This window comes from Silurus aristotelis (genome assembly GCF_946808225.1).
Source record: "Silurus aristotelis genome assembly, chromosome: 17".
Lineage (NCBI taxonomy): Eukaryota > Metazoa > Chordata > Actinopteri > Siluriformes > Siluridae > Silurus > Silurus aristotelis.
The window spans coordinates 12,565,261-12,709,439 of NC_139590.1; the positions used below are offsets into that span (position 1 = coordinate 12,565,261).

At 36.2% G+C, this 144,179-nt stretch overlaps 11 protein-coding genes and 2 long non-coding RNA genes across 25 annotated transcripts in view; 5 read left to right on the top strand and 8 right to left on the bottom strand.

The window, feature by feature from the left end:
- Nucleotides 1-2,440, bottom strand: part of slc5a11 (solute carrier family 5 member 11) — an 11,555-nt gene extending 9,115 nt beyond the window's left edge. For 2 of the 3 annotated variants that reach the window (XM_083565699.1, XM_083565701.1), the window contains exons 1-2: nucleotides 2,328-2,440; nucleotides 1,685-1,841 (exon numbers count right to left, since the gene is read on the bottom strand). In XM_083565699.1, coding sequence (XP_083421825.1) covers nucleotides 1,685-1,813 — 129 coding nt within the window. In that variant the 5' untranslated portion in view covers nucleotides 1,814-1,841; nucleotides 2,328-2,440. Of the gene's footprint in view, nucleotides 1-1,684; nucleotides 1,903-2,327 lie in introns of those variants that run through there. The other variant, XM_083565700.1, reaches the window with a different exon arrangement.
- A 675-nt stretch (nucleotides 2,441-3,115) lies between these two features.
- grid2ipa (glutamate receptor, ionotropic, delta 2 (Grid2) interacting protein, a) lies at nucleotides 3,116-37,314 on the bottom strand. Of its 2 annotated transcripts, XM_083565674.1 has the most exons (24): nucleotides 36,464-37,314; nucleotides 35,435-35,476; nucleotides 33,028-33,281; nucleotides 32,549-32,881; nucleotides 32,158-32,312; nucleotides 19,763-20,035; nucleotides 17,785-17,870; nucleotides 16,249-16,318; nucleotides 15,745-16,032; nucleotides 14,607-14,758; nucleotides 14,197-14,337; nucleotides 13,775-13,881; nucleotides 13,429-13,597; nucleotides 12,965-13,332; nucleotides 11,115-12,746; nucleotides 10,719-10,806; nucleotides 9,363-9,452; nucleotides 8,785-8,981; nucleotides 8,490-8,645; nucleotides 8,302-8,388; nucleotides 8,017-8,146; nucleotides 7,088-7,206; nucleotides 6,030-6,194; nucleotides 3,116-4,142 (listed from the first exon to the last, which is right to left on the bottom strand). In XM_083565674.1, the coding sequence occupies exons 1-24, from the start codon at nucleotides 36,549-36,551 to the stop codon at nucleotides 4,059-4,061; spliced, it is 5,274 nt and encodes a 1,757-aa protein (XP_083421800.1). In that variant the 5' UTR covers nucleotides 36,552-37,314; the 3' UTR covers nucleotides 3,116-4,058. The 2 variants fall into 2 exon arrangements, with proteins under 2 accessions (XP_083421800.1, XP_083421801.1); XM_083565675.1 differs by lacking the exons at nucleotides 32,158-32,312; nucleotides 32,549-32,881; nucleotides 33,028-33,281; nucleotides 35,435-35,476; nucleotides 36,464-37,314 and adding an exon at nucleotides 30,385-30,680.
- Nucleotides 37,315-39,444: 2,130 nt separating this feature from the next.
- e4f1 (E4F transcription factor 1) lies at nucleotides 39,445-47,493 on the bottom strand. Its single transcript, XM_083566096.1, is given in 16 exon segments — nucleotides 39,445-39,891; nucleotides 40,131-40,190; nucleotides 40,775-40,935; nucleotides 41,234-41,317; nucleotides 41,320-41,431; nucleotides 41,672-41,889; nucleotides 42,075-42,189; nucleotides 42,316-42,321; nucleotides 42,323-42,538; nucleotides 43,575-43,696; nucleotides 43,844-43,996; nucleotides 44,110-44,230; nucleotides 44,320-44,486; nucleotides 44,638-44,692; nucleotides 44,871-44,980; nucleotides 47,337-47,493. Coding segments are annotated over 16 exon segments (2,103 nt in total). The 5' UTR covers nucleotides 47,431-47,493; the 3' UTR covers nucleotides 39,445-39,582.
- Nucleotides 47,494-50,206: 2,713 nt separating this feature from the next.
- LOC310739631 (hexosaminidase D) lies at nucleotides 50,207-60,982 on the bottom strand. 4 transcript variants are annotated; one of them, XM_083565703.1, is made up of 15 exons: nucleotides 60,892-60,982; nucleotides 60,678-60,746; nucleotides 55,991-56,083; nucleotides 55,563-55,761; nucleotides 55,360-55,469; nucleotides 54,635-54,722; nucleotides 53,005-53,169; nucleotides 52,732-52,915; nucleotides 52,371-52,442; nucleotides 52,053-52,257; nucleotides 51,853-51,935; nucleotides 51,690-51,765; nucleotides 51,477-51,575; nucleotides 51,202-51,288; nucleotides 50,207-50,490 (listed from the first exon to the last, which is right to left on the bottom strand). In XM_083565703.1, exons 2-15 carry the CDS (start codon nucleotides 60,689-60,691, stop codon nucleotides 50,334-50,336), a joined length of 1,632 nt encoding a protein of 543 aa, XP_083421829.1. In that variant the 5' UTR covers nucleotides 60,692-60,746; nucleotides 60,892-60,982; the 3' UTR covers nucleotides 50,207-50,333. The 4 variants fall into 4 exon arrangements, with proteins under 4 accessions (XP_083421829.1, XP_083421831.1, XP_083421830.1 ...); XM_083565705.1 differs by having other exon boundaries at nucleotides 55,581-55,761; nucleotides 60,892-60,949; XM_083565704.1 differs by lacking the exon at nucleotides 60,678-60,746 and having other exon boundaries at nucleotides 60,892-60,926.
- On the top strand, nucleotides 56,483-57,661 carry LOC310739640. The gene is made up of 2 exons (XR_014537444.1): nucleotides 56,483-56,614; nucleotides 56,711-57,661. It is a non-coding gene; the product is annotated as an uncharacterized lncRNA (long non-coding RNA).
- Nucleotides 60,983-62,079: 1,097 nt separating the features above from the next.
- Nucleotides 62,080-69,158, top strand: narfl (nuclear prelamin A recognition factor-like). The gene is made up of 11 exons (XM_083566354.1): nucleotides 62,080-62,254; nucleotides 63,081-63,176; nucleotides 63,738-63,881; nucleotides 64,592-64,724; nucleotides 64,838-64,972; nucleotides 65,724-65,842; nucleotides 65,972-66,101; nucleotides 66,187-66,259; nucleotides 66,425-66,562; nucleotides 66,696-66,853; nucleotides 68,163-69,158. The coding sequence occupies exons 1-11, from the start codon at nucleotides 62,189-62,191 to the stop codon at nucleotides 68,402-68,404; spliced, it is 1,434 nt and encodes a 477-aa protein (XP_083422480.1). The 5' UTR covers nucleotides 62,080-62,188; the 3' UTR covers nucleotides 68,405-69,158.
- On the bottom strand, nucleotides 69,148-75,941 carry LOC310740030 (hydroxyacylglutathione hydrolase-like protein). The gene is made up of 8 exons (XM_083566355.1): nucleotides 75,629-75,941; nucleotides 75,485-75,549; nucleotides 75,273-75,390; nucleotides 73,743-73,851; nucleotides 73,367-73,470; nucleotides 73,157-73,258; nucleotides 72,940-73,019; nucleotides 69,148-69,690 (listed from the first exon to the last, which is right to left on the bottom strand). Exons 1-8 carry the CDS (start codon nucleotides 75,731-75,733, stop codon nucleotides 69,531-69,533), a joined length of 843 nt encoding a protein of 280 aa, XP_083422481.1. The 5' UTR covers nucleotides 75,734-75,941; the 3' UTR covers nucleotides 69,148-69,530.
- Nucleotides 75,942-77,503: 1,562 nt separating this feature from the next.
- Nucleotides 77,504-85,316, bottom strand: LOC310739635 (hydroxyacylglutathione hydrolase, mitochondrial). Of its 2 annotated transcripts, none has more exons than XM_083565714.1 (9): nucleotides 85,161-85,316; nucleotides 82,958-83,133; nucleotides 82,784-82,848; nucleotides 82,570-82,687; nucleotides 81,242-81,350; nucleotides 80,088-80,191; nucleotides 79,824-79,925; nucleotides 79,648-79,727; nucleotides 77,504-78,490 (listed from the first exon to the last, which is right to left on the bottom strand). In XM_083565714.1, the coding sequence occupies exons 1-9, from the start codon at nucleotides 85,228-85,230 to the stop codon at nucleotides 78,391-78,393; spliced, it is 924 nt and encodes a 307-aa protein (XP_083421840.1). In that variant the 5' UTR covers nucleotides 85,231-85,316; the 3' UTR covers nucleotides 77,504-78,390. The 2 variants fall into 2 exon arrangements, with proteins under 2 accessions (XP_083421840.1, XP_083421841.1); XM_083565715.1 differs by having other exon boundaries at nucleotides 82,958-83,090; nucleotides 85,161-85,278.
- fahd1 (fumarylacetoacetate hydrolase domain containing 1) lies at nucleotides 85,097-87,358 on the top strand. Of its 5 annotated transcripts, none has more exons than XM_083565717.1 (2): nucleotides 85,097-85,231; nucleotides 85,718-87,358. In XM_083565717.1, exon 2 carries the CDS (start codon nucleotides 85,741-85,743, stop codon nucleotides 86,410-86,412), a length of 672 nt encoding a protein of 223 aa, XP_083421843.1. In that variant the 5' UTR covers nucleotides 85,097-85,231; nucleotides 85,718-85,740; the 3' UTR covers nucleotides 86,413-87,358. The 5 variants fall into 5 exon arrangements, with proteins under 5 accessions (XP_083421843.1, XP_083421842.1, XP_083421844.1 ...); XM_083565716.1 differs by lacking the exon at nucleotides 85,097-85,231 and adding an exon at nucleotides 85,469-85,593 and having other exon boundaries at nucleotides 85,724-87,358; XM_083565718.1 differs by lacking the exon at nucleotides 85,097-85,231 and adding an exon at nucleotides 85,472-85,521.
- An 11,047-nt stretch (nucleotides 87,359-98,405) lies between these two features.
- Nucleotides 98,406-114,223, bottom strand: LOC310739634 (heparan sulfate glucosamine 3-O-sulfotransferase 6-like). Its single transcript, XM_083565713.1, has 2 exons — nucleotides 113,530-114,223; nucleotides 98,406-100,780 (listed from the first exon to the last, which is right to left on the bottom strand). The coding sequence occupies exons 1-2, from the start codon at nucleotides 113,991-113,993 to the stop codon at nucleotides 100,162-100,164; spliced, it is 1,083 nt and encodes a 360-aa protein (XP_083421839.1). The 5' UTR covers nucleotides 113,994-114,223; the 3' UTR covers nucleotides 98,406-100,161.
- A 19,252-nt stretch (nucleotides 114,224-133,475) lies between these two features.
- On the bottom strand, nucleotides 133,476-138,211 carry msrb1a (methionine sulfoxide reductase B1a). 2 transcript variants are annotated; one of them, XM_083565627.1, is made up of 4 exons: nucleotides 138,057-138,211; nucleotides 135,584-135,726; nucleotides 134,731-134,845; nucleotides 133,476-133,968 (listed from the first exon to the last, which is right to left on the bottom strand). In XM_083565627.1, exons 1-4 carry the CDS (start codon nucleotides 138,109-138,111, stop codon nucleotides 133,955-133,957), a joined length of 327 nt encoding a protein of 108 aa, XP_083421753.1. In that variant the 5' UTR covers nucleotides 138,112-138,211; the 3' UTR covers nucleotides 133,476-133,954. The 2 variants fall into 2 exon arrangements, with proteins under 2 accessions (XP_083421753.1, XP_083421754.1); XM_083565628.1 differs by lacking the exon at nucleotides 138,057-138,211 and adding an exon at nucleotides 136,066-136,191.
- On the top strand, nucleotides 136,310-138,114 carry LOC310739593. The gene is made up of 2 exons (XR_014537433.1): nucleotides 136,310-137,724; nucleotides 138,006-138,114. It is a non-coding gene; the product is annotated as an uncharacterized lncRNA (long non-coding RNA).
- Nucleotides 138,212-143,980: 5,769 nt separating the features above from the next.
- The window catches only part of LOC310739625 (testis-expressed protein 2-like), a 9,160-nt gene continuing 8,961 nt past the window's right edge, over nucleotides 143,981-144,179 (top strand). The window contains exon 1 of the mRNA XM_083565686.1: nucleotides 143,981-144,179. This exon is cut by the window's right edge and continues 1,722 nt beyond it. The gene's annotated coding sequence lies outside the window, so the exon portion shown is untranslated.

Consider the following 144,179-nt stretch of genomic DNA (forward strand, 5'->3'; position numbering starts at 1 on the left):
ATGCTCCAAATGCCATATTCTGCAACAACATAGCAACAATATGGCAAGATTTTAACCATACCTATCTCTACCACTACACTTTTTTGAAGACGTATACAAGTTTATTGCTTTTCATGATATAAAGTAATTGTAAAAGTGCTCTATTTAAACTTTTTAAAAATTACAAAACTATTTGCCTTCAAATGTACGTAAGTTGTAACTAACGTAGGTTTCCAAAGTACTGTAATTTACTATGACAATAAAGTCCTTGTATTATTTTTGTCCCAAGACTCTTCCCTAATCAACTCAGTTTATGTGAAAACAAGACTCTAATGTTACTTTCAGAACACCGAAAAACTTCACAAATAATTCCACGAGTGTTGAGGCAAGTTCGAGTCAGAATTTTCCTCCATCATTTATTCCTCACAAAAATGTTCTCTTGCTGTTAAACTGATGCTGAACTGTATGTTAATGCTTAGTAGATACCACCAAAGTTATTTAATTGAGTTATTTGAAATGTAGTGAAGTTGAAATGTAGTATTGTAGTGAAGTATTTCCCGAATGGAAATACTTCAGAAAAGTACAGATACGCAAAAAAGCTACTTAAGTACAGTAACGTGTTACATTTAATTCCTTACTGTCCACCACTGGACTCAAAAGGCTTGTCAAATGAGCTTTATGTCTTCTATGAATTCTGTAGGTTACTGAGAATACAGAGACTTTCTGGCTCTTGAAAATATGTTTTGTGTCAACCTACAAATTTATTTATCACATTAATGAAAAGTTGAACTGTTAAATTCTATCTTTGGAAACATCAATACAAAATACAATACAGCCAAAGGCTACGTCAGTTAGACTCAAAAGACTTATTATTATGTTTTTACTTGTGCTTATGTTTCTTTTTTAGATACATTTTAGACAAATATGAGACTAAAGTGAGTTTATATTTTTAAGATTTTATTATACAATAATCTTTATTATAACGAATAAAACGAGAATAAGTTTGGAAAGAGGGCAATGCTTTTTTGTTATGAAATTAATGGAAAGTGACAATACAACCTTTAAAATGAACAGAACTACACTTTTCTGAGACAAAAATCTAATAAAATTGATGACACACGATGCCAACTGGCATAAACCTATAGGCATATAACAATGTAGAAACCTCCGGAATCACGTCATAAACCCCACTAAAAATTCTAAAATAGTGTAATGCTGTTCACTTTATTTCTAGTCCAAAAATTCATAAGTTGGTTGTTGCAATTTATTGATCATCACTCTCAAAGCCTACACAATGCATCTGTGTGATACAGCAGGGTTCCATATCGATGCTGCTAAATATAAAGCTCAACAGACTGCAGAGTGCTCAGTTTTATTCAGTTTTCTAGTGAATGCCACCTGGCAATGCCACTGCATGTTTTTTCCTCTCTGTTATGTGACTATGTCATGACACTGCCATGACACTCTAAAATAACGCAGGCTGAGGTGAATAAAAAAAGTCACCATTAATTTTGTTTTTCTTTAAGACAACTGATGTAATCCTATATAAAGTCGAATGTAGGATTATATCAGCCATTCTAACAGACAGATGCAGATGTCACATAATCCTATGAAAATGATCCTTAAGTAAAGTCTTACCAAAAACCACACACACAAATTTGTATCCACTGCATTAATGTATGAATGTGCTAATAAGTATACCCACCCATAGTCCTACAGCCAGGATCAATATTAAATACACAATAAGCACCGCTAAATCAGCTGCAGACAGTCGTCCGTTTGAGATCCCTTTTGCAGGTGTAGGGGAGACATCTGGAATCTCTGTACTTGCCATGGGGTTAAAGGTTCAAGTGTATTTTCTACTACAATCAAAACAGCAAACAGTAACACAGTTATCCCATGCTCTCAGTCTCTAATATAATTTAATATAAACACACACACACACACACACACACACACACACACACACACACACACACACACACACACACACACACAATTGTGCTTTTGTTCTCAATGTTCACAGAACTCAATGTACAAAGCAAAAAGTAACATATTAACAAGTATTCATTTTCACTAATAACATGAATTCAATCTGGAAAAGGCATCTATGTTTCAAAATCTATAATAATTTCAGTCATGTGCCAACAAGTGCCCTTTTACCACCCCTTCACCAACATGTCATGCTGCAATAAAACGGAGCGCAGTTTGTGTAATGAGATGTCATGATGAATCATGTCTACCATTTAAGCCATCTCCCACACCCATTTGTCAGGTGTGAAAAAGTCATGAACAACACCATCTGGCTTTTGTAAACGCAGTGAAGGGAAAGGAAGAGCTTTACTCACCAAGTACAAGTTTTTCTTCCTGATAGTAGAGCTACAGTTTCATAGCACGCTAAAGCTCTCACCATTCAGACATTTGTAATATTGTCATCCAGGTGTCTATAATCTTCCCCTATGACCATGGGATCAAACTCCAGACTCCTTCAACTTCTTATATAAGACTACACATGCTGGTTAAAATGTAATTCTTTTATTACCAAAAGGTAACCGAATGATGTTGCACTAGCAATTAAACAGTAAAGTTGACAAAACCTGTTAAGGACAAAATAAACATAATACTAAGATAAAATAAAATACTGAAGCTCAATGTTCTGACAGCAAATCCAAATGTAAAAGATACAGAACGTGAAAATGTTCAGTACTGAAGCACAGTAAGGCAACAATGCACCTTATTCAGGAAAATTCACAGTTCAAACATATACAGGAGGCCTGCATTTAGGAACCAAATAAAACATGAGGAAAGAAATATCTCACACAGAAATCAGTTTTAAACCAATTTTAAAACACTTTTTTGTAGTATAGCTATATGCATGTTATTACTGTAGTGCCATAAGAGTATTATTACTAAAATATCTTCATATTGAATCAATTTTTAAAACCAATTAACTTTTTTTTTTTTTTTTTATAAATATATCATAATAGTGCCGATTTTATTATTCACTTTCATTCACTTAACGTTTGCATTTATTGCAACCTCCCAGGCCTCATAAACCCGTCTGTAAACTGTTAACAAAATCATAACATACAAACAATATTAAATAATAAACAATAATCTTACCAAATAAAAAAAGGACTCATAAATCTATTTATTTAATACACAACATTAACAATACACAATAAAAACAGATGATACATATTCTATACATTTTCTGATAAAAAAAAAATTAAACAAACAAACAAATTTTGTTCTATTTTACATTCAATATATTATAAAGCAAATTCCCATTACATGAGGAAAGAACCCTTGGTATACCCATGAATAAAAAAATGTTTGGCTGCACACTAATGGCGAAATGTAAAGCTGCAAATAAATACATTCATTATGGATGACCACAAAAAGAGTTCTTATCCTTAATTCTTTCATAAGTACACCTGCTCTTTCATACTATAATAAAAACTACCTAGAGAAACTCATACAATAACAACTCTAATAATATCAATATTCATATATTGCATGTGATATTGCACCCTACTATATAATAATTTACTTTCTTAGAATAATAATCAGAATAATAATAAATTAGCCCTATATCTCTATAAGAAATATAGTATGTTATATCCAAAGAAATATATTCTATAGTAGAAGAAACCTTCATAAATTAACATGTAAGCACATGAAATATCCAAAACAACACCAGGTTTTTCATTAGTGTAGAATTTCATTCACAGTTCTGTTCACATTCCACAGCTGATTCAGTACCATATCTATGTTGATGTGTACATTAAAAGTCAAGCTGTATAATGTCACTATACAATCTTTTGACTTAAGACATGTCTTTAGTTTTTTTTGTATTAATTTTTTTTATTTATTAATTTTTTTATTTTGATTTTGTTTGAATACGTTCCAGAAACATGTTACCTTTGTGGCTCAGAAAATCAGCGTATGTAGGGAAGCAATTGTTTCAGGTATGTTTGTATTTGTTCATTTGTCAAAAGAAAGTCTTTAAGTGCATGTATAATATATGTGAGTAGGTGTGTACTTTGTATAAATGTGTATACAGGTTGTGTGTCCCATCACCATGCTAGAGGAGATGCCATGCGAGGAGTGCGTGGGCTGCGTGGAGGGTTCTCAGTGGCCTGGTTCTCCATTAGGGCTCTCTATAACACACACACACACACACACACACACACACACACACACACACACACACACACACACACACACACACACACACACACACACACACACAAAATTCTTTATTTATGTATATATATATTTATACACAGTTCAGACCAAAAGTTTGGACACACCTTCTCATTCAAAGAGTTATCTTTATTTTCATGACTATGAAAATTTTAGAGTCACACTGAAGGCATCAAGGGCTATTTGACCAAGAAGGAGAGTGATGGGCTGCTGCGCCAGATGACCTGGCCTCCACAGTCACCGGACCTGAACCCAATCGAGATGGTTTAGGGGTGAGCTGGACCGCAGAGTGAAGGCAAAAGGGCCAACAAGTGCTAAGCATCTCTCAGGGAACTCCTTCAAGATTGTTGAAAGACCATTTCAGGTGACTACCTCTTGAAGCTCATCAAGAGAATGCCAAGAGTGTGCAAAGCAGTAATCAAAGCAAAAGGTGGCTACTTTGAAGAACCTAGAATATGACATTTTTCAGTTGTTTCACACTTTTTTGTTATGTATATAATTCCATATATAATTCCACGTGTTAATTCATAGTTTTGATGCCTTCAGTGTGAATCTACAATTTTCATAGTCATGAAAATAAAGAAAACTCTTTGAATGAGAAGGTGTGTCCAAACTTTTGGTCTGTACTGTATATATATATATATATATATATATATATATATATATATATATATATATATATATATATATATATATATATATATATATATATACACACACACACACACACACACAGATATCATTATTTAATTATTACATTTATTTTAATTTTTGACAGAATTCCTACATTCATCTCTGTGAGTTGTACACTCACCATGCATTTTATTACCTGTACATATGAACATTCAGGAGATTATACAAGACAATGTAAGTTATAATGTAGATGGAGGTCGAGATCTTTTGGCAATGGTCTCAAATACATTTCAGAATGGGGAAATTATTCTGTCACGACAGGTTTTACTGGCAGAGCTATTGTTGTTTTTATTTTTATATTTTTTGTATTGTGTATTGTCCTGCACTGTCCTGTGTTGTCTTGCACTGTCTTGTGTTGTCTTTTGCACTGTTTGCACCAGTTGCACACATGCACTTTATGTGGCGAGGATCTTAGTTCCTGGCCCTGTGTTCTTCTGTTTTGTGACTGTTGTTTTATGTTGTTTTATGTAGCACCTGGTTTCAGGAGGAATGTTGTTTCATTTCACTGTGTACTGCATCAGCTATATATGGTTGAAATGACAATAAAAGCTTCTTGACTTGACTTGACTTGATTATGACTTTAACTGTGGCATGGTTGTTGGTACCAGATTGGCTGAATTGAGTGTTTCCAAAACTGCTGATCTCTCGGGATGTCCACACACAACAGTTTAAACTGTGAAATACAAAAAATAACATCCTGTGAGAGATCAGAGGAGAATGACCAGACTGGTCTGAGCTGACAAGTAGTCTACAGTAACTCAAACAATATTTTTTTTTACAAATGTTACAACTAAAACCAGTTTCTGAAAGATTCAAATAAGCCCATCTAGTACTAAGTTTCATGCCATGATCAAAGTCACAGAGTTCACAATTTTCCCCCATTCGGATGTTTGGGGGAACAAAACTCTTGACCTGAATTTGCATAAAATTTTCCTGTCACAAGATGCTCCTTAAAAGATGACTATAACTATATATTATAGAATTAAAATGAATTGAATGAGTAAGATGAATTCAAATGGCATTGCATCACAGTGAAATGTCAGTAAGTGTATCATAAATATAAATAAAATAATCTATCAAAAGAAAATTTGGACATGAAAAACACTTTGCAATACAAATTAAAAATACTGTTCAGCCAAACAACTCACTTCAAACTTTGAAGTAAATTCGGCAAAGATGCCGAAAAAAGCCTCGGTGGTGGTGACCTTGCCGTCCTCCCCAAAGAATGAGGCAACCTTACAGAATTCCTCCATAGCTCTCTGCTGTAGAGACTCCAGAGACTGCACGGCAGGGTGACTGTTTTCTAAAAAACCCTACACAAGTCACAGTTAAGGAAATACATAGCATCCAATGGCATGTTTACATCATGTACCAGAGAAACATAGTGTATTTCTGAATACTAAGAACACAATAGCCAAATACAATAAATGACCATGCTTTGATTAATAAACCAAATAAACCAAAACATAAGGAAAAGCTACAACATCTTCTACAGCTGATTTTAGTCAGTTTCCTCAAATTGTTTTATGTTTGTTCAACAAAGGGCTTATGTTATGTTCATTGTAATACATACTATCTTGAGTGAGTGTCATGACAGTTTGTTTGAAGATATATTCAATTGCACTGAGCATTAAAAACCAGATGCATCACAAGACCTTACACAGATTCCATTCATAATTAAACAGTTAATGTCTCTCGAAACAAAACAAAACAAAAGACAACAAAACAAAAGACAACAAAACAAAACAAAACAAAACAAAACAAAACAAAACAAAACAAAACAAAACAAAACAAAACAAAACAAAACAAAACAAAACAAAACAAGAACAGCTAAAGATTTACATTCACCTACTTATCCTACTTTTTTTTGACAAAACAGATTCTAATCAAAGAGCACACTGTTGTTTAATCTCCTGCCATCAGCTTATATAAAAATGTAAAAAAAAAAAAAAAAAGAACAAACAAACAAAAAAAACAGTTTGGCTTTGAGGTACAAAAAAGTGAGGTTCTAGTTTTCGCATACAAACACACAGAAAGACAGCTATATATATATATATATATATATATATATATATATATATATATATATATATATATATATATATATATATATATATATATATATATATATATAATTTTTTTTTTTTTTTTAATGATTTTCTTTGAATTTCCTCAAGTGTTTCTGCTACAGAGATTGGAAGGATACACTCATAACAACAGCAAAGCGGTCCTCAGCATTGGCTGGCATATTTTGGCAAGCTAAGCGGATGTCTTGGATGGTGGTGTGCAGATCATTCATATCCGAGGTGATATTCCTCTGATTCACTACAGTGCAACAGAAAAGAAAAAGAAAACAAGTCCTCTTAGTGATCCTTCTTGCAGCATAGGGTTTATATGTTCTTTCTTTCCTGTAGCAAAATCAGTATGTAGAGGAAATGTTTAACCAAACAATGGGTCATAGGAAAATACACAATGATGTAATTCAATTGGAGAACCTACATAATACACTAGAATGTAACTGTGATTCAGTTATACACGTGCCACAGTGCTGAGCTGATATTAGTACAAAACACTGAATACTACTACAAAAAATGCAAAAATGTCTCCTCACATAAAACTTAACTAAGCTTTTTTTTTACCCTGTTAATGTGAAGTGTCCACCATACAAGTCCACCATACAAATGCATATGCAAGTTGTGACCATTAAAATGCAATATAGTGCAAAAGAACATTAGAATGTATAAATATAAAGCCTTGATGCTAGCGCCTCTGCCAAAAGCTGCAGTTATACCCTTTAAACCGTAATCAAAAATCGCTGCTATATTATACCAATTTGTAATGATCACATTTAAAGTAAAGTTTCATATTTAATTAATAATTAATACATCTAAATAAAAACCAAAGAAAACGTGAATGCATTTGAGGCAATAGGTCTCCAGAAGATATTCCAGAACTGTCAAATACACTAAATATATTTCATATAACTTATATATAAGTTTAGTATGTTTCCTAATACTGTTCAATAAAATGCTGACATATTGTTTGTAACTGTACATTAAATAAAAAGAAAAAAAAATTCAAGCTTCTTTGTTTTTGGAAACTGGAATATAACCATGCATGAGATCTGTTGCTCACCTTTGGCTGCAAGTGGTACTGTTGTGAGTTCTTTGGCAAAGTCGAGTACCTCAGGAAAATGTTGGCACAATGATTTGGCCAAGATGTGCAGAAAAGTAGATTTACCATCCACAGTTTTGGTGGTAGCAAGCTACAATAAAAGGTTATATAGAAACGTGATTGATGAATGGACAAGGCTTTACATAATAAAACATTGAGGAAGCAGCATTGGTCTACATAATCTCTGTTCTAAAATGTATAAAATGACTATAAAAAGAATGTGTATCAGGCCATGAAAAATCTTACTTCAGTGAGGAAATTGATCTTAAAGCCAGTGGTTTTACTTCCCTTGGGTTGGCCATTGTTTAAGTAATTACCCATGGCAAGGACAAACTGGAAAAGGATAAAGAGAAGACAGAGTAATAAAAAAAATCATAGCAACACTGTGAAAAAAAAACAATAATGCCATGATAATGAAGGAATAAATGTTTTACCTCTAAAATCTTTGCTAGTTTTTTGCTGGTTTTAAGCTCCAATGAGGCCTTGTAGATGCATTCATATCCTGCTCTCATCTCCTCAGTTTTTTCCTGCAGTGTGCTTTTAAAATGCAGACTCTTTAGACGGGTCTTATACTCGGGCACAGATAGCATCTGGAGTTAAACGCACACAAACAAATATGCATAACTTTATCACTACTGATACTGATACAAGATCTAATACAAGTATAACAAGCTTTCTGGCCAAAGAAAAGCAGTTTGAGGTTTGCGATTTTGTTATTTAGATTATTACCTGAAAGACAAACTGATCTGGTTCACTCAGCTTGTTAGGGTCATCAGTATACTGCTCGTAACGTTTGACCTCATCATCATCCGGCGCATACAAAAGCAACTGCTTGATGTGTGCTGGCTCCAGGCGATCGGTCACCATCGTCATTAGCACCTGACGCAACTCACCTGGAGAAAGCTTCAGATGGGCAATCAGAATGGCTAAAGGGAGAATAAAACAGACAGTTTGTCAAAACATAGCAAAGTCTTACAATCTCAGAAGCAATGAACAATCCAGACACTTGTACCAGCTAAATGACTTGTTACATGTCATGTCAAGTCAAGTCAAGTTTATTTGTATAGCGCTTTTCACAACAGACATTGTCTCAAAGCAGCTTTACAGAAATGAACAGTCAAGGTGAAGATACATAATTAAGTAATTATAGCACAAGAAAGACCAGCAGAGCTTAACATGATATAACCAAACTGTGAATTAAAAAAATCAAATGCATTAAAAAATATATGATCGATACCATCAAGTATAGTCTGATGCAAGATATCTAACACAAAGCAGACAACTTTAGCTTTTTGTGTACTACTCACATGCATTGTAGGCTTTCTTATGAGAAAGAATCTCAATCACGTCTTTCTTTTTGAATGTCTCGGACTGAGGTGCAGGTTCTGGAAAAGAGACTGACACAAAATATAAGAATGACAGTTTTTCCCCATTTGAAAAAAAGATGGATGGGTTAATGCTTGTTGAATGCATAGATGCATGACACACAGTTAGATGAGTCGTGTTAAGAACATTAACGCCTGAATTATTAATTGATTACCCTTAAAATTACACTCAAAATGTCAAATAAACTCTATGACCATACTAATTGCTTTGCGATGGTAATTATTCACATTGTAATTTATCAGTAATAAACATGATCTAGTCCTTAGAAGGTTTTAGAATTAGATAAATACATCCTTAGATGAACACCTGAAATATTAAACTATGTCTTTGTTTCACCAAAATGAAGCCAAAATAGGGAAGCACCTCTTGATTCAATAGTTAAATAGTATAGTAAATAGTAAAAACAATCATGTTACTGGAAAGATGGGAAACTTTCTTGAAAGTTGTCCACTGGTGAATAATCTTTACTGTGAAATGATCGGCTTTATACTGTTGGAAAATATCTTATAACTCAGATTGAACAGCAGCAACAATTAATTCTCTAAGATCGCTGCTGATGTCTTTACTCCTTGGACTTGTGTTAACAAACACCTGAAAGCCATCCAATTGCTACAACTTTGGCTTTTATATAGGCGGTCACACTGGCTGATGATCAGTTAATCGAGGGCATTTGACTTAACCTCTCAATTCTTATGGAAGCAGTTAAGGGTGTTCTTAGTTTTTCACACATGGTTTCTTTATTTTGGCTTGACTGTTGCAAATTGACAATTGACACCGTGTGTTGTATTGTTCATCTGAGGTTGTATTTAACTAAGTATAAGACCTGATAAGGGCAAGCTGATTTTATTATGTCCTGAAATGTAAAACCATAGAGTTCAAGGAGACTGTACTTTCTTTTTTACACAACAGTATGTTAACCAGGTAGATAGCTTTCGATGCTAATGCTAGTCTTTATTATTTACCGCCTATACTTTTTTTTACTAATGCTGGTGCCGTTATACTACAGATTCAGTTGAGAATGTTGCAAGAATGTTTGAAGCTCACCACAGGAGAACACAACAAATAGTCACTTACTTGCTATTTTTAATGAGTCTCACTATGTGCAGGAAACCATGCTATTTTTCCCCTTTACATGTTGAAAGTACTGAGGTGTAAAGTGATAAAAGTTCAACTTGCAAATTAACATCTTCAAGGCATCACACACACACACACACACACACACACACACACACACACACACACACACACACACACACACACACACACACTTTACTTACTTGGATTCTTCTGTGTGCCAAAATGCAATTCCAAGTCCAAATATTTCACCATGTCACTGAGCTTGTCATAATCGGAGTCTTCTCCCAACTTCAGTAAAGAAAAGACACCTCTGCTAGCATTCAGTCTATTGTAAAATGTAGTCTTAACTGGCCTAAATTCATTTTGTTATAGTTGACTTTATTTTACATTTGCTGGTATTTTTTTATACACGTTGTGTGTCTCAAAACAAAATGTTCATGAAAACCAAAAGCTGCCCAACTAATGTTATTCAATGCAGAATTTAGAACAGAATGTAGAATAAAGCTAATGTCACTTGGGTGGACTGGGTATAAGTGTATTTCTGTATTTTGGGGTTTAAATCTTTAGATACAATATGAACTGTTTGAACAACTAACCTGTCCCCAAATAGTTCCTTCAGAGTTCTCAACTTGTTCCCAACGTAACCTCTTCACATTCATGTGGCTGGAGTCTGATTTATGTGGCGAGGACCTAGGCAGAGGAGGGGGCACGCAGGGAGGAGGTAAAGGTGGGGGTGGAGGAGGCTCCACAGTAGATTCCTCTAGGCAGTGAGTCTGAGGCTTGGGCTGGGGTTGAGGCTGTGGTTGAGACTGAGCTTCATGGTGATGGTGAGCTTGGTGCTGCATGGGATGAGGACTCTGTCTGGCTTGGGTTGAAGGGTGGACTGGGTGGGACTGATGGTGTTGCTGTTGATGCTGCTGTTGTATTTGCTGCTGTGATATTTGTTGATGTGAAGGCAGGGGCTGGAAAGTGGAGAGGATCTGGGCCTGATGTGGTTGGTGAGGCTGGTGAATGACATGGTACTGAGGAGCAGATTGCACAAGCTGTGTCTGATGTATGTGCTCGATTTGATGAATATGATGAGGTTGGTGAGTAAGTGGAGAAGACTGGCTTGATGGGTAGACTTGATGTATCTGATGGATGTGATGTTGACTGGGATAAGCTGACTGAGGTTGTGGAGTCTGTTGTGTCTGGCGAATAACCTGGGAGTTTGTTTGAGAAAATTGGGCCTGGTGCTTTTCAGCTCTCCTTTCAGCTCTCTCTGACCTTTCTATCTGTTCCATCCTTTCTAAACGTTCCATCTGTTCTAAACGTTCCATCTGTTCTAAACGTTCCATCTGTTCTAAACGTTCCATTCGTTCTAAGTGTTCAATTCTCTCCAATCTATCCATGGAGCTGGAGAGATGAGCTTGATGACTGTGATGATGACTAAGGGGAGTTTGATGACCTGGATGCGCTGGTTGGGGTTGGTAAACCTCATAAATATGTCTATCAGACAATTCCATTCTCTCAATTTTGTCAAGCCTGTCCATAGAGCTAGATAGTTGCGTCTGGTGAGTATTATGAGTCTGGTGGCCTTGATGCATTTGATGGCTCTGTTGAGCCTGATGGAACTGATGGCCATGCTGAGTCTGATTACTCTGATGAATTTGATAAACCTGTTGATCTTGTTTATTTTGTTGTGCTTGGTGATGCATTTGGTACATCATATGGCTATGGATGGCAGATGGAGATATGTCTGGGGAAGGCAATGGAGGTAGAGATTGGGGCATCTGCTGTAGGGGGTGATGGGAGTGTCCAGTTGTTGGTTGGACTGGTAAAGACTGGGCTTCCTGCATAACTTGGTGGGCCATCAACTCTTCCCGAGTAGGAGGCGCCTTGTTAATAGACTGCCGCTTAAATGGTGGATTAGCCCTAGGAGGAGGTGGAGGTGGAGGTCCTGGGTGACGGCGGAAAGTTAAATGTCGGGGTACTTGGTCAGAGGTAAAGTTGGTGGGAGGTGGTGGATCATTAAACTGAACAGGTGGTGGAGGAGGTGGGGTGAGAGGTGGAGGTGGAATGTGTTCAGAGCTAGATGAATAGGTAAGGGAACTTGCATCCTCACTGCTACTATGTATCTCACTGGCACTGCTGAGCTCAGGAGGAATATAAGGGCTTTCATCTTCCTCCTCATCTTCATCATATACTTCTTCATCCTCCTCGTCTTGGAGGGTCATCTGAACATCATCCTGGTGTTAACACACCAAACACACAGAATTGCATTTCTGCCATTAACCACTTTGTACTTTGTAAAGTAAAATTACACAATTAAATTTTAATTTATTTAACTATATGGGTGTATATTTAACAATTTGAATTTAAGTTATTTAACAACAACAACCATAGCAACCATAATGTGAAACAACAGACAGAATTCTATACTTTCTTCAGATCCTCAGACACATACCTCTTCATAGTCATTTTCTGGAGACAGAAAGTCATCAACAGATAGCTGCTGACCCAACTGCTCTGTGAGGGCCTCCATGAACAGGTCTGTGTCAGCACTGCGGGGAGGACGAGAAAATGTGTAGCGCTTCTTCCGGATGGGGGGACTGGGTAGGTAATCTGGTGGGCTTGGCGGATAGTCAGGAGGAGATGGCGGTGATAATGGCGGGCTGTCCAGGCTAATGTAGGGGTTGGACTCTGCACTCCCCTGGGATGGAAGCTCTGGGGGATAACAGGGGCCTTGGGGACTGGGCAGGGGTTCCATCCACATTGGTTGGGGAGGCGGAGGAGGAGGAGGTGGAGGCTGGATTGATGTTACCTTGCGACTGCCTGTAAAATGACAAAAATATTCGCCCCATTACTTTGACTAATAACAATACTGGTTCTCTAGGAGGCCAGTGGGTTTCTTTGGTGGGATTTGTATACCTGAACTAGCCCGTACAGAAGGAGAAGTAGATTTAGCTCTGACAGACTGGCTAGATGAGTGAGGGTAGATGTCAATCAATGTTTCAGGGGCAGGAGGAGGGCGGCTCTTTAGGGATTTAGACCTCTTGCCTACATGCACATTCTCCAGCTCAGCATATACAGCAGATAGCTATAGAAAGAGAAATACAAAATGATCAAGCTACAGAACCCAAAAAAAAGGGAAATGTTTAATATCTATTTTAGTAAATATTTATTAAGTTTGATTTCAGGAACTGAATAAATAATCGACTGGGTAATTTGTGCTTATTAAAGTGAAAAAACTTCAGTGTTCTGTTTTTTAGCTCACATTAGTGAGGTTGTTGGGTGTCTCTGGTAGAGAGGTCCCATCTCCAGACTGTCTTTCACCAGGAGCCAGTCTCATCGGAGCCACCTCAACAGGCTCAGTACGGATCCCTAAAAAATATAATACACAATATTAAGTTCTCAAATATTTAAACATTTGGCTGAACATTAAACCCATATGTGTACAGGATAATTGCACAATAAAATCCAAGACAGTGTTAGTGCAGTGTAAAAAGTTTAGTTGTTTACACGTATGCAACATGTAATTTTCAAAAAGCCAATTTATTTAAAATTATAATTCTTGAAGTAAGTTACAAGATGGTAAAAATAAATTAAACATAACTAGGAAAAGAAGGAAAATTTACTTAAAGATTAGATCTAAGCGGTTTGATTAAGAAGAAAGAGTGCATAATGTGAAAGTTTTACCCATTCCCAAGTGAGTGCCAATAACCAGATCATCTGAACTACGGCCTCGTACACTGCTCCTGTAGGTGGTACTTGTCACCTTCATAGAGCTACTACGTCGGTGAGGTTCTGGAGCTGGTGGCTCTGGCTCTGCTACAGGCACTTATATAACAACACAGAAACTTTACAAAGAACAGCCGATCACAGATAGAACACAAGATTCTCTGTGCCCACACTTATGTATTTTCACAATATTATTACAGGTAAAATGTGTAATAATAATAATAATAATAATAATAATAATAACAATATTACAAACAGTAATTAGCCAAATGTTTATATATGTTGTATAACATGGTCAAGTTTTTGATCATATTATAAATAAAATTATAGAAAAATTATTGGAATTGTAAATTTTCCATAGAACTCACATGTGACTTTATAACCAAGGAATCGTGAGATCTTGCTCTGACAATGTTCTTGCTCCTCGTAGGTCAGCAATTGGTAAATAAACTGCCAGATCACCTGCTTAGCTGGAGTATCCAAAATTGGAAACACATCCACGATCAGAGTATCTACATTCCTATAAAACAAAAGCAAAAACAGCTTACATGTCAGTCACAAAGAATGATATTTAGCAGTGTTAGACAAAGTATACACATTATGAGCTTAAGTTAATGTAGAGATACACAAAGTAAATATTACTCCAAAAAAAGTAAAAGTGCTCCCTTTAAACTTTCACTTGAGTAAAAGTACAAAAGTATTTGCCTTCAAATGTACTTAAGTATCTAAAGTGATTTATTGTGGCTATAATGTCTTATCATCATTTTTGTCAAGACTTTTGCTTAAATAACTCAAGTTATTTAAAAAAAGACTTTAAGGTTATTCTTAGCACACCAATCTATTAATAGAATGATATTAATTAGTCAAACACTGATTGCTATCTATTTAAATGATAATGAGCCTAAAAATAAAAAAATCATGCAAATAAGGTCATGAGTGTTGTGGAAGGTTCAAGTCAGGAGTTCCTTCCATCAATTATTTCTCTCAAAATGTTCTGCTTGCTGTTGAACTGACGCTGAACTGTATGTTCACTTCTAAATAAAAATGTAGTATTTGATTTTGAAATGTAGTGAAGTTAAAATAAAGTCTCCATAAATGGTAAATTCTTCAGTAAAGTACAGATATGTGCAAAAGCTACTTAAGTGCAGTAACAAATTATATTTATGTTGTTACTGGCCACCACTGATATTTAGGCGCAATAACAAACCCCTTTTTTCTTATATTAGCCCATTTGTAGTGTGTAAACCTAAAGATTGAGGATATTTGAAGACCTTGTAGAACCAGGATGCAATGTTTATTTAATCCAAGTACAAATTATGGATTCCATATTCCCTGAAAACGCTAGAAAATGAAACCAGTTAATGTGAATCCATTAGAAAAACAACTATTAGACTAGTTAAATACTAATGCAAATATTTATCCTAGAATCTTATTCTTATTCATAATATTCTTTGATTTTCATGCAGTCAGGCTATTACCTCTAAAACTAAGAGGTGCTAAACTAACCTGTGCTGGAAGAAGGCCTCAAGGGACTTGCAGATGGTGTATCTCTCTTGTAGGGTGAGCAGGTGCTCTAGCTGCTGACTGAAGGTACGCCCCTGCACACGAATGCTGGGTGGCAGAATTTCAGCCACCCACTGTAGGGAGCTGAGCACAGGAGAACGCGAGCGTGGAGATGCCTCCAGAGCCTCAGGCTCGGCCAGCATGAAGGCCGGTGGGCCATCCTCTACCACTAGTGACGGCATGGCTCCACTGCCTTGTAGCATTGCCACCACCTTTTCATGGGCACAGTTCCTAAGACAATGTATATATATATATATATATATATATATATATATATATATATATATATATATATATATATATATATATATATATATATATATATATAATTGCTTAATTTTCCCCCATATTTTAAACCTAATTAATAGTGTAATTAATAGCTGCCTGAATTGTTTTTATAATAATCCTTGTAATAATAAAACCAGCATTGTTATAACAATCAAATACCTCATGTCAAGGCCATTGAGAAACAAGATGCGATCTCCAGGTTTGAGGCCTGCTTTCTCAGCTGGGCTACCTGAAAAAAATATTATCACATACATACACCAATTTAATTCATGTCAGTTTAATTTAATTTAATTGAATTCATTTCATTTTAATGAACTTTAATTCACAATTTTATATAGCAGGTTTAACTAAAGGAATTCTTACAAAGCATATTCTTATTCACAAACTAAGATGAGGTGGAATTAAGGTTCCAATAGACTCCTATTTACTGTTTTAAAACTTGGATCAACATTCATTCATTTTCTCCCGCTTATCCGTAATTCGGTTCGCGGGGGCAGCAGTCTAAGCAGACCCCTGCCTTCGACTGCTGCCCAATCCTCACAGCACCGTCCCTTACGGTCCCTCCTGCAGGTGGTGAGCCCACGGGAAGGCGGCCCCACGTCACTCCGACGTCACGGACCTTGATATTTCCCTCGTAAGGGCCCCCGGAGCATAGAGGGTTAAGGGCCTTGCTCAAGGGCCCAAGAGTGGCAGCTTGGCGGTACCGGGGCTTGAACCCCAGACCTTCCGATCAGCAACCCAGCGCCTTAACCGCTGGAGCCACCACTCCCCCCCACTTGGATCAACAAGATTTTAAATTTTATATGATGAAAGTAAATGTTGAACTACTATGAGTAAGTACGGAAAAGTAGTTAAACGTATTGATATGGCAACAAATGAAGGTGGGAAGTGAAGTAGAAAAACTCTGATGAGCATTTGATGAACACACTATTTCGCCACCTGGGATCCTCTGACTCAATCCTACAGTGAGTGACTTTTTCAGAGTTCGTGTTCACACGCAACAGACACACGTGCACAAAGATAACGGCTGCCAGGAATAGGTAACCGCCTGCAATGTCAAACTGTGCACATACGCATACAGTTATCATTTTAGAGTTTGATTCCACCATGTTGCACCCATCATCATTACATAACTTTCCAAATTTAATAGCTCAGCTGAATAATGTCGTTCATTGTTTTGCAAATTGCATTGTTTTGGTTATCATGAAAAAAAAGCAATATAATATAGTTGATGCTGCTGAATTTGTAGGTGTAAATACAAAATTTAAATAGTGTATTGTTATGATTTTTTTTAAACCTAGGAATATCTATTAACTTTAGCTTCAATTTGTCAGCATTTATAAGAACAATACATATCTAATAATGCAGGCCAACAGGCTAGTTGAATGCTAATATAGCAGTAGTTCAAATTTCAGAATATCACATACATGTATGACTGGTATCAGTGTCTCAATTTCTTACATTTTAAATCCGATACACTTCTAAGCAAATGGAACAAGTGCAAATATGGCACACAATTACTTTTAATGGACTTTAAAACAAATAAAATGCTGCAAGGTTGTATGATTGAAACATTCACTTATAAAGTCTTCTTGCAAAAAGGTAGAATTAGACCATAAAAAAAAGACAAAATACACGTGAATAAACATGTAAACAAAGCTTTCGATATCTGATTTATCTGTGAGATGTTTCTACCTGGAATAACTGAGTCAACCCAAACAGGTGCATGGCCACGTAGAGTAAACCCAAAACTCTGGTTCCCTTTGTAAACCCGCACTGTCCTATAACACAAAAAGACAAATCCCAATTTTACAATCTTAAAATACTTGTAGAAATATTTGTATGGCACAATTCTCTCGTTCATTTACAGAACCATCACAAACTTTCTCTCTCTCTCTCACACACACACACACACACACACACACACACACACACACACACACACACACACACACACACACACACAGCTCGCCCCTTTATAATCCCCCACTGTGTTTCCATAGTGACTCCCTAGACCACCACAAGAAATAATAAATAATGAATTTTTAATTCTATTTAATTTTGCAACCTTATTATTATTAATAAACAATAATAAAAAATATTTAATTAATCAATTAATTAACAGATTTTCATTAAATGCATTGACCACTGGTAGATTTTTGGTATAACTTCAAATCTAAAGCCTGAGAATGTTCATATGACCACATATAAACATATTCATAGTTTCAGATTCAAAGCATTGTGCATAATATGTACACTTCCAATGAATGAATACCCAAATAAAACCAAAATGTAAAAAAAAAAAGAAAGAATAAACCCCTTAATACTGCAGTGATTTACCAGGCCACTATCGTTAAATAAATACACAGTGTTTTGATAATAGAAATAAAAATATAAGCTATAAAATATGAATGCAGTGATTGAGGGTGCAAGCCCCTGTGTGATGTGCTTTATAATTTATAGACTGCATTGGTTTTGTGACCTTTCCCACAGTGAGCTTGACCATAAAATAAAAGTATTTAATAAAATAAAAAGCTTAAAATAATTGGAGGGGACATGAAGTTCATATTTGATTAAAGTAAAAAACAAACAGAGAAAAACAGGAAGGAAATAAGAACCAGTGTAGAAGTTTTAAATGTAGTAAGTAAAGAGAAGACTTAGAGATCAAAGCTTCCCTGAAGGCTATCATGACCTTCTATCTGTGTTATTTCTGTCTCACATTGACAGTAGATAAGAATGATCCCATGAACAGTTACAGAGAAAACTTATACACCTGGCTCTTTTTGTCCTTGATCTGCAAATTTGTGCAAACATTTAAATCAAATGTATTATTTTTAGAGACATTTACACATCCCTGTCAGGAGAAAACCAACCATCCACTAAAATGTATCCAAAAAAACAAGCAAAACCAAAAAACATTTCATAGCCGTGATCTATTTAACAGCATACTAATAGCTTTTACCCCACCCTGTTTTTTTTTTTTTTTTTTTTTTTTGCTTTACACTGTTTTTAATCAAGGCTAGGCAAAATATATATTTTTCCCCATTATTATATGTTGTCCTTTAATTAAACATTAATGAGAATTATCATCAGATTGATTGATCCAGAAATATATGTTTTAAGAGAGGTAGCCTACATTTCACAGCCACTACATTATCAAAAGCCCTTCAGTTGTAAAGATGCTTTTTTTATCTATGCACATTTACAGTGCATGTTAGGTTGGGCACCTTGGGGTATAAATAGTTGAAGGTTAAAGTACATATCAAAGATTATTTAATGTATGAAGAAGACACCATTTTATAAAAAAAACAGTTTCCTTTGGCTTTTACATGACATTTGTTTATGGCAAACTGGTTCTGCAGTTCACTTGGTAAATGTATAATTTGACTACTTACATATTTTTTTTGCTGAACTTCTGACATTGAATACTGATTCTATACTGAGCATAAACCGACATTTGAATTTCTTTTTCGCAGCGACATCAAATTATACCATTAAACTTTTTGTATGAAGCCAAAGTAATTGCCCATATTTTAACTGCCCAAATGACTTTCTTTTGAAAACACAAAAAGGATAATATATATATTAAAAAAAAATGCAAAACACTCAGCTCAGGTCTTTGACACACACTGTCAAACATCATTATTTTAATAATTTGTCTTGAGTAACTGGCCTGCGGTTGGAGATGGCATTGGAGTGGCCAGCGATGAGTGAAGTCGTTTTGCGAAGGCCACGAGATGGAGGGATGATGTTATCCTCATGGGCAGTGCGTGGCACTGAGCTGGCCCGGGTGGACACCAGCAGCCTCTCTGGGTGATCTTCGCTTCGGCTGCGGCGCAGTCCACTCTGCCTGTGTTCGCTGAAACTGCGTCCCCTCAGGCGGCTGATCAGGCTCTGGGAGACCACTTCATCAAAACGCTGCCGGTGCTTTTTGGGAATGAAGATCCTAATGAACATGACAGAGAGGAAGGAGAGATAATAAGTGCACAGAGCAGGTGTCAAAATGACTGAAGTGAGAGGGATGCAGAGCCATTTCAGTGTGAGAGAGAGAGTGTGAGAGTGTGTGCATGTGAGAGAAAGAGAGAGAGAGAGAGAGAGAGAGAGAGAGAGAGAGAGAGAGAGAGAGAGAGAGAGAGAGAGAGAGAGAGAAAGAGAGAATAATTGGAGGCTGGACAAATGTTCGCACATGCCTCCTGAGTGGAGGAGGAGGTGAGCAGGAGTACCGCACAGAAAGTCTGCAATAATTTTACTGTATGATGCAAGTGATATCTATCTTTCCCTCTAGCATTCATGTAGAGAACATGTCTGAGATGTTTATTAAATGCAAGAAAAATAACACATTTGTAAGGATGAATTGTCATTCATCCAACATGGAGCCTGATGGCAGTGTATGGGGGTAAAAAGTGGGAGATTATGCTTGACTCCTACTCTCATTACTTACTGATGAGATTGAACGATTGGTGTACACTATCTTTAGATTTATAAGCCTCAACATAGAGCATCTCACCTACCTAGTGATTACGATCACGGATCATGAATATTATGAATATCAAAGAAAATTACACATTCAAGCACCACTACAAAGGAACAATCTAACAATATGTCTAGTGATCTGCAATAACCTCTTTTAATTGGTTTTGTCATTTTCAATAAAAAAACTCTGAAATCTACAGAAAAGCTTGACTGAAAATACAGTAAATGTTTCTCTTTTACACATTTTTCAAGTGCATAAGTGCATTTCTAGATTTAAAAAAAAAAAACCCTCCATTTCAATATTCATTTAAATGAACAGCAGGATCCATGGTGCCATGAGGTGGCTGGAATTCTACCCAGGATGTGTTCCCACCTAATGTGATAGACTATGGATTCACTGAAATTGAGTGATTTCTCTCAACTGTGGGAAGTGAAAGTAACAAATCCATGTCTTCAGTACCACCCCTATTATATCAGCAAGGACACTTAGCTCTGTGTTTTCTGATATGTAGCTTTATGTTGTTAAATGTAGCATTAGGGTTCTGGAGGAACATTGTCTTGTTTCGCTGTGCACTGCATCAGCTATATATGGTTGAAATGACAATAAAAGCTTCTTAACTTAACGTAACTAACACCTAGCTTTCATTATTAGAGGCTATGCCTGTTATCCACTTTTCTTATTATGAAAGACAATAAAATAGTAAACACTGTTAAATAGAGAGCTTTAAGCCTAATTTGCATTTTAATGGTTTCTATACTTAGCTAGTGGAAATTTGATGTAGGCTACAGGACGCTAGATGGTTACATAAATTCACTTATGTCAACATAGCATCAGGCAGCCAATTAGCAAGCTACCCCTACACCAAAGTCCATGGGTAACACTATTCTTAATTAACACATCCAGAATGGCTGTTACACTGTTAAAGAAATAAATAAACAAAACAGCCTTCTTGTTCAAATCAATTCTATATTGTACAAATAAATTGTACTTGCTCTCATACTCCCTCAAAACACTCTCTCAGGAATGTTTCCATTTCTCCTTCTCTACCTCTCCTATATAAGAGTGGATGTCTACATAATGACTAAGCTGGGGAATAGCACAAGCCAAATAATGTGCAGGACGGTGCTCGTCGTTCTTCAGGATTAAAATGTTCTGAGGAGGCAGGAGCCAAAAAGGAGCTTTTATTAGAAGAAATTTCTGATTATTGCATCGAATCAGAAATGCTGCAGAGTGAATTATGCAGGGTTTGGGAGTAATAATAGACTACTCATAGATGTGTGGAAGTTGTGTGGAAATAATTGACTTTTATATACAATTAAGGCCAAATATACTTCATGTAAGTATGTATGATACACAATTTCAGTTACAGCAAGTTTTTTTGGTATCTACTATGTTCACATCAGATGTAATACTGCAGTGTCTCAAAGCACTGACCTGAATACCATTAAAGATTCTGGACCATTAAAACCGTGTCTGGACAAAGAGGCCCACAAACCTGAATGAGTTACACTGGTTCTGTGAGGAGGAATGGGAAAAAGTCCAGAAAAATATTGCCTTAAGCTAGTGAAAGACTACCATACGAATTTGTTTCCTGGTTAAAGCAATTCAATGGCAATGACACCAAATACTAACAAGTGTACATAATACATACTACATGTATGTAAGCTTATAGTAAAGAAAAGCTCTCAAAAATAGCTCTTATAGTAAATAAAAGCTCTAATAAAAACTGTTATAAAAGCTATGGAAATTGACTTCCTTTAGTCTAGGTGTTTTCAACCCTGCGATCAACTTTACACACTTTTCTCATTAATCTGTATCAATACTATTAAACTTGTGTAACTTTAAACTGGCTTATAGTGTTTATAACATACTAATATAAACATGAATAGCCAATTTACATGATATAACCTAAATGATTACAATGTTAAACAAAATAATTTAGGCCTAATAACAAAGTAATATTAAGAAACTTGTATAATAATTGATATAGCTATGATACCTACTGTAAACATTTTTGGAAGGAGTTTCCAGACTTCAGCAATTTGTAACACTAAGTTTGCATGTTAATTTTTCCTCGTTAAAATGTGACTCACCATTTATTTATTTAAAGCAGTAAAAAAAGAGAGAATGGTGATGGAGAAACTGGTTATACAATATATGCAGAAACATCTGTGGACAACTCACTATAGGATTCAAATTTACCTTTAAACACTCCATCTAACATTTAGTTCCCTAAACCCCCTACAAGGGTGTTAGGAAAGTTAGGTACTGATGTAGCTGATGTGAGGAGGCCTGGGGTGACATCAGTGGTCCAATTCATCCCAAAGATGTTTAGTAGGAATGAGGTCATAACTGTAAATGGCCAATCAAGATCTTTAACTCTTCATGGAGATCTTTTTGTTCACAGGACCATTGTTTTGCTGGAACAGATTCGAGTCTCCTACTTCGAATAAAGGTAAAATAATTAAATTCTACTGCATCCAGAGACTTTCTTTACAATTTTATGTCTTTAAGTCTCTAAATTTGTGGTAACAGTTTGGGAAAGAACCACTTATGGATGGAAAAGACAGGATAATACTTTTGTTTGTTGTGCTGCATATAGTCCGAGCACTGATAAGGAGACCTTTCACTTCTGCAACCTTTAAATCAAGGACTCAACTTCTTTGACGGACCCTTGTGAGGTCTTTTCTGAGTCGAACCCATCTTGGAAAACCCCTGCATGACCCTGGCCACTGTACTGTATCTCAGTTTCAGGGTGTTACCAATTTTCTTAAAGCCCAGGTCATCTTTGTGGAGAGCAACAATTCTAATTCTTACATCCTGAGAGATTTGTACTCAAAGCACCAATTTTTAACTGCTCTAATAAAAGATACACAAATTTGTATGGTCCTATAAAGCAGACAAACACATGAACATGATGAATAGGACATGTGGCTACAGCTGTTATCACTTAGTGTGTACTCACTTTTTTTGCCATTTATTTAGAAAATAATGGCTGTATGTTGAGTTATTTTCAGAAGACAGTAAATCTGTACTGCTATACAAGCTGCACATTGATTACTCTAAAATATATCCAAGTTTCATTTCTATTGTATTGTCCCTTGAGAAGATTATACTAAAATGGTTGCTGAAATGTAAAGGGTGTACTCACTTTTGTAAGATACTAATATACATAGTATAGAATAGTTTTTAATTATTAAGCATGTTCACACCTTTCCAGTTTCCAGTGCAGCAGGATATTAAACAGTTTAACATGGAGTCCTGCTGAGATGCACTGAGCACAAGTTAGATAGCAAATGAGCCAGCTTGTTGTCTCCATAGCAACATAATGAACAATTCAGGGAAATGGGAGTTGGGGTTTTTGTGTTTGTGAATTGCTGCAGTCCTGCTGGCCTGCTATTCACACAATATCAGGACAAAGTGGCAAAGTTTTTGGAAAAAAAAAAAAAAAAAAAGCAATGAAACTCACTGCCACCTACAGGAAGATAAATGATTAACCACCTAGTGTATATGCAACTGTAGAAAACTGGAACACAATACAAAATAAACTGCAAATAATCTGAACAAATTCATTATTTTTTATTTAGATATATTTCTATTTCACTACAACATAAAAGTTGATGTTTATTAAATTCAAATACATTTCTGAAGGTTTTTTTTTTAAGGTTATTTACACAACATCTACAATATATCTTTAAATATCTTTAATAGAACTGTCTTCAGTATTTTATCCCATCCAGTTAACAATGTTTTTCTCACTTATTTGCACTTATTTCCCAGTAGCCCTTTACTTGGCCTTTTTCCAAAAGAGCTATCAGCCCTTATCCCAAGCAAAGTTAGTGCAGCATATCTGGGCCAAAACACAGCACCTGTGCCCGTGCTGGAATGGACAACCTTTTGCCAAAAAGCCATATTATGCCTTCCAGGAGCAAATACACTAAAAACAAGTGTGACTGCTACTTCTTGTGTCTTAGATATACAGTAAGTTAATGTGTAAGTGGAAAAAATAAAGGCGTGACATTTAGGTCTGCTCTTTAACAAAGACTGGTGGACACTAGTAATGGCCAAGTTCTAAATATCGATTAAACATCACAAAAATCCACACATACGACTTCCCAAGAAACTCTTCAGTTTAGTCGAGCCCAGATTATTCTTGTTTAACTTTCATTTACACTGGAATGCCCTCAATTAGAAGGAGGTCACAGGAAACTAAAATTAACCAAGGAGTGTGGTTTGGAGATCAAGGACACTCTACTTAAAGAAGAGGATGACAATTGAATAACTTGTTCAGGAAAAATCTCAATAATGGCTTCTTTACACTAGCAGCAGGGTGATTACTTATTCCCATCTAAAACCTAATATCTAACCCTAATTAATAGATTATTACTATTATTGTCTCTTCAGTAACAATCTCTGCACAAAGAAACCAAATCGCAAACGAGAAAACACAATTTATCCAGTTATAGTAAGAGATACAGACTGAAAGTATAGAGTTTATGGAATATAAATAAGGAAAAATATATTACGTAATATAACATTACCTTTCAGGTGGTAAGCATGCACTCTATGCCCAAAATAATTCATATCCTCAAGAAATGCAGGTAATAAAGGACCAGAGTTACACTGAACACATTCCAATAGATTCCTCTTACCGAAAGTGCTTGGAGAAACTTCTGTCCCTCCCCATGGTTCTCGGTTCATCACTCAGCACCAACCCAGAAGACTAATAGTGCAGGCTTCTATAAATCATCAATCCCTGACAGAAAAAACCTTCAAAAGAGCCGGATATAGCAGATCTCTAAAGTCCAAGCATGTCTGTCTCAGTGCAGGTGTATCAACCGGCGTCATGCTGAAAACCATCAACTATACCATAATTCAAACCTTAAAGTGCATAAGAGGTCACATCAACTTTCCAAATGTCACCCATATTTAGGCTCTGATATCCAGAAACTCCAAAGTGTGCGGCATTTGGAGTTCAGGTCTTGCAGAAGGTCTTCGCCCTCTATCACAGATTAACTGCCACCCACCAAGAACCAAGCAGTGAAGTATGTTTGCGGCTGCCTAGAAGTTGGAGCGAGAGAAATGAAAGGAGAAGAGAAGCAAGCGAGGAGGGAGAGAAAGGCAAGAGGAGTGTGAGGAACTCCCTAAGGAATTTCTCAGGCAGGTCGGCATGTGGGATATCCAACAAAAGTAGAAAAAAAAGTCTGGATATCCATCACTGGAAAACGTCAGCGAATCAAAATTCTTGCTAGAAGTCATTCACACACCTAGCAAAATCAAATCTGCATAGGAATCTGTTCAATTGCTTGCAACATTAGTCAGAATCATGATATCCAAAGAAACCCCTTTCCACACTTCGGAATCACTACAAAGCCTTCTATGAAAGATGAAGGTAAAATCCCCACCCTGAATATAGACCCTTTGAGGGAAACTTGAGCTTCTATATGGTGCCATGTAGATTTTGTGCACACTTGTAGTGCGTCATGAACCAAAAAGCATTTATTATAGGAAGTAGGCTGCTTAAAAATAGTGAGCACCCTGAGGGAGAGCTGTACAGATTTGCAGGACAGAAAAGCACACAGCTAGTCACATATTTAAGGGGAAAACAGTTAGCATGAACTGTTGGAGTTTTGATCACTGATTATAATGGATGAATGAAGGCCAGTGTGTTTTTAACTACAATGTCAAGTCTAATATTATGTTGTCTTGCTATGTGATTTGGAACGAGTGTATCTATTATTTTTATTTTTTGAAAGAATATCTTTACCGTTATTGTATTCTATTCATTTTTTTTATCAATAATGATTCATGAGGTACCATTGAAATTAGTATACTTTTGGAGAGATTCTGTTACCGAATCATGTAAAATATTTAGACGTTTCAGTGCGATTTAAAAATTGCTTGAAATGTTTGATGTAAAAAAATGTCAATTTTAAATATAGATATATATGTAATAATAATTTAAGAAGTGAATGCAAGTGGGGAAATAAACAAGAATTAAATTAAAGTAACCAATAAGAAGCATGAATGAGTTAATTGACTAGACCCTGATGAGAACTCAAAAAATAGGACAAAAAAAAAGACAGAGAGTGCAGTAAACCATAAGTAGTAGTGCTATTAACCGTGAACATAAATCAAGTAGGCAAAGAAACCAAAGAAACATGGGACATGGTTCTTAGAGGTGCAATGGTTTGTGGTTAATGTAGTCCATGCCCATAATTCTGACAATAAATATACAGAATAAATGCAAAGTTACATTTACAGTATATTTCACATTGACATTTACTACTATTAATACTCTTACTATTACTTATTATATAATATACTTACAATTAATACTCTTTTTTAAATTAATATTTGTATTTGTTTATAAATATTAATTGATATTTTTATTTTAAATGACCTAAAATTATCTTTATTACATTTGGCTCCTCGTAATAATTCAGTTGCAAAGTAGTTTATTTCTATATAAAAATAATTTAGCATAGAGCTACACAAGATGGAATAACTGAAAAAACAATGAAATGATATATTTTTTTTAATGTCATGGTATGATAACCCATTAGTACAAAACACATTGACAAAAAAGTGAAAGTCCTTTTTACAGCAAGAGGAAAAGGAAAAAGTATCCTAAATATTGTAATACTGTACACCTTATTTTTTATATACATTTATATGATGCAATTTTAAATATGCTTTCAAGTTTGCTTTGCATTAACATGATAATGCAAACAATTGAATTGTACCTAAAGGAAGAGTTATTTAATAGAAAAGGATATCCATGAAAAATTTGATAAATGTGTGCAATTCATTTTTATTGTCATGTCCAATCAGCATCGAGAAACAGACGTTCACTAAGCACACACACTCTCTCCATTTTAATGTAATGTTGTTTTGCAGAATTTGCTGTTGTTTTTTTGGTCCTGTTGTGTTTTTCTTTTTGAATTTGTGTTTTTGGTTTGTTAACATGTCCTGCACTTAGGACAATATACAAGGAAATGAAACAAATATTTGTGCCTGACAAAAAGTGATGACACGAGCAGTGATGAAAAACAGAAGTGAAAAAATTCTCAGAGGTTAAAAAAAAGGAGCATGAGGAGCATGAATCTAGGTATTTGGAACATGGTGCTCTACTTCCTATCTTATTTCTTATGGAGGTTGGAGAGTCCACACAGCTTCACAGGATGATCCACTTTGTAAAAGTTTCCAAGCAATCTCTTTTTGTCCTTAGTGTCATCATTGTGCCTTATATGCACGTAAGGCCTTAATGACAGATAATGTTTTATTAATGAGAATAAATATGCCTGATTCATCTCTTATTGCCACAGGCTAACACTCACACCACTCTGTTAGTGTAGCCTGCCAAATCTTGCAGTGTTAGGATGCCTCAAATTCCCCTGACACTGTACCTAATCAGCATCTATTCGACCTAGAGAAAGAGAGAAAGAGGAAAGGGGTAGGGGGCTGCAGTGGTGGAGAGATTTAAGCCTGCCCCCCCACTGACATTGCTTCATTAGCACCCTTCTCCAGGGCCATTTCATTGAGAATTAATAGACATGTTACTCATAGCAGGTTTGAGTTCAAATCTTTGCTGTTGTACCTATATAGATCATTAGCCTCTACAAGGTGTACATACGTTATATAGATCATATTGTTTTTTCATTTTTCAACAAAGAATAAAAATGCTCAAAAACTGTGCTTGATTGATCTTTTTTCCCAGTCTAAGAAAGGAGAACGAGCATGTTTCAATCAAATAAAAACAACGACAGCTGCAACTGTCAGTTCCATCCCACTGTGGTTCACTACACAGCCGTGAAAGAAAAAAGAAAAATGACGTGGGTGCTCGTGAACGATTCGTATTCATTGCCGTAAGTAAGATCAAGCATCAAAAAGCCGTGACAAACCGTTTTACCGTGGAGGAGTGTGCATTACGTGCTATATTCACAAAAGCTGCCAGTAAAGTTTTCTTTACAATACACTATAGTCATAATAATCTTTCACTTTCCCTTTCTCCATTCCCTTAATGGATTGCATGGATGCTGTTTTTATTTACTTGCTGAGGCATACAGAATTTTATATGAAAATCCTGTATATGATAAATAATAGACAACTATACCACTATAGTTTGAACTACTTTAACTGGAATGACCCCCAGAATTCCGATATTTAAATTGCATTTCCGTGCATTTGCAAATAGATCAGTCAGGATTGGGCAACGATACATCATGTATTTCAAAATAAAATACCAAATTCCTTAACTTAGGTGTATCAAAATAAACTATAAATACAGCAACCATACCATGTATCAAAATAAACTACTGTATTTTTGCATTTATTTGTATTTACTTATTCATTTGTATTAAAATACTAAAAACTACTTTTACTAGGCAGCATAAAATTTCTTCGCAAATCTTCCATCAATTGGCCTGTTTGATCTGTTCCTTCACCATTACACTGACTGAACTAAACAATGTTGGATAGCAACAGATTTTCTCTGGCCAAATCATGCAATAAATCTGACATATGCAACCAGTTAACAGATCAAATATTTACATACATATCCCTATGATCTCCCAGATGAAGGTTATTTTTAAAGTAACCAACAGTTTATTGTTTAACAGTTTGAGAATCACTAATTGCATCCTAATTTAGTTACTTGCTGTTTGGTAACAAACGGCGACTTTGCATCAGCAACTCAATGACAAACAAGTCATTTATAAGAAGACAACTGATGGCATGTGTATTCATAGCAACTAGTTTCTAACTAATTAATCATTTAGTTGTTAATCATAAATATAATAATATATTATGTGTCAGGTGGTCATTCACGCAATGGTATGCTAAATCATGATCCTACTAAACAGCTACTTCAATAAAAATGTTGATTTTTTGATTTGGCACATGTTTTTATGCTGGATGCCCTTCCTAACGCAACCCTCCCCATTTATCCAGGCTTGGGACTGGCACTAAAGCTTGTGCAACCCTAATGGCTGGGGTTGGTTCCCTGACCGGGAATCAAACACAGGCCGCAGCGGTGAGAGCGCCGCATCCTAACCACTAGACCCCCAGGGAACCCAAACAGCTACTTCAATAAAGGTACAATATTTGGCAATCAAATATTTATTTATTAATCATCGAACACGAATTTAAAAGCTGGCAGCAGTTTCTTACTTCTACCACCTTCTTCCATATAGATTAATTTTCTGTTCAGATCTCAACAGGTTTGGGCAAATTACTGAATAGGCACCAACCAGAGGCCACATTTCTATGATGTCATCATGTAGACTTCTTACAAAGTATTTTACAGTATTTTAAAACTACAAACAATTGATAGACAATATGAAGCCATATGTATGAACCCTATCAAATACAAATTACAAAATCCTATTTTATATTTATAATACGTATTTAAAATGCATACAGTATATGGATGAACTGGAGTAGATGAAAATTAAGAATATTTTTAAAACATGACCATGAAATCGTTGCTTTGAGGAAAAAAAAACTTCCAGCTACAAGACTGTTTATAATCTGTCTTAAAAGCTGTCAAAGCTTGTGCACATTGTCTGGTATCATAAAAAAGAACAGCAACTCTTATTGATCATATAAATGCCATTCCTTGACCTACAGATAGCAGATATTTTCTGCAAGCATGAGACAATATAAAACAATGAAACAATATCAAAAATCCTCACATTAAGAAAACTCATAATTAATATCTTTTGACAAACACATCACAAGCACCACTTTGTATAAAATCACACCCTGTAACAGCAGCAGAGAACAGAGAAAACACCCCAGCAATGTTCAGCATCACTCACCTACAGCAATTCATCACTCTACCGTATTCCCACACCACACACAGCAACTTCGAGGCTGCTGCTTCAATCCACTAAGCATCAAATATAGCCTTGGGTTACTCCGTCACCCGATCCACCTTACAGTAGGGCTACACAGAGCCTGATAGCAAATTGGCTGGAATATCGCACTTCCAAAGGCTGCCAGAAGCAACATTTGGGGGAAGAAAAATGCCAATATAAGCTTAGTACTGGATAAAGAGGAGGGGAGGGGAATGTGTGAATTCTATGATGTGATAACACACTATGCATTTCTGTACAATAAATAGAGAGGAAGAATAAAAGTAAGATTTACATATGAAGACATGCTGAAGCAGGAGCAAGGGGTAATGCAGCTTAATGAAGGAGAATAAAGGATTAAAAACAAGCCACTATTTATATTTAAAATAAGAATATATTGTATATAACTTTCAAATTCTTTACAAAAAATATGCAAATAAATTAGGAATTTTTTGTTAATTCCGCTACTCCCCAGAAACAATAAAAAATCTAAATGGAAGCTTCTTTTTCCCCCTGCAGAATGATTTCCTTCCAATTAGCAAGCTTGGCTGTCGGATACAGACACATTAATTTATGATCATTTGGTTTGAACATTTGAACAATTGAACATAACTGTTTTATTACTCTCACTAAAGGCATTCATGTCTGGACAGGAAATTAGCAAAGTCCCAAACTCTATTAAGTCTGAGACATTAGACTGCCCAGAAAAGGGAAAAAAAAAAGTCACAACATCGGAAGCACAGTCATTTTTCAAGGTGTACTGTATGAACAAAAACATACCACGGTGATGTTCTAGGTTCTGACTCTTCAGAAAGTGATTAATTAACATATAGCAGCTGCTCTGACAGTAGTTCTAACTGTAACTTATTTTGCAGGATCACATTCATTCACTTGTTACCATAAGATATGTATAAAAAGACTGGTATGACAAAAATCATAATCTAAAACATTTTTTAATATGGATGCTTTCTGTAAGGAGGAGCTCAATTAAGTTTTATGGAAGGATCCATGAGTGTCAGCAAATTTGTTTATTTGGAAATTTGCTGTTGCATAAGAGAAATAATCCACTCCTTGACCCAATGTTACTGGAAAATAATTAGGGCTGGAAACAATAACACAACACAACGAGGCATTCATCGTTTTTGTACAACAGCACATCCTAATTCTGTATTCATCCTAATTCCAATAGTGAATACAAGATTGGACAAGACTTTAGATATCAGTGCCAAAAACAAACCTTTTCTGATATGCCCTTTTGTTGAATCTCCCAGACTTTGCAAATTTAAATATCGTGGTTTCTTGATGCAGGAGATGCGAGGGTATCAAGCTTTCATTTCATCAAATCTTTCTGCAGCTGGTGCCATTGGACTTGGCATGGTACCTAATTCCCTACAATATTTATAGACTCTGGCCTGATTATGACAAAGCTGTCAACAGCTTCTGTCACCACATATCAAGCAATTGATTTGTACATTTAAAACTGTAATTTTTAGGTTCCCATTGTGAATTTTTACATAAAGTTTTTTATCACTGTATAGTTGGAGACAGGTTAAATGTTTGCATTCACAATTCCTGCAGTTTTATTTTTGGTAAAGAGAAATTAAGAGAAAGAGAGAGAGCAAGATAAGTTGAATCAGTACTAGATAAAAGGAGGGAGTAGGGGTGCACTATTTAACCTCTTCAGAGATTCAGAGACGAGTTTGCTGACAAAGTATCCATCCTTAATCTCAATGATACCTGATGCTGTCAATCAGCTGTTGATGTTCCTCATTGATCAATATCTCAGGAAGTGTGGATGCCAGCTGGTCCACATCCCTCTCTGAAGCATATTGCTTCAACAGGTCAAAAAGCCTCTCCTTTACAATTGGCTCCTCACCTAAAATCTCTTCAACCTAAAACATTAGACACAATGAAAACAGCATCAGCAAACAATATTGTCTTCACACAAAAATGGCTGTTGTTCAATGACCAGAGAATTTGATTTGAAATAGGTAGAATCTTTTTAATGAAATATAACATCAACCCCCTTAAGGAGCAATAGATATATTCAAGACACTAGCACATTAAGCTTTATCCAATGGCAAAATTAAATGTTTTTATTCATGTGACAGAGGGATGTCACACTGACCTTCTTGTTAAACTCCAGGGCTTTGTGTTTGCGGTCTTGACGGACTATATCTCCACTCTGGTACGTCTCTTTCATGCTGCTGCTGGTGCGTTTTTGCCAACGGGTCATTCTGAGCACCCCAAGGCGCAGTGTACGTCCCTGTGATGCCTTAATCATGGCTGCCGCCATCTCATGATGCTTCACTGGAATTCCATTTACCTCCATCACATAGTCCCCTGCACGTAACCCACTGCGGCCTGCTGGAGAGTTGAGCATGCAGTCCTCCACTAATAAAGGACAATCTCCAACAATTGTAAAGCCAAAGCGGCCATCAGGTCCTGGAGTGATGTCCAACTGTGAATGAACAAAACCAAAAGTGCTGTCCTTTGAATAGTCCAGATTTATCTACAGAATTTGTTTCATCCTTTTAGCTTTAAGGTTTTTTGACATCACACCACACTAGCTGTTATACAATGCTGAATTTTAATTGTGTTAGTTACCTGTTCAATGCGGGACACAACACCAATGCTTGGCGGTACAGTTTTGAGGGTTTGGGCCAAGGCAATAAGTGCTTTAGTGCTGAGAGAGGAGACATTCTGGCCATCAATTTCCAGCACCTGGTCACCAGGTTGCAGACCTGCCATATAGGCACTGCTGCCCTCCACCACTGAAAGGATGTAGCTAGGTCCTTCTCCACCTAGCTTAAATCCAAAATCCTCTGGCCAGCCCTGGTTATTTGCTGGAAGAGCCAATTCTGATAAAGAAGGGTAAGATGTTACACCAATATGGATCACCATAGAACTTTCTACAAAATCACTTACTGCTTTACTGATATATATATATATATATATATATATATATATATATATATATATATATATATATATATATATATATATATATATATATATATATATATATATACAGTGCAACCTCAATACTCGCGACCTTGACACTCACAACCTCGATAGTTTGCAACTTTTTATTTGGATCCGGACTAAGAGTAACTCGCGAAAAATCTCAGTGAGGGGCTCGAAAGTTCGGAGTAACATTTCAAAACAGTTTGTACTAATTACAAAAACATGTTTGGAAAATTTTTTTTCTTTTATTGTATTATTCATTTAAAGTAGTAAACAAAAATATTTATGACAAGTAATTTACAATTTTTGTTGAGTATCGAGGTATCCCCTGTGAGTATCGAGGTATTTATATATATATATATAACAGGGTTATTTAGTTACTTAGCTTCATAGCATTACACCTAGTTACTCCAAGTGGTCTTCAAGCAGTGGCAGGCCATCAGGGCCAGCAAGGCTTTCTCTGCTGGCCTAAACACTATTACATAATTAACAGTGTGGGCATCTGTATTTTCAAATATAGTTCAAACTGATGCTTTAATTAATCATATTTCGAGTTGGTGACATGGGGACCATTTAGCTGGCGTACAATGATGTCGGCATTTTCACGTCCTTTAATTGGATTGTCAGATGAAGAGAAGAAGAAATTGATTTGGATGCAGGTATAATTACAAGGCCATTTTTGAGATGGACTTTTCAAGAAAAGCTGGACATCAGCCACAACAGTTCAAAACAGCTGTTAAGCCTTTTCAAGTAACATTTCTACAGTACATTTTTGTGTTTTCTTTTCTGTAGAACTTACATAAAACACACAATTTGCCATAATTTAAAATAAATGAAAAATCCCTATAGAAGTACTAAATAAATGCACAGAAAAACTGTGTTGAACTATATTTTGTAATATTATTAGGGTAATATTGATGCTTCTACTAGAGTTGATTCAGGTAGGACACCACTGAAGGACTAGGTGTGAAATGCTTGGCCTGCCACTGTTGGTCTTTAAGAGCCAATAATGCACCATTAATAGCTATTAAAGGTAAAGTCCAATAATATTATAATGTAATTGATACACACTAAATTTCCTCTAGTCTAAATTCTATTTCACACTGTGGAACATGCAATTAAATAGTTGCAAAGATAAAGATCTGAATGTAGGTCTTGTATTAAAGAGTATACTGACTAGCATTCTAAAAACAACACCTAGAGAAAACAATAAGCTAGCTTACTGTCAAGATTGTGATACATCAGGTAACTTCTGGTAAAAATATGACTGATATATTACTTAAACCTAAAGTCAGTGACAGTTTGTAAAAGTGTTCCTTACTGTTTAAACAGCTGAACATGTTTTTCAGACACTCTTGGTGTAGAATTATAGCATTGCTTTTGCAGAATTATATTTCCCCTGCTGCTTTCAAATTACTGCCAAGTCTAAGACCAGGACTATCTGAGATCAAGGCCAGACTGAGTCTTATTTGGAATCGCAGCCAAGATAAGATTGAGTTCAAATAAATGCACGATTAAGTGAAAAAACAAGACAATTTAATCTAGAAGAAGTAATCATTCTTGTTGAACTTTGTGCATCCAAAATGCAAAACATTATCTTTCAGCCAAGATCAGGACCATATTTGTCAAGACCTGTACTCTATGACCAATGCCTGAGACTATGCACAAATGCCAGTAAGTGTGAGACAAGTCCAAATCAATACAGAAAACATTTTGAAACCAGGAGTCCTACAGCCCTACTTACACTAGAAGCGTGCAATTAAGGATATAGCACAGTCTTCACAGCTAGTGGCAATTTTTTTAAATAGTGATTTTGAAATGTCTATGACAAAAAAATAACGAGTGTCTAGGTATATTTAATTTATGAGCATAAACAAATATCTAGACACAATACATTACAGTATATCACATGCTCATCGGGTCTACTATTTACAGCTTTTCACAAAGACACTGTCCTCAATTTTGCCATTGAAAATGAGGTTGCAAAATGACAAATGGTAAATATGTACACTGAAGTCTCTATCTGGAGGGACATAGGTTCACATACCCATGTTTAAGGGGAAGTCCCTGAGCACTTGAGGATTTGGGTCTGTGATGAGAAACAACAAATGTGATTTAATAAAAGAAGAATAAAAAGACACAAACATACAAATTAAACAATACAAAGCAAAAAGTTCAATCGTAGTTGTTTTTTAATTAAACCATTACAATCTCTAACACAATTAACATCAATAATGTTGCCAGTTTATACAGTTTACTGAAAATATTTCAGTGTATATTCACTTGACAGCATGATTTCATAAAAACCTCAACTGTTTTCTCTTCATATCTCTAAAGCCCCAGTAGAGCTCTTGCCCTCATTCTTGTACTGCAGTCTGTCTCTGACAGAAAATTACTCTGAAACCAACTTAGATCTTCCTTATCCATATTGCCCATATATTTTGTGTCTTTACACTGTTCCAAGGGACACTAAAGGAATTATTTGTGAACTATGAATGTAATGTATGTGAAAATATGCATTTGAAAATTGTACAGAAATATTTTATAGGTTCACGTAATTTATCACTTCAATGATTTCATAAACACATAACAACAAAATATATATTTAACCTGTATAAATGCATATGCAAATGGATGTCTAGTGTGTGTAGGATTGAACATAAAACTGCAAACCAACTCAAGAAGATTTAACAACTTTAGAAAACGAATAAAATACTTCCAAGTCCAGTGCAGATTATGTGCTGTGGGCATTTACATGGGATGAAACAACATATTCAAATAAATTGCTGGAATAAGAAAAGAAATTGCACAAATAAGGAATAAGGGGAAATCACAGAAAATTATAAAAGGATGAAAAGCTGAATTATAAGCAATTAGGCCACATAATAAACTTCTACACTGGAACTGAAATTCAGTGTTTATTACAGGCACAAATAATTGCTTTAATACACAGCCCTGTTTAGCCGCAATCACATCAAATACAGAAGCACAGAAAACTTAATCCTGTGTGATCCCCTCTGCCCCCTATCACTGAGGCTGCATAAGAAACAGTGAAAAAGACAAAGGACAAACTTACAGAAGTCCTTGGAGGCGCTTCGGGAACCTGAGCGGCTTTGCCGGAGTGAAAATCGGCCCTTCTGGCTCTTCAGAAATCTCCTCATCATGGTTGCAGGTGTCCTGTTTTAGCGTTTGTATCAGTGTCCGTTGTGTGAAGCCCAAAGGCCTGATAAAGGTCAGGTCAGTCACCTCCAAGCACAAAATCATTTACAAAGTCTATCAAAGGTCCATCAGACCTGCACCTTAAGCCAGGCACGAGCTGTGGAGAAGCAGGGCGTGTGTAGAAGTACATAGACGCGCTCTTTTCAAGCAGGGCTCTGCATCCTCTACTAAGTTTGTCTAGCCCTGGCCCTCATGCAGAGCACTGATCGGAAATCTGGGACATGCTTGCTGGGTCCTCTAATGATTCTTTTGCGAGCAAAAAGGTACTGCGAAGCCCTATTTTTCTATAAATACCTCCCCCCTCCTCTCTCACTCTCTTTCTACTTCTTGTGGCTCAGGCCCTCTCAGAGGGCTAAGGACTGACCCAGAAAAAATGCTGGCACTCTGGTGAAGGACAACATTCACTGAATTGCAATGCAGAAATACAGTGGAAATAGCGTAAAAGAATAAAGGTATTGGCCCAGGTCAAGGTCAAGCACACTTACAATATAATCATTAAGCAAGATTCATGTTAATAAACAATGCAACTATCTATGTTTTCAATGGCATGCTATGGCCAGTGATTCCCGCCAAACTATTTTGGTCAGCACACTCAAATCGTTTCTCACTGTTTGGCCCTCTGTTGTAAGTGTAGGTTTTGAAGCCAAACAGCATCATGAGCCATCAACGACCGGAGGTTCATAAAAATCAGTTTTACTCTTTCCATCATATCATTGTCTCTTACAGGGTAGCGTCACACTGGCAAAAGAGAGTAATCTACAACATTATCCAAAGCTTACACACACTATTTGATGATAGATTGATAAAATATTTTATAACAGTTTACAGACCAGCAAAATTAGTTTAAAGAGAATTGTCATATAAATATATATTTGAAAACACACTATATTCAGCATATAATGATTTCATTATAGCACTCATGGAGATAAACATTAAGCATTACTAAGTGTCTTCCCTCAGAGGTCAAACTTAAAGGAGGATTTAGCTGTGGTGAATTTATCAAGTAGACGTCAATGTTCTTGAATATCTAATTAAAAGGGATTTTCAATTGTTTAATACTTCTGAGCCTTGGCTTTTTGTTCAAATAAAGAAATTATGAGCTTATATTCTACATAATTTGATTGTAAAATAATAGTGTATTAAAGCATATGCTTTGCTGTAGGAGGGTACGGGGGGGGGGGATGATATCAACATAATCTGTGTTTTTGTTTTTAAAATTTAAGGCTTTTATTTGATGCACTCTCATACTGTATATAGTATGTTTTGTTACCCACATTGCATAGGGGGGAAATTTTATATATATATATACACGTTTTTTAAATAAGGAAGCTAATTAATGCAGATTTACTTTAACCCCTTAACATGTGATGTTTGCTTGTTGGATGATCATTGTAACAAATCTGACAATACAGAATCATGATGAAGCCATTAATTAACCTTGTTTATGCTTGACAGGAGTGTAGTCCACCTGCCTCAGCATCTGACTTTTATATATCAAAGAAAGCACGTCAAACATGCTGGTTGGTATTAATCATTGGATAAAGGACAGTATAGAAGAGTGTTATATACACATAACCATAGCCTTCCTGTCAGCTTAAACCAGCCTCGCCTTTCCCCTCTTTCAGCAACAAGGCACTTCTGCCACAAAACCACCTTTAATTTTGTTTACATTTAAGTCTTTGTAAATTGTGAAGACTATGATGTGTGAAAATAGCCAGTGCTTGTCAGTTATTGAAATATTTAATTCAACCTGTCTAGCTCCAATATCTAATGAGATATTTAAAGGATATATAATGCAAACTTTAACTTTCTCTGATGGCAAATGATTGGCTGACAATAACTGGATGAATGAACTAATATACATTATAAATATGTATAATACTTTGTCAATGAAATGTAGACATTCTATAAACAGTGGAAAAAACAAGCCCATTCATGTATTCAGCTCCTTAGTACATATGCATTCATCCATAAGAGATACCTGTTTCTGTGCACTTTAATAGTTTGAGCCTCAGTCAAACAAAAAGGGAAAAAAGAATAACTACATTTGAGCAAAGGGAGTACATGTGAGGACCCTGAGGGGTAATAATGAAAACTATCCATCAAATCCTTGGCAACAGCTCATGTAGCAATAACCTGACAGGAGGGAAGACCAGAGGGGAGTATTGGGGGGGACCTAGGGCAAGACGAGGAAATGTTTAGTGTGGCCCAGATCTGCCTGGCAAGTAATTGTACTACCTCTCCATCTATATCTTGATAAAAGATTAGTGGGAGGTCAAATATAAAAAGGATTGAATGTTGATTTGTAACTTATTTTCTCTTGCCCAAAAACTTTGCTGGATAAAAATCAGAGAGACAAGACATAAAAACACATCAATCAATCTCACACAATATATTTCAAACAAAAAGCAAAAAAAAAAAAAAAAAAACGTTAAGAACTTAGCAGTGTGCATTGAGGAAAAAACAAAAGAAAATAACAAAAATGATGAACAAGAGCAGTGGAGTGTGAGGAGCATGGCTTCTTTTCTTGACAGAAGGAAATCATACAGCACCATTATAATTTGCCCCAGTACACAGCAATGACAGACTTTCAATCACAATAAATAAAATAGACAGAAAACAAAAGTTTAAAAAAACATGCAATGTAATATCTGTAGTCTTTACCCTCTTCCTAATAATTCCTATAAGCCTTATGTACACGTAAAGTTGAGGAAAAATGGGGAACACAAGAGATCATTTGGTATCGTTGCAGAAAAGACACAATGAGATTACAAAAATAATCTAGTGTCTTGTGCAATCATTATACACAAGTCAAGAAACCAATATGGGTTCATAAACTTCTTTTTTTAAGTGCAAACATTTGAGAACATTCAAGATAAGGCATAAGAGAGGAGCAAACTGCTACAGTTTTGGATAACAGCCAGAATGTTCGTTACTCAAGATTTAAGGTGTCCAGCTTTACGAGAGGATTCTCCATCAGACCACCACAACAGTCTGAATCTCCATCTCATCCGAGGAAGCGATGACATAGTGCTCGTCCTGCTCCAGTGCAGTAGTGCCTTCTGCGGAAGCGGTGGTGTTCAGGAGGGCACCGTTGCTGATGGCGCTGGCGAGAGTTATGGCCACTTGCTCAGTCAGGCTCTCGGGGGTAGCGATAGTGATGGTGTCGCCGGTGTCAAAAACACCAGGCTTCTCGTTGGCTTCCACGTTACGCACAATGATCTGCTGACCGTCTTGCGCCTGACTCACAACCTGCTGCACCACCTTTATGATCTGACTGTCAAACTGCAACAAAAATTGTTACCAAAGTTTATAGTCAGATAGGAGTTCTCCAGCTAGTTACTAAGCCTGCGCTATAATATCCCAAAGCATTTATCAGAAGGAGGAAAAAATGATAAAGAAAACAATACATAAAATATGTTCCTTCTTAATTTTTAGGGGGAAAAAATCCACATTGCTTTTCTCCATGTGACCAGTATGTAAAACGATAAAATCCAATAGATTGAACTGCAAAGTACTCTTACTTGGTTAGGACTGTCAGGAGTAACAGACACTTCCTCTGCTTGAGTCGTCTCAGCTGTTGCCTGCACATGAACAGTAAACATTTATATAACAAGTTATACAATGCAAATACATTTTATTTTTGTGCCAAAATAAAACATTATATATTGATTAAAATGCACTTAACTGCATTATTACCAAATATTACTTTTTTTCTAACATGAGAGTAACATTTTAAAAACATCTATTTAAAGATCTAACTATAATCAGCCGGATCTTTTGAAATAAAATGATACATAGCTATAAATTTTGAAAGTTTGTTTTCAAAGAGGAGTGTTATATATAAATCAACATGAAACAGAACACTAATTTGAACAGCTAAGCCTCGGGTTATTGAGTGGATGTTCCCCAGAGATCTATGAGGGTCCACTGAGGACATCCTTTTCCTACTCGATATGTAATGGTCATGCTATCAGAAAATTTAATTCATCTGCAAAAGTGTTGCTTGCTTAAATGTAGTATATTGTAATGCCCTTGTGGACCAAAATTTCACCCAAGGATATGTGCAGTTCTCTAAATGGTTATAATACATCCTTATAGTGGACAAATGTATACAATTGTAGGAGAAAAGAAACAAGCAGCATGAAAAAGTGTGCAGTAAACTTACTCCTATGATGTACTCCTGAGTATCAGCCACCACTGAGGAAAACTCCACCAGCACAGCGTGGGGATCATCAGAAATGATGGCGGCTGCCATACGGTCACATTCCTGCTCCTCTTCAGGGGTCATAATATGTTCAGACTCCTGCTGCCCTACAGAGCACCCTCCTGACACAAAATTCAGCCCGAGCAATGAGTGTTTTGCCTTGTTTTTGCTCTCTCGCTCTCTCTCTCTCTCTCTCTCTCTCTCTCTCTCTCTCTCTCTCTCTCTCTCTCTCTCTCTCTCTCTCTCTCTCTCTCTCTCTCTCTCTCTCTCTCTCTCTCTCTCTCTCTCTCTCTCTCTCTCTCTCTCTCTCTCTCTCTCTCTCTCTCTCTCTCTCTCTCTCTCTCTCTCTCTCTCTCTCTCTCTCCACACAAAGTATATAGACAATAATTTGACTTGGCTATGTGACCATTTTCAGGTTACCTTTCGATCGTAAATGGCGATTGAGTGTGCCGTGCTCAGCAAATCCACGTCCGCATTTGGAGCACTTGAAAGGTTTCTCTCCGTGTGGTGGCGAATGTGACGCACCAGAGCACCTTTCTCACGAAATGCCCGAGAACAGTGTGAACATGCGTACGGTTTGTCCTCACCATGTGTGCGCTGATGCACCTGAAGCGCATTCTGAAATGAAAAATGGCAAGTGATGACAAAACTTTTACTCACATTTAAAAAGATGTTTTTAATACCAAACTTTACCTACATGTAAAAATTGCTGCGATCACACACCTATTTACTTATTAATTAGCACCTGTTGTAATCTGTAGTCATAAATAATTACTGGAAAAAACAATTCAAATGTCAGTCGCAAAGGGCCTAGCATGCTAACAACTTACTCCTGGATATAATTCCATTCCAACTCACTTTGGTTTTGTAGCTCTTGTTGCAGAGATTGCAGTGGTGTGGGCGGTCGTTAGAGTGTGCCCTCATGTGCTCACGTACGTGCCCAATAGCCTTGAACAGCTTGCCGCACTCTCCACACTTGTACCTGCGTTCCGTCACATGCATCTCCATATGCTTTTTCAGCATGTAGCCTGTCAAGAACTCCTTCTGACATGTCAGACACTTAAATGGTTTGTAGCCTGCAAGAAAATCCCACATATTCACTTACAGCAGACAAAAGTAATTCCAGCATACTAGGCTGCAAATCCAGCTTTAAATAAAATAGATTTTTTTATTTGAATTTTTAATTAAATTAATTTTTATAACTTTTTTTTATTTTATTTAATTGCCATTTATAAGTGTTTTAATACAGGCTTCAGCTTACCAGCATGCCCTTTGATGTGGATGCGCAAGTGGGATGTCGTTCTGAACGTTCGATCACAGTGAGGACATTTGTGAGACTTTGACGGGGAGATTTCCATGTCTTTCTCTAAAGTATCCTTCAAACCATAAAATAAACACCACATGTTCAGAAAGCTACACTTTATAATCCATTGGAAATTTGTACTTATTAACTAGCAAATAAATCACAGGGCCTGAATATCTGTTACCAGTCTCTCACTCACCACAGTTTTCTGCCTCCACCTCCACACACTGCTCAGTCACCTGAATCTCTGGTACTCTGCCCTCAGCTTCATGATTCTCTAGGACCTCTTTAGGTAATTGAGCCTCCACTTGCTCTGCCGCTTCTACGGCTTCAGTCTCCAGAGCAATGCCAGAGTTGATGATGGCTTGGCAGATCAGACGGTCTCCTTCTGCAACCGCTTCAGCAACAGGCTGGGATACCACCTGTTCAGAACAGGACACCATACTGTGTTTACACGGGATACACTGTAATAAATCTATACAACGGCTAAAAAAATCATATACGCACTTTAATATAGATTGTATTTGCCCTAGAGTGACTAATACCATACAGCCACTAATGCAAAATCCACAAAGGTGCAGGAAAAAGGGGGTTTGGCATTAGTTAAAAACACAAATAAAAAAAAAAAATGCTGTCACTTGTTACACTTAAAAAAAAATAAAAAAATAAAAAAGTGTCTGTGAATGTGTTGTGAGTAATAAATAATTATTTAGAGTACTCAGGGAACATTTTTTTTTTTATGCAGGTCCTCTGTGTATTTAGCATTCAGGTTTCCACGCGAATAGCAAAAAATATATATATAGTTATTGATGTTATACAATAGTGAGATTTTAAAGCCTTATAAAAACAATCCTATCGATTGAACTGAGGTAGAGAGGGTCTCCAGCTTTAAATTCTTGGGATTTCACATCATTGGTGATATATATATTTAGTGTACGTGTTTATTTAGCTTTTGCACATTTTTTCAATGCCATAGCCTTATAACCTTATACTTGTATCTTTACAACAGGGTCTACACATTTTCACCGTCATAGACTGCCATATTTATTCACTGTACATATTTTTTTACGCACACATACATAGTCTGTCTGTCTGTTCATGGATTTCAGATCTAACAATAAATCTGACTGAAGTAGGAAAAATAAAATAAAATCAGGATTTTTAAAACCTAGAGTCAACAGTAAAATGCTCTTAATTTAAACAAAACTGTACAAACATTTTCGCACACCAGTTTATCTGTGATGCTAGTAGCCATTTCTCTTAATTCAGAACGAATCCAACACTAAAGAAATGAGGAAGAAATTTGACCTGAATAAATTCATAGCACAAAAATATGAAAGAATGATACATAGCAGACAACTAACAATTGTGGGTGGAATTATGTGCTTCCCACCATATAAGGACATTTTATGGAGTTCTATTTTATTCATTACAATTAAACAATTTCCATCAAATCACCTGATGAATTTGTCCTAGATCTTCTACCACCTGGATGTGAACAGCATCTTGCACCGTCTGCACCACACTGACCACAGGCATCTGCTGCTCTTTCTCAGGGAGCACAGGAGGCTGCTCCACTTCTACAGTACAACACAAAGCATCAATGCAACGATCATCCTGCACTAGAGTAAATACGGCTTTACCTATTTCCTAAAGCGTCACAAAACAAAATGACAAGGGCACAAACATGAGAAGTTCATTCTAAATGCTTGTTTTTTTTTCCTAACCTGTGCAAACACCATCCTTGTTGAAGAGGATCTCTTTGCACTGGCTGTAACGAATCTTCTCTGTGCACGGTGTCAATGACTTCAAATGTCTCGTTAGCGCACCAGACTCCCTAAAGGAAAGGCCACACTGATTGCACTGGTAAGGCCGCTCATCTGCAAAAACAAATGTGTCATAAGCATGTTGTCTTGCATTGAATTGAACTATCTTGTGATGATTAAAGATAGCGATAAGAGAATGCTGTACAAGCAAGCAACACTCTTTGTACCTGTATGCCGTCGGTTGTGGCGAATTAGAGATCCTTTAGTTCGAAAAGCAGTCTCACACAGCTCACATTTAAAGTCCTTCTTGTCTGTATGAATGGTCAAGTGTGTCCTCAAGATATTTGCCTACATACACAGAGACAATGTAGACTAATGGAAAGGCCTGCATTCTTGTCCATATTAGTAATGGCTGGTCCAATCTACATGCATCATACCGATTTGAAAGTCTTCTCACATATATGACAAACGTAACGCCCATCCTCGTTGAGCTTCAGGGATGGTTTAGTATGATCTGAACTGTCTAGGTTTTCAGACTCTCCAAGGTCCTTTGCCAGGTGACCTGGCTCTATGTTTGTAGTTGTTAACCTGCCAACTCCCTCGTCTAAAAACAGAGTGAGAAATTCATTAATATATCGCTGATATTTTTTAAATGAACAAACTTGCATTAGGTTTTTAGGTTAAACTAAGTGAAGCACATTTTCCCCACATTAAAGGCTGCAAATACATTTATTCCTTTTTGGGCTTAGTCTTACCCACTGAGGCGCTCTCTGCATCATTAGCCAGCTCTTCATCTTTATCATCTTTGCCCTGGGGAACACCAGAGACCACAGGTCACACACTGACCAACAAACACAAAGCAACCTATACAGAAGTAACATCCAGATTTCTAATCATTCTGCAATTTTGAGAATTAAGATTAATCAATTGCAGACTACTCACTAATTCTGCACATAACTGGATAAATGTGGGAGCAAAACAACCCTACCTGTGTGTCCTGTAAAGGACGTTTACAGATGCGACTAAGCTTGTGCTGAATGAAGAAATCCAAAGCTGAAAACTCTTCGCCACATCGCCCACATCTGTGAATATCTTCATCTGTTAAAAACAAACCAGGTCAGTAAAGGTCCAAGTATAAAATGCCTTATCACTTAAGTAAACAACACTATGTTATTCTAATATATGACTTGTATAGTATATGATATGTAGTATATGATTAATTTCACATGGGCACTTTTCCCCCTTTGGGGGGACTTTTCCCCCCTTTTTCCAGGTGATTTATAATCATCTGATATTATATAAGGGTGTGGTTTTCTAAACTTCTCTTTTGCCGTTTTGTGACCAACACAGTAAGGAACAATATGTACATTTAGGAAATTCACACAATACAGTACTGCAGTGGAAATAAATGATGGCTCACCTGCATTTTGCATTTCTAACTTAAGGACTGACACACGTACTGGCACAAGGCAAAATCCTAAGCAAAAATACTAACTATTTAGTATAAAACTGTAACCAAATTAGGGTGTCAAGAACCCAATGTCATAAAGGTTATTACTTTATGGTCAATGAATTAATGTTTCTTATGCTCTGTGGTAAACAACTTATAAACCCAATTAGGTGCAAATTAATTTTATCATTACATTCAACCTGAAATGCCTCAATGGAATGCTCTGAGCATGATGGAACATGCAGTCATGACTCAGTCAGCATAATTCATTCATTCATTTTAAACTAAACCTTCCTCTTCTGCAGACTCACTGCTCGTCAGGTGTGTAAAAAAAAAAGCCCCGTGGTCTTCTGTTATATTTGTCCAAGAACAAACATTGTCTGTATTAGGAACAGCAGATTGGCTAGAGTATTAAAACACTGTATACTCAGTAAACTGTCATTTATTTTAGTAGTTGTTTTAATCTTCATCTAGCCCCTTTTTAGTGCCATATACATGTGCTTTCTGAACACAAGACTACTGTCGTTTGGCTGATTTAGCGGATTTCACTTTATGGCTCTATGATGCTTAAATACTAAACTCAGGATATCATCTGTATGGAGGATTTCCCTGCAACCATGTGGGTTAACTCTGATCTCACAAAACACACAGCTATACTCAATTGTCCCTTTTGAATCAGTGTGTGTTTATAAGTGGGTAAATACTAATGGTTACAGGGGTACAGGGGTAAATAGCCTCCTGCATGGTCTAGCATAAATATAAATGTGTATTCCCAGCCAGTGTGCCCAGGATCGCTCTGGACTTTACTACGATCCTTACCAAGACAAATCAGACACAGAATTCCAAAATGTTTCTCAATCTAACATGCACACATGCTTTAGAAAGACTATTAAAGATGCTGCAATTGATACATTGATACCAGTACCTCTAACACACTTCTTCTTCTGGTTCGGTTTCTTCTATTAGGGGTCACCACAGCAGATCATCCGTCTCCATACCCCCCTGTCCTCTACATCTGCCTCTTTTACACCAACTACCTGCATGTCTTCCCTCACCACATTCATAAACCTCCTCTTTGGCCTTCCTCTTTTTCTCCATCCTGGTGGCTCCATCCTCAGCATTCTTATACTGATATACCCCATGTCCCTCCTCTGCACATGTCCAAATTATCTAAATCACACCTTCCTCACCTTGTCTCCAAAACATCTTACATGCGCTGTCCCTCTAATAAACTCGTTTCTAATCCTGTCCATCCTCATCACTCCCAACGAAAACCTCAACATCTTCAGCTCTGCTACCTCCAGCTCCACCTCCTGTCTTTTAGTCAATGCCACTGTCTCTAAATCATACAACACAGCAGGTCTCATCGCTGTCCTATACTTTCCCTTTTACTCTTGCAGATACCCTTCTATCACAAATCACTCCACCCTGCCTGCACTCTAACACACTACCCTTTTAATATCATGACTGTGCTGAGAATAACCCACCCACTCCTCCTAAAAAACTCAGTGAGCCCTTTTTATTTATGGAAGAGGTGAACCCAAACTGACAAACTGCACCTGTACCTACAAAGTGTACCTATAATCTACAAATAACTAACCCCTAACCTCTTCAGTATCAGAAGAGCATAATGTCCTGTATTTCAAAGCGCTATAAGCTAGTTAGCTAGATAGCATCTGCAGCACGACTTCCAAATGTAGACCATACTCGCTCGTTAAACAAATAAATTAAGTATTATCTACTTTAAAAAGCGTGCACGTTATAACAACCATTAGTGGCTTGTACCTAATGCTTAATAACTTCGTCTAACGTATGAGCTAACTATTAGCATGGTAGCATCGCATGTCTGCTAGCTAACTCTAGCAAGCTAGCAAGAAAAGTATTGCACGACTCGAGGTCCGTAGCAAGCTTACTGACAGTTGGGGAAAGGTAACAAACAAAAAAACGGCAAAAATCAACTAAAGGAACCATTTCAGACACCATGGCGAATTGAATTGTGAATACCTTCGTCTCCCAGTGTGGTTTGTATGGTGATGATGCTGCCGTGCTGCGTGTGGCCGGTAAGCGATTCTGCCGTATTATTACTTTCTTCAGTCATGTCGTTCTCGCGCTCCGTCTCTGTCGCAATGCTGCTGCAGGAACAACATGGCGGATTTACGACCTCGTCGTCATAACAACAAAAGGGCAGGAACAAGCCAGGCTTTTCTTTTGTGTTCTTTTCATTTTTTGTTCTTTTCTTTTCTAATTTTCTTTTCTTTTCTTTTCTTTTCTTTTCTTTTCTTTTCTTTTCTTTTCTTTTCTTTTCTTTTCTTTTCTTTTCTTTTTTTTCCTTTCTCTTCTTTTCTTTTCTTTACAGTTTTCAACCCATAGAATTGTGACTTGACTTCTGATTAGGAATTGTAAAGTGATCATTTATAAAATAATTAAAAGCCCTTCGTTTAATAGTGCTGCTAGAAATAGCATTAATGGAATGTATCCTCTATACCCATTTTTATCTTTGAACCAAGCAATGGTCGTTCCACTGGCATGGCATATTATTATCAATAGTGACAAAATCAATTACAAAGTTCAAATGATAGTAAAAGAGACAAATTCATTTCAGGATCCAATGTTGTGGTGTCAAAAAGAAAAACTTTATTCAGCAGGAATAAAGCCAGGCAGTTCCACGAAAGCACCCAAAAACTCAACACAGTCTCGATATACCCTTTTCTGTCACCTGTGTAATGCCCATCTTTTTTATTTTCCAATCATCCCCTTATCAACCACCATTAACCTCAAAATGCCTAGGTTTTTTCCAATTAAATAAAATACCTGAATCAGATCCCTTCCATTAGCATTTTTTTAAAAAGTGACACTAATGGCCACTTATGACCATGACTCATGACCCTCTATCCATGAAGCACTTCAAATCATGGCTCTGTTCTTTTGCCACATTAATTACTCTTGACATATCACCCCTTAAGAACAAGATAAAGTATATAAACAAAAGTATTAGGACTGCCATACGTGGTTCTTCTCCAAACTATTAGAACAAAGCTGGGGGCACAAAATTATGTAGCATGTCTTTGGATGCAGTATAATTTAATTTTGTGTTCACTTGGAAACCCAAACTTGTTCCAGCATGTCAATACCCCTGTGCACAAAGCGAGCTCCATTAAGAATTGGTTTACATGGTTTGGAGAGGAAGATCTTGAATGGACTGCTATAGATCTGTACCTGACTTTACTAACACCCTTGTAGCTGATGAACACAACCCTCCACAAGCACACTATCAAATCTAGTGGAGCATCTTCCCAGAAGAGTGGATGGAATAATAAGAGCAATCGGGGCTAAATGAGGTATGCAATGCTCAAAAAGCACATACCATACTGATGATCAGGTGTCTGTAAACTTTTGGCAATATAGTGTATTATTTACTTCTTACTTTTATAGTGTATTAATTACTTCTTACTTTTAAAGTGTATTAATTACTTCTTTGAATATACTGATTTGGCTGCATACCACGAAATATATTTCATGCATGTTAGAAACACTCAATAATACAAAATGTTAAAAGGTAGAAATCACAATACTACTAGACTACCAAATTAAAGTGTAGATCAAATAAAATACATTTAAGTATTTCACAGCTATAATAATCATATATGTTTAGGAAAAACATACCATGAACCTTTGTCACTGAAAATTTCAGCTACATAGAGGTATAGATGAAGTTGTTTTCATCACTATAATCACAGAAGTAAAACTGATCAAAATATTGTCTTGTAATTTAATATTTCAGGAGTTTCAAGACACACAAAGATTAAGCTTTTTCCTTTAACAAATGGAGAAGCCGGGAAGGTTTTTTAGTGAAACAAAATCATTCTTATTTATATGTTGTTGGTGAAAATCCAGCTTGGTCTGAGAAGCAAGTACAGGACTAATAAAGTACAGGACTAGCTGGTCGAATATGAAGATCATCTTTAATAATATAAATTATAATATAATAATATAATTATAACAATTCTCTCTCTCTCTCTCTCTCTCTCTCTCTCTCTCTCTCTCTCTATATATATATATATATATATATATATATATATATATATATATATATATATATATATAAATATATATATATGTGTGTGTATGTGTGTGTGTGTGTGTGTGTGTGTATGTTTAAAGGTGCCTGTTGCTGAATGTACATATAAAAATTTGTGATGAGGCCTTGTTGGGTGGCATGGCAAAGTAGGTAGCATTGCTGGTTCACAAGCCCATGGTGCATGATGCATTAGATCTCCTTGATGTGTGGTGTTTATAACAACAAAAAGGCAAAGACAAGCAGGCTTCTATTCCCTTTTTGTGCACCTCTATTTTGACACTAGAGAATTGTAACTTTTCTGAAAGACAATGACTTTTGAAATTGTAAACAGGGTAGAAAGAAAATGTAACTGAATATCACAGCCGCTGACTTAAGACTGCTAAATTATTTTTATTAGCCAGCGTTCACTATTTAATTACCAATGGTGGCTACTTTTTTCTACCCTGTCATTCAAATACAACTGGATAACATTGAGAAAACTGGTCAAAACTGGAGACATATAAGTGCATAATGGACAAGGCAGGTTTATAAACCATAATAGCAGATATAATAAATATAATAAAAAAAATGAGCATTTAAAGTGTTTATTAGCAACTATCTTATTTACAGCATTATTGTATACTTTGAATACTTGTTTTATACCTTTAAAACACACACACACACACACACACACACACACACACACACACACACACACACACACACACACACACACACACACACACACACAAAAGTTTAACTCTTGTCTGTATATCAATAACTCCCCTATAATTTTTCTGGTAATATCAACTCAATGTGGAGTTTTGGCAAAAAGAAAATGCCCTTTATTAGACTCCTAAGCAGGCAAGATGTTTTTAACATCCATGTATACACAAAAATGTATGAATCATACAGCTTTTATAATGCATCGTTTATCTTTTAGGTCAAGAAATGCGTTCCACAACTTTGGCCAAACTATGGAGTTCATTCATATATTGGTTAACATTCTCTTTCATCCACTTCTCTACAGTGTCTGGGAAGTAGATAGCAATCATCTCCAACTTGAATTTCTTCATAAAGTGATCCCACTCTTTCACCAATCTAACAAGAGGAGACAGAAGAGAAATGACCAGGGTAAATATTCTAAATAAAACGCTCGCATTATTTGAACACTGGTCTTGAGTTAATTTCAACACTGTGATTCAAAGCTTATTATGAACAAATCAACATTGACTATACTATATATACCAGACTATATTTTCATGCAGTAAATAAATTGCATGTAGAAAAAAATACTATCTATTCTACAAATCTTATGGTTCAATCTGTGTTAATTGCTGTTTAGCTTCTTTTCTGTTTTCCACTAAAATACAAATATTTTTTACTAAAATAGAAATATCCACAATTCTATAATGATTCCATTTATGTAAAGAACTGAATATGGAATGTGGAATAAATGGAATGGAACAAAAAAGCAACACTGTCTCTCTCTGTCTCTCTGTCTCTCTGTCTCTCTGTCTCTCTCTCTCTCTCTCTCTCTCTCTCTCTCTCTCTTTCTGACTGAATTCTATCACATGTCTATCACATGTCACTCATCTAAGACTCAAAGGCTTAAACTAGACAATAAGTCTCAGATTTTGCAGCTTTTAATTCTGGACTCATATCGGACAAATCAGACAGATGATATGAATTTTCAGCAGAGACTATTTGTACAAAATGTATCCATATAATCATGTTGCTCTTTACTCATTTAAAAGTACAGAGCCAAAATATTCAGCTAGTATTAAAGACTGTGAAGTTATACAAACCTACCTGTTGAGTTCTTTCTTAAAATATTGAATATTCGATGGATAGGAGTTGTTTTTTCTCTGTTCTGGACTGAATGGTCCTTTTAGATGACTGCACACAAAATTATAAATTTTTTAGAAACACATAATGATGAAATAATGGAAGGTTCTATTTTGTACAAACAGCATAAAAAGAATTGTGTGATATTGCATATAACCATGATTACTAATTTACTAAAAGATTTTGAGTTGTATAATGAAACAAGATTTAAAGTGTTAATGTGTTAAAGTGTTACTTACTAGTCTTTGGTAATTTTTATGATGGAATTCTCAAGTTCATTGTGGATTTTATGCACCATGTAATAAATTTCAGAGCCTGCAAATGTCCCTGTATTTAAACTGGAGGACATGAAAAGTCATATCACAGGCAGATGCGATTAGCATTATGTCTTGTTTATAATATCATTTCTACCACATGTTCATATAGAGTCAGAAAAGAGAACAACGTCATACCACATATTATTTTTTAGGGTAACATTGCAACCCAAAATTCTCTGTAGCTGGATTTCAGCTGTATGACTAATTGAACCTGAAACATACACAGTATGGGAAAAGTGTTGTTTACAGGTGATATTCCATTCCTTCACAATGACCTTCTTTGCTTCTTAGTACTCACCATATTTTAGAGCTGTTAGACAGATTGCCAGAGAAGGAATGGCCACAGGAAACAGTTCACATAGCACTGTGTGATGCTCGTATCTAAAACATTTCCAAAGAATAGGTTTAGTCACTTATATCTGTTAAGCAGTCAACCTCAAACTGTAAATATTGGCCAGAACCTATTGTTAAGTTTAGCAATCAAATGAGTATACAAACCTTTGCCAGCCTGTTAAAACAATTCCACCAAATTGTATAATGGAATGCTTAGATATAGACGCTATGACTTTAAGCCAGGCGAGGTGATTCTCCAAGTGGTAATTAATTGGTGTCCATCTTTGGCTAATGCCTGAAGTGCCTTTAAATGCACTTGCAAACCAAACAGTATGAAATCCTGCCTGTTGGTAGTTATGTAGCAGGTTTACTTAAAAATAAAAATAAAAAAGGTTTCTTGTCATTCAACTTAGCTTTTTTTTTTTTTTTAAAGAAAAAACTAAGATTTTTATCAATTTAAATGTACTTTTATTTAGCGCTTACCCATTTGGTACACATCAATGTTTGAGTCAAATTTCCATATCATAGGGGATGCAATGCTTGAAAGATCAAATACTTGGGGAAAAATATATTTTACTAATTAAAAAATAAGAGATGACTTAAAAAAATAAGAATGTCATATGTTAAAAAAGATACATAAAAAAGAGGAAATAGCAGTAAATTGTTCATGTATATCTATCATGTTTCAATTCTTTTTTATTTGTTTCAACTGCTGTTAAACCGAAAATACAACTTCCACACATTAAATATAAAAAAGAGAATTAACACAGTAGTTTCTGTTTACTGATTCCTCTAAATTGATTCATTTAATTAACTGTGTTTTTATGTTGTAACCTTCTCATACCTTCGCTTAAGTTGAGACTGATATTCCTGAGCATATCTTCCCAAAATATAGGCTTTATTCCAGGTTTCAGTTCAACCAGGAATTGACACACCTTTGTCATGTAGCTGATGAGGAGTAGCCTTGTGCCTTGATTATTTTGCTTCAACCAGTTGTTTGAGTCCTTACTCTCACCATGGTCCAAAATCTGAACGTTTTATGCCAATAATGTTTAATCTTACATTCATCATATATTTAATATTCAGGTTTTTCAGAAGTTACTAAATTAGGTCCAACCTCATGTGCTCCAATATGAAACCATCGTGTCTGTGGGTGCCTCTTCAGGACCTGAGTTAGCATTTCCTTAATCAGTTTCAAGCTACCACGAGCCAGAATGTTCAGGCTGTTTTGAAAGCTGCCCACGTCTCTAAGGTCAAAGAACTGTTCATGTTTCAGCACAAACTGCACAGGAAAAGAAGCAGAATTATTTTTGTTATTTTACTTCCTTTTGATCAATTGGAGTTAAAACATTTGCTATGACTGTATTGGTTTGCTTTTTGGTAAAAGAAAATCTCAGGAGACCTAAAATAAAAAAGAATGGAAATTCTGACTAATCACATCTACTCCTGTAATTATTTTTGCAGGTTCCAGACCATGATGTTTTTATAAAAATGTAAACCATTTGGTAATTTAAGTTTTAGCACTGAATGTAGTTTATAAATGTATACATGTGAGCAAGCAATCTGTTTAACTTAGGGCCAGATCTAGACATTTGGAGGCCATAAATCCTCCTTTAATCTACTGTTCAGAATAAATAAAAAGCACCTAACACAAATATAATTTCTAACTTTTAATTTATACAAAACTAGTACTAGTACTTTTATAATATAATATTTACTTAAATGTGCCATTGCCACCTAGCTGTGAATTTTATTTACAAACATTTACTATTTTCATTAGTATTTTGGAAGTATGAGATTAAGTACCAGTGGTCAACTGTGCAAAGTAATAAAGAGTGTTTTAGAGAAGTGAAGAAAAGAGTGCAGGCAGGGTGGAGTGGGTGGAGAAGAGTGGCAGGAGTGATTTGTGATAGAAGGGTATCTGCAAAAGTAAAAGGGAAAGTTTATAGGACTGTGGTGAGACCTGCGATGTTGTATGGTTTAGAGACAGTGGCATTGAGTAAAAGACAGGAGGTGGAGCTGGAGGTAGCAGAGCTGAAGATGTTGAGGTTTTCGTTGGGAGTGACGAGGATGGACAGGATTAGAAACGAGTTTATTAGGGGGACAGCGCATGTAGGTCGTTTTGGAGACAAGGTGAGGAAGGTGTGATTTAGATAATTTGGACATGTGCAGAGGAGGGACATGGGGTATATCAGTATAAGAATGCTGAGGATGGAGCCACCAGGATGGAGAAAAAGAGGAAGGCCAAAGAGGAGGTTTATGGATGTGGTGAAGAAAAACATGCCGGTAGTTAGTTTGAAAGAGGCAGATGTAGAGGACAGGGGGGTATGGAGACGGATGATCCGCTGTGGCGACCCCTAATGGGAGCAGCCAAGAAATGAAGAAGAAGAAGAAGAAGAAGAAGAAGAAGAAGAAGAAGAAGAAGAAGAAGAAGTTAGTATTTTGAAAGTTAGGTATTGATGCAATTTCATTGTCCAGTCAATTCAAAGCACCATAAATACATGAATTTAAAGTCTTAAGTCTTAAAACCTTTTTAGCAATTGCCTGCTCTGCCTATAGCTAGCGCTGGTCCTGGTTTAACTATGCTAAACAAATATGACATTTCTTTGACACTTGTCCTTACAAAAATCAAAAAGTGTTGACTCATTCCTGTGATTTTTTTGTTGATCCTAATCCACATTTTTTAATAAATAAATTTGTAAAATGTTTGCACTGGTAAAAGCTATCATAGCTGCATCTTAATTTACCTCTAGATTTCCAAACACCTGCACCAGGGGTATCAGCTCGAGATTGTACAGGCCAGCCAGCCACTTAATTTCATTAAGTTCTTGCACACTGTTTCAGATAATTAAAATCAGAATAACGTTTTTCATTCAAGTGAAATTCACTTAGAAAGTATTAGACCAAGCACAAATTAGATAATTATAATAAAAAGCAATATATAAATAAACAGAGATAATATTACAATAAGACTCTCCAGTAGTTTGAATGCCTGTGTTCATAGTGAAAAGAAAATTGTAATGTTAAAATGGCAAATGAAAAAGTATCAGTGTCATCTATAGAGGGGTAAATTTTGTGTTTGAACCTCTCCTCAAATATTTTCAAGTGGCAAATGCTTATTCCTGAAAGCTAAACACAGCATACACAGCACATCTGATTATATGAGTATATAAATATTATTACAGTGCAATTTCTGTGCAAAATTTTATTAAATGTCAAATAATATTTTAATGTAGTAATTAAAATAAAGAGATACAAAAAATTATAAATAGAAAAAGAATTAACCATTCAAAACTGGTAAATTTTTCACAAAACACAGTGATTTTAATTTAGTATATTTTTCTTCATCTTATTCTAACAATTATATCCTGGCCATGTTACTGAGCTGAATGATACTTTACTGATTATCATACAGTATAAGCTAATAAAAATTATATTTAGTATCTTAGATAGTGGAGAAAAGCATGCTCACTTGTAGGCAAAAGGTGACCTGAGAACTTCTAGGTCCCCTTCATAGGGAAACATATCATCATACTCCAACAAAATTCCATTAGCACCAAGATTGGAGATCAGTGGAAAAATCTGCAAAAGGCCCACAAAACCAGACAATGCAACTAAAGTCATAGTCAGTACAATGATTTTTTATTTTTTTATTTTTCACAAATGCTCCCTCACCTGCTGAAAATAACTAACTTTTGGTGCAGCGCCCTTAAGATCTAGGTGTACTACACGGAGAGGTCTTGTGAGCCTTTCCACAGGGGCATTTATTATACTTTTTACTTTGAGTTTTGAATTAATGTTCAAGTTGTTGAGTCCAGTTAAATGCCATATACGACCTGAGATCATGGTATGCATCATTTTGCTTGTGCTCTGGCTGTAAACAAAATAGCAAATGTGCTTAAACGTGCAAATGTTCATGTTTGTACAAGTGCGGGTTGAGAAACAATGCCTAGAATTTAAACAGAGTTCAAACAAGTTAAAAAAATAAACTCCCAAGAAATAGTTTTCTGTAATATTTTACGATTTGTATAACACTTAGTAAACTAGTAAAGGATTTATGCCATTATGTTCAGCTTAATCCTAACTTCATATAATACACTTACCTGTTGAAAAAAAGCTTTGCTGCAGCAAACACAACCAAGCAGATGGCCAGCAGCATTAAAATCCTCTTATTTGACATAGTTAATATGCTGTTACTAAAAAAAAAAACATTCCACACACACACACACACACAGGCAGTAGTGAGTTGAATTGCCCCCTCCACTCAACACACAATGACTGTAGAACAAAAGCTCTTTGTTTTATGCATAGAGTAACTGATAAATAATTATGACTTTATATATAATTTACAATTACTTCACATCATCATGAATAAAATATAGCATAAGAGAAATATAAGCTGAATATATATACTGTCCTAAGTGTCCCTTAGTTTTTACATAAACAGATTAAATGTTTTTTCAGTAGGCTTGCATAATGAAATATCAGTCTGTTTGACGCTTAATCTAAAAACATAACTTGGCAAGGTCAAATAGTGAACTTGTATGACTCCACCCACACAAACCCACACACACCCACACACACACAATTTTGTACCTTTGTTATTAAAGGTCCGGCAGCATTTAAAAGGAATCCAAAGACACCCTAACCCAAATGTCTTGTTATATTTAATTCTAATTTTAACACTTCATTGTTTTGTCAAATGTCACTCTGAATTAAACACTACCGTCTGAATAAAATTTCAGGCATGCAATGTAATTACATGAATGGTTTGAATGGTTATAGATAATAAAGCTATTGTAAACCCTTTAAATGTTACTTAGTTTACTTTTTTTAATGCACCGTGTCAGCACTGAACTCAATTACTGTTAGAGAATCATCAACCACGCCTCCCTCCTGCACTCAGCGCACTCGCTCAGCCTCTCCTTCCTATTTATCACCCACACCTGTCTCCAATCTACACTCCCCTTTATAAGGCCCCATTCCCACTCTCTCACCGTCTGATCTACAGTTTACACTACAGATCATCTCTGGACTACCTATGCTCTGTATCCACCTGTCTGCTAAATTCATTCTCATTCCTCGGAGACGGAACCGGCCCCCTAACATACCGTCTCTTTCAGCCAAGAATCCGAACCCAGTTGGATCCCAATGGTTAACAAGACAAGAGCATCGCCTTGTGGGCGAGGCTTGCCTGTATTGTGGTGAGCTAGGACATTTCAATCCCCAGTCAAAATCAAACTGCGGATTGGCCCCATCCGGGAACTACCAAGGAGCTCCAGCCCTTTCTGGGATTTGCTAACTTCTACCGAAGTGGATGCCTCCTTCCCCAGCGCGGGGAACCCTCCATGGCTCCGAACCTGCGCCTTCTTTCTCGAGGAAGCTCTCCCCCGCAGAACAGAATTACGACGGAACCGGGAACGTCTGGCCATCAAGCTGGTGCTCGAGGAATGACGTCACTGGCTGGAAGAGCCGGCACACCCATTTATGGTGATCACAGACCACAAAAACCTCCAATACCTGCAGGAAGCTAAGCATCTAAACCCCCGGCCAGATAGGCCCTATCATACACTTCCACTTCACCATTACATATCGTCCCGTCTCCAAGAATGGCAAAGCAGAAGCCCTGTCCTGGATTCATGGCCTTGACGAACCCACGGACCCCGAACCCATCGTTCCGCCCAATTTGATCCTCAGCCCCATCATCTGGGATTTGGAGGAGAAGATCCGGACGGCGACGCAGGGAGAGCCAACCCCCACGGGATGCCCGGAAGGGAAGACATCCGTTCCCAGGCCTTGCCGTCAAAACCTGCTGAGGTCGATCCATGAGGCCCCCGGTTCCAGCTGCCCGGGTAGAAGACAGACTCTCCTCCTGGTCCAATCACACTATTGGTGGCCAGGGATGAGCGGGGATGTGGCAAGATACGACCAATGCTGCTCTGTCTGTGCCATATCCAAGACCCCATGAAACTTACCCGTGGGAAAACTGGTCCCCCCAGCCAACCCCCTCAGCGGCCGTGGTCCCATCTGGGAGTGGACTTCATCACTGACCTGTCTAACTCCGATGGTAACACCTGTCCAGGTTTTTCTCAACCTGCTTCCTACTCTCAACACAAATGACAATATCATCCGCAAACATCATTGTCCTTGCAGACTCCTGTCTGACCTCGTCCGTCAACCTGTCCATCACACAGGAAAGGGCTCAGAGGATGCAATCCAACCTCCACCTTAAACCAGTCTGTCGTTCCTACTGCACACTTTACAGCTGCCACACTGTCTTCATACATGTCCTGCACCACCCTCACATACTTCTCTGACACACCTAACTTCCTCACTTGAATACCACAACTCTTCTCTCGGCACCCTGTCATACGCTCTCTCTAAATCCACAAACACACAATGCAACTCCTTCTAACCTTCTCTATACTTCTCCATCAACATTCTCAAAGCAGTAATGTGCCTGTGGTGCTCTTCCTTGGCTTGAAACCATACTGCTGACTTACAGATAGTCACCTCTTTTTTTAGCCTGGCTTTCACTACTCTTTCCCATAACTTCATGGTGTGACTGATCAACTTTATTCCTCTGTAGTTACTGCAGGTCTGCACATCTCCCTTATTTTTAAGATCGGTACCAGGACACTCCTTCTCCATTCCTCAGGAGAGGAATCTTCTCCATCCTCTCACCTTCCAAAATCCTGTTAAACAATCTTTTTAAAAACTTGACTGCCATCTATCCCAAATATCTTCATGCTTCTACCGGTATGTCATCGGGTCCTACCCACTTTTCACTCTTCATCCTCTTAATCGCTGTTCTCACTTTCTCCTTACTTATCCTATCCACTTCCTGCTTCACAATCTCCACACCATCCAACCTTCTCTCTCTCATTTTCCTCATTCATCAGCTGCTCAAAATATTCTCTCCATTTTCTCAACACACTCTCCTCACTAGTCAACACATTTCCATCAACATCCTTTATTGCTCTAACTTGCAGCACATCCTTTCCAGCTCAGCTCCTCTTCACCAGCTGCTGCATCTCCTTAAAGAGGGATGTGGCAAAAGCAAAGGAAAAGCTTTCGCCACATCCCTCTTTACCTGCTGCCGCATCTTTTTGTACTCCTAACTACTTTTCTCTTCACTCTATCGATCTCAATTTTGTTTTGTCAACCTCTTTCTCCTTATGCTCTCCTGCACTTCCTCATTCCACCACCATGTCGCTTTGTCTTCCTTTCTATTTTAATATGTCACACCATTTTAAAAAATTTTGGAAGGGGGCAACAAAAGGTAGGAAAAGTGTTTCTAAAAAGAAGCAACTGTTGGAACATTTTTTAACTAATTCAGTTAACTGGCAACAGGTCAGTAACATGATTGGGTATAAATGGTGTATCTTATGCCGGGCTTACACTGTTCGATTCTGGCCATGACTTGGTCGTCTGAGACAAATTTTGAAAATCTTTTACATTTTGCAGTCTTTTTTTTATTTCTCTACACACTCTCCATTACTTTGCACTGTTAACACCAGGTACCTACACTCATCCACCTTCACCACCTTGTCTGACTGCAACCGCACCACTCCACTGCCCTCCCTCTCATTCACACACATGTACTCCGTCTCACTGTGACTCCTGTCTGTCTGACCTTGTCCGTCAACCTGTCCATCACCACTGCAAACAGGAAAGGGCTCAGAGCCGATCCTTGATGCAGTCCAACCTCCACCTTGAACCAGTCTGTTGTTCCCACTGCACTTGTTTCTACTGCACTTGTCTACAGACTTGGTAGTCTGAGACAAATTTTAAAAATCCTAAAAATCTGTGGACTTTGATCGCTGGTTTGACATGTTCACCGACAGCCGATTAATAGCTGTTACAATATTTATTTTCCGCCCATGAAATTCTGGCAGTGTCAGAATATTTCAGACTTTTTCCAGCATTGTGTCTTCTCCTATGATGATTGAGAAACAATAGGAGCACCAAACCTTAGTTAGTGCCATAATATATTTTCACATCTGAAAAGGCACCAACAATGCTATATACAATGTATATACAGGTTTTACATATGCTTTAATTCATTTTTCAGGGAAGGCAAATAGATCATTTCAGCAAGACAATGCTAAACCGCATACTGCATCTGTTACAAAAGCATAGCTTTGCAGTAGAAGAGTATGAGTGCTGAACTTGTCTGCCTGCCAAATATTTCATCATTTGAAAAGAAAAAAAAACATACGAATCATGAAAAGTGCAAATCATCAAAAATGACACAGTACTGACAACATTCTTTGCTTAAAATTTCAGCAACTGGTCTCCTCAGTTCCAAGACATATACAGACTGTTGTTAAAAGAAGGGGGATGCTACATAGTGGTAAACATGGCCCTGTCCCAACTTTTTTCAAACATGTTGTAGCCATCAAATTCTAAATTATCATATTTTTACTTAAAATGATACATTTAATTAATTTAAACATTTATGTATTTTCTATCTTCTATTGGAAATAAAATATAGGTATATAGGATTTGCAAAGCATTGCATTCTGTTTTTTATTTACTTTTTACACAGTGCCCCAACATTTTTTGAACTATTTTGGTATTTCTTCTTTCTTTATGATGAATATAAAAATTTGGTGATAATATAAACAAATGTAGTTTGCTTCATATCCAGAGTGTTTGAACATTAGTTGATGTGCAATGCTGGTATCTGTCCTAATATACAAATAAACCACAAAAAAAATATATAAAAAAGATTTAATTAAGCATGTGTGCAATGTACCTATTAGTAACATGCCAGTGTTAACTTACCTTTTGAATGTCATTGAAAGCCTTTTCCATCGAATCGTATAACAAATAATGATTTTACTTGTTTTGTGTCTTTCCGATCCACATGAAAAAAAGTGAGAGTAATATCTATTGCTTTTAGGCAAATCCTTAAGCCCAAGTTATTCTTGCATATTCTCATGAGTGATTATACCTGAAACTTTTCTTTAAAAAATGTTGAACTTTGTTCAGTACTCACCACATTTCACCTGAGCAAAAGTCATCTGGGTGTGTTGGTGTGTAGGTGTGTAGGTGTGTATGTGTGCGTGTCTGTGCACGCGCACAACAAATAAAGTAAAAAAAACAAACAAACAGGCCAAGCGAGTCAAATTGGCAGACCATCTTTTTGCAGTTAACCAGCTATATATTCTTATATACACCTTTGCATTTTATTTTATTAAATTAAATTTCAACAAATAGTATCATCATATTAAGTGTTATATAATATTTTGAAATGTGCAACTTTTTACGATAATTACAGGTGGGCATTCTCCACAGATATACTGTATAAAAAATTCAAGTAAACAGACAACAATATAAACAACAGCACCTGTACATGTATGCAAATGTGAAAAATACATGATAATATTAAACAAAACTGCAGTCAGCATTGCTGGAATGTATGCTTGTGCTGAGCAGCACTATCAGTTACAGTTGAAAATCAGTTTATCAGTCAGAGTCAAGTGTACAACATAAGAGACAAGGTGATAAAGTGCAGCAAAGTAAAAAGTAAAGTGGGTAAAGTGAGTTGTACTTGTGGTGGTGCTTTCTTGTCAAGGTCACGTTCTTCTTTACAGCATGGCTTGTTTATAATTCCACACATATAAGCAGTAACCCAATAACTAATAATGATCACAACAAGAGCAATTAAATACTAAATATCATTTAATTAATTAGTCATTATAATATAGCATTGTATTTTTTAGCACTGTTACAAACTTTGCAATAAATAACAAAGTGAGCAATAAATTAGCTCCTGTAAATTATACTGAACATCAGATTATTTTTTATTAAATTAAACAGTATATAATTAATTGCAATGTGTTAACCTCCTCAATGAACATTTTGTAAACTGTGTATGTAGGCTCAATAATAATAATAATAATAATAATAATAATAATAATAATAATAATAATAATAATAATAATAATAATAATAGTTTTACCCTCTTTCTCATTGTGATCTATTAATTTAACCTTATCCTTCTTCTAGCCATTTAGCCTTCTAGTCTATCTATCTATCTATCTATCTATCTATCTATCTATCTATCTATCTATCTATCTATCTATCTATCATTATTATTATTATTATTATTATTATTATTATTATTATTATTATTATTATTATTAAATGTTTCCCTTTGCGGACCGGATTTTCCGGTCACGTGAATCACCGCATCTTCTTTAGCCTGACTGAGGGGGAGGAGTCTGGAGAGCTGTCACTGAACTTCTCGTGTTTGTTAGCAGTTTGTTATTATTGTATGGAGGTCAGTCCCAATGGCGTCCCACTTTAGCGGAGTTTTACAACTAACTGACTTGGATGATTTTATTACACCGTCACAGGTAAATATACAACAGTGATTACATTTCATTAGACTCTGACCGTGCCTTTGTATTCAGCTAACGAGTTAGCTAAGCTACAAGTAGCCTAGCACTGCAGTGAGCTGTTCATATAATAGCTCACAGGTCTGGTGTCTGTTTTGGTGAAGTGGACAGATCAGGGAGAAAACATGTTGGAAGAGAGGAAAGCAGACTCAGAAAGACATCTCCAGCTTCTAACACACACACACACACACACACACACACACACACACACACACACACACACACACACACACACACACACACACGTAAGACTCTAGATCTGAACTCAGCGGGAATATTGAATAACATGCCTCATTTAGCAGATGTAGGTCCAATAACATTAGTTATATTGCACTTAAAAATACCACGGTACTATAATAATAAGATTATATAAGGAGATCTTTAGTATCTCCATATAGTGCTATAGTAGCTTGAAAAAACAAAATTACTGCTTTTTTATAGTCTTGCTGTATATCATGTGTTTATTGAACTTCCATTTAGAATAGAATATACTAAAATAGCCTTTATTTGTCACATTTATTTATAAATTACAGCACAGTGCAATTATTTTCTTCGCATATCCCAGTTTGTTCGAAAGCTGCGGTCAGAACACAGGTTTAGCCATGATACAGTGCCCCTGGAGCACAGAGGGTTAAGGGCCTTGCTCAAGGACCCAAGAGTGGCATCTTGGTGACCCAGCATTTACAAGAAATAAAGTTGTTAGTCTTTGGATTACTGTGTATGTTGATGTGTTTACTGTTACCACTTTCTTAAAGATTATTTGCCTTTCCAATGATTTCCTCAGGAATGTGTGAAACCAGTCAAAGTGGACAAGAAGCAGGGGCGATCCGTGGCCAAAATTCAAATTGAAGACGATGGCACTTACTTTCAGGTTAATGAGGTCTGTGAAGTTTCTTTTATATTAGGATTTCCCTCAATTTTCTTGACAGTTCCCACTCACTGCTTAACTCCTCTTTGACAAACCTGTCATCATGATGCCAGCCTCATGTAGCTTCATAGGGCATATGCTATATACACTGTTCTTCATGCAGTAACTCATAAAAGCCTGCAATTTTCTTGTCACTCTGACAGAAAAGAGAGTAATCCATGCCTAAAGCCTTGAGAGCACAGCAGTTTTACTCTCTTGGTTCCCAGGTGCAGATTAACTGATTAGATCAACAGATTATTTTCTTCTTCAGCACCAGAGGGAGTACAATTTCTTGATCTCTATCAGCATTTAACATGTCTACTACTTACCACACTGTATACCTGGCAGCATTGTGTTTGGAACTGGAAAAGAGCTGTATTACGTTGCACACTCAGTGTTCAGCATGTTGTGAAGCGTATGGCATACAGTTAATGCAATTAAAAAAAACATTTTGATTATAGAGTCGATATTTCTGTGTATGCTTTGGTCCAAAATGAAATAAGTTTTGACTCGGACCTGTGTTTTTGTTTCTAGGATGGTCATATGCAGAAGCTGGAGAAAGCCAAGATCACTCTGAATGACTGTCTGGCCTGCAGCGGATGCATCACATCAGCCGAGAGCATCCTAATCTCACAGCAGAGTCACGAGGAACTGTATCGAGTACTCCGCCTCAATAAGGTACGGATGTAAAATGTCTGAGAATATCGAGCACTTCATCTGAATAAGTTACAGATTTATGATGTATCTAAGAATTTTGAGCACTCCGCCTCAATAAGTTATGGATTTATAATGTTTCTGAGAATTTCTCCTTAATATAGTCTAAGAATGAATAAATGTGCATTACTTTCAGGTTACAAATATGCATTACGCCTTTGTGGGGGATATTGGGATTTCAAGATAGATCATCTATTAATGAGCTGTTTGAAGTTCCCAAAGTTCAAAATGTTTTATATGCAGGTGATTACTTGCACATTTGCACTCTCAGTCACAATTATAAAATAATAAGTGTTTATAATACTACCATTTGATACCAAGAATAAAGATCAATACTAAGAATAAAAAAAATACTACCATTTCATCTGATTCAGGTGGTTCCATCTGTAAATAACATAACATAATTACTTGAAAATGTGGTTCAAGCCATCAAATCCAGCTGAAAGAATGTATAAGTGTATTAAATATGTGTGTGTTCTGGAGTTGATTGTTTGGAAATGCTTGTTTTATGCTGTATGAGATATGTGGAGATCATTTTCCACGTGCCTAAACAGTTACCTGTCAACCATTGCTGTGTTTAGTGATGCTGGGATTCTGTATTATCACAAATATGCTTGTTGTTCTGCTGTTTTCAAAGTTTAGGAAAAGCAAGTGATTTGTGTTTTACTATGCAGCAAAGTAGCAGCAGTGAGCAGAAGCTGGTTGTAGTCTCGGTTTCACCGCAGTCCAGAGCTTCCCTAGCTGCACGATACTCTCTCAGCAGCAGCGAGGTGGCCAGGAGACTTACAAGGTTCTTCAAAAATTTGGGTGAGTGATTTATTTATTTTTTTAAATTATATAATGATATGCTTCTTAGCAGCATCACCTTTTCCATGGATTAGTATCTTCTAATAAAGTTTGTTGTATTTGCTGTATTTCAGGTGTACATTATGTGTTTGACACTGGCTTTAGTCGCACCTTCAGTCTGCTAGAGAGCCAGAGAGAGTTCCTCAAGAGGTTTTCACGGAAAGAGGAAGACAAGAAAGCCTTGCCAATGCTGGCATCTGCCTGCCCTGGTAACAAACAGACTTTCTTTATTGCTAAAAGTCATTAAAACAATATAGGTCCAGCTCTTCTGATCAATGTGAAGTTTAATGTCTAGTTTGGGAAGGTTAAGACCACAGATTTGGATTATGTCTGAGATCATTTTGTCAGATGAGGGAAACTAATAAAAAGATTCTGGTAGTTTTTAATCACCTAATAGTCGCCTGTTTAGAAGGAGTCCATATGATTAATAACGTGAAAGTGGAGAACAGTTGAAGACTCAAAATGATTTTCTAATTCAGTGAGTGTATTTTGTTATTTAATGCTGATGTTGCAGTGTTACACAATATGCTTCGTCAGAGGGATGAAAAGCGATGCACAAATGTGTGCACACACAATACACAGTAGATGGTCTGTGGGCTAGAAAGCCTGCTACCCTAGCTAGTCATTAAGGCAATTATATTGTATAGAATAAAACTCTATAGTTTTAGTCTATACAATATATATATATATATATAAGAGTGCAGACCCAGGTTTAAATCTGTTATTAGATAACACAACAACTGTGTGATGGAATTCAATTATAATCATAGTGGGCAGGTGGTAGCTTAGTGGTTAATGGCACTGGGTTGTCACTCCTGGGTACCTAAGCAAAGGGATTTAACCCCATAGCTGCTCAGTTGTATAAATGAGAACAAAGTTAGTTGCTCTATATAAGGGCATCTGTCAAATAAAATTTATATTGAAACGTAACTTTATTTAGCATCTTTGCCTCGGGAATAGGTTGGATCTGCTATGCTGAGAAAACTCATGGTGACTTCATCCTGCCTTACATCAGCACAACTCGTTCTCCACAACAGATGATGGGTTCACTGGTCAAGAGATTCTTTGCTAGTCAGCAAGTAACACAAATATTATTTATTTCTCCTCAATAAAGGGAAAATTCTTTTGGATTCAGAAGTGTTCTGCATTCTTTGATTTTTCCTTAATATTAAAACATAACGGATTATTTTAAATCTATTGTTGCACAGGGTGTTGAGCCACAAAAAATTTACCATGTGACCGTGATGCCTTGTTATGACAAAAAACTGGAAGCTTCCAGACCCGATTTCTACCTTAGTGAGGCGGAGACCAGAGAAGTGGACTGTGTCATTACATCAGGTGAGGAACACTGTAATAGATGAGATGCTGGTGCTCTTTGTAAACTCTGTAGATGTGTTATTTTGTGAATCTGATTCAATTCCAGGAGAAGTTCTTAAGATGTTGGAAGAGGAGGGGGTGTCTCTGAGTGATATAGAGCCAGCACCTTTAGACACTATGTAAGATTACATCTGTATAAATAAAACCGTAGGAAAGATAATAAAAAAATTTTAGTGCTGCAACAAGCCCTTAACACTAGTTAAGACTACCTTTAATGGACACTTTTTTTTTTTGTGTGTGTTTTATGTGTAATTACTGTAATTCCTGCGTGGTTGTAACTATAGGTTCAGTAATGTGTGTGGTGAGGAGTTGTTGTGTCATGCTGGAAGTAGTTCCGGAGGATATCTTCATCATGTCTACACTTATGCTGCCAAACAGCTGTTTGGAGTGGAAGTGGAGGAACTCACATACAAGACTCTAAAGTAAGTGCTCATAAACCAAGTCAAACAGCAGCCTAAAATAAACAAGTATATATTTGTATATATATGTCATGTTTTACTTTTTCGAGTACTTTTTATTATATATTTTTGTACTCATTTATATTTTATTTAACAGAAACAAAGACTTCCAGGAAGTCATTCTAGAGAAGGATGGTGAGGTTCTTTTGCGCTTTGCTGCTACTTATGGCTTCAGGAATATTCAGAACCTCGTGCAGAAGTTGAAAAGGGGAAAGTCACCATACCATTTTGTAGAAGTCATGGCATGTCCATCAGGTGAGTGTAATATGACTAATTTTGGAAACTGACACATCACTGATGTTTTAACTCTTCTAAGCCCTCAGCTAAAAAAAAATATATATACAGTGGAACCTTAATACTCGCGACCTTAATAGTTCGCGACTTGTCATTTGGAACTGGACTAAGAGAAATTCTCAAAAAATCTGATAGTTCCAGAGAAGCCGCAAGTGGCTCGAAAGTTCGAAGTAACATTTCAAAACAGAGTTTGTACTAATAAATTATATAAAAATCTTTGAAAAACTATTTTTTTTTAATTGTATTATTCATTTGAAGTAGTAAATAAAACATTTGACAAGTAGTTCACAATTTTTGTTGAGTTTACAGTTACAGTACATGTACAATTCCACTTTAAAAAGGACCCATCAAAAGGAGAGTCAAAACCTCGCGATTTTTGGGCAATCGATTCAAATATTTAATCGCGATTAATCGCACAATTGTCACGAGTTAACTCGTAATCGCACATTTCCTTTCCTAAATGTACCTTAAATTAATACTTTTTAAGGTTTTAATACTCTAATCAACATGGACAACATGAAAATTAGACATGTTTCAAAGTTCATAGATGTTTTTTTAAAGAGCTTGTTCATGTCTATTAGACACATGAAAAAAAGAACATACAAACACCAGGTTCCCGTTACTCCTCTTTATTTGCACTGAGCAATTTACTTACACAAGCCTGTTTACAGGGCGGTCTGTAAAATATACTCTTGTAAATGTTTTAAATTATGGTGTTATAAATTACATAAATAATCAGAACACCAAACGGAACTATCGCTGTTTCCACACGGATGCTTTTAATTGCCGGATGTGTGCAGCATGGCGGATTTTGGTGCTTGAGTTAAGACTTGGCGCATCAGTAAAAGAAATGTTTATTGATAAAAAAAAAAAATTTGGTGGAGTGAGCAATAAAATGACGTTTTGAATATTTGCGTGTTGGGTTCTTTTATACGTATTTGTTTATTTAATTCAATAAAAACCACCAAACAGAAATGCACGCTGCATTAATCGCTTAATAATAAAATTACTGCCGTTAAAATGAATTTGCGTTGTTAATTTTGACATCCCTACATACAATTGCCTTTCGTTAGGATTCTTGCAAATGATCTAAAGATATACAATTGAGTGTAACTGAATCAACTTATCAGCGAGTTGTCACATTGTTAAGTCTCAATAGAGAAAACTGCATTGATTTAAATCATTGACTCTGGGTTACAAAAGCACAAACACACGTTTGTGCCACTGTGCTATTTTACGTATAGACAGCATGTTTTGTATGTGTGCACAGGATGCCTGAATGGAGGAGGCCAGCTGAAGCCTGTAGCAGATCAGTCCAACAAGGAGTTACTGCAGCAGGTGGAGGCAGCATACCGAGCAGAGCAGCCTTCTATACCTGAGGAGGATCAGCGCATCGCTGAGCTTTACCACACATGGCTAAAAAGTATTGGAGAAGAGACAGCACGAGAGCCACTTCAGACACAGTACCACGCAGTGGAGAAAAGCACCAGCGGACTCGCCATCAAGTGGTGAACATCCGATAGCCTCGTGTTTGAAATCACGTGAACTCTATAAAGCAGGAAAACGGTGCATGTAATTTATGGCAGAACAATTAGACTAATGAGCACCGACTAAAGAACCTTTTTGTATAATAAAGTACAATCGTTGTTTTTTGTGTGGTGAACTTTAGGATACATTTACCTAAAAAAAAAAAAAAAAAAAAAGTCATAACCACTTTTCAGCTTACACATTCATTCCTTCCTGCGGCTTTGCACTGGGAATTACTTACTGCAGTGCTCCAGTTTTTCATACCAATTCATTATTTCACAAGGTTTCCATAATAATGGCGTTTTTGTTTGTCTTTGAATGACAGTAAAAGAAGCTACAGCCTTGTGACATGCCAAACCAACAGGGCGTTGGATCATTTACATTAATCAGAATGATGAAACGTTTCTTTCTCTATAAGTCTGAAGAAATTTCCCCCACACTGAATATTATTGCGAGCAGTAATAAGAGTTCTCTGTTTCTCTGGGTGAAGAATTTTCACGAGGACAGAGCTCATCATTCTCTACACTTTCTCAGGGTCCATTTGCCATGACTGAATTTGAAACACCTGCTTTTGAAATGCTTTGAAATATTCCATTTACATATGAAAAATAATTTGTCTAAAACATTTAAATGAAATGGTTTTAAATAAACAATCGTATATATTAGGTTTTCTCACTATATTTATTTAGGAAATAATTACTGAATAGATTTCTTAATAAAAAATGTTCTTTGTTATATATTTAGTTGTAGCTTTATTGAATCCAATAAAATTAGCCATCATAAAATTAGTAGTTAAGATGTAAAATGATGTAAACAAGTAAAATGCTTCATAAATGCAGTTCATAATTGATTTTTGTAAATCATTTTTTAATTATTCTTTTACAGTATCATTCAGGTCATTAGTGCAAATATGTGTAAACAAGCATAAATCGGGATTGTTGAAATCAAAACCTCATTGAGAGAATTTGCAAATGAATAATTGAGGTTTAACGTGCAGTGTCAGCTATAAGTTCTTAACTTCATAATAGCATTATTTGAGTAAACATGAGCACCATCCATGAGACGCTTCCGTGTGCGCTTTAGTGTGCGCTGCAGCAGGCCAGTATGTTGTTTAAGTGAGTTTTGGTTTAAGCAGACCCAACTGCAGAGCGAGCATGGCATGTGCAGGAATGCGCTCTTTAGGCTTCTTAAAGTTGTCCTTCTCTTTTCGTAGCACACACAGAACCTCGATAGGGTCTGACTTTCCTGTGAACTTCTGCACACCCTCTTCGCTGTCATGTTATACAGATAAACACAGGACAAGAACATGACATATAAAAGTGTACACAAGCCTTATTTTAACTTGCAGAAAAGCATTGTAGATTATTTACAGAAAATTACCATGGGTAAGGGTCACACTACAACGTTTATGCAATCGTCACTATTATATACTGCTTTACTTTTCACTCTTCAAACCCTAAACTACAAATTAAACCCCAAACACTTTCAGATTAGACAGAAAAAAAAGAAAATCCATGACAACTAGTCATAATTGTATCACACAAAAAAACTGCAATAAAGATGAAAAAGAATATATTTTACAAAAACATGAAAAGGTTTTATTTTAGATTCGTTTTGTACAGGCTAACCGTGCCTCGGCCCATCTGCCTGCAATGATTAAGACTGATAAAGGAGTCGGTTTAACAAACACAGCTGTAAATGCTGCCAATATACCTAAATATAACTTTCCTCCTGTACGACTGTATCATCATAGTCAAAGTATAACCTAAAATATATTTTTATTTACATATACATACATACACACACACACACATTTTATTTTTATATATATATATATATATATATATATATATATATATATATATATATATATATATATATATATATATATAGTGTTCACGCTATTATAATTCATATGTTTAACCCTAATCTCACAAGTACCGTAATTTCCGAACTATAAAGCGTACCCATATATAAGCCGCACCCACTGAATTTGACAAAAGATTTTTATAGACAATGTCTGTTACACGGTGTAACGGGTGAAATATGTTGCGCTTCCTTTAAGAGCATAGCGGTATTTTGGGAATAGCCTTCGCCGCATTTTTCCGCTATTACTGCATGTGTGCAAGACGAGGATTATGTCCTTATTATTTTCGATGCTCATTTCTAAGTTTCTTTGACTAACCCATAACGCTGTTGCCAAGGAAAATAAAAAAGCAGAGTTTTGGAAACCTGTCTGTGCTTATATGATTTCTGTTGTAACTGGAGTTAGCGAGCTCTCCCTTCACCCAGACTCAACGTGTTACAACGGCTTGTATCTAAACAGTAGCCTACCAAGAAAGTCATTGTTCAATGTCTTCCTCCTTCCTTTCACAACTATTTCTCTCGGGAGTTTATCTTTTGGCATCGCTGTGCGTTTAAAAATAAGTTTTTTCCCCTGATGCCGTGCAGCTCAGAACACAGGTGAGGTGCGTTTTTTCGTTTCCGTTCGGAAATTTCATTGGTCTAATGTTATGGGGTTCAGTTTTTTGGCTTGAAGTTTGTGAAACCGCAAAAACCCAGGAAAAATTCATAAATAAGCTGCTTAAAGTCCGAAAAATACGGTAGATTATTAATAGTTGGAATAGTCTTTCAGTGGAGTTGGACTGTAACTGTTGAACTTTTAATGGTATTTTCACCCTCATATACAGTGAGGAAAATAAGTATTTGAACACCCTGCTATCTTGCAAGTTCTCCCACTTAGAAATCATGGAGGGGTCTGAAATTGTCATCGTAGGTGCATGTCCACTGTGAGAGACATAATCTTAAAAAAAAAAAAAAACAGAAATCACAATGTATGATTTTTAAACTATTTATTTGTATGATACAGCTGCAAATAAGTATTTGAACACCTGTCTATCAGCTAGAATTCTGACCCTCAAAGACCTGTTAGTCTGCCTTTAAAATGTCCACCTCCACTACATTTATTATCCTAAATTAGATGCACCTGTTTGAGGTTGTTAGCTGCATAAAGACACCTGTCCACCCCATACAATCAGTAAGAATCCAACTACTAACATGGCCAAGACCAAAGAGCTGTCCAAAGACACTAGAGACAAAATTGTACACCTCCACAAGGCTGGAAAGGGCTACGGGGAAATTGCCAAGCAGCTTGGTGAAAAAAGGTCCACTGTTGGAGCAATCATTAGAAAATGGAAGAAGCTAAACATGACTGTCAGTCTCCCTCGGACTGGGGCTCCATGCAAGATCTCACCTCGTGGGGTCTCAATGATCTTAAGGAAGGTGAGAAATCAGCCCAGAACTACACGGGAGGAGCTGGTCAATGACCTGAAAAGAGCTGGGACCACCGTTTCCAAGGTTACTGTTGGTAATACACTAAGACGTCATGGTTTGAAATCATGCATGGCACGGAAGGTTCCCCTGCTTAAACCAGCACATGTCCAGGCACGTCTTAAGTTTGCCAATGACCATTTGGATGATCCAGAGGAGTCATGGGAGAAAGTCATGTGGTCAGATGAGACCAAAATAGAACTTTTGGGTCATAATTCCACTGAACGTGTTTGAAGGAAGAAGATTGATGAGTACCATCCCAAGAACACCATCCCTACTGTGAAGCATGGGGGTGGTAGCATCATGCTTTGGGGGTGTTTTTCTGCACATAGGACAGGGCGACTGCACTGTATTAAGGAGAGGATGACCGGGGCCATGTATTGCGAGATTTTGGGGAACAACCTCCTTCCCTCAGTTAGAGCATTGAAGATGGGTCGAGGCTGGGTCTTCCAACATGACAATGACCCGAAGCACACAGCCAGGATAACCAAGGAGTGGCTCTGTAAGAAGCATATCAAGGTTCTGGCGTGGCCTAGCCAGTCTCCAGACCTAAACCCAATAGAGAATCTTTGGAGGGAACTCAAACTCCGTGTTTCTCAGCGACAGGCCAGAAACCTGACTGATCTAGAGAAGATCTGTGTGGAGGAGTGGGCCAAAATCCCTCCTGCAGTGTGTGCAAACCTGGTGAAAAACTACAGGAAACTTTTGACCTCTGTAACTGCAAACAAAGGCTACTGTACCAAATATTAACATTGACTTTCTCAGGTGTTCAAATACTTATTTGCAGCTGTATCATACAAATAAATAGTTTAAAAATCATACATTGTGATTTCTGGATTTTTTTTTTTTTAGATTATGTCTCTCACAGTGGACATGCACCTACGATGACAATTTCAGACCCCTCCATGATTTCTAAGTGGGAGAACTTGCAAAATAGCAGGGTGTTCAAATACTTATTTTCCTCACTGTATGTATTGTGGTGTCCAAATTGTAAAATGTTGCAACTTTAATTTTTGTACTTTTAGTAGAAATGACAGTCTCTTCCACAACATCACCACTCAATTACAACCGAAAGTGATTAAAAACTACAGCTTTATTCAAGAATTCAGTGAAATCTTTGCTTCTTTGATGTAATTACTTGACCTCTTGATGATACTGTTACCTCTAAGGATGAATGAAAATGCACTTACGAGAGACGGAGGAACGGATTGTATTCAAATTCCTCCATCAAAGTTGATGGCACTGTTGGCTTGTCGTCGTCGTCTCTTGCCTAACAATTAACTAACCACGTGTTAAAAAAACGTATGCAACAATCTGCAGAGAAATACTATTATTGTTAAATGTTGCATGAACTAAAATACTGTATTTCAGTAAATTGAGCACTGTTAGGGAAAAGGCTGACTGTACCCGAGCCCAGCTGAGCTTCTCCTTCACCCTCTCGTTATCTGGTTCCACCAGCATTGCAAACTTCAGGTTCTTTATTGTATATTCGTGACCACAGAAGAGCTTCTAAAAAAAACACAAGGCTTCGTGTGAATACAAACAGAAGTGTCATAAATCCCATTTCCGACAGTCTCTTTTTGCTTTATAACAAACTTTAGGGCAGCAATGACATACTGTGTCCTGAGGCAGAGCTCCCAGCACCTGGGTCAGGTTGTGGTACATCTGCTCGGCTGTTCCCTCAAAGAATTTCCCACAACCACCCACGAACAATGTGTCCCCTGTCAATCAAAGCATACAGGACAACCAGTCAGACTTCAGCAAATACATTTATTTATAACAATAACCACTTTATAATTGTGAGGGTCATGGTAATACATGCAGGATGGGACATCAAATCTATTTTAAATATCGGCTGTTTTTTGTACTTTAACTGGAAGTGAACTAAAATTCTTACTCAAATGCATCCTTAAAGGAAAACATCGTGCACATGATCATTGCAAAACAGGAACTCATGTATGAGCTAATGACAGGAATCATCTTATTAACTTACCAGTGAACAATGCAGGGGAATCGGGACAATCGTCTTCCCACAGGAAGTAGCACATGTGTCCAGATGTGTGGCAAGGTGTGAACAGGCACCTCACATTTATAGCATTAAACTAGAAAGATAACACACAAATCTATTTACTGTTATAACTTTTATCTTTGTGTTTAGTGGTACTGCTTAACCATATAAAGCATATTAAACATTATGCAATATGAGTGCTGTATTAAATGTAACTCTGTTGACTTGCATTACCATATCTTTATTAAGTCTCTTTTTATATTTAAAGCTGACTCCTATTTAGTTAAAGCGCACAATTTAAAGGTGGTCTTTTTATTAAACGTTAAAAAATCTTTGCCCTATAACACATTACATAGCCTTATATTCTTATACTTTCTGGACAAAAGTATTGGGACACCTGCCTTTTCCGGGTGCATGCGGTTCTTCCCCAAACCATTACCACAAAGTTTTATAGGTTTTCTTTGAATAAGTTAAATTAAATTTTCCCTTCACTTGAACTAGGAGACCCAAACCTACCGTATTCCAGCAAGACAACACCCCTGTGTACATAGTGAGCTCAATGAAGATATGGTTTACATGGGTTGGGGTGGAAGATTTTTAAATGGCCAATAGAACTCCGACTTTAACCCTACTGAACTCCAAAATGTAGTGGAACATCTTCCCAGACGAGTGAAGGTTAACAGCAAATGGGGACTAAAGATGGCGTGGGATGTTTAATATGCACATACAAAGCTTTTGTTCATATAGTATATTTGTGATGTGTTTAGATATTCTGGTGCTAATTCGTTGGTTTTTGTTTTCATTACACCCAAGTCATGTAGTAGAATAATTTAACATAAGCGAGAAAGCACAGATTTGGAGGTTACCTTAAAAAGCTATTACTTCTTTTTACTCTCAATTTTCCGGTAACATGCAACATCTTTTAGCTCAATCGGTGAGATGAGGTTCAGCATGATGGTGCTAAACCTTTGGACCCCTTTGTTTGTGTGTACAGATGTGGAGGTGTGAGAACTGGACAGACTAAAGGAAAAAAGAGCTGCTGCACACAGTTTCTTCAAGAAGAGATGAATTGTCATTGGAGCAGTCAAAAATGCAATGTGTGTAATGTAGAAAACTGGTAACGGAAGTTAGAGTATAGAAACCTGCTAATAGACGAAGTTTCAACCAAAACACAACTTATAATCACTGAAATTAATGTCACACCGATATCTCTAAAATACATGGAGTCCTTCATAACTCCATAAATAGAAAAAAAAAAGTTTACATGATATATAAAATCATTCTATATCATTCTCATGGCTGTATCGGGAAGCTGTAAACATGGCAAGCACGTTACACACGTGACACTGTTGTCAAACTTGTGTTGCAGACCAACTATGTGCTGTGGGTATTCTGTACTTAGTGACCTGTGCATGGAGAGGTATTGGACACGGTATTCCACTCAAGAAATCTAAAAATGCTCGTTTTTACATGCTAATAATCAGCATGCTTATTGTGTCTGATTGTCACAGATACCTTGAGCTCCTGGCCATGAGTAACTTTCTGGGTCAGTCCTGTGATGCGCTCGTCTCCTCCATACACTTGTAAATCAGGCAGGTCCTTCAGCAGAGCCTCATTGCCACGTGCATGATCCCTGTACAATTTATATCACACAACTAAACACAAGGTGACACCTCCAGGATGATGTGTTCAGAAACAAACAAACAAACACACACACACACACCTACCAGTGATGGTGTGTAGTTAACACTGCTCTGAGTCTCACTCCCTCTCTCTTTACTATCTCAAGCAGCTGTCACACATGCAACACAACACGTGGTTAAAACAGGAAGCAGTGATTTATAAAAACACATCTCAAATTGCTCTCTTACCCGGTGAGCTACAGCTACATCAACAGCCAGGGCTTCTCTACTCTGTTCATCTATAACCAAGTACATGTAGTTGTCCTCCAAAATGGAAATAACCTTCACTCTCATAGCTCAAGGCACTCACAAGCTCTGCCCTAAATATAATCTTATAATCTTTAGCATGGATTTACCTTTATTTATTTATTTTTTTGTATCGAGCATTAAACTACTCACTATTACAGTTAACATTCAGCCAAATAACATTCACTTGCAGGTTCACCAATATTGGCCCAAACTTAAACGCCTGTATTTTCCCTATATAGGTGCACTTCATACTAAGGGATAAACTCATGGCTTATGCACTTGTGCACTTCATATCCGATAGGAAGTCGTTTGGAATTTAGAGCCGAGTGACGTCACGTTTCCGGGATTGTGCCGCAACAGAAATTTTTTTACCTGATTCTTGTCTATAGTGAAATAAATCACAGAAATTGTGTGATGAAATGATTAAATCATGCAAAATATAGAAGATATTTCTAGATGGAAATAGAAAATCGTCCATTTTTTTTGATGATGCACTAGGCAGACTAAAGTATGTTGTCTAGGAAACAAAGAGCTTCAAGCTTTATTTAACTTCCAAGTTCTGAGCCCTAAAGGGTCACGATGAGTAAAAAAAAAAAAAACGATAATTTTTTTTTTGTGTGTCCTTACCTTTATTGAACCCCATTTTGGATCCATTTAATATATATATATATATATATATATATATATATATATATATATATATATATATATATATATATATATATATATAAAAAAAACAAGCTTACATTCTCAAACGCCATATTCTATGAGCTTTGAGGCTGGTTTGAGGATTTCAGAAACTGCTGATCTCCAGGTTTTTACAGAATGGTGTAAAAAAAAAGCAAGAAATAAACATTGTGTGCAGAGGGTTTTAAGCTCAAACGCCTTGCTGATAAAAGAGATGATCAGAAGTCTGTCTTCTTTCGGCTTCTCTCATTAGGGGTCACGACAGCAGATCATCTGTCTCCATACCCCCCTGTCCTCTACATTCTACTCTTTTACCCCAACTACTTGCGTCTTCCCTATACCACATTCATAAACCTCCTCGTTGGCCTTCCTCTTTTTCTCCTTCCTGGTGGCTCCAGCCTCATCATTCTCCTACTGATATACCCCATGTCCCTTCTCTGCACATGTCCAAACCATCTCAATCGAGCCTCCCTCACCTTGTCTCCAAAATGTCCTACATGCGCTGTCCCTCTAATAAACTCATTTCCAATCATGTCGATCCTCGTCACTCCTAACGGAAACCTTAACATCTTCAGCTCTGCTACCTCCAGCTCCAACATCACAGGTCTCACCACAGTCCTATAAACTTTCCCTTTTACTCTTGCAGACACTCTTCTATCACAAATCACTTCTGCCACTCTTCATCCACTCCACTCTGCCTGCAATCTTCTTCACAGCTAATCAGAAGTTTGTAGTAACCGAGTTAAGAAAAACATCTCAGCATGTGGCAATCATGGGGACTGACTCACCCAAACTAGACAGTTGACGTTGACTGATCTTTGACTGGACAGGACTATAGCTCAATTAGTTTTTTCTACTCCTAAAATATGCTGTGCATATAATTAAATCCCAAACAAACAAAAAGGCTTTTGGCCAAGAGTCTGGAAAAAAAAACACGAGTTCCTGCTATTACACATACGATGAGAGCTCAGCCTAAATTTTGACAAAGTTGAATTTGAGTAAACTAAGTGCATCACCCAGAGCATCTGTACATAAAGGAGCATGCAGCAGCAGCTTCACCCTACAATACAATAGTTATTCGACAATAGTTTTGCACACACAATGTGGTTATGAAGCTGATCATCAGAATAGATGGCAACAGTGTATTTATTCACCAAAATATAGTATACATGTGAAACAGATCTATGATTAGAAATAAAGCTAAAAGGTTAGAAATCTAAAAGATGTTTGTTCTCCCAAGCTTTTTATTTTTTATTTTTTATTGATCACACATTTATATACTCATTCTTTCTTCTGAAAACAGAAATTGAAAGGCAGGATACAATAATAATTAGGGCATGGCAACTGTTGCATCTATATGGAAAATTAAAAAGATCTGAACGTTCCATATTTGGTCATGCATACTCCAAGCCTGTAAATGCATTTTCTCTCTTAACGCAAAGATAATAACCACCTGCCATCTTAAAATAGCGTTTGTGAATTAACAAAAATTAAACATTGCACATTAAGACGTCTGTATGCTAATTAAGAATAACAAAGAATGTAAATATATTTTAAAGCAGAAACATCTGATTCTGTAAGTGCCACTTAAAGAGTACCTTTACTTTAGAAACTGGATAGGTGCTTGCTGCAATTGATTTTTGCACTCTATATAGTATAAACCCTAATCCGAACTGAGCTCTTAAAGTGCAACTTCAACTCTAACACAATTAAAGAAATCTTAAAATACTTATATTATATATAAAAAGCAGCAGATGTGCCAAGCCAGCAAAATACTTCAGTGCAGCTCTGAGGCCAACCCAGGCATGATCATTCTTTGAACAACATGCTGGTCAGAGAAACATAGAACATTTGAAAATCAATCCTACCCCTAAATGAGCTTTCAAATTTTGGATTAACATGAAAGTTCTTTTTCTTGTGTATAGCCCAGTTTGTGTTAGCGAAAATATGATGTGCCATAAAACAATGCATTGTAATGAAGAATTTTCTAAATGCATTAAAGGCTGCACACAAGCTCAGTCTTTGGGCACTTTGAAGCCGTCCTTCTCTTTCCGGATACTCCTCATCGTGTCTATGGGGTCATGTGTCCCAGCGTGAGTCTGTACTGATTTCTCTCTAGAGCAAAAAGCAAAATAGTTGTACTTTAAAAACAAACACTGGACAATTTGCTGAAAATGCCCTGAAAATATGCCTTACGAGTTAAATTGTAGACTAACATGTAAATAGCGAACTGAGAAGCTCAGTTTCATTTCTAGGTTAGAAACAGAATATAAAGGGGTGTAACGGTACACATTTGTACCGAAACATTTCGGTACAGGGATTTCGGTACGGTTAACATGTGAATGCAATCCTTTTTAAATTCAGAAAATAGTAAAAATCTTTGTTCCATCACAAACATTAAGTGGCGGACCGCAAAATTTGGAACACTCTGGAACACGATTTGTTTTGCACGATGCGTGAAATCACTGCCACTTCCTGTTACCACCAACATTTTTACGACGGTTTAGCGATACAGATTATTTTGCATTTTATGTACAGCTTCGAAGAATTTCTCTTGAAAGCAGAAAATCCTGACAATTCCGCATATTGAGGGAGTGAATTAATGGAGGATGAAAGGTTTGTATGCCGAAATGAGTAGAACAGTAAAGTCAAATATATCTTTAGAAAATTAAATGTAAACACACACATACACAAACACTTAATTACACTTATGTATCACCCATATTGGGTCTAACAAATGTAAACTATTTCCATTTACTTAATTTTATATCATCAATTTCATTTGTGCCAATTTAAGTGATTACTCAATTTAATCAACGTAATAAAGTGTATTGCATTTTGCATTCTATTTTATTGCGTTCTATTTTATTTTTATCCTTTTTTTTTTTTTTTTAAACGAAGCAGGCTTTTTTTTTTGTTTTAAAATGTTAACTAAATGTTCACAAATGTTAATAATAATAAACTGCATTAATAAATAATAATAATAAAAAAAAAGTAATTTAGTGTTTTGCATTTCTTCCCCCTATCAGTAAAGAAATTGGATTGAACAGTCATTTAAAAACCGAGGTACATACCGAACCATGAATTTTGAGTACAGTGACACCTCTACAGGGTACTGAAATAAAGTATCCCAAAATGACCCAAACTAATTTCAGTTTATTTTGTAAATTGCACTTCTTCTTGAATATATTTCATATGATACTTTAAATATTGGTTCTAAAACACCATTAGAAAGTGCACTTTCAAGCAACTGTGAATGGATGATTTTCTACCTGACTCTCATGAATGGGTTGAATGTGAACTCGTCTGCCATTGTGGAAGGAATGGTTGGCTCTCCGTTACTGTATTTCTCCTAATTAAACAACACGAGAGGTGAGTTAAAGTCAAATCAGATATAAAAGGGTTTATATCATAAGTTTAATTAAACTGAAATAACATGATATAGTACCTTAGCCCATGCCAGTTTTCTCCTGATGGCCTCGTTATCTGGTTCGACATGGCGTGCAAATTTTAAATTGTTGATCGTGTACTCGTGACCACAGTAAACACGCTGGAGCACAAGCAAAGCATGTGACTACATGGCTTACAAAAAGTCTTTTATTATGTATGGATGTTTGATATTATTTCATGTTGTGAGCAAAATACATAAGGCAATTGTAGTGCGTCAGTTGTACGCTGTGGAAACATGAAATAATCATGAAATAAAAGTTACCGTCTCGGGAGGAAGTCGGCCCAGGACGTCTACCAGAGCCTTGTACATTTCCTCAGCTGTACCCTCGAAGAACTTTCCACAGCCTGCCACAAACAGGGTGTCTCCTGTACATGATCAGAAAATATAACGCTGCAGTGTAAATGCCAAATGCTTAAGTACTGTTCAAATAATGCAGAACATACCAAGGAAATTAAATTATATGGACTGCATTAAACTTCAATACATACGATCCATCATGTATTTTAGTCATGAGTAAGGAATTAAATAAAAATTCCGTGCTGTAATCGTAAATTAATAAATAACACACCGGTGAAATTTTCCAATAAGTGTATGTCCTGGATAAGTGTGTCTTCTTATCCCACAGCACTTTTCCAACAAAAACGTCCTTTTGATGAACTCACATTATAGACCATTTCAAAAGCCATTCTTTCACTTAAAGAAGTAGCGTCTTTGGTCCTTGCACATTTGCGGTTAGCGAACACGCACATTCAAAACATTGGTGGGAGACGGCTTATGCTCCGTGATATTGCGCCAGTTTATTTATTCATAAATATTTTCAAATTAAAACTGGGAACATGTTGTTCATGCTCTTTCATACAACTAACTTGCTGTCGGAAAATTGGGTAAATGTACAAACACCCTGCTTAAATATTACTCTAGTAAAAGTAACATATTACATTTCTAGTTGAGTAAAAATTTACTTTACTTTATATAGTATCAAAACTATTTTCATTGTTTTTACAATTTAAGTTTATTTAATTTAAAGAACATGTATGAGCACAGTGTGACAGCAGTGAAGTGTTAATGTTAACGGTCTCCTCACAGAAAACTTTACCATATCAGCACTTATGTATTTTTTATTATTAATTTTTATTCCTAAAAGTACCTGTATTATGGCAGTTACTATAGAATATAGTTACTATAGTTACTATACTATAGAACATGTTGGAAAGAGTTTGTTAATACAAGCCTGTAATATGATGGTGCTATGGTTTTATTTTTTGTTTTTATTTATAAGAATAACCACCTGTGATATTGATCATTGTTAAATATTTTAATAATATATAATTTATAATATTTAAAATAAAAATGTAACATAGCTGTCAAAGCATATCTGATGAAGTCATATGTCATTATGTCATATCATGTCATACCTGTAAACACCACTGGGGGTTCAGAGCTATTTTCTGATGTCACAAAGTAGCAGATGTGTCCACTCGTATGACATGGTGTAAACAAACACTTTACATTGAGCGAGCCCACCTACACAAACAGTAAACAGGTAAAAAAGTCAGTGGTTTTAAGTGATATGCTGGTCTGCTCTAAATAGGGTACAACCATAGTAAAAGGAAAACCTGGAAGGTAACAGTCACTGAATCACACGTACACCTAGTAAAATTCTGATACGCTTCAGTATACTGTATATATTTTAAAGCTTCATGACCTACTAAATTGAAAAGGAAGAACTAGGAGTAGGATAGGATTAAAATCTTTCATTTCAACTTCAGAACTTGAACATTGCCAATATTTTGACATAGTTTAAGAGTACAAAGTGAACTGATTAAGCTCAAGTCCATTTCACAAGGACATGTGGCTGTTTAACTCTTAGCTTGCAAGCTTTTATCTTAATGTGGACTGTGAATTTTAGCAACATGTTTGTTAAAATGTTGATTTTCCTAATCTGATTTTTGCAGAAAAGTTAAAAACTAGTAACACCAGATCCAACTTTTTATGATTAAATATATATAATATTTTGTATTTTACGCTAAAGAATGTTATAGGTTAAACGAAATTCTCTTTACTCTGAAATACTCTATCTCTGTACATCTCTATCTCCCTCTCTCTCTCCAGTTTAAGAAGACGGTCCTCACACTCAATCAAGGATCATACTGAATAATTCACTGCTTTAATGCTAACTGATCACAGCATTTAAATGCATCAGGCATGAATTTATATTTTAAAACAATTTTTTCTTTTTTTCTTTTATATAAACAAAATTTTTATGTAAACATGCTAATCCAGAAATTATTTTTGTTTACACGACCCCAAATGCAAATAATCAATCTTTTTAATTAATGAAGCCCAGAACATTGAAATTCCAGATTCATATCTTATAATTACAATAGCACTACTATATACTATATTTTAAATGCTGAATTATGTTTGTGCAGCAATCCTATTATATAACCTCTATTAAAATGGATCTTGTCAAAATGTGACTGCCAATAGCATTTCTTCAAAGTTTTAGTGCATAAAATCTGCTTTTAAAATAAAAAACAAAACAAAAAAAAAGAACTAAAAATAAAAAAAACCTAATGAAAAAATAAAGAAAACATTATCTTGCAACCCTATTTGCATATTCAAATCAGCTGATTTGGGAACTCCTGTGCTAATACTTTGTAAGCAAGTGCAGATATTGCCAAAATGATCTGACTAGGAAACAAGCAGGAAAGAAATATCCATAACTAGCATAATAACTTACTTTGAAAGTGTTGTAATGTGTTACTTTTTTGGTCAAGGCTCCTATTCTGTCATCGCCTCCATATACAGTTAGCCCTGGGATCAACTTCACCATCTTCTCATTTCCACCAGCATGGTCCCTGTCAGCATAACACCCCAAAACACACCGAATAAGCAGATAAGACAAAAGGATGTAAAAGGTCATATCATGCGTAAATAATTAAAGATGGTCTTACCAGTGATGATGAGTAGTTAGAATGGATTTGAGCCTCACACCGTGCTTCTTAACAGCATCAACAACCTAACCAGAATGAATATCTGCTATCCAATCAGGATGCATAACGTTCTTAACTACAGCAGTTGAAAATATATGATAAAAAAATAATAATAATAAAATAAACATTTCTTGCCTTCCCAGGCTCCACTGGGTCCACAATGGCTGCTTCTTTGGTGTCCTCATCAATGAGGAGGTACATGTAGTTATCAGTGAGTGCAGGCAGTAGCTCTATCTTCATGTTGGATTGCTCCACAAGAGCTGATTTCCTTAAAGCAGGATGAAAAAATGCTGCTGGGATCTGGGTTGAGGCTTCAGAAAACACAAATATATTTTTTAAATGCTAATTTGGCATCAGAGTCATTTTAAATGATCTAGACACTGCCATAGCGATTTGTTTTACTGACCCTCAAAGTGGAAAACAGCAAACTGAACATTATCTAGGCCTTATCAGGTCAAATCGGAACATGTTTACATTAATAACCTGCTAGCTGGTGAGAAATTTCTAGGCTAAAGAGTCATTCTGGGACATCCTTATGGTGAAAATAGATCAATGTTACACTGCTCAAAATATCAGCCCAATTCATCTAGTCTCCAGCTAGTCCTTAAAGTGAGGCCAGTGACATCATTATACATATATAAACATATACATTTCCTTCTTCACAAAATTTTCTGATTATGCTGAATTTTGGGTTTCCATTAGCTGTAAGCCATAATTAAATCTAAAAGAAATAAACAATTTAAAATATATTAGTCTGTGTGTGATGAATCTATATAAAAGACAAGTGTCTTTTTGTATTGAATTACTAAAATAAATCAACTTTTTAAATGATATTCTAATTTATTGAATAGCACACACACAGTGTATATGTATGTAATTATATATATATATATATATATATATATATATATATATATATATATATATATATACACATATATATACATATACACATATATATATATATATACACATATATATACATATACACATTATATATATATATATATATATATATATATATATATATATATATATATATATATATATACACACACATATATATACATATACACACATATATGTGTATATATATATATATATATATATATATATATATATATATATATATATATATATGTGTATATATATATATATACATATACATTGTGTGTGTGTGTGTGTGTGTGTGTGTGTGTATATATATCTCTCTACACACACACACACACACACACACACACACACACACACACACACACACACACACAGAAATAGTATGTAGAGATAAACATATGTTATATGGCTGAAAGTTTGTGGACCCCTGACCATACAACCCAGATGTTCTTGATAAACATCCCTTTCCATATTTAGTCCCTTTGCTGTTATAATAATAAAAAATACTTTCCACTAGATTTGGAGTATAACAGTTAGGATTTGTGCTCATTCAGACACGAGTATTAGTGATTTCAGGCACTGGTCTAAGTTCAGGTTCAGTTCAGGTGTTCAACACCCAAAGGTGGTGAACTTCCAAACCGCGCCTTCACGTACGTCACTTGTGTCTGCTTATGTCATAGTGAAACAGGTGCGATTTCCAGTGAATGGAACAATCTATATGCCTCTGACAATGTGGAAACATTCTGGGAAAGGCTCACAGATGAATGTGAAGTAAGTGTGCACATATATTTTACCATATAAGTCGATGAAATTAATAAATAAAACCAGAGGTCATGAATAATATAATCGCAACTATTCTCAGTTTACTACAGGGAATGGAGAATCAGCTAAAATGTAATGTGTGTTAAGACATGTGGGAAGGGAAGTTGTGTGTTTATTTATGGCACAATTTTAGGATCCGAATCACGATTCGCATCAAGATCTCATGAGATCAGTGTCATGACTTTTTAGTTTTTTAAAGCATTTTTTAAAGCATTATTTGTGAATATCTCTGAGTCATGACACTTAAGATAAGTTGACAAAGATAAATATAATATATTTAAGTTAATATTAGTTGACTGTGTTGGGCGACATCTAAAAAAAAAAGCATAGGATTTTACATCGCACACAGAAAATGTGGTCTCAGTCTAGAAATGCATACTATTGTCCTTAATAGTGCGTCCACGTAGTACACAAATGTTACGGTGGAGTGTACTACGAAGTACACAAGTGTGCAGTTTTGGTCGCAGTGTTGATGGGACACAGCCCATCTGTTCACCGCGACCAAAACACAGGCTACATTTTCCTCAAAAGGAAGTCGTGTCAGTCGGACTGGGGGGGAAAATAAACACCGTGTGCACGTCAAGGCACATCTATTTAAATAATATTGCTCGTAAAGACATACCAAAGGTATACGCCGCAGCTCCGAGTGCGCCGAGACCGCAGGCACGGACCAGCCAAGACTTAAATAACATGGTAATATCGTGATTACGACAGCACGCACAGAGGAAGTTGAAAGTTAGGTTTGAAGTACAATCCCGCCCCCCTTTACCTTTGAACTCTATTAAACCAATCGGGTACGGGGGTGTGTCCACGATAAACGCTGCCGTCACTTCGTACCTTGTGTGACATGCGCCCAAAACGTTGTCTATTGGATAAGAAGTGCACTTGATAGCACTATCTGAGGAGTCTGAGTAGTGGACAAGTTTAGGGGGGATAAATGGGATTGCACTACAGCTCTAGATCGATGGTCTCGTGTTAAATCAGCAGGCTTAATTAAAAATTTAATGTCTACATTTATAATATAATTATACATTTTATAAAAAGTTAGGTATTGTGTATTTTTTTTTTCTATACTACTACAACTACACATACTTTTTCTTTGCTTTTGTTCGGTGCTTTTGACATTCCGTGACAGTCATGATTAAAGGTCATTGAACGCTTGTGATTCGTTTCTTCCAGGTTGAGAAGATTGAGCAGGGAGCATGGGCACGCGCAGTGTGACTCGTTTTTGGGAATGGGGTAGAAAGATCATCTGCGTGGGGCGTAATTACGCGGAGCACGCCAAAGAGCTGAAGAACGAGCTGCCCACGGAGCCCGTGCTGTTCCTGAAGCCGCCGACGGCGTACGTGAAGGAAGGCTCCGAGATCCTCGTGCCTCACTACTCCTCCGATCTGCACCATGAAGTGGAGCTCGGCGTGGTGCTGGGGAAAGCGGGCAGAGAGATCCCCCTGAGCTCCGCCATGGAGCATGTCGCCGGATACGCGCTGTGCTTGGACATGACTGCGCGAGATGTTCAGGACAAGTGCAAAGCCAAAGGGCTTCCCTGGACCCTCGCCAAAGCCTTCGACACGTCCTGTCCCGTGAGCGACTTCATCCCCAAAGAGAGAATCCCAGATCCGGCACGGGTCGAGCTGTGGCTCAAGGTGAACGGCGTGACTCGACAGAGAGGCAGCACGGCGCACATGATCTTCTCCGTGCCATACCTGATCAGCTACATCAGTGGGGTCATGGCGTTAGAGGAAGGAGACCTCATACTCACCGGGACCCCCAAAGGGGTTGGAGCCGTGCACGAGCACGACGAGATTCAGGCCGGTATCGATGACGTCATCAGCATGACGTTTAAAGTCAGCAGACGGGCTTCGATTACACAATGAGACCAGTCCAGTCGATTTATCGATGCTGCTTTTAGTTTTAATCTCACAAGTCATGTGGTCCAAATATATGCAATCACACAATATATGGCAACAAAGTTTGTGGACACCTGACCATCACACTCATGTTTGCCTTCCTCAAACTGTTGCTTCAAGCACACAATTGTACAGAATGTTTTTTATATGTACCAGGATTACATTTGCTCTTCACTGGGGATTACCACCAGACCTGTTCCAGCATGACTATACCCCCTTTACACAAAGTGAGCTCCACGGTTGGACTGGAAGAACTCCTGTCTTGACCTCAACAACACTGAACATCTTTGTGGTGAACTGGAATGCTGACTGAACCCTATGCCTCCTTACTTAACATCAGCTCCTGACCTCATTAAGCACAAATCCCCAAAGCCATGCTCCAAAATCTCGTGCAAAGTTTTTCCAGAAGAGTGGATCTTATTATAACAGCAAAATCTGGAGCAAAATGTTTCAACAAGCACATGAGTGTTGTGGTCAGGTGTCCATATACTTCTGGCTATAAAGTGTACCAGTAAAAATGCAATCAAAATAAAAACATTTAATTTGCAATACATATATAATACAATAACAATTATGATAATGCAGCAGAACACTGTAGATTACTGTAATTATATTTTGATTAACATAGCGCCACACTAAGGACTTGATTACATAAATAGTTGGAGGAAAATAATCGGTAAGAAATGTATTTATAATTTAATGAAAAAATGTATCACAGCTTTCTGAAAAGCTCAAGATTTTAAATAAAACAGCAAAAATGTACACTGAACATGAAGTAAGGGGATAAAACAATATGTCATAGTCGTGTCCTGGATAGTCTGTGGACAACCTTTGGATCCACCACCATACTGGCCACTATAAAGTGATAACTAAAAATGTTTAAATGAAATGAAATAAAGTATCTTATTAAGGATATTGACACGCTGATTGATTTCATTTGTGTGATTAGATTAAAATAACTACTGCAGACAAATGCAAAGAATGTGCCATTATAATGTATGCTGTAGTTGCAAACTCATAATGAGTGGACATTGTATTAGCATGAAAAGACCATACATTTAATTTTATACATTTAATCTCCACTAATTAATTTTGTTAATAGATGTTTTTTGCAAGTTCAGTTGACCATAATATTTAAGCAAAATGTTGTAAACAAGGTGAAAGCTTAGGGAGTGGGTTAATAAACAGATTTACAAGAATACCTTATACATAATTTCAAAAGCTGAGGTATACAATCATACATAAAATGCACACGTTTACATACACCATGCAATAGTAAATAGTGAATAAAATCTAAAGAAAAAAATATGATTAGCAGGTTTTTAAGAAAGTGTCACATTAATCACAGTGGTTGTCTGTGCATTTTACACCTATGCCTTCAGTGGTGCCCTACCTGAATTAAACTTCTTAATACCATCATGATGATACCATGGCTATAGAATCCATTAAAATTACACAGAAACGCAGTAGAGCAGACATCTAGATACTAGGTAGAGACATCTCATGCATTGAGAATGAATGGCATTACTAAAGCATGAACCCCAATTCAACAAGTCTCTAGCAGAAGCAGCAGTAAAAATGACCCTGGGTTTTCTTTACACATAGATATTTGTGCATGTTCACTTTGCAACAGACGCAGGTTGAGAGTCTGACTAGCACGTAGCCTGACCATCTAATCTAGTATGTGAAAAGGCTGACGTGTTTGGAAGGCTGAAAAGGGGGCCTCAGAGTGGTCTGATTGGTTAAACCAACAGCATCAAGTCACATAGAGTTTGTACTAAAAAAAAAGTGCAGTGCTCACAGTGCTGGCTGTATGGGCAATACAAGATGTGACGGCTGAAATCTGATTGGATAGAAACTCAGCAGCACTGCACTTGAGAGAAATGCAAGGAAATGAAGAGACCGGACTGTTACAATAATGGCAAATTACTGGAAATAATTTAATACATAGACGAGTATATATTAAAACGTACATCAGCGATTCTGATATAGTGTAGGCCAGTAGAGAAGGCCTACTACTGCCTCCTACAACATAGATATAGAGTTGGATGTCATCAGTTGTTTACACCAACTATATACAGTACAAATATTTGAATACAGTGAAAATACATCAGTGTTGGTGCCCCAGGTGTAGGTTTCTGGCATTTAAATAAACATGTTTAAAGGACACAAATAATAGAATTGCAATGCATCAGAAAACATCACTAGGCCCTAAATGGTTTCCACTTACAAATTTTCTATTTACTGACATGTTAGCATTCTCAAACTTTGTACTGGGTATGTGGCATCAGTGGCTGTGAAACTCCTGGCTTGAATTCTTGTCCCAGTCTGGCTCTGCTCAGAAACACTGCTTTTTACAGATTACAGAGATGCAGTGTACCCCATTAGAGAGATGTGCTAGAAGAACCTGACAGAGAAATGCTGTTACTCATCTATTATCCAAGGATATAGTGTACATAAATATTCTGTGTAGGGAAAGATGCAGCTGTGGAACATTATAAATAGAGCTTGAGATAAGGTATAAACTGCATTGTTTGTTCACGTTGTAGTTTCACCGATGTAATGTGAATGTAATAAGATCAGTGGTGGACAGTAAAGAAGTGCATGTGCAGTAATTGTAATTCGTGACTGAATTCTGAATACTGAAGTATTTCCATTAAGGAGACATTCACTTGAACTTCACTACATTTCGAAGTAAAATATCGTAATTTTTACTTAACTAAATTTTGCGAAATCCGTCCTTCCTTTTTATTTATGAGCGGATAAAAACGTAACTCTCTCTTTTGAACTTGTTTTGATTGGTGCTTGGTGGTATCTACTTATCACCAACATACAGTTATAAATAAATCATGGAAGAAAACTCCTGACTAACTTGCCACAACGCCCATGGCCTTTTTGTGGTTTTGAGGTTTTGTGCTAATTTTGACTAACTTTGACTAATTAAATTAATTCTATTAATAGATCTGTGTGACATTAGTCTTTTCACATCAACTGAGTTGATTAAGCAAAGAGTCTTGTGACAAAAATGATAATAGGAACATTATAGCCATAATAATTCATAGTATTTTGGATACTTAAGTACAATTAAAGGCAAATACTTTTTGTACTTTTACTCAAGTGAAAGTTTATAGGAGCACTTTTTACCTTTACTGGAGTAATATTTTACCGAGTCTATGTCTACTTTAACTCAAGTATATGGTTTGTGTACTTCGTCCACCACTGGTTAAGATTTAGCTTTAAAACCAATGCTGGGATATCAGTAATGAAATATGCATGACCACTTGAGGGCAGTGCAGTCAACATTTGCATGGTTGGTTGAGCGCAATAGTGGAAGATGGACACAATTCTTGTACCTCAGTAAGTGTAGAAATGTCCTGCAAAAGCCTGAAACTACTTGCTTTTTAGTGTGCTTAAGTTTCAAAAGTAAAAGTACTGATCTGTGAGTAGTATATTTTAAATAATTCATTCAATGAAATGTTCGATTCTCAAGCACAACATATCTTGAAATAGATAGTTATTATTATTATTATTATTATTATTATTATTATTATTATTATTATTATTATTATTATTGTTATTATTATTATTGTTATTATTATTGTTGTTGTTGTCTTTGTTATTCTTGGTTTTTTTTATTGTTCCTCACTCCAAACAAACACTTGCAAGAACTGTTGGGTTACTGATGTAATCTCATGGCAGGTTTTCATTTTTAAGCAGTTTATATTTACTTCAAATTAGCAAGAAACATTGTATTTTCTAAATTGCAGTGTAGTGAAGAAGTTAGATATTACACATTAAAATCTAGTAAATTAAAAGTAAAAGATTCTCAAAGTAAAAATTCTGTGAAGTACAGATTCTTTAAGAACGTATTTAACTGCAGTAACAATACTTTAATATTGTCCACCACTGGGTTGATTGAATCCTAAAACCCTTTAGCAACATTGGCAATCATTAAGAAACTGGTTATTCATTGTTTCCCCAAGCATTTCTATTAAAAACAGCTTTTTGAAATTTATATTGAGTCCATTCATCAATTTATTATTTAAAAGTATTTAGATCTTTTGGCTCTGCTGGTTTTATTTCAAACATTTTTTCATCTCAATATTTCATTTTGACCAAGGGCGTTATCTGTGGGAATTGTTTCTTATTACTTCAGGAGTCCAGTTGTTATTTGGTTTAAGCTATAGACTACATAATGTTTTAGAAATGCCATTTGGAATTAAAAATCTAATTCTAATGTAATTTCACCATACAAGTCCTTTGTATTACTTTGTATCCTACTAATCTGTATTGCCTTCTAAATCATTTCCTCCTTCTCTATCTCCAAGCTTTTCCATTGACTAAACGATCAGTGAAATCTAACATTTATGCCTGATATTGTTTAGAGAGTTTCAGGAGACACTGAATATTTTATCATGGAAAAGGCTGTTTGTAATTTTAGAGATATATCTATAGAAAATATTTTTGTTGTTTTGTCTTGTTCTTTTAGCCCAGTTGGGTCTATGATTTGGTCCATTGCATTCCTTATTATGTTTATCACATGTAAAGTTTAATATTAGATGAACACTGTAATTCGTTTCATGAAATCTAGACCAAAGCATTTTCAGACTGAAGTCTGGATCATTATTTGTTTGACACTTGGCAAGTGTGTTGACTGTACTCATGGTATATCTTTATGTTACTGTTTCATATCATTGTGTTTATCTGACAGGTGCTGTTTCCTACTGTTACTATGATACGGGTAGATCTGGGGTACATTTACAGTTCAGTGATCATGATGGCAGGGTTGTCATTACAACATGAATACCAAGAGGCCCTTACTTTCTCAGGGGTTGGATTACCTATTGTGGGATTGAAGTACAATTTTAGTGATGGTCTGGAATATCTCATGATCTCATTTCTACTGCTAATCATGTAAGTGAAGGCATTTAATGTGGCTTACTTACATTTTCATTCTTATTTTCCACATGTAGTCTTACAGCCTTGAACGTGAATGGTGATATATGTCATGAAATCAGATAATATTAAAGTGAAAGGGGCATGTATTTTGTTCTCCCATAAGTTTAACTTTCAGCATGATAAAAGTTACCATGCTTTACTTTGGGATTTCTGTCCTTGAGGTGATGAGTAGTGTTGGGTTTCCACCAAACACAGCGATTTGTTACAAGGCCAAATTGTATAAAAAGGAAAACTTCAAATGGGATTTCACAGGGCTTGTCAGTCTTTCAATATGATTATGGTTGTCCTATGAGCAGCTTCTCTCATCTGAGTTTTGGCTTTCTCTAGTTCTTTCAGAGTTACTATTGCTGTCTTGGTTTTCTGAATAATACCCTTCCAACCCATCACTGACATTTTGTTGGATGGTCTCCCCGTCACTGCTGGACCATATTGTTCCATTTTTTAATGCTCCACAAGATGTTTGCAATATTTTTCAAGAACCAAACCCTGATTGTTTCTTTTTCAGAACTGTGTCTCAAAATTATTTTGATAGATCTTTGGTCTTCATCTGTACTCCATTTAAGAAACTATATGACTTGGCAAATGTTTGTGCCAAATCAAATTTAGGGGTTTTCCTCTATTTGAATATTACTGCATGCTCATGCCATAAAAAGAATTCAATTATTATTTATTTGTAGTTTCAGTTTTTAACACTATAAAATGTTCAAAATGTTTATAGTCAGTGAATGCTTATGTAATGTACTCTAAATATCTGGATTATTGAAAAGTACACAGAACTTGTTCTTGAGAAAACAATAACAACGGGGAAAATAAATAAATAAATATATAAAACACAGCGGGGAAAATAAGTATTGAACATGTCACCATTTTTCTCAGTAAATAAATGTCCTATTGGTAAATATAAATAAGGTGCTATTGACATTACATTTTACCAGATGTTGGTAACAACCCATGATATCCACACATGCAAAGAAATCAAACCATAAATGTCTTCTATTGTCTTCTATAAACTTTCAACTTTAGTTCTTTCCATAGATTTTCCATTGAATTCAAGTCAGGTGATTGGCTGGACCACTCTAGCAGCTTTATTTTCTCTCTCTGAAACCAATTGAGAGTTTCCTTGGCTGTGTTTTTGGGATCATTGTCTTGCTGAAATGTCCACCCTCGTTTCATCTTCATCATCCTGGTAGATGGCAGCAGATTTTTATCAAGAATGTCTCGGTAAATTTTTCCATTTACTCTTCCTTCAGTTATATGAAGTTTGCCAGTACCGTATGCTGAAAAACAGCCCCAAACCATGAGGTTCCCACCTCTAAACTTCTCTGTTGTCATGGTGATTTTGGGTTATGTGCAGTGCCATTTTAGGACTCATCTGACCAGACTATATTCTCCCAGTATTTCACAGGCTTGTTCAAATGTTGTGTAACAAACTTTAAGCAAGCTTTAACATGCTTTTTCTTTAGAAATGGAGTTGAGTTGCGTTACTTATTGTTTTCTTTGAAACAATTGTATCTGCTAATTCCAGGTCTTTCTGAAGCTCTCCACAAGTGGTCCTTGGCTCTTGGACAACTCTTCTGATATACTCCTCTGTAAGTAATCTTGTAACGAGCACCTGGTCATGGCCAGTTTATGGTGAAATGTTCTTTCTACTTCTGGATTATAACCCCAACAGTGCTCACTGAAACATTCAGAAGTTTTAAAATCCTTCTGTAACCAATCCCATCAGTATGCCACCAACAACCTGTCCCTTAACACCACAAAGACCAAAGAGCTCATTGTGGACTTCCGGAAATCCAACAGCGGGAGACATCTACCAGTCAACATCAATGGAACTGAGGTAGAGCGAGTCTCCAGCTTTAAGTTCCTGGGAGTTCACATCTCTGAGGATCTGTCCCGGCAGCAGAACACGTCAGCTCTGGTAAAAAAAAAAGCACAACAACGCCTGCACTTCTTTAGAAGTCTCAAGAAATCTTATCTGTCACTGGGGATTTTAACGAGTTTCTACCGTTGCATCATTGAGAGCATCCTGACCAACTCCATCACTGTATGGTACGGAGGCTCCACTGTGTGTGAACGTAAAGCACTGCAAAGGGTGGTCAAACCCCCCAACGCATCACTGGCACCCAACTACCTGCCATTGAAGACCTTCACCACAGCAGATGTCTGCGCAGAGCTCACAACATCATCAAGGACTCTTCACATCCCAGTCACAAACTGTTTAAGCTCCTTTCATCACGAAGGAAATACAGGAACTTGCGCACCAGAACCAGCAGGTTCAGCAGCTTGCTACTCCTTAAATGCAATAATCTTGTGATCTGTAACCTTTCATTTCTGCAAATTTTTCTTAATTACTGTACGCCTTCATATTTATTCACTGTACTCCTGAATGTCCACACATCTCTGCACTGAAACAGCCTTTATATTTATTCACTGTATATACTTTCATATATACCACTTGCTGTAAATATGCTAGATAGTTATCTGCACTTTTGCACGACTGCTACATTTTGCACTTCTGGTAGATGCCAAACTGCATTTCGTCGCTGTGTACCTGTACTATGCAATGACAATAAAGTTGTATCTATCTATCTATCTATCTATCTATCTATCTATCTATCTATCTATCTATCTATCTATCTATCTATCTATCTATCTATCTATCTATCTACCTACCTACCTACCTACCTACCTACCTATCTACCTATCTACCTATCTATCTATCTATCTATCTATCTATCTATCTATCTATCTATCTATCTATGTTTTGCAACAATAAGGTTGCGAGGGTCTTGAGGGAGCTCTTTGCTTTTTACCCATCATGAGTTTCTGCTGTGACACCTTATGTGTCTTATGTTTCTGCTGTGACAACTTATGTAGGCAATTATTTGGGACTGAACCAGCTGATATTAATTTGCACTGACGAAGGCAGGATTGCTTTCTAATTACTGATTGATTTCAGCTGGTGTCTTGGCTTTTCATGCCTTTTTTCACATCTCTTCCTTCATGTGTTCAATCCTTGTGTCATTTCACATTATTACACATAACTTCATTTATGGACATGTATGGTTTGATTCATTTGTATGTGTGGATTGCATGGGTTGTTACCAACATCTGGTAAATATTTCACATTAATAACACCTTTAGAAATATATTTACAGAGAAAAATTGTGACGCGTTCAATACTTATTTTACCCGCTGTATATATATAAATTTGTTTTATCCCATTTCAAATACTGCATAGTAAATATACTTACTGCAAGCTGTAAAGACTCCACTCAGTGCCAACTCTTCAAAAGCATGTTGGTCATAATGAAATCATACATCAAGGCATGGTATGAATTCCATCTGTCAAAACTGTTAAACAATGACAGGAAAGAATTCCAGAAATGTATTTAATTACATTTATTGTTTGTTACAATGATTCTAATTTGGAATTTAAGTGGTCTGTGGTGAATAAGAAATCTGATGGCAAACACACACAATATAGCGTTCACTGATCATTCTTGGTTTACAGAAAAAGCATTCTTTTCTTTGTTTGTGCCAAATATTTTGAAAAGTTTGGATTTCACAGCTTTATTCTTCTACAATACTGATCACAAATTAAGACGTCATTAGAGTAAGTCCACGTTTGTCTAAATAAACATGCTTAGAGGCTATCTATCATATAATGTTTTTTTCTTTACTTACTGATGTAATATGAAATGCCATTAATGGGGTGGACTCTACCAAACCTATTTATTCTGATATTAATTTGTTAGACTAAAATACCCCCAAAAAAATTATTTCAAACAGAAGAGAAGGTATTGTAAAAAAATATATTTTAGATATTTTAACCTGCTGTAGCCTGATTCTGAGTGGGCCAGTTCTAAAATCTTATTAGTACCCTGTTACATTCCATATAAAAACGTTAAACATCTGACCACTCTTGAGATATCTTGCTGATGAAAATCTCTAAAAGATTTATGGATGAACAAACAAGCTGAAAACATAATACTGCTTCACAGCTACTTGTTCTTCATATGTTTTTTTTTGTAGGTTCTCCAGTTTATTTCCACTGCATCTCATTCAGAGTGTATTAATATTAAGTAGTATTTCACACCCAGTGTTTCCAGTATAGTCCCTGACCAGAATCATTTATTTCAAGAAATGTATTATAACCATAGTATATTATCTTTTAAAAAAAATTGACTCGGAAATACCCTTATAATCCCTGGAAATTAGTATGGTTAGTCATATTAGTCTGTAATTTGGACTGCTGAATTATTAGCAGAAAGTTAGCATTTATAAAAGTTATTAATTTACTCCCACATCAGCCATACCTCAAGTTTAAGTGGATGTTAGCAGGCAGGGAAAGCTTTTCCATTCACACTATTTATTGGCTTGGTAAGAAGGAACCATTTTAACACAGCCATTCCACAAATCAGTATTCCTTCAGATCCTCCTACCACCCTGTCTGTTCACCCCCAGGGCCTGATTAGCCTTCCATATGCCTACCAAACTAGCATGCCTAATCCTTGGTCTTCCATCTGGAACTGAACACATATTTGGGTCATTTTTATACGGCCAAGAATCCCACTGTGGGAGGATCTTATGGCATGACTTTAATTGTGTGTAGCAGTACATTGCATCTGATGATTTATCTAATCAACGGTTGAGTGCATCTACAATTTAACTTATTGTTTTTGTATTGTTTATAGTAACCAGAACATGTAAACAAGAAATAAATACCCAATGCTCAATAACACCTAGCAGTATTCACTTGGGATTTGCAGTTTAACTTTGCAGTTTAGCCACTGCTAATGGTTCTTGCAGAGTTACAGACCATTTGTTGTATGGTTCTACACAGAACATTTCCTTAAAACAACAACAAGGATTACAATTACATTCACCCTCTGGGAGGTTTATATAGTGTTAAAATGTTCTTTTGAAACACAATTCTAAGATATTATGTTGAATGTTCTTATTTTTCTCTCTGGCTTTTTAATTGCAGTAGCAACATCCCCCTGTGATGTAAGAGAGGCAGTCCAAAGCAAACCTAATGTTCACAATATGGCATCAACTAACAAATTGGCACCAGAATCACCAAGCACATCACAAACATTTTAATATAAATTTATTTTATGATTTTATCTATAGCAACAGTCAAAGGTTTTTCTGTAACTTTGTACATTGTGTTGTTATTTGCTCTGTAGTGATTGAAGGTCTTCTTGCAGCATAAGCAAACATCATGTAAGATGAATGTGCTGGAATAATTTTCCACAGGGGTTGTACATTTAAGACATGGTCCCCTGTCCTCCTCCTTTTTCCCCTCCATTCTAACTCAATCCATATTTATATTTTACCTCCCTGTTATTGATTTAATCATCTGTCACTGACTGATACATTGATAAAAAAGACACACAACCCACCATGTTTTACAAGTGGCTAAGTAACACTATGAATTCTGTCATTACAGTCCCATGTGTGCAATAAGGCGTTACCGCAGGCAATGTGGTGATTTCAAAGCATTCATAATGAATAACTGGAAATGTTAAAAACACGAAGTGTAGGATATGCAAACCATTCATCTGTACCTGACATATCCTGTCTCTCATTTAATTTTTTTCGGTGCCTTGAATATTTTCTCTTGCCTATCAACTTTCATTTGTTTTGGACTGCCTATTGTATAATGAAGTCTTTTTCACTCAGATATTACAGCTGCTATACTGCCTTGTCTGTGACATGGTGTATCTACATCCTTAATCAACAATTCTGTTTTTACTTTGCCACAATCTTCTTCCTCAGTTCCCCTCTAACAACAATAACATCCAAATATCATGTATATTCAGGATAAATACTGATTGTGAATAGACCAGATTCTGCTAAGTAATAAATGCTAAATTAAGGAGCTCTGCACACTTCAAGTAGATTTCTTTTTAAACAGTTTAAATCTACAAAATTGTTTCAATGTGCTTATATATAAAGAAAAAAGAGAAAGAAAGAAAAAAATATAATCTATATATATATTTTATTTTTGTATTTATTTACAATATTTAATAATTTCCTTGCCAGCCTTTTTTTTTTTTTTTTTTACCTCTCTTACAGATAATAATACAAGTCATTTCACCTTAACCCTCATTCCTGCAGACACTCCTCTGTTGGAAAATATTAAGTGACAGCTTTACATTAGATTGTTAAAATAAAGTAAAAAAAAATTAACAAACATAGCACAAATTTGTAATTCTTTGTATTGAAACCTGTGAACTGCAGCCAGACTCTTAGACCTGCTGTTATTAAAAATGAAACTTCTGGCCAATCACAATCAAAAATTCAGCAGAGCTGGGTTAAAAATATGTTAAATTCTTAGGTCGTAGTAGGTCTTTGCAATTTATGTCAGCTTTGGAGTCAAATACAGAATCCTTTTTTTCATTCATTCATTTTCTCCCGCTTATCCGTAATCCGGGTCGCGGGGGCAGCAGTCTAAGCAGACCCCCACCTTCGACTGCTGCCCAATCCTCACAGCACCATCCCTATGTGAAAAGCTGTCTGTGTTTCCCCTACTATAACGATTATTTGGTTTTTGTGAATACTGAGTAGACTTTTTGATTCTGACTGTAATATCTTCTATGTAACTGTATGTAATTATTATATTGTTTAAAGTCTTCAGATTTATTTTGTGCCACACAAACTCAAAAACTTCATTAGCAAGATGCGGCAGCCAAAAAAATAAAGGATAATTAACATCCTATCATCTAAAATGACATCTTTCTAAAAAAAAAAAAAAAAAAAGCTTTAGCAGAGACTTCGGTTAACATTTTCCACTTTCCACAATCAGCTGCTGTAAACTGAAATGAACTGACAGACAGAACTTTCATACCAAGTAAATACTCTGTACTTCAGAAATAAATAAATAAAACCATTTTTATTAATAGATTCCCTACGAGGGAAAAATAAAACACACAAATAAATATACGTTATGTATAATTCTATAATTGCTGAAATAGTTATATTTACTCATGGTCTCATTATTAATTATTATTTTATTTGTTTTTCAATTAGACAGACTCGTGTACACCACATGCATATGACATTACATGAACATTGGGAATGTACAGTATGTCCATTCACAGCCACACGAAGCAAAACTGAACAGGGAAATGTTACCTTGGCTAAAGCATATTTTACACATAAAGAAACAGAACAGAAATTGAGAAAATTAAGAAGACAAAATTGCTGTATGCCAGGTTTACCACAGTTCAGACATATTCTGTGAACCATCATCTACAAACAAAATGGATCTGTTTAGTTCTGTACACATATACAAGCAAAAAGAGGGGGAAAAATTGGGAAAACAAATAGGAAGTTATTTTACCAATGCTTTTCTGACATATTTTATAATTAGAAGCCTAAGCGCAGAATACATTAGAAACATGAGAGGAATAAGGGGATGAAGATGCTACACGTTTTTTTATTCCCATGCATCATCTATAGAAATGAAATACTTTACTCGAGCCATATTATGAAGCCATGGCGGTGTACGTTTGTATAGAGTATTTAAAAGAATGTTTTGTTGGGTCTAAATACATTTGTATTTCACATTTGATTTAAACTATATACCAAATACCCTGAATTTATACTCTACTTTTTCACTGCATTATAAATACCAAACATGGATACATGCACAGTTCCTATGTAAGCCAACTCAGATAGTACTTTGTAGAAGATTTTAATAAAAAATTTATTAATTAATTAAGCAATTCATTCATTAATTCATTCATCCATCCATTAATTCATTCATTTATTTTCTTACTCATCTTCAGTAATTGCTTTGTCCTTGTCAGGGTGGTGATGAATCTGAAACCTATCACAGTTGCACTGGAACTGAGGCTGGATATGTTCTGTGTGACATGCATAATACCTTGTCTATGCATATTCACCACCATTTTCTAAGTAGCTAAGCCACCTATATGCTTTTTTTGAAAGCGGAAGAAAACTGGAGAACCTGGAGGGAACCCAGACAAAGATTCAAAGTTTGAAACGCCACACAGACATACCCTGAGTTCAGAATGAACCCTGGAACTGTAACATAGCAGTGTTATTTGATACACCAACATGATGCTCTTTATTACAAACATTAGCTTTTAATAGTCAACTTTCTTAAAATATTATTATTATTTTTATTATTATTATTATTATTATTATTATTATTATTATTATTATTACAGAATTATGTTAAGTTTATAACAGTGGTCAAAGAATGCTTATGCAGTACAATTGCAAAATATAAATATATTTACATTTTAAAATACTTAAATATACAGTACATGATAACCTTTTCAGAGAACATTCCCGAAAACAATGTCTTCTAAAAAAAACCTAAAGTCATACACTATGTTTGAAAGGACTAAATTATACTGTGCCTGGCATAACACTCTGGCTACTGAGTTATTTTAAGCCACAAGTCTTTCCAGGATTAATATTTCAGTGTTTGCATATTACTATATGCAGTGTATCATTAGTGAGCTACTTTTCCATTTTAAAAACTGGTTAATACAAAGAAAGACCTTGCATTTAGCAACATATACAGTATGCTGTGCATTGCACAATATCAGGATCCAGTAGACCTAATTAACCTTATTAGAACCTGTTGAATACTTATTTGGACTGCATCTGGTTACATCCCCTCCATTTTAGAGTGTGTAAATAAAGTAAATATACTGACATGTGCAAATGGCTTTTGTTAAGTTGCCTTTTAAATCCAACTCCACTTGCAAAGCTTCAGTCCCAGCCAAAATCAAGGCCACTCATCTGGTAGAACTTGTGGTTGAAGGGTCTGTAAAACTCCCTGAGTTTCTGAAGCACATCTGTTGGAATATGAGGGTGAGTCCTACCCTTGGATTTCCCCAAGCAACGTGGCCTACTGCTGCCCTCTGGCTTCTTTAGACATGGAAAACCCTTGGTCTGGTTAAAGTAGAAGTGCTTGTCACTAACAATGCGCTTGAGACCCAGAAAGTCTTGCACACGACCCACCTCACCGGCCGGGTCACTCACTAATTTCTCACCACTTACAAACAAGAAGCTGGATAGTGGGAAGTGCTGAAGCCAGTTCTCCAGGTGCTGGGCGTACATACCAATGCGCACAGCACTCCATGAAGAGTCAATGACTCCAGAGCTGAAGTTCTTAAACACCAGTGTCTGAAAAGACTGAAGTCCAGGGCTTTTGGTCAGAGTCTGTGTATAATCAGACACAGCTCTGGTCACTGGATCCCGCACTACCACAATGAGTTTGGTGTCGCAGTTCATAGCACACAGACGGGAAGGGGCTTCTTTGGTCACAAAGTAACTGGGGGTCTTTTCCATTGTAATTTGGCCATCAAGGGTCCTTGGCATCAAGTTTCTGCAAAATTAAAGATTTCAGAGTAAAAGTTATAATAGGAAATAGAGGCTTGTATACTGTATGTGATTTGTGCATCCTAGTATTGTGCATAAGTTCTTTTCAAGATATGGTTTAATTAACATGTTCATGCCAGATGTACACAGATGTAACCTGGGGGCTCAAGGAGAATGTGTAAAACTAGATTTAGAAACCCTGGAGAAGTGAGGCAGCCATGCTGGGACACTAAAACAGTTTGCCTCCTGATTAAAATAAAGAAATCAAGTCAGTGTCCAGTCCAAAATTTTTTGTACTCGTTGCTGTACAGTTCTCCCAGAGAGACAATTCAAAACATTTAGATTAAACTCATTACTTACACTGTGGCAGAACAATTGTGATTGCTAAAATAACTGAACCCAATTTAAAACACATATACTGTATAATTCATGATTAGAGCACTTCTAAAGAAAGTGCATTTATACCACTACAAGCCTTAATGCATTTTATTTGGGCAGATATGAACAATACACACTCAATCATACTCAGTCATAACATTCACACTCATCTGTGGATTAAACTAGTCAGTCCCACTCCAGGTTGTAATAATCCCTTGTTTGATTCAATGTCAATATGAACATGATCAACTCTGATGTACAAAGAGTGAAGAACACAAACTCAACATGTAGTATAATATGGGTTTGGGGCAGTATGTTTGAGACACAAGCTGCTAAACTGAGAAGCAAGGCAAGAACTGACAGCCAGATAGCAGAGATTTAATGACATGCCAGAATAGAATGAAATACGATGTATTCTGAATATCAAAGCTGAAAGATTCAAGAACAAGAAAAACATGAGAAAGAAAATGCAGCAGTTATAGAACAATGCTTTTCTTTTATTTTCTTTTTTGCATCAGCTGTGTTCCTGATTGATTTTTGTGACTTTATAAGGATTGCTAATAAATGAAAAACACTTCTACTTAAGTTTCCAGATTCACCCCTTCACCACACCATTTATTTTTTCTTATCCAGTCAAATTTGTGTGAAATAATATTATGATACTGATCTAAACCACTGATACAAGATCTTTTGACCGTTTTTGATCATAAATACTAATATAATAAAAATGGAGGCCTCTGGTTTAACAAATAAACAACTCATGCCTTGATATACTATAATATTTACTACATTTTCTGCAAATTTCCTTTTGTAAGTGTTGGTTAATATTTTTGCAATTACATGAGATTATATAAATAAGTGTTGTGAAACGGTTGATGAAACAAAAATATGTTAGAAAATATGAAAATATGTTAGAAAGTACATAAAAGCCTTCCAACTGGTTTAACGCCAAATAATGTCTAGGCCCTGCAAAGAAATGGTGCTTATATTGTATGTAAAATCATAATCAATCAAACTATAGCCAAGAAAGTGAAGCACAAATTTATAAAGAATAAACTGCTCACCTAAACACATTACTACTATCCCCAAAGTTTGAGAAAGCCTCTCCACTTAGAATCAAATGTTAGGAATTTTACATATAAGCAATTTTCATTTACTTGTAACTGTAAAACCTGGTTTTCTTCTACCAGCAGATTCCAGAAAAGTGTGTGCCAATGCTCCACATTCAAGCCAAACCACCATGATTTTCAGCCTTTGTTTGCTAACTTGTGAGGTAAATCTCATGGTGGAGGATGCCCTTCTGAGACCCGCTCATGTTTTCTTTCTAAAGCGGCAGGATTAAAGGGACATTATGAACATCATGTGAAACAGTACTCCACTCAATAAGGATCTGATCAGCAAAAGCCACAAAGCCACAAGAACCACTTAACAGCAATTTCCTGAGACTTCCTGCCCCTTGTCCTTGCTGTCTCAGGCCCTTACTCTGCGTGTGTGCGAGTGGGTGTGTGTATGTGTGTGTGTGTGTGTGTGTGTGTGTGTGTGTGTGTGTGTGTGTGTGTGTGTGTGTGTGTGTATTTAAAATAAATGTGATGCCTCCATGTCTTGGAAGATACCAAGCTAAAAAAATGTAGGGCACAGTTTCCCAGACACGTCACGAAGTTAAGATCAGCTTAAATGGAAAAAAGTTCAGTGTTACTGTATCCTCACTCTACCGCTTAACAATGATCTTTGTTGTGCAATCTTTTTGAGATACTTAGATTCTTATTATAGCATTAATGTTTTGTGTGCAGTTTATTGTTTGCATAGGTGGAGCATAGTCATCTTACCAGTTCTACCACTGACAACATTATCATTAGAAACTGTCAGTTGGCGCAAAAAACAAATACAATCATGATGCAATAACAGTAAATGTCTAAGTTAACATTTTAGGTAATTTATACGTTTTAGTAAAATTTTTGTTTAAATAGCTTGTTTAGTTTTTTTTTTAGAAGTTAGATAACATGCTTTTCTTCTACCACTTTTCATTACCTATTTGATTTACATTAGAACTGTACATTGTGACCTCTTTGGGGGGCAACAAACTAGCCACATATAAAAAGCTAAACTTAAATAGTCAAACAATGTCAAAATTACTATTGTTAATAGACCCCAAAGTATTTTAAAAACTACTTTATCATTTGTTTAATTAATTGTTGTATCTTGATTTACTTAATTTATTTCTTATGCCAGTGTTTTAATCAATTACTTTTACTCTTTATATACATTTTGATAAATTATTGAAAGTAAGATGGATGTTTTTTTTTTATTTATTTAAAGATTTTTCACAAAACCAAACATTGTACTACTTGCAATATGTTTACTAATTCAAATTGTATTTGTCACATTCATACAAAGTACTACATGTAGTAAAATCCTTTTTATGACTGTCCAACATTTAAACATGCAAATAGAAATAGAATATATAAAAAATAAAACTTGACATTCAGTCAAAAACATTGACCCTCATGAAGGTCAAGGCAAAAAAGAATTGTGTATTTTTAGTCATAATTTTTTTTTTTTTTTAATTGGCACAACGCATACAATTTACAAACTAAGGAAACTGGTTTTATTTAATGGCATATTTTGATCATATTAAATTTTAAGCAGATATGCCATCGCAAAAACTGCAGTACTGAAATTTTTCCATTCTCAGCATTCTAGTTTGAATGTGTTCATGATTGACATTGATGCAAACTGTGTTCAGAATGTGAAAATGAAAAGAATTATATAATTCAATTTTCTTCCATCACACTGATTACAATATAAAAACTCTATCCAAAGTGACCACACAGAGTTCATTACAAGCTGTTTCTTAAAGAATATCTAGAACTGTATGTTTGATTTTTAGTATGGTTTTATTACTGATATTTAGAATGAGTTTGACAGTAATCATGATGAGATGTCAGTGGTGGTGAACATGAACAGAAATTCACATTGTGTGCACACTGTAGAAAGAACATACACAGATGCCTTGTTTATATAAATATTGGTTTGCAGACTGACCACAGGAAACATTTATCATTCTTTATCTAGAGTGAGTGCTTTTGGACATTAACATGCGTTGTCAGCAGTGGTGGAAGTTTAATAGGTCTAATAGACAAAAATTTCTGAAACATATTGAAATAGGCAATTTGTTTAGATGCTTATTTGCAAAAAAGTGAGTTAAGATCCCACCTTAATGTAGGATCATATAGCTGGATTTCTGTGTCTCTGTGTCTAAATTGCTGCAGATCAATGTGTCTGTCTCCAAGGTTTAAGAAGGAAGGCAAGCGAAGAGAAGTACCAGAAGAGATCAGGGTTATGTGACTGCATGTCTGTGCATGTCTGTGTCCCTGATCACCTCTTCAGTGACTCTAAAAAGTCCTCTGATAAGTCATCAGGGATTGACTGAAAGCTGTCTAGGTGAATTCATTCATAATTAATGTGGTCATGGCACCAAGAAAAATCATTAATTGTTGTCTCACAGGATTAAAAATAACCGTTTAAATTTTACACTTTAGGAAAATAGATTAGTAGGGAATGTGTGCATCCACTAACTTGTCTGAAGGACACAGTTCAACTACAAACCACAACTTCAGTGCATCTGTTTCTAACAAACTACAATGTAAAAGACCTGTGTGTATATGTAACATGAAAAAAAAAAAAAAAAAACAAGCAAAAGCATAGCTTTTCACTTTATATTAATGACAATGCACTCAATTTGCTATTGGTTAATAAGTAATCAAATACTTGTAATGAAATAAATGTCTCCAAAATGTTGGTGAAGTGTGTACACAAAGTTCTTTGATTAAAAAATGTAATTTTTAAAAAATGTAATAGAATTAATCTGTGATACCAGAACCATTTCAGTATAGGATTGAGCTGAGAGCAAGAGGAGAAAATATATTGCAATACATTGCATATCCATTTCTCCAAGAAGAAACCTTATTGCATGACATTTTCCAACAGTGTGTTTTAAGTAATTGTAAGTTTTAGAAAAAAGTTCAAGTTAAAGGAAAATTGTCCAGCTGGTAACAAAATAAATTGAAAAAATGTTTGCGAAATGTTTAGCAAATACCTTTGGCACTAATCTCTTGTTGGTTTGATATTCCAATTAGTGGTTGTCCGCTATGCTGAAATCAAAGGTGGACACTTCAATTTAATTACAGTAGTATTTAATAAAGAAATAATGTAAAAGCAAGATGTAGAAAGGTAGGATCTGTTGATAATGTAAGAAACTGTTCCATGGATTGAAAATTGTTCAATGTATTGATGAAAAATGTTCAACCAAATCAGAATTACATCATAAAATTTGCTACATTTTTGCACAAATGAATAAAAACATACTTATTAATTATACATATTAATATGCAAGTCATTCAGGGTGGATTTCCTATTAATTCTAGATAACACTTTTCCTTTATCATATGGAACGTACATTAGATTACTGAGAAATAGCTGATTTGTTAGTGTTAGGCAGACAATTTCCTACTGTCCCACTATGAGCAATTTGCTTCTGATTACAGAGTTTCTTTCCATCAAGTACATAAAAGCTCACCACCACTTATTCCCTAGCATTGAGCCATTTAGCCCACTTAAATCACCTCCTTCTCAAGGGCCAACTGCCATCGTCACTACTTCTGATTCAGCTCAACTTGGTGTGTTGGAAAACTTGAGAAATAAAAGGAAATTTTCAAAAAGACGAAATAAAAGAATATGACTTTTTACAGCAACTACCAGATATTTAGTTTTCAAACTGTATTAAACTATAGTACTGTATAATAAAATAGAACCACAATTCTGAATAACATCTTCCAAATTGTGGCATGATGTCACTTCTACCAAGTGCAAGAATGTTTATCGACTGCTGCAGATATTAAATACATTACTGTGTGTAAATGTATATAACACCCATCCATAAATCATGTAATGACATTTCATTTGGCAGATTATGATGTTGCAAATGTAGCACAGAAGCAAATTATTGTTTTTGGAGTGTTGATGTTAAAGACATAGCAGTTATAAGGGCTTCTGGGTATACTTTAATTGGCAAAAAATCATTTACAAAACGTTGTCAGTGTCAACATGATAATCACCTTTAAGACAAGTAAAAGTGTGAACAATGGGTACAGGCAGCACTGCTGACACTACTGTTATTACAGACGATGAAGTGCTCCCAGCAAAATGTTACCCTCACTGAGGGTGCTAAAAGCAATGGGAATTTGAGGAAAATGTCTATATGTCTATTACAACAAAGGGATCATCATTTGTGATTAGCTTTTAAAAACAGTAAAATAAAAAAAATAAAAAATTAGTATATACAGTGAGATAAGTAGAGTGTGCTGTATACTTTCAGAAACAAGGTTCCTATTAATAGATCACTTCTTAATGAGGTGCTACTTGGAACAATGTTTGTAGAAAATTTGGTTGTAAGATTTGACAGAAAACTGAGGGCTCCCTTGAAAGATAAGCTCAGATACATCAAAGTTGTTACAGATTGATTTCTAAAAGTATAAAGTCTTAAACTGGATCTTAACTAGAATGTGCGTATGGATTTCCATGTTAGCAGCTTGTCTCAGAGGTTTACTCTTCAGAAAAAAAATACTGAAGTGTTGGACAGCCAGCCATGATGAGGCGCCAGACATGCAAGTAAAGTGATGGACAAGGACAAACATGGCCTAAGGATGGAAGATGATGACGATAAAGAGGTACTGTGAGAATATTTAAAACGTCATTCCAGATCTAGCTAAAAATGTCCTGAGGCTCCTGGGTCAAAACAGAATAAAGTTACAAACTCATAAAGTATAATTAAAACTTGATTTGAGGGCCACAGTGTCACCTCTTATTGGGTGATAAACATTTGCTCTGATACTGTGGTTTCAATCCAGAATAAGGCTTATGACTTAATATTTTGTGTTCTAAGTTCCAGTACCACAGAGGACCACACAGAGGCAAGAAAAAGGAAATTTATATTTATGCCATTGTGGTAAGGAACATCTTTGGCTTAAAGAAGGCTGGCAAGGAATTTCTATCCCACTGCATTCTTAATATGTCAAGAAGTAACTCAGACATTTTACAGTGATTACACTTAAATACTGTTTAAAGTAAATATAAATCTAGATTTCTTTGTATATTTTGGAACTGCACATTGCATTGTATTCTAACATCAATCAATACAATACAATAAATACAATAAAACTAATGGATGTTAAATGCCTAGATTTTGCATTTGAAGTGTATGATAATTTTTAGTACTGTTGCACTTTGCCATTGCCTGTTGATTTTGTTGAATGCTTTCCACAAGTCTAACCTAATGTTATTCTTTGTGGGCATGGCAAACCAACCAAGCATGACAACAGAGCATCAGTGAGATTTGACATTTTGTGTTGGCTAGGGAAATTCTTTTCTCGTCAATAACCATCTCCTCCTGTGTGATTTATTGCCATTGGATTAGTGGAGAGCTTTTGAATGAGATCGCTTAAAAATTCTAAAACACGAACCACAATACACCTCATATAATGGTAATTTTGACCATATGGGTTTAAGAATTATTGGCTCCTGTGGTGTTTCCCTCTATAAAGCCAACACTTTTCAAATGATGTGCAAACAGACTCCACACAAAACCACTTCCTTTACTGTTAAACCTTTTCAATGTCTAAGGACGTTGGAGAACGTGTGCTTTTTGGAATCATTTTGGAACTTCATTAAAACATGTCGATATCAGATGTTCATGTCAACCATTTTTTCCTGGACATCAGTTAAACAGATTTTTAAGGAAAATAGTCATCAACAATCACAGTATTATAGGAAAAATCCACACTGAAAGACTTGCACATTAATTCTTATTAATTGTCAGTGGTGTCCAACGTTTATTTGGTAATGAAATTCTGAGTTAATATTTTCTGTGACTTAAATGTCTATTTTCACTTTGCTTAATTGTTTCCTATCTTACCACAATGCCATTTGACCACCTGCTGATAGTGGTCCAGTTGTTTCATGACTACCTAAAAGGAACGATGCAGATTTAGTCATTTAGTCTTTCCAGCCTTCTCACCTCCTCACCTGCATACTCAAACAGATTCAAATTTTAATTTGTATAGCACTTTTAACAGTGGATTTTGTCTTAAAGACGCTCATAAATAAATAGATTAAAAATAGAAATTTCAGTATCACAAATCAATTTCTTGAAGTTTAGCCCTAATGAGAACGCCAGTTGCATCAGTGGTAAAGAAAAACTCCCTGAGATGGTATGGGAAAAACCTTGAAAGGAACCAGTTTCAGAAAGAAAGCCATACTCGTCTGGGTGACATCAAATGCTATTTATTATGGTTCCATCACTGCTGAGATTATCATCTGTTCATGAAAGATCACTTGTTGTAAAAATGTTTATGGCAATTGCAGCCCTAAGTAATTTAAACAAATTTTTTTAGTTGATTCTGTTCAAATGCATTGCAGTCTTTGTTCCTGAGTTTAACCTTCCACAGTAACCTTGTGGATCATTAGACTGTTAATGTGGAACCATCCTCAGCTGCACCAACTGTTCTCCAATTGTAGAGAACACCATCCAAAGGTAGGGCTTCAGGATGAATCAGGCAGGTTTACAAAGAAGAAAGGGACTGGATCACTGGTGATCCTCCAAATCTTTTCCACTTCTGTCTTTATACCACTATACCAATGTCATTATTCCCACCATGTTGAAGATTAAATGCTCTGTATGGCTGCATTGCAATCAAAAAATCTGAGTTGAATGTTTGCTGCTTTCATAAATTTTTCCTATGAATTGATATGCAATATGACTGCACTAGCAACAATCTCTCTGTGATGGCAGAATGTCAGCCCCCTTTCCCCCTTAAAAGGGAAGGAATATAGCCCCAACCCACATGCTAGTACCAAAATCACTAAGCATATAACACATATTTCATTGTAAGCATAGTTTATTTGTCCCAGAGTGGAGGTTTTGTGTTTAATATATTTGTTCAGCAATTACATATATTGGTAAACATGTATGTCAGCACTACATATATTTAAATATTAGGTTTGTAATGTTTTAAAAACCTGCAAGGATGTTTGTATTTTCTACCTGAGCATAACAAAATTCAATGACAGGACTGAATTACTTAATTCGTTCATTCATTCATTTATACATTCATTCATTAATTCGTCAAGAGTAGAACTCATCATCAGTCAAAGAATTCAATTAAGTTTTAGGATGAAAAAGATAAATGAATCTGGTCTGATCAATACTCAAGTTATGCATGATCAATGTATGTGCTTTTTAAATGTCTGAGATGATTCCCTGATGACACCCAGTGCGAGAATGAATGTCTTTTTAATGTCCCTTTTTCATGAACAGGATTTTCCTCTAGTAGCTATGCATATTTCTATTAGAAATGTGTTGTCATCGCTGAGAATTAGAAAGACACCTACTGACATCAGATCCAACACATTTGATTCATTATAGTAACTATACAGGCTATAAAGTGAGTCTGGTGGTTCCAGACTAGTTGAATACAGTATGACCAGAGCAAAATGTTAATAGAATATCATGCATGCATTTCATGTCATGCTATGATCGATATCATGCCATACATATGATCATATTTTAGTCACGTTTCTGTTCCAGGGTCAAAGATAAGCCTATAGGAGTTTAACTCCAAATGAAATACCATGCTGATTTTCTGACCTTTTCTGACATTACTCTGGTTGTTTTTCTATCCTTCATTCAATACCTTCTTAAGTGCAATCCAGGTTTGCAACAGCACAACTACTGTAATTGCTGCAGTCCCTTTTCCAAATAGTCTAAACAAGCAAAACATATGGACACAGGAAACAGGAAAAACAGACTGTAGTGGAACCAATACTCTATCCCACTATGGTGTGCCAATTATCTTTTTGGAAAGTCCGAAATCTGGATTACAGCTGCCATTTCACTGCCCAGTCTTTGGTCAAAAGATTCCATCCCTGTTGGAGTAAATTTCCTACTTCATCTGTGATGCCAGCTATTAGTTTTTAGTCCATCATATAGTATTTCAGCTATGTCTAAATGCTTGCTCCTCTGTACTGGTGATATGTGTATAGAGTGTAAAGCATCCTTGTTTTTCATCGCCTTGTAATGGTCTTTAAAAAGAAAGGAGAACAAATTGCTTAATAAGCCATTCTACACAGAAACGCCTGTGTTCTGAGTGAGGTAAAGTTTGTTAAGCCGTCAGCTGCAGGGCTGTGCCATGAAAGACAGCGGTTTTCCTGTTTGCATGTGTGCTGTTTTCCATGGCCTATGAAAAGCATTGTTCCAAAACCATCCAAAACCAAATGAACCATCACTGAAAACACATTAAGGTCTTTTGTTTAGGTTTTTCTTGGCTCTTGCTTAGGTTTATGTGGCTCTGTTTTAAAGGTTTAAAAAAATAATAATAAATAATATAAAAGAAATAAAAAATAAAAAAAACAGTTGTGTTGACTGAAGAAGTAAGATTTTGATATTTGTAATTTCTTTGGCATCATTTAAGTTAAGTGAGTTAAGTTAAATTAATTCCATAGTTTTCTGCAACATCATAATGGTGACAATCTCCAAACACATATGCAAACTTAAGGATGTAAAAAATCTCTCAATAGTTTTTAGAGTGAACCTATTAACCATTCTACAGGTAAACCAAACTGTAAAATCTGCATGGAGACATCTTTCATTAATCATCTTACAGTAGCAGACAATCTGCTCAGGCTACGACAGACTGCATTTAAACTAGTATTTTTTTGACAAGGATGCAGACATGTTACATCACACTGTTGTGGCAATAAGCTACTTCTAGCTGGGTGAACTTCCAACACAGGTGATCAGAGAAGCGTCTGATGCTTTAGTCTGAAGAAGCTATTTTGAGCTTATAGCATTGTGTGTATTTTGTGTGCATTCAAACATGACCACAAGTCAGGACCCTCTCAAGCTGGTAAAGGAAGCACAGAATGCAGTGGTGCGCTGCAGCCTGAGGGTCACTCGATGCCATTTATCCATGTTGCTTTGGTGACAGTGAAGGGAAAAACAAAGAAAAACAAAAACAAAACAAAAAAAACAGACATATGTTTAGAAGAAAGTGGGTTGAACTTTTCAGTCTAGGTACAATCACTTCTCTTGGAGTCTATTCAGTTTGCTTCATTCTTTAGGTCATACTTATGTTTAACCAGTAGAGGTGCTTTCATCATAGTTGTGCATGTAGTTGTTTCTATTAGAAACCACACTGATCTACTATGGCCACCATTTTGCACCTTTCACACGTCTACTTTTTGATGTTTCCAACAAAAAGAAAGCTGTAGCCAGTTTCTGAAACACTCTTTCAGACAGCAGCACCATGAAATGTATGGTTTGTATGGTTGCCTTCACCACATCTGTATGCAATAAAGTTGCCATGCAGAGAAGGGGAGACTGGTGGCTTTTTAAGGCAAATGCTCCCAGTCAGTGACGTTCCCACTACATCAGCTCAGCTCTATCCAAGCAATTAAAACACACACAGTGTTGTGCTCTGGCTTCTGGATGCAAGGCTTGCCACAGGAATTTGCCCACAAACACTTCCTCTCCTCCTACATCTAGCGGGATGAGAACTGCCCCATGTGGGAGATGGGAATGTATGGTGCACTAAAATTATCAGTGGCAAAATGCTACCATGTGTTCTTATTTTCATGAGTGTAAGTTGACAGACGCTTTAACTAAATTAATGCTCTGGACATTAAAATTTGTAGTTATCTTCTCTTTGCTTGCTCACTTTCTTTTCTTTCCCTCTCACTACATGCATCCACAGCCAAGAGAGACAGTCATGCCATTAGCCAAACAAGAAGTATCTCTTTAGCCAAAAGGTTCTGTACGATTGTACTGACATCTGGAGACCATTACCAGTGTTTCTATCCATTGCTCTTAGCAGCCTGGAAGAACTACGATAAAATTACAGCTTTGGTCATTCAGGTCATCTTTTCCATTAGGATTTATCACTTACACAGTAGTTAAAATTAATTTTTTCCATGTTTTTTTGTTCCAGTGTAGAGGTTACTCTGGTATCAACACACACACATAGCAACATATAATCTTATTTATTTATATCAGCAGTTGAGCTTGTGTTCAGCAGCCTACATTATCCATGTAGTAGCAATTCTAAGTGGCATCAAATATTTAGTGAGGGACAGCTTTAAGTACAGCTGTCAAGCTTGTGTATTGCCTTCCTTTTAAACTGTATATGACTTGCTATGCCATTTTAAACCTGACACATGATGCCATAATACCAGTTAAAGCAAAATCAGATACATAAATGTGTGATTATAATAGTTATATGTATGTATGCAGTATATATTTTTTAAATCTTGGCTAAGGAATGTGATATAAAAGAGTAAAAAGTTGGACAATAATAGCATCACTGTATATCTTAATACCTATGTACAACAAGCAGTACTGCAAATGCCATTGTCTCTGATTCATTAGCGTGTGCAATTCATGTGCTCTCCATATAACCAGTCAGGTTAAAAGAAAACTATGACCATGTGAGTTAACAGTGAGCTAGTATTTTTTTGTCAATCAAAAATTCTGGCAACAGTTTTTATATAAGCGTTTACAAGCTATAGTATATTTTTATGCTCTCAAAATTGTTTGGATATTGGCTTATTTTTTAAAAAAAGAACAGTTGCAGTTTTAAAACTGCTTTAGCTGCTATAAACCCCCTGCACTTTTAAAATGATAAATCGTGGTTGAATTCATGCATGGACATAAAGGAGCCTCTGATATGATTTTTGGTCAAATTTTATTACAATAAAAACTGAATCAAACTGAATTAGCACTTGTTTATTAAATACAACAAATAACTAATCTGTACCTGTGTACTGGGGTGAGTATATATTAGTAATATATATTGTATCCTCAGCATGATGATATGAAAATAGTGTAATAGCGATTATTAAAATGTACACTTCACGTGCGAATAGATTTGCTGGCTTATGTTCACTTGAAGCCTACTCTCTTAAGCCTACCACACTCTTCAAGTGAGCATAAGCCAGCAAATCTATTCGCACTTCTACATCAGTGTAGCTACAGTAAAAAGCAGGAAAGATGTCCTTGAAGGAGCTATACTCGTGCAATAAAAATTCAAAAGAACGAGACATTTAAAAAAAAACATTTTGGAAGGGATAAGCACGTGCATGTGAGCAATAACGTGTTTTAATAGTTTGCCAATTCAAAGCCATCACACAACCAGACCAGATGTGGGCAACACGAATTTAAATGCAAATGCTTTTATAGTGTTAAAGGTTTCAATCTTGTTTTTAACAAGATCTGCCATGTGGTGTAACTAACACACTCATAGCACACAATAGAATTGCATGTTGTGTTACCTGTACCACTCCAGACCCCTGTTGTAGAACCTGTCGAAGAAGTGCGGCTCGGAGCCCACAGCGCGCACATCTGGATGAACGCGCAGAAACTCCAGCAGCGCCCTGGTGCCCCCTTTCTTCACGCCAATTATAATGGCCTGGGGAAACTTCTTATTTCCGTACGTGTTGGAAACAGGGATTCCACTTTCCCCGCCGTTGTTTTCCGACTCGATGGGCTCCGGGAGCGCGCTGACGTGCGCGTACACCGTCTCGTTGCGTCGGAGCTCCTCGCGCGCTGGATGCACTTCACCCGGGATCGTCTGCCTCACCAGATATGGACGATCATTGATTTTGGGCGCAGAGTCGCAAAATCCACTTAGGCAGTGAAAAAGGTAGATGAAAAGCAAAAGCATGGTGAAAGGCAGCGGCACTCTGGACAGCGCTCTGCCTGAGTTCAGCCGAGTCCTGCAAACACTGCATCCCATGTGGTGCGATAATAAGCACCTGACAACATGCTTACATATCAGTGCAATGATTCATGCACTAGGTGAGTTTTTTTTCTTGCCTACTGTATGTGCTTTCAAAGAGTCCTGAGTTCTTATCCAAACATTTCTCGAACACGCAGCATCAGTTAGATTGTTTGCCAGACTTATATGTCAAACAAAAACTGACAGATCCCAGATTTCACTTTCGTGGCATGTGTCTTAGCGCTCCTTTCTTTTCAGGAATAAGTTTAAACCCTTCTCACCGTTTGAGTCTCGCTTTCCACGCCTTGAGTGGAGTCTCCACCCTTTACGCACTCGGCATTATAAGGGAAGAAGATCAAAAGACCACTCTTTGCTTTTGAGAACGCATTTCCAAATTCGTGTTAGTTAAACGCACTCAATGCATAACATCATAATCATATCATAGTCAACAGGTTGCATAAAAACCACAACCATTAGATTTTAATTTGTCTTTCAAATCCTTATTGCGCATTTGAATTTTAAGTAATTTTTATATTCTTCTTTCTATAGTGCCACTTTCCAAGCTGTAACCACAGACAGGTATGCGCAGCCTGAGTTTATAAGGTATCATCACTGTACAATGCATATCGCGTTACACATACGCATCGCCTCTCAGATACTCTGTGGTCCTTTGAACTTGCTGAATGTCTTAGTCTAGAGCTGGAATATGAAACGTGTGTAATAGTGAACACAGTTTGGCTGCAGAATGACATAAAGCTGTGCCGGAGGCACGCGGCGCGCTCTAAAAGAACTCCTGCATTGGCACTGAATAGTTTTATTAGCCAAAATATATGACTGAATCTAAACAGGGTTGCAATTGCCCTGATTAGTCAATATTACACTTTGCAGAATAAAGGCTTCTCCCTACAGGTTTGTACAATCTGCAGATAGTGCGCAGAATAACTTGGTGGCGTTCAGAAGCCCGAGAAGCCATATCAATCTGGGATTCTTTATCATCATCATCATCATCGTCAACGTCATCGTCATCAAGATTTGCACAAGAGCAACAGGAAGGACTAAGACAAATAAACTAAGACTTCCCCAATAAACCCACAATAGATTAAAAATCAAATCAAATTCAAACTTTATTTGTCACATATATATTCATACAGAGTATGACATATAGTGAAATGCTTTTATGACTGTCCCAACTTGTAAACATAAAATAAATACAATGTAAGATAAAAAAAAGAGTAAAGTAATGTAGAAATAAATAAAAGAAGTATAGAAGTATAGAAGTATATTAAAGTATAATATGACTTATAAGTATGAATATATATATATATATATATATATATATATATATATATATATATATATATATATATATATATATATATATATATATATATATATATACAGTACAGACCAAAAGTACACACCTTCTCATTCAAAGAGTTTTCTTTATTTTCATGACTATGAAAATTGTAGATTCACACTGAAGGCATCAAAACTATGAATTAACACATGGAATTATATATGGAATTATATACATAACAAAAAAGTGTGAAAAAATTGAAAAATGTCATATTGTAGGTTCTTCAAAGTAGCCACCTTTTGCTTTGATTACTGCTTTGCACACTCTTGGCATTCTCTTGATGAGCTTCAAGAGGTAGTCACCTGAAATGGTCTTCCAACAGTCTGGAAGGAGTTCCCCGAGAGATGCTTGGCACTTGTTGGCCCTTTTGCCTTCACTCTGCGGTCCAGCTCACCCCTAAACCATCTCGATTGGGTTCAGGTCCGGTGACTGTGGAGGCCAGGTCATCTGGTGCAGCACCCCATCACTCTCCTTCTTGGTCAAATAGCCCTTGATGCCTTCAGTGTGACTCTACAATTTTCATAGTCATGAAAATAAAGAAAACTCTTTGAATGAGAAGGTGTGTCCAAACTTTTGGTCTGTACTGTATATATATATATATATATATATATATATATATATATATATATATATATATATATATATATATATATATATATATATATATATATACACACACACACTAGTTAAAAAAAAAAAAAAGTATATAGATGTATTTCCATACATGAATTAACAAAAGGGATGGATGGATTTGAATGACATATGTATGACAAAAGTACAGATTAAAGTGACTCAGTGTGATGTAATTGTCATTAAGGTATCCATGTGCTTGTGTAAAAAAAAAAAAAAAGTAAGTAAAGAGTAGAGTGAAAGTGAAGCTAGACCAGTTCAAATTGAGTTCAAGTAATGTGAATATATCACAATTATGTAAGAATAAAAATATGCATACTACATAAACAGCACTTTAAGTTATACACAGCCTAAAATATCTGTACAGAAAGTCGGTTTACTAACTATATTAATGGGTTTTTCCAATAGGGTAATAAGAATGTATGCTATACATGCATGATGATCAGCTGTGGTAGTGTGGGCAGGAGCGTACAGCAGTCCTATGTAAATATTCTTAGGCTTCTACTTTTTATTTTAAAGAATGTTATTTGTAATAAAAGAAAAATCACTAGAGAACAAAGCAAAATAACCATTTTTTTTGTTGTTGAACTCTAAAGTAGATTTAAGAGCATTAGCAATTGCTTTTATTTACTAATTATCTACTCCAAAAAAATGTATAGATTTTTTTTTAACTATATTGAATATATAAGTTTAATAATAAACTATAACCAGTTTAGTATTCAAAAACTGGCTGCAAACTACACAGTGTAAAATAAAGTTTAAATAATGTTTAATTATTGTTTAATAAAAAGTTTTACAAAATAAACACACACCGTAATCAGCAAATTGTTAATCACCAATGACCGATAACAAAATCTGTATACTCTTTTCTTCATTAAAGCAACTACATTTTCTGCTACTCTCCCATTGCTATATATAATTATGCATCTAGAAATATATGCAAAATTTTATAAGGAGACAGAAACTTTTTGGTGCTGATTAAAGCACATGAACCATGGATGTGTGATTCATCTGAGAGGCCCATCAACAAATTTTCTCCTCTCAAGGCTTACAGATGGTGAGTCCATGTGTCTGCCATTATGGCAAATTACAAGTCCTCTCCAGCAAAAAGAGAATGTTCCATTCGCAGTTTGTCATTTCCGGGACCAAAAAGAAGATCGCATTCATTGCAAATACCACAATATCCCCACTAGCTAAAATCAGTTACCATGGAATGAAAAAGACTGCCACCCCTGAGAGGGCATGAAAAGGGGTTGTGTGTATTCCCAAGGCTTTTCCTAGCCACTATTAGCTGCTGTGTTTTCAACACAGCAGAGTGTTCAGATGACTCCTCAAAATGAGCCGCAGATTAAAAATATTTGCATGATTTTGCATGTGTGTTGCTGTAATGATCAATGGCTTTTATATTCATGCATGTATAAATGAAGATATACTACATGGCAGGTGTAATTTTATTGCTTTACTTCATTGCTTAGGGTTCAGAAATAATTTCAGAATCCGTTTTTTTTTTTATTCTGGTCTAAAATTACAATTCGGTGAAGACAGACACTAAAAAAACAATTCTAGACAAATAGTAGCTTCTGGTCACACCTGTAGCCTTTCTGTCAGAGAAGATGAAAAACAGAGGAACAAAGAAGACAGAAAGCAGGTCAGCAAAGCTTTTGTCTCCCCCCTAGGTCAGGATACCTTTCATCCTGAAACCGTATGTAAAACGCACTTCACCCTGAATGAAAGAGAGAAGGAATCACTGGTGAACATATATGACCTGCATGTCATTGATAAAGTCCTTAATACCTGACAGGTCAGGTGCTGTAAATTCACAGTTCAAAAGGTTGGAGATGATCAAATGTGCTTAAAATATGCACAAAGCAGATGCCATGACACGGCATTATTAGGTACACGGCAAAAAGATACCTCTGTGTAGCTTACTACTCTACAAATGAATCAGCTTTTAAGAAGAAAGTATTGATTGAGCAGCATATGGGCAGGACTGCTGACCTGAAAAGACTTAATAAATAACTGAATCAGTGCCATTTTTGCTGAGCGGCAATACAAATATGAAATATGAGTCAGAGCGCATTAATATCTGTACTTTTTAATGTATCGTGCCATTGACCATCCAGTGGTGAAGCTGTTTTATCAGCTGGCAGTCCAAAACAAAAGAAGTCTAGATGCTTTTGGTGCAGAAAAACCTGCAGAGGCAAGTCTTGTGTACCTGAGCAAATGATACAGAACGCAATATGGATAAAAGGATTTGATTGACTGGCATCTGAGTCAACACAAGAGACAGAAGTAAAAGCTGCACATTTTTAATTGATGTATGATGTACAAAGTCATGCTGAAACAGAATTGTACAGCACTCCAGTGAGTGTTTTGGAGTGACTGAGAGAACGGATGTGTTCATTAAAACAAAGTGAGTGAGGTCAAAAAATGCACAAAAGATTATAAAGCAGTTGTAATAGGTTCAAGTTAAAGTTTCATACTTGGAAGGTTACCTCTGGATTAATGCACATTTGTAGCTACTAAGCTGACAGCAGTAGAAATTGAGCGGTGTAGTTGTGTGTTTATATATACATAAGGGTGTGTGGAAATATTGGCACATTCATAAGATAATACTGTACAAGTAAAATGTTTTTTTTTAAAAAGCACTGCTTACTTCTTACCTAGGATTTTCAGGGGGAAAAAAAGATGATTCAAAATCAAAATTATTAATTACCACCTATACACCTGCACATTCATGCAATTCTCCGGTCATGTGATACAGAAAAAACACATTAAATATGCAGATCCAGGTCAAGAGCTACAGATAATATTTAAAATGAACGTCAGAATGGGAAGAAATTTTTATTTCACTGACTTTTATGGTGGTATATCCGTTGGTGCCAGACAGGATGGTTTGAAATATTTCAGGAACTGCTGACCTGTTATTTGATCAACAGTCTTTAGAGTTTACACAAAATGGTGCAAAAACATGACACATTGAGTGTTTGATAGCTCTGTGGGCAGAAACACATTGTTGCTGAGAAAGATCTGAAGAGAATGGGCAGACAAGTTCAAGCTGACAGACTGGCTACGGTAACTAAAATAACCACACTTTACAACTCTGGTGAGCAGAAAAGCAGAAAAGAACTCGTGAGTGGTCTAATCATCTGGTGGACCAAGCAGAAGGCAACATTCACTCCTGTCAGCCAAAAACAAGAATCTGAGGCTACAGTGGGCACAAGCATAGGCATGAATGGATGATTAAATTAATATGGAGAAGTTCTAAAACTCTCTGCATACATCTTCAACAACAGCAGTGCAACAGCTCCTCCCTGTCATGTTAACTAATAATTATGCAGTTCAGCTACATTTTGAGGCAACTGAGAAGTTTAGAATTAGCAAAAGACAGCTGATCTTGACTTACCAGTGTCAGATAAGTGTTTTTTCCCCACTCCTGGTAAAGCATGTTGTGTTCTTTTACCCACCCGGACATGCAAAGCTGGAATACTTCTGTGCTCTTAAATTGGTAAAGTACCATTTACTCTCCTCCAAAGTACAATGAGCTATTTCCAGTGTTCACCTGGTGTTATCTTCATGATATCACAAAACCAAATTTGTGTTCCTACAAATGGCTACCGCAAGACAGAAATCATGTGACAAAAATGCTACAATAGAATTCTTTACTTGCTAGTGTTAGCAGTTAATGTTATTATGAACATCTTAACATTCATAGAACATTTAGAATAGAGTTTCTCTACTTTCATTCTTGGCCATCTCTGGTGGTAAGTACAATAAAATAATAAGAAAATAATGCTAATACACTATAAGAAATAGATTATAATAAATGATGATAAGCCAAAGAAAAAGTGGTGCAACCAGACTAGTACAGAGTCATGTTTTAAAAGTACTGATTACACGTTTAGTAGCAATTCTCTCTTTTTAGCAGCCTAAAACTCACTTTGCTAATTTAACTGCTTTCTAATAATAAATATATATAACATCACCTTTCAGAGTACCCAGCATATCCCATTAAGGTAAACACTGTGGGTTTTGCATATTTGTATATAACCATTTTAATATAATTGCCATGACATCAGTACAAAACCACAGCCACCTCTTCACTAAATTACTGTCACAACACAGCTTTCGTTGTCACTGACAATGTTCTTTAGGTCCACTGCTCAAAACTCAGTTTATAGATGTTTTATTTTTTAAATGCTCACTAAACAAAGAATCAAGGATTTAAAGTTAACATTTGTGGTTATGACTATACAGTGAATATACAGAATTACAGTAAATCCTATTGTTTAAGAGCACACGCATAACATTGCATGGAGTTCAAAACACTACATTACACTGCAGTGTTCTGCAACTTTGAACTTTGTGTTTAATTTATTGCATCTAAAAACAAAGGCACAGGAAGCATCTCAGTGGCCTTGAATATAGTTTACATTGAAGTCATCTGGGCAAGTAAAAATACCTGCAGAACAGAGTTTATTTAGTATTTCATAAGATAACATAACCTATAAACACAATTATTAAACCTGTTAATAGACATTTTACTTATTTCAAGATGTAGATTTTTCTTATTCATTAGTGGGTGATAATTTAATTTGTATTTAGAAATAATTGCAAAAAAAATAAAAATGGCTAAAAATAATCTTAATGATAAAAAAATCTTCATTTGGTTCACTGCAATCTATAGGAATGTATTGGTCAATAGTGTTAGAAGTAGATACTACTTTTTTATACTACTAGGTCAATTTTACTACATCCATGCAATTATCAGTATTTTTCTTTCTCACAATGTCATTACAGTAGCGCTGGAGAGAGTTTGCATATACTTCATCCATGCCGAAAAGAGATGACTGTAGCTGTAACCCAGTAGTGCATTAGACCTGAATATATGTCTACTGTGAGACCATGTGACAATCCTTCATACTATGTCATAAATTAATGTACCTTAGTACCTTACGCACTGACAACTGAGCATATGTAACCCTGCTTCTTTACTAAATCTGTAACCTTTTATATACTGAACACTACAGTTTGAACAAAGATCCCATTGTTAAAGCAAAAGAAGGGACATTATACTGTGGTCAGTCAGTCCATAGAACTTTGAGTGCTTCAGATGATATGCTAAGAAACAGCATATGTGTCTTGCTCCTCTCTCTCTCTCTCTCTCTCTCTCTCTCTCTCTCTCTCTCTCTCTCTCTCTCTCTCTCTCTCTCTCTCTCTCTCTCTCTCTCTCTCTCACTCTCTCTCTCTCTGGTTAGCCTTATGATCAGATGACAAAAAGATCTGAAGAGGGTCACATAAGGGCCTGGGATTGGCAACACACACTCACACTGTGAGAATGTGCCTATGCATAGTGACCCTATCATCCTTCACCTAATCCCTACTGCCCCCCAGCAAGCATCTGGAATCCGTTTTAAAGCTTTTGTCTTATAGCTAAGGAGGTGACTAAAAATTGTGGGATTGCTTTTATCAATATGAAATTCCAAAACTGGTTTTAATCGAAAATGTCTTTGTGGATAATAAATGTTCAGAGAGCTATTGTATTTAAACAATGCATTAAACATATTCACCACATGTTTTATTAATTTCTTCCTTTGTATTTACTTTGAACTCCTCATTGTAGAAAGCTCAATGTCCAAAGTCACTGTGCAGGAACGAGCCAATGCAAGTGCAGCCTGTCAACACATCTTAAATCACCCACAATATACAACATCTCTGGGCACTTACACAAGCTTTATAGAGGACAGAAGACTTCAGGACTTTGTATTCTGGAATAATAATACACATTGCAAACCCATAGGTTTGTACAGCTCATTGCCATACACTGAGCTAGTGAAATTTTGAAAGATTTGACATTCTGGGAAAAACACATGAAACGTATCAGAAAGCCATGTAAATGCTGTGGGGCATAAACCTGTGAAGGATGAAAAGGTGGAATTCCCCTTTCCTCAGGTGATGAAAGAGTGCAGGGAGAATAAGGAGACTTCTCATCTCACCTAGCTCCAGGCCATGTCAACTGTGCAGGCTGCTGTCAGAAGCACCCATTTGCTGATCTGACATCAGCTTTGTAGCTACTCATGTACCATATAAATCTTACTGCCATATCAGCTGTAGAATGTAGGGGAGACTGGTATCCTTGTCATTCTGCCATCTCATACCCTGACCATATGTATTGGATTTGAATTTATGCCCTCTGAACATTATGGCAGCCCTATTTTGATATACTGGAACTAATTGAAAAAGGTAAAATGCTCTTAAATAACATTCTATCTGAACAAAACACTCAATATTTTGGCTGAGAGTAAACCAGAGAACCCAGGGAAAAAACAATCAAACCCAGGGCAAAAATATACGAAAACACTACAAAGCCAGCAACTTGAGCTCAGGAACAAAACCAAAGACCCTGGAGCTGTGAAGGGCATTGCAATCCAGTGAATCACAGGGTTGCCCAACAATGTGATGCCGCATTCAATCCTATTTATTTTGCAGGCTTGTTGACCCCTAAATGCTATCATCTTCTGCAAATCCTCAAGCATAATCCTATACATTGCCTTTCTAGCCATCCTGTTCACTGTCTGTGGCCTACATACATTTGTGCCTACATGGTTAATTTAAACTTCATGTATATGAGTGTTTTCAATCATGTTTTTATTTTTATTTTTATAAAACCTCTATAGACATGCTCCATTAAAAGAAATAGAGTAATATTCTTAAAAAAATGAAAATTAACTCCCCAGGTATGCAATGCCTGCTTTATATATAAGTACTCTGTCATCACAGCACTTGACCTTTATTTCAAATACCAGTGTACCTGAGCACAAACCAAAACAAACACCTGCTAATGAAATACATTCAAAATACTGCACATTTTTTACATTTTAAATCAGAATTTTTTTAGCAAAAGTCATTTCATGAAAAATAATTCATTTAATTAAATGTCTACTCTTTTTGATTGTGCCTCGTTTCCCCCAAAAATCTTATAAGCTCCATGAATGATTTCAAGAATGTAAAAACAATCATAACAGATAAAAGGGTTGATGACATAACATAATTGTGCAAAAATGCAGCTAATTAACAAATGGCAAAGAAGAGGTACGCATGGAGATAGTTCAAGAACTTGTTATTTATTACTAAAGTCAACTAGTATACATACACTAGAGCATATAAATGACAATATTTATTTTACAGTTATATAGTATTATTATAACTGGAAGCAATATAAGTAATATAAGTAAAGTAAATAATGTTGCTTTACTGTATATTCTCTTGTCTGTGTATTTATTTGGATTTCAAACATAGTATCTATCATAATCCATAGCCAATATTTAGTTAAATACAGTATATTTAACATAATTAAATTATGTTATATGTATACATATTTATACACACCTGCAAAAAAGGGCAAAAATAGCAAAATATCAAACAACCAATCTAAGTAGTAAGAATTGTACAAATGATGTAACTCTTATATGGGATTGCATTTCCATTTAATATTTATGAATGTTTAAGTCCCGTTGGTAAACTTGTTGAAAGCTTTTTCCATGAAGGGTCAACTCTGTTAATATCAATGTTGATGGATTTAAACAGTTAAGTTGAAAATAGTTGTAGTAGTAGTAGTTGAAAACACCCACATGTATGGAATTTTCCATCAAACCTTTTAATCATTATCACTATTTTATTTATTTGTTTAATTTTTAGAATATTTTATTGAGTGCAAAGGAAAATTGTTATTTCTTCACATATCCCAGCGATGTAGGAAGCTGGGGTCAGAGTGCAGGGTCAGCTTATTGCACCTCTGGACTAAATTGTTAAGGGTCTCGCTCAAGGCCCCAAGAGTGGCATTTTGTCAATTCCGGGGCTTGAACCCCAGAGCCTTAACCACTGAGCTGCCACTTTCCCAATTTACAATAGTGTACAATAGTGTATACAATATTTGTACACTTTGTCTACAAGAAGACTACATAAGTGAATTTCCCTGTTTCTGTCTTTTCCCCATGCACTTGAAGGTAAGGAAAAACGAATGAGCAATTAGTTGTTCAGGTTTCAAGAATGCATTTGTTTAATTTTTGCAAATTTTTTGACTAATGATTTGTTGTTAAGGTCATTAAGAGCTTAATATTTTGCCAGTTGGGGTTTGGGCTATTAAATGTATTAAAATAAACTTTGTTTACTGATTACCTCGAACATGTAATGCATTGTAAAAATTCATGACCAACACATTAAACAATTTTTGATTTAGCCTAAACTTGGTGGAACAATAAAAACAAAGAAACACCTTGTTCGATTACGGTTGCCCTACCAGCACAACTCCTCTTTTGTGAACACAATGCTGAGTGGCTTTGAGTGCTCCATCACTGCAGTCCTGCTGTTGCTAAGTCAAAGGAATACAAGGGGGGGGGGGGACGGAAACCCACGCCTGTGTGAAGCAGTCATCTTCAAAAACCTGAAACCTCCATTCAAGTGAACAAAGCTACTGGAATGGGAACTAACAGATGTGACATTGTCTCATGTCATGTGTCAGAACGAGTTAAGTTGCACCATGTCACCAAAAAGCATCTTCAAATAGTGGTTTATTTTATTTGTTTACTTTATTGATGTCATTACATTGTTGCTGGTTTAAGCCTGCAAGGTGTTTAAAAATCCATTCAGCTCACAGACAAGGCTTGGGAATTCTATAGAAAAGAAGTCCTCTTTAACAATCAAAACACTGACTCACATCCTGTACTGTGTACTGTGTGTGACATGCCACTTCATAACCTTTATTTTTTTCATCTTTTGAGCACTATCACAAGGGGACGCTTTACAACTATTCTAATGGCAAAATTATTATATAGCAGTTTGGCTGGTGGCTTGTCATTACCTTTTATTTTAGTGTGGCATGGTAAACAATACAAGATTATAATGTTTTTCATATATATACACAAACAATTGCAAATACTTTTAAAAGAAATTAAGCACAATGATTATTAAAACCATATCAGTGTTGTCGATCAGTGTCTGGTGCATAAATGTGAGCAAACCCACAGCAATGTCAATCTCCTCTGGGGCTCCTTTCAACAATCACTGATTTTTTATTTTTTTTAATGGGTGTCTGGAAAAGCTTTAAGCCCCAGGCATTACAAACAATTAACTTCAAGTCCCACCAGAATGGTTACCCTTACTATATCCTGTGTTTTCCTGTCTTCATTATTTTGTAACTTTTAAATGTACTTGCCTTGTCATGTCTTCTATTAGTTCTGCTCGGAAAATGATTGTTAGATTCTTAACTGATCGAGGTACTGTAATTATGTAAAGGTTTAGTTCTGCTTCGTAGAGTTTGCCTGTTGAAACAAAGCAAATGCAGTGAAATATGTATGAGCAATGTTCTCAAACAGTTATTGCAAGGTCAGTCGTAGACTCAATGTAGTGCGGTTACACAAAATTCGGAATCTGAAAGTTCTGATCCAGAAAATCCAGAAATGCTCAAGTGATTATGTTTTTGAGAAATGTGACAAGATCTATTAATGTGGAAAGAGTTCATATGTATATACAGTGCATCCAGAAACTATTTACAGCACTTCATATTTCAAATAAAAAATTCTACAAACAATACCCCATAATGACAACAGTGAGAAAGTTTGTTAGAAATCTTTGCATATAAAAAAAAAATATATATATATATATATATATATATATATATATATATATATATATATATATATATATATATATATATATATATATATATATATATGTGTGTGTGTATATGTATGTGTGTGTGTGTGTGTGTGTGTGTGTGTGCACACCTATTTTTAAGCAGTTTCTCCAATTCTTCTTTGCAAAACCTCTCAAACTCCATCAGGTTGGATGGGAAGTGTCAGTGCACAGTCTTTTTCAGATCTCTCCAGAGATGTTCAGTTAGGTTGAAGTCTGGGCCACTCAGAGACATTCACACAGTTGTTCCATGGCTGCTACTTTGTTATCTTGGCTGTGAGCTTAGGGTTGTTGTCCTGTTGGAAGATGAACCATCTCCCCAGTCTGAGGTCTAAGGTCTCTGGAGCAGGTTTTCATTAAGGATGTCTCTGTACATTGCTGCATTTATCTTTCTCTTGATCCTGACTAGTCTCCCAGTTTTTGCCACTGAAAAACATCCCCAAAGCATTATGCTGCAATCATAATGATTCACTGTTGGGATGGTATTGGCCAGGTGATGAGTGGTGCCTGGTGACATTCAAGCCAAGAGTTAAATTTTAGCTTCTCATGGTTCAAGAGTCCTTCAGGTGCCTTTTGGCTGAAATTAGGCAGGCTGTATGTGCCTTTAACTGAGGGGTGCCTTCCATCTGGCCACTCTAACATAAAGGTCTGATTGGTAGAGTGCTGCAGAGATGGTTGTTCTTCTGGAAGGTTCTCTCCAAAGAGAAATGCTGGAGCTCTTTCAGAGTGACCATCGTGTTCTTAGTCACCGCCCTCACTATGGCCCTTCTCGCAGATCTCTCAGGTTTGCTTTCCTTGTGGTTCCAAACTTCTTCCATTTATGGAGGATGAAGCCCACTGTGCTCACTGGGACCTTCTATGCTGCAGAAATTTTTCTGTATCCTTCCCCAGATCTGTGCCTCAATACAATCCTGCCGAGGTCTACAGACAATTTTGTGGACTTCATAGTTTGGTTTCTGCTCTGATAGTCACTAATTGTATGACCTTATATAGACAGGTGTGTGCCTTTCCAAATCATGTCCAATCAACAGAATTTATCAGAGGTGGACTCCAGTCAAGTTGTAGAAGCATCTGACGGATGATCAGTAAAAACAAGATACATTTTTAGTGTCTTGGCTGTGAAGGCTGTGAATATTATTGTAGATGTGATTTCTTTTCTTCGTTTTTATTTGTAATAAATTTGCCAAAATTTTAAACACACTTCTTTCATGTTTTCATTATGGGTTATTGTTTGTAGAATTTTAAGGAAAATAATGAATTTATTTGATTTTGGAATAAGGCTGTAACATAACAAAATGTGGAAAACGTGAATCCATGTAAATACTTTCCGGATGCACTGTAAAGTCATTTAAAATGCGTAGGCTAAATTCATACTGCAACACTAGTGAGAATAACAGCATTTTGGTCTGTTCAATCTAGAATAAAAATTTCCACAAGAACTTAAATGGACTAAAATACTGTGTAATACTGTGTTAATACTATGGACTTAAATGTGTATTTGTAGATATGAAGTTTTTGTCTGTGAAAAGATTTTTTTAAAGATGTTTTTAGTGTCAGCACTTTGTAATAGCCAGAGGCAAAGTTGTAACTTGAAGTTTTCTGACATGGGAAAGTCTTCAGGACAGATGTCTTAGTAACATGACAAGCTGATTTTTTTTGGTCTTATTAACCTTAATGTGAGAGAGAGAGAGAGAGAGAGAGAGAGAGAGAGAGAGAGAGAGAGAGAGAGAGAGAGAGAGAGAGAGAGAGAGAGAGAGAGAGAGACTCAAAAAGTAACAATTGTTTATATGTAAGAACTAACTTGTCTCACATATAGGTATTTACTAAAATATTTTTTTCCTTATGTATCAGAAGAGGGGTTACCATTGAAAATGATATCCTTAAATGTTTTCCAAGAAGTACATACTTAATTAAAATAAAATAAAAAACTACATGGTGCCAGGTAAAGAATTTAAAACATTATCAATAATAATGTGTGCGGCCATTCAAATGTCTAAATACATACAATAAAGTGCTCAGCTGAAATTAACCTCAAAACATTTACATTAAAATGCATTCGGTGGAACAATATATTTTACATGTCCTAAAAGTGTATTACTGCTGTATCATGCTTGTATTAAAAACTTTCCAAGGAATTGTTGTTAATACTATCAAATTATCATGTATTAGTGTATTAGATTAGCTATTTACAGTATAATATAATTATTGAATTCCACTTTAAAATGCACAATATCATTGTTTTAAAACACCCTCATATAAAACATTCCAAATGTATTTACTTTTGTTTGTACGTATGTTTTTCTCAAAAAAATATATTGATCTTGTGTATATGACAGTTTTTGTACATTTTTCATGGTTGTTTGACAGTGTAAAAGAGCTGGATGTGTAATATTGCCTGTAAGCGGTTGGTTGATGATGGTGTCATTCAAATGTCAAAAACGTGTATTACTATTTTCAAATCTAATAGGCGTTATTAGCTAGGCTTCTATGACAGAGGGAATTTTGTCAGCAGTTCATTTTCATCTCTCAGTCAATCTAGATGTGACTTGTAATAAAGTGTGAGAAACTGATCTACTGGGAAATGTTGCTAAAGGTTTCACAGCAGCATACCTAATTTACTAAGCTTACAAATGTCTATGCAGATATATAAAAAACATTTCTAATATACTTGCAACAGGACTTGGTAAATGCAACACCACTTTTAGATTAGGATATCTTTCTTTTTTTACTTTCAGAAAAGTGACATGCAGACTTAAATCCATAGCTAACCTGGAGAAATATCCGCTCTGGGCTTAAATTGTAATACATTTCTTTGTTGGTTAGGGATATATCCCCAAATTAAATTATCATAATTATTCTTGTTGCAAATAGTGGCAAAAATTTTCACAGCTTCCTTTTACTTCTACAGATTCTTAATAACCTTATTTTTAGTGTTTTGTGTTGTACGTAACTGTCTTTGATAATGTACAAATTGTGTATTTAATTTCAAACTCGATTTACTACATACTACAAGAGTGCACTTGCTATTAGCAGTATGTACTTAAGAAGGATTGGGAATATCTGTTGTGCTTATGAAATTCTGCAGGGCACTACTTATGGTTTCAATTCAATTCAATTCATTTTTATTTGTATAGCGCTTTTAACAATGAACATTGTCTCAAAGCAGCTTTACACAGATAATGTGGTGATTAAAAATGAATATGTTCTTTATGAGTAAGTTTGTCCCTGATGAGCAAGCCGGTGGCGACTGGCGACTGTGGCAAGGAAAAACTCCCCGAGATGGCATAAGAAAGAAACCTTGAGAGGAACCAGACTCAAGAGGGAACCCATCCTCATCTGGGTTACACCGAATGTCCATTTGTGGCGGGTATACAATGTTGCGGGGTACAGTGATGATGATCAAAAGCGAAGTGTATTTCTGAATCAGTGTAGGAGACTGTTGACATCAACTACAGTCCAATCCAGGCAGGCCTGGATGAAGTGGGAAGATCCATGGGGGGGAGAGGGGCAGGAACAGTGGTCACTGGAGCCTCAGGAGCATGTTTAACTGGACAGAGAGAGAGAGAGAGAGAGAGAGAGAGAGAGAGAGAGAGAGAGAGAGAGAGAGAAAGAGAGAGAGAGAGAGAGAGAGAGAGAGAGAGAGAGAGAGAGAGAGAAGAGGGTGACAGGAAGAGAAGGATATGGATTATTAAGTGTACCTATTGTTGCATGAGAGTTAAAGTCACTGTGCAGTTTGGACTCCGGCAAGACTCGCTATGGCAGCATAACTAAAAGGGGGAGAACCAGAAGGCAACACAGACATGAGGGATCTCTGGGATAAGAGACGACCCACCACACCACCATCAACAAACCTGAGTGAACACGTGAATGTGAGGGGACGACAGCGTACAAATATCCCAGTTCACCAAACACTCTATATCAATGTTCCCTCCAGATCTGAGCCTTTACCTGAGAAAAAAAATCTACTGATTAAAGGCTTGACTGAATAAATATGTTTTCAACCTCGACTTGAACACTGAGACTGTGTCTGAGTCCCGAACACTGGTTGGAAGGCTGTTCCATAACTGCGGGGCTTTATAAGAGAAAGATCTGCCCCCTGCTGTAATCTTCATTATTGGAGGAACCAACAGATAGCCAGCACCTTTTGATCTAAGTAGGCGTGGAGGATCATACTGGTACAGAAGTTCACTCAGATACGGTGGTGCGAGACCATTAAGTGCTTTATATGTCAGTAGTAGAATTTTATAATCAATGCGAGATTTGATTGGGAGCCAGTGTAGACTGATTAATACAGGGGTGATGTGGTCATATTTCCTAGATCTAGTGAGGACTCTTGCTGCTGCATTCTGAACTAACTGAAGCTTATTTATGCACCTACTCGCACACCCAGACAGTAAAGCGTTACAGTAGTCTAATCTAGAAGTAACAAAAGCATGAACTAGTTTTTCTGCATCCTGTAGCGACATCATATTTCTAATTTTAGCAATATTTCTAAGGTGAAGAAAAGCAGAGGGCCTAAGACAGATCCTTGAGGAACACCAAACTTTACCTCAGAGAGTGTGGAGAACTCACCATTAACATCAACAAACTGATAGCGATCAGTCAAATAAGACCTGAGCCAAGAGAGAGCCGTTCCCTTTATTCCAACAACGTTCTCAAGTCTAGCAAGTAGTATAGTGTGATCAATGGTGTCAAAAGCTGCACTAAGGTCGAGCAAAACAAGTAAGGAGACAAAACCCTGATCAGAGGCCAATAACAGGTCATTTACCACCTTAACTAGCGCCGTCTCTGTGCTATGATGAGGCCGAAATCCTGACTGATACATTTCAAAAATATTATTCATAAGTAGGTGTGAGCATAACTGCTGTGCTACAACCTTTTCCAAAATTTTGGCTATGAAGGGGAGATTTGATATTGGTCTGTAGTTGGACAGCTGACATGGGTCAAGGTCAGGTTTCTTAATTAGGGGGTGGATAACTGCCAGTTTGAAGGATTTTGGTACAAAACCAGTGCTAATGGTTTATGTCCACCTTATGTGGTACAGAACACCCGTAATGCATACTTAAACCTGTAATGTTACGTAAACTGTAACTTTTTTTTATTAATTTTTTTTTTCTATTTTCAAATGCAAACTCTATTTCTGATCATATTGTACTTCAATTAAAAAAATATTGTTTAAATGTATTGTTAAAGTCATAAAATAGTATTAATTTGTGATTGTTTTATTCAGGGTGTATCTGTGGATTGGTCAAAGATTTACCACAGTCCTGACCAAAATAAAGCCACTACTGAACAAGAATGAATGAATGAATGAATGAAAGTTATTCATTTAAAAGTAAAAGAGAAGCACCATAAGCACCAACCACAAAGAGTGGTAACTTTGATTCATCTGCCTCTTTGATTGATGAAGGAACCCATACTTTAATACTGTTACAATATGCTGCTTATATATTCATCCATCAGAAAGCTCAGTAACATGAAAGGGTCCTAAATAAGTATAAAACATGTTGAGAAATACATATGATATGTAACATATCCTAAATGCCTAAAAGTATTGGCAGATTTGTCATTTATTTGATGTAGGAAGTAAAGATGGCACACTCAAAACCACTCAGCATTGTGTGTACAAAAGAGAAGCTGTGCTGGTAGAGCAACCTTGATCTGGTGAGGTGTCGCTTTGTGCTCTTTGTGCTGTTGAGGCTAACTGGGTTAACAACATAGAAAATCTGAATTTGTTGAATGTGTTTGCTGTAAATAGTTATTGAGACATTAAGAACAAAATTGAGGAATAAAACAGGCCAAGCCCAAAAGAGCAAAACATATTAGCTTTAAATGGTATTGATTTCAATTAATTTATCAGAAAATTATCAGAACAAGAATAAAACAAATGCATTTTTGATTGCTCCTGTATCACCATTACAAAGTGTTTGGGGAGGAAAAAACAGAAGCAGGTAAATTTAATTTACCTGCTTCTTCTAATTTACCTAATTCTTCTCGTAGGCAAGAAAAATTCATGATAAAGATTAAAATGTCTGAAGTAAACTTCTAAACTATTTTAATCAAAGTGAAACACTAATATTATATTATTATATTATGTTTCTTTATCTATTTGTTTAATTCCGGCTAATTTCCTGACTAAAGATTTGCTCCTCATACAATTAAAAGCTTCATATGTTGCCATTTTACCAATGAATGTTCCTAGAGAAACAATGAATGGTTCAGTTTGAAATTGTTGTGTGCACATGTGTACAATCAATGTTTCCATCAACTTGTGATGACAAATAGAAACATTCCCACAGTTTCAGTAATAGATCATATTTATGCATTTGTTTTAAGCACTACGCAATAACACTCTTAGTTAAATGAACCTCTGCAATACACAGCACCATCTCATAGTACTTTCTATACCCCATATACTGGACGTTTAACCACAGGAAGGAGATGGGAAAGCAAACAAGAACCATTTCGATCTTAAGTGGTTGTGACTGGTCAATTTCCTAAGCATAGTTTTGTGGTTTTACTCCTAGCAGTTATGGTTTGAGTTTGTGCAGTGCAAACCGACCTTAAACCCAAGGCCCAGCATTAAAAAGGTAACTTGTGTCTTGATAGCTATCCTCTAAGACAGGGGTCTCCATCCACCTGGCTGTGGACTAACAAAGGGCCGCACAGAGATAATGCAAACTTTTTGCTATGCATCAATAAATAAATAAATAAAGAGCCCACATAATCTCCATTATAGGTAGTTGAGTTACATTTTCATTGCATTTGTTATAATTAAATTAATAATTGCATAATGTAAGATGCATGAAACTGGTTTGGGGTACAAAAAAGGTTGGGCCCACTGCCCTAAAACTATTCCTAATTGGAAAGAAAAAACCCCACTAGATTAGATTAGATTACACATTACACTTCCTTCTACACCTTATTGTATATTTTATTACATTAAGCAATTCAGGCTTTTTTGTTACCTGTGTAACTTTTGGCTGTCTTTGGTTTGTAGAACACCCCTACTGTGCACTGAGGATTCCCCCGCTCCTTGTAGCTCATTTTTTGGGCGTATGAATTTCACACAACTTTGTTACAACAGCACCCTCCGTTGGTGAAGTCAGAGATTGCACTCTGCAGAAATACATCATAGAGACATCTTATGTTTATGTGATACACCATGTCAGGGCCATACAGGCAAATAACATGGAATTCAAAAGTGTTTCAACTCAACAGCACTTTTTGTGTCTGACAGAATTATTATGACATGAGATTTAGATTTACATCTTAGTACTTAATAATGTACACTATTTTAGATTTTCTCACATTACAGTAAGTCTATTATGATTTGTATATGGTTTTGTGGGTGAATGGATGGGATGAACACCATTTAAGAATTTCACAGTATAGTGTAACATCCAGCACATGATTCATCAAGCTTGAACTGAATCTTGAATCAAATGTATAAACCAACCCTGAAATAGACCAATTATTTACAGACTTCTTTACAAAGTTTTTTATAAAATGCCAATATCTGAGCTCTTTCCAGAAAGAAAATATTGAACCAACAATTGCAACTATTCATTCATTCATTCATCTTCTCCCGCTTATCCGTAATTCAGGTCACGGGGGCAGCAGTCTAAGCAGATTCCCCAGACACTTCTCCGTGTCCAGGGATCGGGCTGTCAAGGCCCCTGCCTTCGACTGCTGCCCAATCCTCTCAGCACTGGCTCCTTACGGTCCCTCCTGCAGGTGGTGAGCCCACGGGAAGGCGGCCCCACGTCACGGTCCTTGATTTATTTTTCTCGTAAGGGTCCCACAATTGCAACTAAATATTTCTCATTCTTAAATAAAAACTTTATTCTTAGACCGTTTGGTAAGAAGAAAACTTGATTTCTTTGTGCAACACTGTCAAACAATAGCATAACTTATAATCAGAAATTTTCTCCCATTGTACAAAACAATATTTTCTGCTTTGGTGCTACATTTTCATAAAGCTTATTGCAAGGATTTATTAAAAATCGTACAATTGCTTACATTAAACAGCCTAATCAGTTAAAATCAGTTAAGAAATGCCATATAGCAATCACGATTCATTTTTGGTATGCATGGATACAGACTATCAACAGACTTGAAGAGACACTGACTACAAGCAGACTTGTCCTTTTGTACCAGTGTGACCTTAAATATCAGTGTTCTGAATTCCACTGAGGGATTTGTAGCACAACACGTCATAAACTGTCCACACCTTCCACAGAACCTCTGTACCTCTGAACATTTTTGTGTCTTCTTCACCTCACTCCATCGGCTCACTCTACTGTTCACCCTCTGCAAAAAGGACACAATCGGCAGCATATAAATGGGTGTGTTTCATTATGTTTGCATAATTAGTGCTATACAAATCAGTAGCTGAGATGCCTGGGACATGTCCAAACAATTAGTTTTTCTTTTGTAGTGGCCAGAACAAGCAACTCACAGAGCACGACATCAAAAATGAGCCTGCATAAACGCAAAAAAAAGCCCAAATGCACACCTGTACCACAATCCGTAAGAAATCAGGCAGAGCAGTGAAGCTCAGTCCAGAGTATTCTTTTTTCTTAACTGAATAAGTTTAGGAATATTTTGATGAATGAAAGCTTATAACTTACTAAACAACATATTCTGCATTATTATTTAACTGATTGTCTTTAATACGCTTGAAAACACAGAACTTGGTGTGCAGCTGTCATACTGCAGCCTCATACACAATGAAAGTCAAACACGTCTTGCTTTTAGCACAGATCTTTAAAAACTGTTTTTCGAAATCTGATTTTAGGAATTTACAGAACACTGAAAAAGCATCAACACTGTCTACATTTGCAAAAGCCGCATTTGCTCATTCTTGCTAACTTTCTGACCATTATTTGTTAAGGCCCATACGTTAGCTAATGAATTGCTTTGCCTTGATCATACTGGTCAAATATGTGAGCTCACCATTCCATTCACACAGAAATTATGATCTAGGTACTTATTATAGAGGACATGTAGCACAGACAGCACTAAACATAAGTTCAATCTTTTGTATAAGAATGTAAGCATAAGAGTGAATACCTTTAGGGATAAACTTGAGTGAGCTACTGAATATTCAGAATCGTGAGAGTCCACGCTTGGGTCCGTCATTTAGAAACTCATGACCCAGGCCATTACCACAGTTCCCACAGCAAATCTACAACAAACAGTACAGTTCAAATATATAAGTTCACACTGTGGGCTACATTAAATAATTTTGTAGTTAAACTGTTTTTCTAACTAGAGCTATAAGATCACTGTCACTACCTAGCAATGGAAGTATGTAGAGCAGGGGTCACCAACATGGTGCACGCGGGCACAAGGTCGCCCGCAAGGACCACGTGTCGCCGACAGGCCTTTTCTAAAAATAGCTGTTCTTTTTTTAAATCTCACTTGCATTGGTGTGAATTTGAAAATGACAATATTAAAATATAGATGACTAGATATAAATGAATATCATTAATTATTAATTATAATATAATTAAACCTAAATTGAGCAAATTTGTTATTTCGACTTGTGTGTATCAAACTGGAAGCCCTTCACATTAATCGGTACCCAAGAAGTAGCTCTCAGTTTCAACAAGTTGGTGACCCCTGATGCAGATCTAGACCATTGGCAGCACCTGGCCCAAATGTGGTTTAAATGTTCCCAAGACCCTCCCTAAATCACTCTAAATTAACAACTTTCTACTTTACTATTTCTGAGGGCTTCTGCAGACAGTGTAACCAGCAGTAAAAAAGAGAAAGACAGGAAGAAAAAGAAGAAGAAGAAGAAGAAGAAGAGGAAGCGAAGCGAAGCGGCAATAACTATAGGGGGTCTAAGCAATACCTCTAGTGAAACCTTTGCTCTAACAATACTGAATCATTATAAGTAGCACTGAGTAAACACTTTTACCTTCAGCGCACCAGGTCTCTCCTCCATTTTGGAGACACTGTCCTTGTGGATAGTTTCAGTGAAGGCAGGCCAGGGAGAGGAGTGCTCATATTTCTTTTTGCTAGAAAACAGCTCATATCCACACTTAACACAAACATAGGTACCTACACAAGAGAGAAAATAGCAATGTCACATTACTCTGATCTGAAATCACGTTCATCTATAAATAATAGTTTAAAAAAAAAAAAAACGGTTTGTGGCGCACCAGTAGTGTTCATGAAACACACTATGTACTTCACAAACCATGTCATGAGGATGTTTAAGAGTGAAAAGGACTCATTCCTCCTTTAATTAAATGTCCCATTTACTCAAATTCTAGGTTATTTTTTCTTGTAGCGTTTAAGATGTCCTAGTGATCACCTGGCAAATTACAGCGGGCAAAATAATATCTACATGTTGCTCAGTAAATGTTTATTAAGGTTCTATTGACATTAGATTGTTACCAGATGTTGGTAATAACCCATGCAATCCACCCATGCAAAGAAATCAAACCATACATGTCCATAAATTAAAGTTGTGTGTAATGTGAAATAACAAAGAAAAACTATAGAACACGAAGAAAGAGATGTGAAAAAAGGCATGAAAAGCCAAGACACCAGCTGAAATCAATCAGTAATTAGAAAGCAATCCTGCCCTCGTCAGTGCAAATTAATATCAGCTGGTTCAGTCCCAACTAATTGCTTATATAAAGGTGTCCTATTACCAAGGTGAGAAACATCTCATGACAAGTAAAAGCAATGAGCTCCCTCGAAACCTTTGCAATCTTATTGTTGCAAAATATACTGATGGGATTGGTTACAGAAGGATTTCAAAACTTCTGAATGTTCCAGTGAGCACTGTTGGGGTTATAATCCAGAAGTGGAAAGAACATAATTTCACCATAAACTGGCCTTGACCAGGTGCTCTTTACAAGATTTCTGACAGAGGAGTGAAAAAATTATCAGAAGAGTTGTCCAAGAGCCAAGGACCACTTGTGGAGAGCTTCTGAAAGACCTGGAATAATCAGGTACAATTGTTTCAAAGAAAACAATAAGTAACACACTCAAAATGTAACTTTTTTTGGATGCCATAAAACACACCATGTTTGGAGAACAAATAGCACTGCACATCAGCCCAAAAATACCATACCGACAGTGAAGTTTGAAGGTGGGAACATCATGGTGTGGGGCTGTTTTTCAGCATACGGTACTGGCAGATTTCATTTAACTGAAGGAAGGACGAATGAAAAAATGTACCCAGACATTCTTGATAAAAAAATCTGATGCCATCTTTCAGGATGATTAAGATGAAATGAGGGTGAACATTTCAGCAAGACAATGATCAAGAACACACAGCCAAGGAAACTCTCAATTGGTTTCAGAGAGCGAAAATAAAGCTGATTGAATGGTCCAGATCAGGGGTTTTCAACCGGTGGTCCGCGGCGGCATTGCATGTGGTCCGTGACAGCCTACATAATTTCACTATTAAAATCTTTTTTTTTCCATAATTTATTTTTCCAAACATTTCCAGAATATTTGCACATTAGTGGGAAAACTGAATTTAATAATAATATCTAAAATATTCAAACTGATACAGTATAAACTGACAGTGTTTGGCAGTATGTTTTAGTGAACAATACAATTTTATTTTTTTTTAAACCATGGCACTTTGCATCTACATCCCAGAGCTTACAGTAAAAGCATTGAGGTGTCTTTTACCCTTTCCAACTACATACCTTTGTGAAAGCGTTTTTTCCACACTGGCATATCTAAAGAACAAGTACAGGGCAAGGCTAGAACCAGAGAATGATATGAGGCTGTCACTATGTACCACTATATCACCACGAATAGACAGAGTGTGTGGATGTCACCACACCCAGAAATCCCACTAACAGGTAAGGAGTACCACAGAACCAGTTGAAACCCCCTGGTCCAGATGATCACCTGATTCGAATCAAAATGAAAATATATGGAAAGAACTAAAGATCAGAGTTCATAGAAGAAGCCCACAGAACCTTCAAGATTGGAAGACTTTGTGTAGAAGAATGGGCCAAAATCAGACCAGGCATCTTGAAGCTGTTCTTACCATCAAATGCTTTTGTACGAAGTATTAAATACATTTCAGTAAGTGTGTTTAATACTTTTTCCCCTGTCATTTCACATTATTACACACAACATAATTTAGGAATTTTTTTTGTGCTTACTTTCCCTCTTTTTTAAAAAAAAAAAAAAAAACAGATTAACACCATACCATACAGTTTGCATGCTTATATAATGGAATAATATACACAATTTAAGTTATTACATAACTGCAGTTTGAAAGCTGTAAACAGTTTTTCACATTATTCAGACTAAGTTATGCAACATTCTTCATTCAAGTTTTTAATGCTGGTTCTTTCTTTCAGCATAACTGCTGCTGTATGGAGAGAGTCGGCAGAGCCACGACGAAAACTTACCCGCGTCGAAGTGATCTTTAAAGATCTCTCCTCTGGAAAATGAACAAAAAGACATTGTCGCAAAACAGTGTTGCGCGGCGCGTTTAAAAAGAAACTTCTCTCTTCCGAAACAGACACGTGACGTGATCGTCGCGCTTTTGACGGAGTGGTCTGTACCACGTGACCACTTTTGCAGCAGAGCCTATTCTCAATTCAACCACACGATGACAGCATTTCTTATTTTTAAATAAATAAATAAATAAATAAATAAATAAATAAATAAATAAATAAATAAATAAATAAATAAATAAATAAATAAATAAATAAATAAATGAAAAAAATTAATAAATAAATAGCACGATGAGTATAGCTCAGACATGGGCAAACTATGGCCCGCGGGTTTATTAATCCGGCCCGCCGAACCTGACCAAATTCTATTAAAATAGGTACGGGTAAACATTGTTCAATTTACCTTTCCCCTGTAATGCCCACGTTTCCCCTAAAGATGTCGCACTTCAGCTCCAATGACGTTGTTCGCGTGCAATACTTTCTTCTTCTATTAAGAGAGCTTAATCTGATGATACTCTTTAAAAACTGCGACAGTTTCTGACAAATACCTCCTATCTATCCTGAGAATTGCCACAACAAAACTTACTCCAGACTTTGTATAGCTAGTTAAATTATTATATTTTTAGAAGCATTTTGGATTGTACTAAAACATTTTTAAATTATGCACAATTAATAAAAAGAAAACAAAAATCTAGTATTTTGATGTTAGACTCAATTGTTTATTTTACCGTGAAGATACTCTCAAGAAAAAACAATTACAGAGAAACACTTTTAATTTTAATTTTTATTATATGGAATAAAGTATTGAGACACTTGACTTTTTCAGTCTTATCTGTTTCTTCCCCACCACTGTTTCCACAAAATTTGAGGTATACTGTACATGACGTCTTTAGATACAATAGCACAAAGTTTTACCTTCATATGAACTAGGAGACCCAAACATGTGCACAAAGCAGGCTCCATGAAAATATGGTTTACATAGGTCTGGATTAGAAGATCTTGAGTTGCCTGCTATAGTGCTCTGACTTCAGCCTTACTGGGATGAATTGGGACTGCTTCCCAGGCCTCCTCATATCACCTACATCTGCACTAATTCCTTCATGGCTGAATGAGCACACATCTACACAAGCACACTTCGAAATCTAGTGGAACATACACCCAAAAGAGTGGAAGTTATTATAAAAGCAAAAGCAAAAGGCTAAAGCAGATACAAATCTTAAAGTCAAGTGTCCAAAAATGTTGTAGTGTATAATACTGGAATAATAAAAAGCCTGATTCAAATTCAAGTATCCATAATCCATTTTCACCATTCAAACTCAGACAGCTGCAAACAAGCAAATCCAGATTTATTTGGACATGGGTAAAATGTGGATGTGGATGTAACACGTGCAGCTCTTCAGCAGTACAGGCTGACTTTCCTGTGTCGGGATTCACCTGTTCGGGAATTATATAAAAGATTATATAGCATTGCGGTCCTGAGCCAGACGATACCGGACTCGAGTAGTGTACACTGCAGCAGCTGGAGCGCGTGGACTAACCGGAGGGCGCTGCTCATTAACATCACTCCGGATTAGAAAACGCTACTGCTGCTGGTGATGCGGCTGCTGCTGATGAGTGCGACATGGGACACCTTACACTTTTGTTTGCATGCTGACCAAAACAAGGAGGTAAAAAAAACATCTTACGTTGATCCGAATAGTTAATAATTAAAGGCATGTAGGGCAGACGAGGTCTTGTCGAGGAAAACGTGCGAGCTGAAAAACGATCCCACTGATAAAGGAGTGATGTACAGTGTCCTGCAGCAGTTCTATCAGTCTAACTGGACTGAACGCTGAAAGAAGTATGTGAGTGTTATTTTCTTCTTTTATCTGGATCTTGCGTCTGCACAGAGATGCTGCAGGAAGGGACCAGTGCTCTAAATGACTGTAATCCAGAAATACACTGAATCCTGTCTTCTCGCTTCTGCTGACACCTGTAAAAATGATATATATATTTTTAAATGATTTAAAAGTAATGAGGTTTTTGTCCACTCCTGGATTTTGTCCGCTGGATGTCGAGATTCAGGTGAGTTAATCAGAAAAGTTGTAGGAGAATTACAATACTGATGTAATTCAAAAGCATACTTTATGTCAATGACTTTATTTTTAAGCATATATACCAGAGAATTCAGCAGCCATTTTTTTTTATATTTAATTTACACAGAAATGTATTAAGATACGGGGCATAGACTGATTTTTCTTACTTTTTTTTTTTTTTTACACAGACTGATTCACGAGCTTGTCAGTGACAGTATCTAAATAGGTTACTTAGCACAAATCAGAGTAGAAAAAAGCCAGGGAACGGAATAGCTTTAAAGACTTGAAACATTTATTTTATATATTATTAATAATTTATGCCTTCTGTCATTTTTATTAATCAATCAGTAATATAATACATTGTTCAGCCCATAGAGTTTCATCATCAAACTATTGATAAATTGATTTCAGCTCTCCCATAGGCTGCTATCACTGCTCCCAGAAGCTTTACACTGACTCAATACTGTTCTCTAGTGACCCTATTCTTGCAATCCAGTGATTTAACCTACACACATCCTGCTCATCTACTGACAGAAATACAGGTTTATCTCATCACTCTGCCCTCAATCAGTATCTCTCTGTATAACATTACCCAATTTCCTATTATCATGCTATAGTATTAAGAGTCTTATGGTGGTAAAGAAGCTGCTGCTGTTGATATGCTGAAACAGAACAACCAAGTAGAGCAGTATGCACATGCTTTTTTTGTATTTATGTGCCAGCATTTCGTGAAGGACATTCAAACATAGGTTCAAACATAAATATGTACTGACTGGGTAAATCAGAAAGTACTAATATAGAAAAACAAGACTACCCAATGGATGTGGAGGTGTATTAAAGAAACAAAGCCACATAGGGAAATTTATATGCACGTGATGACCTAGTAAAAAGACATGCTTGTTTGCTTTTATAGCACAGGTGCAATTCATCTAGCAGGGATGCAGTATGGTGTAGTTGTAGTTAGTAACATGACAACATACAGATGCACTTTATTTACACACTTAAGATGCTAAGCACTCAATGTAACACAATGCTGCCCTTCTTTCGTGTCACTCAGTCCCCAGGGGGGAATAGGATACGTAAGAACTAATCAATGATGGGGTGCTTCGATGTGGAGTTATTTGTGCCAGCCAGACATTGATTTTTCTTTAATAATGATACAGCTTTATTTTTTTAACAACACTTCACTTAGAATCTGTTTTAATTCAATAATGTAATGTTGTAATAAAGTGTTGTTTTATATATATATATATATATATATACAGTGGGTACGGAAAGTATTCAGACCCCCTTAAATTTTTCACTCTTTTTTATTTTGCAGCCATTTGCTAAAATCATTTAAGTTCATTTATTTTCCTCATTAATGTACACATAGCACCCTATATTGACAGAAAAACACAGAATTGTTGACACTGTTGCAGATTTATTAAAAAAGAAAAACTGAAATATCACATGGTCCTAAGTATTCAGACCCTTTGCTCAGTATTTAGTAGAAGCCCCCTTTTGATCTAATACAGCCATGAGTCTTTTTGGGAAGGATGCAACAAGTTTTTCACACCTGGATTCAGGGATCCTCTGCCATTCCTCCTTGCAGGTCCTCTCCAGTTCTGTCAGGTTGGACGGTAAACGTTGGTGGACAGCTATTTTTAGGTCTCTCCAGAGATGCTCAATTGGGTTTAAGTCATTGCTCTGGCTGGGCCATTCAAGAACAGTCACGGAGTTGTTGTGAAGCCACTCCATCGTTATTTTAGCTGTGTGCTTAGGGTCATTGTCTTGTTGAAAGGTAAACCTTCAGCCCAGTCTGAGGTCCAAAGCACTCTGGAGAAGGTTTTCGTCCAGGATATCCCTGTGCTTGGCCGCATTCATCTTTCCCTTGATTGCAACCAGTCGTCCTGTCCCTGCAGCTGAAAAACACCCCCACAGCATGATGCTGCCACCACCATGCTTCATTGTTGAGACTGTACTGGACAGGTGATGAGCAGTGCCTGGTTTTCTCCACACATACCGCCTAGAATTAAGGCCAAAAAGTTCTATCTTGGTCTCATCAGACCAGAGAATCTTATTTCTCACCATCTTGGAGAACTCCATGCGGGTTTTCATGTGTCCTTCACTGAGGAGAGGCTTCCGTCGGGCCACTCTGCTATAAAGCCCCACTGGTGAAGGGCTGCAGTGATGGTTGACTTTCTACAACTTTCTCCCATCTCCCGACTGCATCTCTGGAGCTCAGCCACAGTGATCTTTGGGTTCTTCTTTACCTCTCTCACCAAGGCTCTTCTCCCCCGATAGCTCAGTTTGGCCGGTCGGCCAGCTATAGGAATGGTTCTGGTCGTCCCAAACGTCTTCCATTTGAGGATTATGGAGGCCACTGTGCTCTTAGGAACCTTAAGTGCAGCAAAGATTTTTTTGGAACCTTGGCCAGATCTGTGCCTTGCCACAATTCTGTCTCTGAGCTCTTCAGGCAGTTCCTTTGACCTTAATGATTCTCATTTGCTCTGACATGCATTGTGATCTGTAAGGTCTAATATAAACAGGTGTGTGGCTTTCCTAATCAAGTCCAATCAGTATAATCAAAAATTTCTGGACTCAAATGAAGGTGTAGAACCATCTCAAGGATGATCAGAAGAAATGGAGAGCACCTGAGTTAAATATATGAGTGTCACAGCAAAGGGTCTGAATACTTAGGACCATGTGATATTTCAGTTTTTCTTTTTTAATAAATCTGCAAAAAGGTCAACAATTCTGTGTTTTTCTGTCAGTATGGGGTGCTATGTGTACATTCATGAGGAAAAGAAATGAACTTAAATGATTTTAGCAAATGGCTGCAATATAACAAAAAGTGAAAAATTTAAGGGGGTCTGAATACTTTCCGTACCCACTGTATATATATATATATATATATATATATATATATATATATATATATATATATATATATATATATATATATATATATATATATATATAATATATATATATATATACATTTTTGCACATGACATCATTTAACATTGTACATTATTAACATTATTAAAATGAACAAAAAAAGTAGTGATATGAGTGTTGGGCTGATTTCATACAAACCCTGGCTGTAGATTCATGCAGCCTATCAGTGACAGTCATGTCTTAAAGTAGGTAGACAAAAACTTGCAATCAGAGTTCATATTAATTAAAATGACAGACAATAAACAGTTTAAATGAAAAGATTTTTTGTTTACCATGTAGTGTATTTGGAGGAAACTGCATGAACCTATTATTAAATATCAGGCTTGAAAATTTTCATATTAACAGCATTTTTACTTTGTTGCAGGGAACATTTGAACAGTTACAACTGTCTACACTAAAGAGCAATTGTGTGTAGGTGGCATAGTCTTTCAATTTTGGGCCATTCCTTGTCATCAAGAGATTGGCTTGGCCATGCAAGCATAATTCTTTTAGACATTAACCTTGAGTTAATTTGACAATGTGTTGGGGGTGAATGCTCTGTTTAAACGTTTATTCTTTTACCAAATTAAATTTCTTGGCTGAAACACATTTAGTATTTAATTTTATTTATTTGCTGTCGAACAGATCTTTATTTCTTTGTGCACACACGTAAGAATTCATTCACATTTGTTAGCACAATTCAAAAGCTTTTTTTTTTTTTTTATAAATTGACATGGAAATATGCACTGGAATTACAGTTAATATAAAAAGTGCCATAATAGTTTATTTTACTCTTATAAATCACTTAATGTCATATATGCACAATATTCACTTTCAGATTTTCTTTTCAGATTTCTTTCAGCATTTTTTAGACCTGACACTGCACTAACACTGGAGACTCCTTTAATGTTAATTATATGCCAGTTATGAATTGGCTTTGAATTCTTTAAATTAGATATTTTTGTAAAGCAATTGTATATTAGAATGAGTAAATGATGCACATTTTTAAATAAACCTTTCAGACAGCACTGATTCACTGTTTATAATTCAACAGTGCTGTTGAGTGTTATTACATTCT

What these genes read in the sequence shown, in the direction of transcription:
- grid2ipa (XM_083565674.1), bottom strand. Translation starts at nt 36,551, where the DNA reads ATGATGAGGAGATTTCTGAAGAGCCAGAAGGGCCGATTTTCACTCCGG. An exon ending in AGTACCACTTGCAGCCAAAG is followed by an intron (nt 7,207 to 8,016) that starts GTGAGCAACAGA and finishes GTTGCACTGTAG; the next exon opens with TGAATCAGAGGAATATCACC. An exon ending in GCTTTGCTGTTGTTATGAGT is followed by an intron (nt 6,195 to 7,087) that starts GTATCCTTCCAA and finishes TGACTTGTGTAG; the next exon opens with GGTTTTTTAGAAAACAGTCA.
- narfl (XM_083566354.1), top strand. Translation starts at nt 62,189, where the DNA reads ATGGCGTCCCACTTTAGCGGAGTTTTACAACTAACTGACTTGGATGAT. An exon ending in GAGTACTCCGCCTCAATAAG is followed by an intron (nt 63,882 to 64,591) that starts GTACGGATGTAA and finishes TTTACTATGCAG; the next exon opens with CAAAGTAGCAGCAGTGAGCA. An exon ending in AAGGTTCTTCAAAAATTTGG is followed by an intron (nt 64,725 to 64,837) that starts GTGAGTGATTTA and finishes GCTGTATTTCAG; the next exon opens with GTGTACATTATGTGTTTGAC.
- LOC310739631 (XM_083565703.1), bottom strand. An exon ending in AGGTCACCTTTTGCCTACAA is followed by an intron (nt 54,723 to 55,359) that starts GTGAGCATGCTT and finishes TATCTGAAACAG; the next exon opens with TGTGCAAGAACTTAATGAAA. An exon ending in TCTAACAGCTCTAAAATATG is followed by an intron (nt 51,766 to 51,852) that starts GTGAGTACTAAG and finishes TGTATGTTTCAG; the next exon opens with GTTCAATTAGTCATACAGCT.
- LOC310739635 (XM_083565714.1), bottom strand. Translation starts at nt 85,230, where the DNA reads ATGTTATTTAAGTCTTGGCTGGTCCGTGCCTGCGGTCTCGGCGCACTC. An exon ending in GCCGACTTCCTCCCGAGACG is followed by an intron (nt 79,926 to 80,087) that starts GTAACTTTTATT and finishes CTTGTGCTCCAG; the next exon opens with CGTGTTTACTGTGGTCACGA. An exon ending in AACCCATTCATGAGAGTCAG is followed by an intron (nt 78,491 to 79,647) that starts GTAGAAAATCAT and finishes TTTTTGCTCTAG; the next exon opens with AGAGAAATCAGTACAGACTC.
- LOC310740030 (XM_083566355.1), bottom strand. Translation starts at nt 75,733, where the DNA reads ATGAGAGTGAAGGTTATTTCCATTTTGGAGGACAACTACATGTACTTG. An exon ending in ATGTAGCTGTAGCTCACCGG is followed by an intron (nt 75,550 to 75,628) that starts GTAAGAGAGCAA and finishes CATGTGTGACAG; the next exon opens with CTGCTTGAGATAGTAAAGAG. An exon ending in AATCCGTTCCTCCGTCTCTC is followed by an intron (nt 69,691 to 72,939) that starts GTAAGTGCATTT and finishes ATAACATGACAG; the next exon opens with CGAAGAGGGTGTGCAGAAGT.
- LOC310739634 (XM_083565713.1), bottom strand. Translation starts at nt 113,993, where the DNA reads ATGGGATGCAGTGTTTGCAGGACTCGGCTGAACTCAGGCAGAGCGCTG. An exon ending in AGGGGTCTGGAGTGGTACAG is followed by an intron (nt 100,781 to 113,529) that starts GTAACACAACAT and finishes TTAATTTTGCAG; the next exon opens with AAACTTGATGCCAAGGACCC.
- fahd1 (XM_083565717.1), top strand. Translation starts at nt 85,741, where the DNA reads ATGGGCACGCGCAGTGTGACTCGTTTTTGGGAATGGGGTAGAAAGATC.